The sequence below is a fragment of the Haliotis rufescens genome, unplaced genomic scaffold (assembly GCF_023055435.1).
Source record: "Haliotis rufescens isolate VD_foot unplaced genomic scaffold, xgHalRufe1.0.p SCAF_2, whole genome shotgun sequence".
In the NCBI taxonomy this organism is placed as follows: Eukaryota; Metazoa; Mollusca; class Gastropoda; order Lepetellida; family Haliotidae; genus Haliotis; species Haliotis rufescens.
Window position 1 is genome coordinate 58,803,996 of NW_025963890.1, and position 144,179 is coordinate 58,948,174.

The window sequence follows — 144,179 nt, forward strand, 5'->3', positions numbered from 1 at the left end:
CCCTATCAGCACAGTGACTCTTACATAAACAGTAACTACCTTTGACCCCAATCCCACATGCAGAACAAAAGTATTTTTTATTTCCTTGCCTGATGTAATAAGAATGGGTACTACAATAAATTAACTTTAAACTTTCAGCCAGATATATCCCAGGCAAGGATAAACTTGCAGCTGACTCTCTGAGCAGGTTGCACAATGTTACATTTCTTTATAAATCGATACAGTTTATTCCGTTCTGTTGGTTGTGTTGTGAAACATGTTACAGGAAGCATATTCTAGTGCCAATATCCTCACGCGTATCCAAACTAACTTTGTCCTATCTACAGGGCAAGTGGCACAACAGTGGCGACTATGTAGCGAGATGCAGCAGTTTTGACACAGCAGTTTCGACGGGCAGCATATGCCGAAACTACTAAGCGCACATATAGCTCCATGAGAACTGCATACCTGAGATTCTGTCTGTACTTTAGGAGGACACCAGTTCCAGCCGACCGCATGACAGTACTGCTGTACAGATTGTTCCTAACAAGATCCCTTTCAGCAACTATTATACCAGGATATATGAATATTATTCGTCTGCTTCATCTTGAGGTGGGGTTACCAAATCCCTTGGAGACATGGGAACAAAAAGCCCCGCACAAAGGTATATTAAGACTAAAAGATACACCAACGAAACAAGAACTTCCTATAACACTGGATATACTAAGGCGGATGCACAGTCATGTGGACATGTCAGAATCATTCCTAGTAGCCTTTTGGGCAGCCTGCATCATTGCGTTTTTCTGTTTCCTGAGGAAATCTACCATGCTCTCTGAAACTAGAGGCAGTGGTTCAAGAAAGCAGACCTACTTGAGTCTGCAAGATGCCAAGATTTCCCCTGACAAAGATAGTGCCATGATTACTGTCAGACACACAAAAACTATAGTTTGGTCAGCGAGTGATAAAGTTACCCCTGGCTATGGTACCTTGTCCTGTTAAAACACTTGAACATTTGCTTTCACAATATAGTAAAGAACTTCAACATTCAAATGCACCTTTGTTTTCATATATGGACAGAAATGGTGTCCTCAAGAGTTTTGTTAAAAACATTAACCTGATGCATACAGCGGTTAATCTTTCCGCAGAGGCGGATGTTCCTATGCATTTGACATTGGCATTCCACCCTTGCTTATGAAGCTACGTGGTGATTGGCGCCCCATGCATATGAGCGCTATGTTACAGTGCATGATGCAATGCATGAGAAACTTGCTCAATCGTACAGTGCAGAGATGTGAACTAAGTCAAACCACAGAACTTTCACCAGGTTATTCCTCTTGAAGGTCTTGGAGGTTTTATGTTTCGATTAAACATTTGTCATTATTAAATGACCTTTGCCCCTCAGAGGAATCGTTTGTTTTCTTAACATCCCATATGGCACTGGCGCTGGATTTCTTGTTGGTTGTCATTTAAGACAATTACTTTGTCCGTGTACTACTAGCCTATCAACCAAGGATTGGATGATGGAGTTTAATTCAAAATTTGAATGGTAACCGTATTTACATCCCCTGAACAACACTGCAAACACGAAAGTCGTTTTTTTCCGTATATGGTCATTGGATGAAAAACCTACTCTTTCTAACCATCAGATAACGTCGTTATTTAACATCGGATTTTTAATGCGACAGAACGATACCATCAACGCTATAACCACTAGGCTACCCGACCGCCCCGACGATAAGTTATGACTTTATTTCGTATTTGTGATGGCCATGAAACTCTCATGGCTCACAAAATTATTCTGGAAGCATTTTAGGACAGACATGTAAACGAAAGTTCAAAAGACAGTATTTTGGTTTTGTTAATTAGCCTCCACGAACGTATAAGGTCTACCACTGAAAGCTCAGGACAGCTAATTAAGGGCAAATGCTAAGGAATGTATTAATTACGCAACACCTACCTTAAGCTATTAAGCAAGCTGAGTACAGGTGTAATTAGGATTAATTCCACACATGTTAACGTGCATATACGGAGGCTATGAGAAGGATCGATGCGACACAAGACTTGTAGTTACGCTTAAACGTTTCTCCTTTTAAATTCACTGTTATCGAATAATCAAATAAGCGAATTGTGACACGAAGCTTGAACTGTGAAACCAAACATTAAAGGTATCAACTCTTGGTCTATCTTCTAAAAATGGACTAACTCTATGATCATAACAAGATGTCTTATTACTATTTGTTGTTAGGCAACAGAAATGACGCTTACTTGCAGGAAGTAAAGTTATAAGTCATATATATATATATATATATATATATATATATATATATATATATATATATAAGTTAACATTGCACACGTGTCTTTTCCAGACTACATTTATTTTATAGTAATTCATAAACATATGCTCATGATATAGTCTGAATCGTACAATGAACTCGGCTTTAATATCTTATGTTTACAAACAAACCGGTACATTTACGGGACTGATGATTTGCTTACAATAAGTTTGAGTTCCGGAAGGTGTTTTTCTAGCAACAACATGTACATTCAATAGACCAGAAGTTGTTACCCACAAGTATGTTTTCTTATATATCTAAACTGACGGCCAAAAGAAAATTTACCACTTTAAAAATGATATTGCGAATTTTTCAAAACATAAGTTCAAACAAAATCAATGCAAATCAACTTCCAAACACAACCATGCTCTGTGCAGAAAGTGATACACGTCCACGGCACGGTTTTGTTCGTTGCAAAACTGCAAATGCAAAACAAGTAAGAAAACACGTGCAGCCGAAACTACACATGCAATAAGTGTATATAAATGATACGGGGGGCATGTCAGACACTCCGATACTGATAACAAACCACCAAAGAATGCTACGACCGACACTCGAACAACACGAGCGGGCCCTGGGTAGAATACAGAGGGGAGCATCCATGCCAACATTGCTTAAACTTCTTGTTGCTCGAGGGTTGCTGTAACTAACCTGATGCAACGTTACAGGCAGACCGGGCAGACATCAGACAGGCCAAGAACAGGCAGACCCAGAGAAACTACGCCCATTGAAGACCGGTACTTGCATGCTTTGCATCTCCGGAATCGATGCCTGACAGTGACGAATGCTTTAGGATATATGGTTAGTCGACAGACAGCGGTCAGACTCAGGGCTCGTTGAATTAGGGCTTACAGACCCTACAGAGGACAGTTATTGACAGCTCAACTTCGCCGTCAGAGATTGAAAAGGGCCCGGACTGTACGTCGTTGGCAGAGGGTTGTCTTCACTGTCTGTTCCGAGATGATGGAAGACTGCGTGTTTACCGCCGAAGGCAAGAACGAACGGCAGCATGCTACTTTCAGGAGCTCGTGCCGTTATGGTGGAGGGCGTGCTATGATGTGGGCAGGGATGAACATCACTGGTCATCCAAATGGAAATTTGACAGCTCAGCGTTATTTGGATGACATTCGTCTTCTGATTGTTCTGTTTCTACAACAGTTGGCACGTGGTGTCCTTTATCCGCATGACCACGCCAGACACCATTCAACCCGAATCGTACAGAACTTCCTTGCAACCAACAACGTCAACGTGTTGCCGTGGCCTGCACGCTCCCCAGACATGTCCCCCGGAGATCATATCTGGGATGTCATGGATCGTCGTGTTGAACAGCGACCACATCATCCAGCCAACCGACAAGAACTGATCCAGACCTTCCAAGAAGAATGGTGACGTAACCAACGTGACGCCATAAGACGACTGGCTTTTTCTGTGCCGGAGAGTTTTTGCGTGTCTTGTAGCAGGGGGGTGGTCATACACGCTATTAATGTGACGTGTCATTGAACTTGAGCGATTTTAGATATGTGTGCCCTTTGTCGATGACGTTGAAAGCTTGCTTTTGTTACCCGACCTCAATTCGGGCAACTGCCACGTCAATATCGTATGCTGTATGACTGTCGTTTTATGATCTTTTCAATACATTTTATTTCATGAATGTATCTTTTCTGTTTTTTTTAACTATCGTAAAGTTTCTTTTGGCGGTCACTTTTTGAAGGATTATTTCATTCATTTTTTTAAAGAAACTGTTTTTTTGGTAATCAGTATTTTATAGTAGTGAAGAGTATAAATAATTAACAATATAATATATTACTTGAGTAATATTTTTTTTGTCACTACTTGTGACCACTTGTCGGCACGTTCTAAGATAGCTGACTTTTGCTAGACTGAAGATAAATGTGTTTTGAAATTTGAGACAGTCTAACTGTAGATTCGATACCTTTTATTTTAATTCAGAACCGAGCACTTTAGCGATTATCTCATAATTCGACCCCACACACAGAAGATCCCGTCATGAAGAATAGTCACAAAGGGATTGTTACAGACAGGAATACGTCAACATATATGATAGGAAGTATATTACCTGTTGGAACGACACGAAGAAAAGTTTGTGACACACACCTTCGTAGCTTATGTGGTTGGTTTTGTAATAATTGTACGGAAATGTGTCCTCATTTGTATATATTAATAGTATCGCACTTAAATCAGTAGTTTAGAGTTGTCGTCTAAAAGCCTTTTTTTATATTTTTCAGCTAAAGGTATCCGTGAGCAGGGGATACATGATGGACACAAATGTACAGCTGCCAATTATAGATCTGAAGAGAGCTCAAGACAAGACACAGAGACTAAGAGTAGCTGAAGAGCTTGCCAAAGCACTAGAGACTATTGGTTTCCTTTACGTTGATAATGCTCCAGGGGTAGATCTCGAGTCTCTCCTGAAAAATGCCAAAAGATTATTTTCTCTGTCATCGGCAGAAAAACACATGATGGCCAAACACAAATGGAATTCCATCAACAAAAACAGATACCGTGGCTACTTCCCTTTGCAACCAGAGGATATATCGTACAAGGAGGGGTTTGAGATAGGAATTGAGAACTGTCCATTCAACGATCCTGATATACACCCTCTGTTCACCGAGCCAAATCTCTGGCCCTGCTACATGGATGGTTTTGATGAGTTCCTGCGAGATATGAAACAGTACTACAACGCTATGTTGCATACTGGAACAGAAATACTGCGATTGCTGGCCTTGGGATCAGGTTTAGACGAATACTGGTTTGAGTCGATGTTTCTCCCTGACACACTGTCAACTCTTCGTCTTCTTCACTACCCACTGAGGTCCTCCAGCCCACCAGACACAGCTAGAGATGGCGACAAGGTGCTCTGCTGTTCTGAACATTCTGATTCCGGCTTTGTGACACTCTTGACCACCTTCCACTATCGAGGGCTTCAGATTCGCAACCAGCATGGCGAATGGGTTGACGTGGAACCAAGACCCAACTCTCTTGTCATGAACATAGGGGACATTTTATCAAAGACTAGTAACGGTCGTTTCAAGGCTACCAGACACAGGGTGGTTGAAACAAGTATTGACCGGTACTCAGTACCTTTTTTCTTTGAGCCAAGATACAGTGCCGAGATGGGGCGAATGATTCCGTTTAAAGATGTTATGAAGAACAATTACACAAAAACAAATGAATATGATCTTGTATCAGAAAACGGAGTAAAGTACGGACCCTGGCTGATTGGGAAGATGCAGCAGTTTGCTGAATATAAGGATATCCTAAAGTCGTAAAGCTGTTATCAGTGCGAAAATGGATTGACTATCAGTCATTCGGGTGAATGGAGCCTATTATTATATTTTCTGAGCCATCATTGTTGCTCATCTGTCCGATATAGATATGCAAGTTGGCGTGGAAAAGTTAAGACCTTTGCTGTCTGAAACTTTGGTGCTCTTGGGATATGGTGCAATATAAGTGAGTGAGTGTGGTTTTACGCCGCTTTCAGAAATATTCCAGCAATATCACGGAGGGGGACACAAGAAATGGGCTTCACACATTGTAACCATGTGGGGAATCGAACCCTGGTCTTCGGCGTGACAAGCGAACGCTTTAACCACTAGGCTATCCCACCGCCCCTGGTGCAATTTAAACTACTACAACAACTACTACTACTACTACTTCTACTACGAATAATCTACATACATGTATGCATCGCCATATGTCCTCTGTCTTCACCTCGTGAATGTTCTATTGTCATGTATAATTGACCGAGGACGGAAATACTTTCGCTTTACCTAAGTTATTATTCACTGGTATGCGTCTTAGGTCAGAGCTGGTTATATGGCCTACCTCTGTCGCCAAATGATTGTGCAAGTACGTCACACATTAGAAAAGACGCCAAAGCAGAAGATTGTTGACGTCATTCGACGATTGCGGTTTTCTGAGACGGCGGTCGATCACTGCATTTTTTCTGTTGTGAAGTTCAAAAGGACTTAAAAATAATCGGTATTAAAGAAATTATTACACTCGCAAATATGTCAAACAATACATGTATTATCCCCGCTCACGCTCGGGAAATACAAGAATTTTTCGAGATGGGGTAGGCTAGTGGTTAAAGCGTTAGCTCGTCACGGCAAAGACCCGGGCTCGATTCCCCACATGGGTATAATGTATGAAGCCTATTGGTGGTGTTCCCCGTCGTGATATTGCTGGAATATTGCTAAAGCGGCGTTAAACCATACTCACTCACTCACTCACTTATAGAATGCTCTCAATGTAAGCGGCGTAAAACCATACTCACTCATGTAATGATCTCAATATAACTTCATTTGTTTGATGTAATTTGTAATTTCGCATTATCCAGGAAATGTATCCCTTCTAACCACCCGATCCCGTTGGTCGCCTCTTATGACAAGCATGGGTTGCTGAAGACCTGTTCGAACCCGGAACTTTACGGGCGTTTCGGTACATTCTCTCATGTATATTGTTTGTTTTATTTAATAAACAGTGTGTAAACTTGTGTGTTTTGTTTGTACTTGTTTTTATGCGTTGCAGTACCTTCTGTGTACCTTCTGTGTTTTTTAACCAACTGGAGATTCAGACAGCCCACTCCGGTGAGTTCTACAAGAATACCTACGTTACACATAGTGAGTGAGTGAGTATGGTTTAACGCCGCTTTTAGCAATATTCCAGCAATATCACGGCGGGGGACACCAGAAATGGGCTTCACACATTGTACCCATGTCGGGAATCGAACCCGGGTCTTCGGCGTGACGGGCGAACGCTTGAACCACTAGGCTACCCGACCGCCCCACGTTACACATAGACAGGGACAATGATCAAAGAGTGACAGACCTGTTAGCATTCAAAGCAGTAGTCCAACATTCAGCGCTGGACACTGAAGCTTAGCGCTTATCTTCTCGAAACCATCTCTGTGGGAATGTGAACGAACAACTGCTATTCAGTTGATTAATTTGTATTTACCGCAGTGAGATTGTATTATATCTTATATTATTATTACATTTTTTTAAACATATTTACGGAGGTTTGGCTGTGGGATACATGTCAGATACAGAGTAAAGAGAAGATAAATGTCACATAGACAGTAAAGAGATACATGTTAGATACACAGTAAAGAGCAGATACAACAGCACCCCTCACATTAATTGTGGACTTGTCAAAAGTATTTTATGTTATTATTACTTTACTCTGTTGACAAACCTTGGCGGTCGGGTAGCCTAATAGTTAAAGCGTTCGCTCGTCACGCCGAAGACCCGGGTTCGACTCCCGACGTGGGTACAATGTGTGAAGCCCATTTCTGGTGTCCCCCGCCGTGATATTGCTGGAATATTCCTAAAAGCGGCGTTAAACCATACTCACTCACTGTTGACAAGCCTGTGAGTTGCTTTAAAACATGTTGTTGTTTATATGTATCCTTTCACAGCCAGTAAAAAAAGGGAACCTATAGATAATAGGTGTGTTCATAGACAAGCAATTGTTATCTATGTCTCATAAGCAGCCGGGCGGTCGGGTAGCCTAGTGGATAAAGCGATCGCTCATAACGCCGAAGACCCAGGTTCGATTCCCGACATGGGTATAATGTGTGAAGCCCATTTATGGTGTCCCCGCCTGTGCTATTGCTGGAATATTGCTAAAAGCGGCGTAAAATCAAACTCACTCACTCACTATCCAGTCATATGATCAACTATAGTCATTCATGACCTTGTATGTTCCAAGATGACACAACTTGTTTTTGTGTTTTAATTCTTCCAGACCGACCAGTGTCTAATATTTATCAGTGTCAGTGATAATTAAGTATTGTAATAATTTTACAATGTTAAATACTATTCAGTGTTTAAAATGTATTTCATATTTTCATTGTAAGGATATTATAAATGTCAAATGTTTCACTTTATCAAATATATAAAATGAATGTATGTACATGTATGTATGTATGTGTGTGTTTGTGGGTTGTTTTTTGTGTGTGTGTGTGTGTGTGTGTGTGTGTGTGTGTGTGTGTGTGTGTGTGTGTGTGTGTGTGTGTGTGTGTGTGTAAACATTTCATTGTTAGAAGTGTCAAATCTTGTCATTCTGATAAAATGTCAATTGTAAGAATTTTATATTGCGAGTGAGGTATGTTTAAAATCAGTCCTTATTTGTTGACAATGGCTTTGCATAGATAAATCCAGCGACGTGCATGCAGGTGTGTTTGTGTGTGAATGCTTGAACTAGTCCGAACTGATGCCGATTTATAGTGCTAGCACACTGAGATACCATGCCGTAGTTTAACATGAATACCCAACCAGTCCTTGTTTTAGCCCCTGAATGCCGAGCGCTAGACAGATCTTTTAACGTCTTTTGGTATGACGCCGGGCATCGAACCCCGGAACTTCCGCTCTCCGGGCGGACGCTCTACCACTAGACCACGGAGGCGGTCCTTGGTAAAGTAAAGAGTATATATGGAACGTTACATAAATAGCAAAATGTATAGAGGACACGTTACATGCAAAGTAAAGAGTATATGGGGCACGTTACATACATCGTAAAGAGACTATATGGCACGTTACATACATAGTAAAGAGCATATAGGGCACGTTACATACAAAGCAAAGAGCATATAGGGCACGTTACATACAAAGTAAAGAGTATATAGGGCACGTCACATACAAAGTAAAGAGTATATGGGGCACGTTACATACATCGTAAAGAGACTATATGGCACGTTACATACATAGTAAAGAGCATATAGGGCACGTTACATACAAAGCAAAGAGCATATAGGGCACGTTACATACAAAGTAAAGAGAATATAGGGCACGTCACATACAAAGTAAAGAGTATATAGGGCACGTCACATACAAAGTAAAGAGTATATAGGGCACGTTACAGACATAGTAAAGGGTATATAGGGCACGTCACATACAAAGTAAAGAGTATATAGGGCACGTCACATACAAAGTAAAGAGTATATGGGGCACGTTACATACATCGTAAAGAGACTATATGGCACGTTACATACATAGTAAAGAGCATATAGGGCACGTTACATACAAAGCAAAGAGCATATAGGACACGTTACATACAAAGTAAAGAGTATATAGGGCACGTCACATACAAAGTAAAGAGTATATAGGGCACGTCACATACAAAGTAAAGAGTATATAGGGCACGTTACAGACATAGTAAAGAGTATATGGGGCACGTCACATACAAAGTAAAGAGTATATAGGGCACGTCACATACAAAGTAAAGAGTATATAGGGCACGTTACAGACATAGTAAAGAGTATATAAGGCACGTCACATACAAAGTAAAGAGTATATAGGGCACGTCACATACAAAGTAAAGAGTATATAGGGCACGTTACAGACATAGTAAAGAGTATATAGGGCACGTCACATACAAAGTAAAGAGTATATAGGGCACGTCACATACAAAGTAAAGAGTATATAGGGCACGTTACAGACATAGTAAAGAGTATATAGGGCACGTCACATACAAAGTAAAGAGTATATAGGGCACGTCACATACAAAGTAAAGAGTATATAGGGCACGTTACAGACATAGTAAAGAGTAGATACCGCATGACAGATGCAGAGGAAAGAGTAGATGAAGAGTATCATTACGACGTGTTGAGTGCGGCGTTAAACAACAAACAAACAAACAAACAACCTATACGTCGCATCATAAAAAAAATTAAGAAGTTGTCATCCATAAACAAAAATATCATATCTTTACTGTTACTTATCAATCAATCAGTTCAATGTTTACAGTGATGGTTTCTTGCTTCGTAAAAAGGTTGAATGCAGAATGAATACACAGATATCTCATAGTTGGATACAACCATGTCACGGGCTGATCGTCACACACCATGAGGCTGATTAGTTTTTGTGGCAATTTAAAGTATGGTGACAGCAGCTATTGTACTTCAGTGTGGCCTTGAAGCACTTACGCCTATTTGTTTGGTTGGTTGTTGTTTAACGCCGCACTCAGCAATATTCCAGCTATATGACGGCGGTCTGTAAATAATCGAGTCCGGACCAGAAAATCCAGTGATATACACCATGTGCATCGATCCACGCAATTGGGATACGATGATATGTATGAATCAAGTCAGCGAGCCTGAACACCTGATCCCGTTAGTCGCCTTTTACGACAAGCATAGTCGCCTTTTACGGCAAGAATGGGTTGTTGAAGACCTATTCTACCCCGGATCTTCACGGGTCGCGACGTGTAGGTATCGACCTGGTACCGCTGTATATCCTATCAGCACTGTTTATGTTTCCTGTTATGATCAGTTAGCTTCTTTCTGGTGATACATATATCAATCAATCATTTTTCTTTGCTGTGCCCTTTCTTGCACCCCCTTATGTCGTTTTTTTCTTCCTTATTTGATGTACCATAAACTACGTTTATAACGAACACGCTAAATAAAATATGTGAATGAGATATTTTTGATTTTTTTCGTGCTTAAAATATTTATGTATTCATTATGAAAACTGTTTGGTCATTTCATGAAATGTCTGCTAATGAATTTCAGTCATTTCATGGAATGACTAATTCTACTGTTCTTTTCTTGAAATGACAGAAGGTTTAAGTCGTTTCACGAAATGACTGATTTCTAAATGTGACTGGAACTTTTAATTTGGGAAGAATAGCTAGCATGTAAATTAACAAACATGCCATATAGTGACAGAATAGGTCGATTACGTTTGGTGCCTGAAAGGAAATTGTGTGTAAAACATTAGTATTCGGTGGTTTACAAATTTGCAATACCGACAGCATTCAATACTAAATACAGGGTCGATCTTGAAAAGTCCATACTTACTTTTAAAGTAGCGCTGATAACATTACCATTGAAAGAGTTATCTCCCTTATGGCATTAATATTTTATTTATATTTTAGTAATATTTGTCTTCTATACCTAGGTAAATACGCCGCCAATCTTTCTGTATATCGATATATGTATCACTCAACAAATATTTCAATACGTCATATTATCTCATCTCGAGATTTCACGATATTTGCTCTTGTGCACACTATCCAAAATGGCGTCGGCACTGTGTAGAACCGGGGCGGCAGTATTTCGCCGATCTGTGCTTTTTTCAAGTGCCAGGGCCTCATCTGGTGGCGGCCCGGCTGTTGACCAACAAAAAGGAAAAACTGGTCAGTTATATATACTGGTTTTCAATGGCTGCTTGTTAAATCCAGGATATCGTGTGTGGCGTGCAAAGTGTCTGTCAAGAAATGGCGACTGCTAACATTCATTTGCCCAACGAAACATTAACAAGTCAAAACAAATCAAATTGACGGGATTAACAGTTAATGTTGAGTATGCGTAAACTGAACATGTGTTGCTGTGATGTGTTGGTACAGCCTTATTTTGTAAATTTCAATGTCTGTGTCAGTATTGACAAAGGACATGTGAAGGTTACAGCATTGATAAGTGCCTAGCTGAATATTAAGATAACAAGACTAGTTCCTAGGCCCTAATTTAAGAAAATGAAACATACGATAGCAAAGGCTAAGATTAATTCATTTTTCGCATTTCCTCAGCTCAGTCGCCATGTATTATCATACATGTTGACTGCTTCTGTTGTCTATTGGTAAGGCATTAGCCTGGGGAGCAGAAGGTCGGGGTTTCAATCCTCTGTCGCATCATACCAAAGACGTTAAGAGATGGTTCTTGTTGTTACCCTGTCTTGCGCTCGGCATTAAGGGTCTAAAAAAGAAGTGTTTGGCTCGGAGTCGGAATACTGTCTGAGTGGGGTATTTATGTTAAACTGCGGCATTGTATGTCAGTGTGCTAGCACTATAAATCAGCATAAGTCCGATCTAGTACAAGCAACCACATGCACATGCATGCATGTCGCTAAATAAGTGCAATAATCTTGAATGCAACGTTAGGCCCCATTTCATCTCACCTCACCTCTCATGCATTTCCTAACCAACAAGGTTGTGTATCTGTCAAGATAATTACACCTACCCAAGTAATTTGGAAAGTTTGTACATCGTTTGACGTCCTGTGACCCAAAACTAACTTACTAAAGATGTAAAAACAGTAAAGTGTTGAAATTTTTCAAAGGAGGGGTGATGTGTCAGGTTGCAGGTCATACCCCTCATTGTTTTTCTTTTGCTGCACTTCAAGGAAAAGGGGTCCAAACCGGTACAAAACCATTTGAGATTACTTTTATTGGGTTTTACTTTTAACAATCTAAGGACAGCATTAGGCAACAGAAATGGCACCCATGAAAGTATGTTGCCTAGACTCTAAATAACAAAGATGGAATGGTGCTGACTGTGAACGATAAATGTTACTTGTGGTCTTTGAATACAAATCCTTTACGTGGTATACTGCAACAGTGATCAAAATTAAGGGTGGGGGTACTATTGTATACTTTATATTTTTGGACGACTATTTCATGATTTTGGTCGAGATTTACTTCAGTTTGATTGTCGAAGACATATGCAGTAATATAACTGAAATAACGTTCAAGGCAGCATTAAACCCAACTCACTGACTATGGTATAAAACTTGAGACTGCATGCTCAAGTCTATTTCTGTCTGTTTTGTCTTTGTCCATTTCGATTATGACCTTGGGGTGTTTTCCAGTGCAATGGGGGGCACGGGTGGCCCAGTCGTCTAAGGCGCCGCAATTCGCTGTGCAGTGTTACGTCACTTGGGCACGCCAGAAACCTATGATTGTGGGTTCGAATCCCGGTTTGCCCCGATTATTTCTCTAGGTTTGTCAGCACCATACCCGTGCTCGTGGGTTTCACCGAAGTGGTTAACGTCTAAGACCTGCATCACTTCGGGCTTTCCTCCCACATTAAGCTGACACGCCGCGATATAACTGGAATAATGTTAAAAGCGGCGTTAAACCCAACTCACTCACTCCAGTGCAAAAGTTTGCGCAGCGACGTAAAAGTTTCTCAAAATGGTACAGCATATAGCCCTGAAGTCTAGGCAATGTCACTGTCGTGAATTTAGGTGTTGATTTTTATCCCAGTGTCCTTAGCCTTGATAGTTAAGAATTCTGACATTTGTGTTCCTTGTTTCACAAGCATGTGTTTAATGTTTTAGCATCTGAGAAAGTCACCATGCCAGATGGACTTGGTCATGCTGTAGGCCCAGAGAGATTTGAGATGCTTGCCAAGCTAGCTGGTGTTGAGGTATGTTGTCAGTGCCCAAACCTTTTGCGTCTACTAGCCCCAACATGGCTCTGAGCATCATTAGAATAGAATTTAGTGCAGCCAAATGGACTATCATAACTGAGCATACTAGACCATAGGGGTGTGTATTTGCAACATTTGTAGTGCAAATGTATTGCGATACAGGTATCTCTATGTGATATATTGAGAGCTGAAGTGTTTGACATTAATTGAAGCTGTTTGTAAATGCACATTCTATTTTTTAACACCCGAAAGTAAAAATTCCACCGCATGGTCATATTTTTGCCCACTATACCGGAACAAAGAAATAAATATTGCAGTATGTATCGTTTGAAAAAACATTTCATTGACACCATGCAGTCAACTAAAATGGACCGAATTTTGTTAGACCTGGGGCATCAGACTAGTGACTAAGACTGTAATAGGCAAACTGAAATTTTTGAACCAGCAGAAAAATACAGAAATTCCAAGTATGAACTTACAGTAATCCATGTGAACTATTGAAAGTGTGAATTCATATTATTTCCAATTAAAGCTGAAATTGTATCATTTACTTTGCAATATCAAACATATTTTGTAGGACAACATGTCCAGTCACAATCCCCACCTGGACACTCAAACATGATCAAATTTACTATTTGTTTATGTCTTATACATTAGGGCTGGCTAAGAAGATCGATAATCAGAATTATTGTTGATGGGAAGAAATATTAACGATTGTCGATATGAAAACTGTGTCATTGATAACATCTTACATAAACCCCATGTAAACTATTGTGGTGAAATAGTTTAAATTTACCGAAACATGAAATATGTTGATTTCCTTCTGACTTTTTTACATATTTGCTCAAAGTTTTTTCTCCAATATTTATTGATAATTGATCGATATTTTGTAAATAATTATCAATCTCTTTGATCTATATCGATAGCCAGCCCTAGTATACATCATAAATTAAGATGTATATTCAACATGCTCATGTACTCACCATGCATATGTGTGCTAGGTGATTCCATAACACTTGTATTGAACTACGTAATCAGGTTAAAAATCTGTATGCCTGAGGGAACTGACTTAAGAGGTCACACATTTGACTCACCCCTTTAAAAACTAGCAAAAAGTGTGAATCCTTGTGAATTGTTCCAACTGGTCAGTAAAGTAAAATTTAGTAATCAAAATGGCACGGAATTTGTTGTGTATGATACAAACCTCCCAATTACTAGACATGATTATTTACAATATTATTTCCTGTAACGCTAGACATTTTGTATATGCAGCAATCACTACTGTCGTGTGTGATTTTCACTTATAATAACCTTTTATGTTCGTTAGGTCTCAGGGAATCAGTTAAACTTCCACTTCTGAATTTAAACTCCCATTAGCCAGTGAGATTTCAGAGAGGACTGGAAAAGGGATTACCAGTGGATGATTATTAGTTATTTTGAGTTGTGACTCGCTGCAAAACTCATGACTTACATACAATCCTCTTTGACTTACCAAGATAACCTACTGAATTCATTTCTTAAGCCCTCATATCTTATCATTCTCTTACATGGTTTTGATTTCCACTAGACATGCTAAAAACCTAAACAGAATGTTATGCTGTTATCTTATGTTGAGTTATAGGAAACTTGGGTGACCAAGTTGTCTGAATCACAACAATTCACTGAATTCTGAATTTTTCTATAATGAGTAAATTATGATGTATTCTTTTGCAGTTTTTAGTGCATCATGACTGGAGATAATGTTTTTGTGTCAGCTGTGTTTAAATGAAGTTGTCTTTATCTCCCTAGCTTACTTGAGATTAGACCGCCTCCGTGGTCTAGTGATAGAGTGTCTGCCCAGAGAGCGGAAGGTCTGGGGTTCGTTCCCCGGCCGCGTCATACCAAAAGACGTTAAAAGATGGTACTTGTTGTTACCGTCACTGCCACCCTGGCATGCTATCTCAGTGAGCTAGCACTATTAATCGGCATCAGTCCGGACAAGTAGAAGCACGCACGCACGCACACACATACACGTCGCTATTTAAGTGCAGGCTGCTGTGATATTGCTAGAATATACTAAATATATATTTATTCGCTCAAGTATGTTGGAAATGTTTTAGCAAATTACTATCTTTGTTTCAGGATCCTTTCGAAATGAAGGTCAAGTCAAGAGCTAAGGGAACATTTGAAGAACCAACTATGATTCCATCTTTGTATGAGAAAAGACTAGTTGGATGCATATGTATGTACATCTGAATATGTTGTCAAATGTTAATGAATGTTAGGCTTAAAAAAGTAAAAGAATTGGTTCTCAGGCAATGACTTTTGAAAATATAATGTGGGGCAGGTGGTGTTTTGTTTGTTTGTTTTGCTTGTTCAAACTAGTATGTAACCAACAGTTGTGTACCATCAACCTGGGAAAGGGCCTCCCTACATAAACAAGCACTCAAACTCCTGTAGTAAAGCAGTATGCATGTAAGGGGAAGTAACTGCGTACTGTATTGGATCACATTGTTTTTAAGTATTAGGATTTTTTAATATATTTTTGAAAATGGAAATAAAAACAAAACGTGCAGCAAACTTTATGATGATGCAGGCAGTGCCTGAGAACCAAGACTATTATTTTTTTTAGCCTTAACTAGTTTTGGCTATTTGGGATTTATTTAGACCTGTTCAGATGCTGATATTTGGCTCCAAAGTCTGAAGCAAATGTCAGTAAAACCTCTCAAATTTGAATTTTGTCATGTTTTTGTTTTGCAGAGGTGACTTGCATTTCACTGATTACAGTGTCAACAAATAAGCATTTGAATGACATACACCTGAATTTAAACAAAATAAGGACTTAAGAAAATCCCAATTTTGAGCAAAATTTGGTTTCTTGTCAAGTACACCTCATCCATTCATAGAAACAGCATCATATCTCCACTCCAACTGACAGTCTTGTTTTCATTTTTCCAAAGCCATAACAGCATGCAGTGTTTATGTTTGTTTGTCAAAAAAAACAAGTATTTTTTTTATTGATATGTATTTTTTGGCAAGGATTACAAGGACAAAGTTGTCCAGTGTTTAATGATCAGTGCCGATATGTTTAGGTTAGGTGCTGTTACACATGTATGTTAAAGTATGAGGGTTCAATTAAACTGGAGCATGTACCAGGTGAGAGCGTAACGTCTGCGGTTCGATCCCTGGCCTTGTCATACCAGAAGACATTAAAAGATTGTACTTGTTTCCCTGCCTGTTGCCTTTGGATTAAGGGGATAAAACAAATACTGAATGGCTCAAAGTCTTTATACTGTGTCTGAGTGGCGTATCTTTGATAAAACTCTTGCATGGTATCTCAGTAGGCTAGCACTATAAAACAAATCATTGTATCCCAATTACATGGAAGGATACTCATGATGTCAATCACTGGATTGGCAGTCGATTATTTACAGACTGCCGTCATATAGCTGGATTATTGCTGAGTGCGGCCTTAAACAACAATTACATAACTATTTTTTTCAAGAATTTTCTAGGACAATATATTTTTGTCATTAAAATCCCAACCCCCAAATATCAAATGGTCGGTCACTAAGATTGTTTGGCCCTGGAACAACAAACTCTTCCACTTCCCTCTGAATCTTTTGTTTCATTGATTGTATTTTTGCTTCAGGTGAAGAAGATGACATCAGCATAAACTGGATGTTTTTACACAAGGGAGAGGCCAAACGTTGTGAGTGTGGCTACTGGTTCAAACTGGATCCCCTGAAAAGTCAGGACTACAGTTAATGATACGGAATGGTTATGGGTGTTGTTGCATATAGTTCTAATATTATGTCAGGAACAGTAGGAATCCGTCACGATGAATCTTCTTTGAGTTGCATTACAAGTTCGGCCAATATCAGTGACCATGATCCGCATCAGCTCTTAACACCGACTTTATGAACAGTAAGCTCTTCATGTTATATCTATGCACTGTTCACTGATGTCATGTGTGTGTGAGGAATATGATTAATAAACAATTATCAAGGTTACTGTCTTGATTTTAGTCTTTTGTCCCTGGCCAAGAATCAAGTGGCTAAGTAATATATGAACAAGCTTTGTCCATCTATCATGATTTGTTTCCAATTTCATAATTTCTCATCTTTGTGAAATATACACAAACAGAAACTCAACATCCAATTTCTGAAATTATATGCAAAACATACTTGCATAGTACAATCAAAAACGTGTACATCAACTGTCAGGAAGAAACACCCCTTCGGTGGTTACGACGGTCTGATCAGAGTAGCTTTAGCTGTCATCCTGAAGGTGTTTTTGTCTTATGTAACAGCCCTGTGCAGTGGTGGTAACTCATAGTCGTCTTGCCCTAGGCCTATCACAGACACTTTGGTGGTGGTGTATTGCTTCAACAACCTGGGTACACTTGCACTAAACAATTTCAGTTACAATTGATCTTAGGCGCCTACAATCAACTTTACAATCACCGCACAATTGTCCTATTCCACTTGCACAAACTGATCTTAGCGTGATTGTACGACTGCTTGGATTTAAGATCGGGATACCCAGGACAGTGTCATGGCAACCATCTACAGGCTAGAGTTGGCCAATGATGTGACCTTGGTCTTGTGGCAATCTCTTACCAGAGATGTAGGAAGCCTGACGTCTGTACAGATCATGTTAGAAGCTGAATTGTTATTTGGTTCAGTGGTATTAGAACTTTTGTGAACAATAACATATTTGATGGAAACATCAAGTCACACTGTAACGATTTAATAAACTTAAATTTTAATGAAACGTTTAAGAGAAGCATCCCATGAGTACTACTGTGGGGAAGGGCCAAATACACTTTGCTTGCCTTAACATCTGGCAAGGAGAATTAATTGCCCACCACATTACCTGGGCACACTTGCACAAAGCGATCTTAGCGCTACGACTATTGTAAGCCTATGTTAAAGTACGGGAGTTACGATCATCTTAGCGCTAAGATCGCTTTGTGCAAGCGGGCCCTGGTACTGTTAAGTGGTTTATCTGGGCATCAATCAATTACTGTTGCATGTTGCAATTGAAACTAGATGAAACTGCTGACAGCTGCATCAGAGCACATTCATCCAACCTGCAGGGTACAAGTTAAAGATTTCAGTCAGCATGTTTACTGTATTTGGCCCAGGATGTGGAATGATGATTCCTGACCTATTTCCAGGAAGTGTCACCAGAACCTGACCATGATAGGAACTTATGTATCAATTATGTGAATCAGACGCCAAGATTTCATGCGAAAGGATGAATTGCTGGTGTACCTCATCAACATCTGTCACTTAATGGTCTAGTTAATGGGGTGTCTGCCAGAACAAATTGTTGGTTGTTACATCCCCTGCTGCATCATACCAAAGATGTTAAAAGATGGTACTTGTTGTTACCCTGGCTCGGCATTAAGGGGCTAAAAACAAGGACTGGTTGGCTTGGAGTCAGTACACTGTGGCTGAGTGGGGTATTCATGATTAACTGCGGCATGGTATCTCAGTGGGCTAGCACTATGAAACCCACATTAGTCCGTACTTGTCCAAGCACACACACGTCGCTATATAAGTGCAATATTCATGGACACGATGTTAAACCTCATTTCATCTCGCCAAACAACATTTGCCATGTGTGACAAATCGTAAAACGACACCCGAAAGTGAAGCAACCAGATTTGGATCACTGTTGGGCTGAATTGAGGATTCGAACTATGTATCCGCGGGACGTCTAATTTCACCTCTTGAAACCACTGGCCTACAGTACCCAAATTTATATATTTGTACACAGATAAACGACCGAAAAATCAGTACTGATTCAATGCGCAAAACAAAAAAACATATCTCCAGTTCTTGTCCGAGAAGTTGTTTTATCAAGTTGTCGATATAATCGATATAATCAGATCCAAACACTTACATTTTTATGAGCTGGGGCAATGTGAAAGCTCTTGGAGTCTGCCTCGTGATCAGGGTGTACACATTACAGACAGTGATCTGTAATACGGCCCACGCAAGTGTGTAATATTTTGGTAACTCTAGTTTAGTGCAGTCTGAAAATGAAGAAATTATCTTGGCTCCCTCTTGTAGTTTTTAAGATAATTTTACAACTTTTCCCCTGTAAAATATTCATTTCAGAGACTAGATGTTAGTCTACAACCTACATGAACAGCTGAGTTGTTGCGATAGAGAAGCTTCACAATGTGGTCGTATGACTTAGAAATATAGGTACATATCAGCTCACCATATCAGGAAACTCTAAACGGTGATACGAAATGAAACGAAACCCCACTTCAAAATGACTTAATGACAGTAGTTAGATGATCAATATTTGGAACCATGAAGGAACAGTCTCATTAACATTTGACAATGATGATTTCATTAAATCAACCAGCTGTTTAGATCCTTTTAGACACCGAGCATGATCACCCCATTCACCCGGCCCTATAGGTCGCCTCTTACGACCAGCACAGATTGTTAACGACGTTGCCCAAGGATATCGCCTGGCTGCAAGAAGCCAACACTCGCACGTGTTTGGCACAATTGTATTGGAGTTATCTCCCTTTGACCACTGGATGCATTTTAACAAAGACCCATCGTGCCTGAATCGCTGACAATTTATAAGGTTCTATGTTGTGCGTCGCCCAAATTTTCAGGAAACGCACAGTGTGGGCCCCTATAGTTTCTATGTGCAAGTATACACCGAGTAAGGAGATACCAGGGAGTGGGCGGGGGCTGAAATGCTCTGGGCCTAACTACGAGTGATTTGTGCTACACCATCAACAGTTTGCATGTAGTGAATACAATACATGCTTACAGAGAGAACAACCAGGCAGCATATGTCTGCAGTCGTTGACGTGACTTGTATTCTCTGATGGTGAAAACGGACAAAACTAGCTAACATGTCATCAAGTACATGTTCCAACATACAACAGCCATCCATTTCGGGGATGATGTTCCTGTTTCTGCTACTGTTATAAGAGGTGGACCCTGTCGACGGGTAACTCGGGTACTCAGATCGGGTGGGTACTGAGCAGGACCCGGGTACCCACGGGACTACCCGGACCCGTGTTGAGACACGTGATATATTGTATAATGACAAAAATTATCTAGAACTCTATGGTTACACTACAAGTCACTAATGTTTGCATTTCTTTCTAACTATGCACCTATTTCCTTCTGACTTGTATATGTTTGAATCAAGATAAAACTTCAGTCAACTTCAGTGTATGCATGACAAGATCGTTTTATACTTGTGTGTCTAAATACTAGTACATTTTGCCAGGGCTACGATCAAACTTTTCCCAAATTGGACAGTTTGTACCTATCTCTTGAGACCTACAGCGGGTACCGGGAAGGGTCGGGTAATAGCGGGTTGGGTACCCGGGTAGTAAATTTGGACTCGTCCCAGGGACAGCAGAGTTTAGAGGGGAAGATAGAGCATCGAAGATGATCCAAGATCAAGAAAACCTTCAACTGCCACCAGTAAGGAAAATGTTGATAAATACATGTGATTGGATTGTGGAACGTCAACGACTCAACACACGTCGCCATCTCTTATGCGAGAGTTGAGAACATTCTGACAGTGGACATTGTTTGTTGTTTAACGCCGCACTCAGCAATATTCCAGCAATATGACGGCGGTCTGTAAATAATCATTTTTTTACCAGACATTCCAGTGATACGGTGACATGCATCAACCAAGTCTGCGAGCCTGACCCGATCCCGTTAGTCGCCTCTTACGACAAGCTTTGTCCCCTTTACGGCAAGCATGGTATTTTGAAGACCTATTCTACCCCGGATCTTCACGAACTGGACATGACAAAGGTTTCAGCACATTGATCAGAAAATATCCCGGTTGAAGGGAGTGGCTTTAGTTGATAACTTGGATCAGTATTGATACTGTGAGGCCATCATTCAAGTACCATTGAGACTTGACCGGGATGCTGCAGTTTCCATGGTTTCCATAGGTGATACACTAACAGTACTCCATTGATGACAATAAGTGAAATGATTATTAATAGATAAGTGTTAAACGCATACTGTCTATCATGCTCATGACTCGATGTCAAATATTATGGCTTTGCCTGCGAATGGCCATATGGAGGTAGAATATATTTATTTAAGCTGAGATATTCTTTTGAAGCAGATATATTATTATAAAATATTGTGCTGTGGAAAACTAAGGAAAAAAGTCATCGTTACTAAGTTATAGAAAAGACTAATGACGACCTGTCTACAAGTGTACTTCATGAGGCTTGTTGTATATATCTTTATTTGTTATGTATTATTGATGAACTACTGTATTTATCTGAACATGTAAAACTGATATCTCCCTCGAGGGAAATAAAACTATATTCCGGAGGTACTTTCAGTTTGCCTCAATGACTATATGGTCTTCCGAAAAAGATCGTGAAGATGAGTAAGAAAATACATATTAAATGTATATTACAAATATTTTCACGTCAAACAACATATGCGCCAATATATCAAATTTCATATATCACGAGATGAGATAAACATGTTATTTAACAGGACAATAGAAATGTACGTCATAAAATATATCAGCATGTCTACAGTTTATACGTTGGTTGGTTGGCTGCATGGTTTGTTGTTTTACGCCGCACTCAGCAATATTCCTGCTATATGACGACGGTCTGTAAATAATCGAGTCCGGACCAGACAATCCAGAGATTGACATCATGCGCATCGATCCACGCAATTGGGATCGATGACATGCATCAACCATGTCAGAGAGCCTGACGACCCGATCCCGTTAGTCGCCTCTTGCGACAAGCATAGTCGCCATTTACGTCAAGTATGGGTTGCTGAAGATCTATTTTACCCCGGATCTTCACGGGTCCAGTTTATACACGTAGCATTATCTGATACCACCACGGCCAACCTACTTCTAGCATGGTTATACTGGATGTGTTAAGCCTATCTGTTTGTGGGAGAATTTATACACTTGACCTGACTCCGGTATCTCGGTCAACTGTTGAGTAGACTGATGCGTAGTATGTAAAAGTTAAGCGTAGGGTGGAAACTCCCACACATCACACCTGATAAAAGGACACGCATATATCGTTTTCAACATCCTGCTAGGTCTCCCTTCAGCTTTGTCGCGATGAGATGTGCAGCTCGTGGTATTCATGAACGTTTTCGACTGATATAACCACATCGATCGGTTGATATAATGGCAATAATAATTATACTTATTCAATCCGACGTCTCAGTTGATCGTGTTCTAAGTTGGTGTATTTCGTATTTTAATTTTTATTGGTTGGATTATAACGCAAGAAAGGGAAATAATGCACGCGGACACATACGCAAACACGTACGCACAACTATACACACACACAGTAAAGTCATTTTAAGTAACTAATGAAGGAGTAACGATATACTCCGAAACGTTGTGTTCCTCATAATAAAGAAGTTGACATCCATAAATTCGCTTCCTTGTGTCTATATACAGCTAAATCTGTATACGATTCATATATTTTCGTAAAAAACATAATATTAGGAAAGTATGATTATACTCATAACAACGTATTGTGTAAAAATTGAGACATGGTAATGTATAAACATAGTTTCCTTTTGTTTCTTTGAATGAATTCATTACAGTCGTTTTTCCATGCATGACCAATCATTTCGGTCAGTCGCGAAATTTATTACGTGGAGTTACCTCCCTTCAAACTCTTCAGTGCGCGAAGGCGAAAGAATATGTAAACACTTCCCTTATTATTGTTGGAAAACGCATTTTAAACAACTTTGGAGCCTAATTGTGAAGTATTGGAAGGACAAAATGTAATGCAGCAACAACGAAAAGATAGTTTGATCTATCTTATGCAGGTAAATATTGATTTGTGTAGCTATTTTATTATAATTAGTCAGTTTTCAACGTTGTCTAAATCACTATTCGATTTGTTATTGTTGAGCTAGCTGAGGTCAGTCCAGTTCCTAGTCTGTTTATATTTAGTAACAGTGCAACACCGCGAGTTTCTATAAAATAAACTAATATGGCAATCTTTCCATAGTTTAAGATTAGAATACAATCAATTGCAAAGATCGAATGGCAAATTCTTACATAATCAAGGCTATATTTTTTCCGTTGTTTGAGTAATTGTTACGCTGACCTCGTCAGCTGTTTCGTCAGTTACTCTGACAGCTTGAAATACACATCGTCATGACAATGGCTTCTGCCATTAGCCTACTAACGTACTTAAAATAACTATGATGGTGGACTGAAGGTAAGATACTTGTTATTTAATACAGATCTGTTTCTGGTTGACTAACTTGGCATTATGAACGGTCTTATTTTGATGATATTTGAACATGATCCCATTTGAATCCCCAATGAACTTTGGGTTAACAGGCCCACCCAAAGTATATTTACCCAACTGTAAAAGTAATTTGTCAGTTCATTTGTACACTGTGCCATTTGCATATTGTTGAATACAGTGGATATTTATTTCATGTTCAATATCTCAGCAAATCATTATTAATGCCAACTGTGTTTAGTCATGTTGATCCTTTGTTATAATAATATTTCATTATGACTCACATGCATTAATTAATTACATGATTTACAACCTCTTTAATATACTTGATTACATGTGGCATCCAAAATAAGAACAATTAATGACTTTCTTGAAAAAATACACGTGAAACAGAAATATGAAGTATTTATCGATGGATTTAAAATCATGAAGATAATGTTGAATACATATGTATATGTTTGCTTGTCATCAAGCTAATAAGTAGAAACATTATAAAACCTTTTATATCTACTACTTGTTAAATCTTTGTAGGTAAGCATGCATTTTACCGCATACCAACTCACCATGTATATTTGATGCTGTAAATACTGCGAAAAGTGACAGAGTGTCCATTTGAAAAATAGGGGCATAAACATGATAAATTCAAAATGAGAAGAAACATTAATCTGCATGCATTTGTAAATTTTATGGTTAAATATGATTCAACCTCAAAGTTGATTATCAGAGCAATACATAATCATGGGAAAAAAACATTAACATCAACAAATGACTTGGAAATAGGAATTCCATGATGCCATGTGGCTTTAGTTACACACAGTCAGGGCCACATGTCAACATGTGTGGTATTTTCTTGTGACGTTGGTAACTTACAAAAGAATGTATTAGAAACAAGCCCCCTCAAATTCTGTAATTTTAGCAAGGCAGCTAAAATCGTATTTGAAAAACAGAAACAGGTATTACATTTACGAGGGAACATGTGTGCATCCCCTTCTAAAATGGCAGAACGTATCTGGTAAATTGTATCTTGGCTCTGTGGAGCCCCTCTTTTTTTAGGAAATAGAGTTATATGGTCATGTTAGTCTATAGTCTTTATAAGCAATGGTGAAGTGATTAACTGAAGTAACCAGTTTTGGAGCAGTAATTTCCACATGGACTGAGATATTGTGTGCAATATACCTATGTGATGTATGCACTATAATCATGATAGCATACATCATATTTTTACTCAACAATTTTACTTGACTTTTTCAAAACTTTCAAACATTGACACCACTATAAATTAAGTAATGTTGCGATATTTTGAAATTTTGTGTATATGATCTGTGTCTTTGATTCAATTGTTGTGTCTTAGTGGTTGCTGTCTGCATGACACATGTGTCACTGATTTATATGTTGTGTCTTAATGGTTGCTGACCTCATGACTCATGTGTCACTGATTTAACTGTTGTGTCTTAGTGGCTGCTGACCTCATGACACGTGTCACTGATTCAATTGTTGTGTCTTAGTGGTTGCTGGCCGCATGGCACATGTGTCATTGATTCAGCTGTTGTGTCTTAGTGGCTGCTGACCTCATGACATGTGTCACTGATTCAACTGTTGTGTCTTAGTGGCTGTCTGACCACATAACACGTGTCACTGATTCAACTGTTACTTAGTGGTTGCTAACCCTATGACACATGTGTCACCGATTCAATTGTTGTGTCTTAGTGGCTGTCTGACCACATGACACATGTGCCATTGATTCAATTGTTGTGTCTTAGTGGTTGCTGGCAGTATGACACATGTGTCACTGATTCAGCTGTTGCTCAGTGTCTATCTGACCACATGTCTCATGTGTCACTGATTCAACTGTTGTATCTTAGTGGTTGCTGGCCACATGACACATGTGTGACCGATTCAATTGTTACTTAGTTGTTGCTGACCACATGACACATGTGCCATTGATTCAATTGTTGTGTCTTAGTGTTTGCTGGCCGCATGACACATGTGTCACTGATTCAACTGTTGTCTCTTAGTGGCTGCTGACCACATGACACATGTGTCATTGATTCAATTGTTGTGTCTTAGTGGTTGCTGACCACATGACACATGTGTCACTGATTCAACTGTTACTTAGTGGTTGCTGACCACATGACTCATGTGTCACTGATTTAACTGTTGTGTCTTAGTGGCTGCTGACCTCATGACACGTGTCACTGATTCAATTGTTGTGTCTTAGTGGTTGCTGGCCGCATGGCACATGTGTCATTGATTCAGCTGTTGTGTCTTAGTGGCTGTCTGACCACATGACACATGTCACTGATTCAACTGTTGTGTCTTAGTGGTTGCTGGCCACATGACACATGTGTGACCGATTCAATTGTTACTTAGTGGTTGCTGACCACATGACACATGTGTCACTGATTCAACTGTTGTGTCTTAGTGGCTGTCTGACCACATGTCTCATGTGTCACTGATTCAACTGTTGTATCTTAGTGGTTGCTGGCCACATGACACATGTGTGACCGATTCAATTGTTACTTAGTGGTTGCTGACCACATGACACATGTGTCACTGATTCAACTGTTGTGTCTTAGTGGCTGTCTGACCACATGACACATGTGCCATTGATTCAATTGTTGTGTCTTAATGGTTGCTGGCAGTATGACACATGTATCACTGATTCAGCTGTTGCTTAGTGTCTATCTGACCACATGTCTCATGTGTCACTGATTCAACTGTTGTATCTTAGTGGTTGCTGGCCACATGACACATGTGTGACCGATTCAATTGTTACTTAGTTGTTGCTGACCACATGACACATGTGCCATTGATTCAATTGTTGTGTCTTAGTGTTTGCTGGCCGCATGACACATGTGTCACTGATTCAACTGTTGTCTCTTAGTGGCTGCTGACCACATGACACATGTGTCACCGATTCAACTGTTACTTAGTGGTTGCTGGCCGCATGCCACATGTGTCACTGATTCAACTTTTGTGTCTTAGTGGCTGTCTGACCACATGACACATGAGCCATTGATTCAATTGTTGAGTCTTAGTGGTCGCTGACCACATGACACATGTGTCACTGATTCAACTGTTACTTAGTGGTTGCTGACCACATGAAACATGTGTCACTGATTCAACTGTTGCGTCTAAGTGGCTGTCTGACCACATGACACATGTGCCATTGATTCAATTGTTGTGTCTTAGTGGTTGCTGGCTGCATGACTCATGTGTCACTGATTCAACTGTTGCGTCTAAGTGGCTGTCTGACCACATGACACATGTGCCATTGATTCAATTGTTGTGTCTTAGTGGTTGCTGGCTGCATGACTCATGTGTCACTGATTCAACTGTTGCGTCTAAGTGGCTGTCTGACCACATGACACATGTGCCATTGATTCAATTGTTGTGTCTTAGTGGTTGCTGGCTGCATGACTCATGTGTCACTGATTCAACTGTTGCGTCTAAGTGGCTGTCTGACCACATGACACATGTGTCACTGATTCAATTGTTGTGTCTTAGTGGTTGCTGGCTGCATGACTCATGTGTCACTGATTCAACTGTTGCGTCTAAGTGGCTGTCTGACCACATGACACATGTGCCATTGATTCAATTGTTGTGTCTTAGTGGTTGCTGGCTGCATGACTCATGTGTCACTGATTCAACTGTTGCGTCTAAGTGGCTGTCTGACCACATGACACATGTGTCACTGATTCAATTGTTGTGTCTTAGTGGTTGCTGGCTGCATGACTCATGTGAATAGGTCTTAAGCAACCCATGCTTGCTGTAAAAGGCTACTAACGGGATCGGCTCAGGCTCACTGACTTGGTTGATGCATGTCATCCTATCCAAATAGCGTAGATCAATGCTCATGATGTCAATCACTGGATTGTCTGGTCCAGACAGGGGGCACGGGTGGCCCAGTCGTCTAAGGTGGCATGATTCGCTGTGCAGAGTTGCATCCCTTGGGCACGCCAGAAACCTATGATTGTGGGTTCGAATCCTGGTTCGCCCTGATTATGTTTCTAGGTTTGTCAGCACCATACCCGTGCTCTGGGTTTCACCAAAGCGGTAAATGTCTGAGGCCAGCATCTCTTCAGGCTTTCCTCCCACATTAAGCTATTACGACATGATATAACTGGAATACTGCTAAAAGCGGCATTAAACCCAACTCACTCACTTTGGTCCAGACTCGATTATTTACAGACTGCCATCATATAGCTGGAATATTGCTGAGTGCGGCGTTGAACAACAAACAACAAACAAACAAACCTCCTTCCTGAGAAAAGCAAACTAGCAAGTGCTCAGACCAATGAACACTCAGATGACATCACACAAGGAGCAATATTATTCTTGAAACATGTGCAACAGTCTTCAATGTAAGCATGATAAGGCAACAGTTTGGCCTAAACTAAACCAGGCCAATGGCCACTTGACTTCTTTGATTTATAAACAGCCTCATTTAAGTACTTGGCTATAAATAGACAAACATCACTACTACACCGCATGTCAGCCCTGTGTCTTCCTGGCTGATGGAGGATCCTAGTGTTTACAAACTAGTGAAGTGCTGATGCTGCTATTTTAGCCAATCAGAGGATTTATCAGCTTGTCATATTTTCTATATCGATTCAGTAACATCTGTATAAGAGCCTTTCCTACAGATCATTGTTTCTCTTTTCATAGTTATTCTGTGAATATTCATAGATGAAATTGTGAACATGGTGAGAAAAGTTTGTGGCTTGAAGAGTTTTTCATCATTCACACTACCTGCTAATGACCTGGGCTTGATTCAGAACATGTGTGACCCGTGAAGATCCGGGGTAGACTAGGTCTTCTGTAACCTATGCTTGTTGTAAGAGGCGACTATGTTTGTCGTAAGAGGCGACTAACGGGATCGGGTGGTCAGGCTCGCTGAAGATCCTTGTTAAAATAGGTCTTCAGCAACCCATGCTTGTTGTAAGAGGCGACTATTTTTGTCGTAAGAGGCGACTAATGGGGGGGGGGGGGGTTCAGGCTTGCTGACCTGGTTGATGCATGTCATCGTATCCCAATTGCGTGATTGATGCTCATGATATCAATCAATGGACTTGTCCAGACTTGATTATTTACAGACCGCGGTCATATAGCTGGAATATTGCTGAGTGCGGCGTTAAACAGCAAACAAACTGTACATGTGTACAGTATCTGCTACTGTGAGACACACGTGAGTAAGCATGGTAAGGAGGTGGTTTGACAATTTAACAACCTTCATTTTAAAACTTTATACTTGTCTGTTTCCAGTGTTGTAGAGGTGAGATGTCTGCTGCTATGTGAGACAATTGAGATAGGAGCTGGTTTGACAGTATATAACAACTGTCAGTTTAAACTAAATTGTCCGTTTCCAGTGTTGTAGAGGTGAGATGTCTGCTGCTATGTGAGACAATTGAGATAGGAGCTGGTTTGACAGTATATAACAACTGTCAGTTTAAACTAAATTGTCTGTTTCCAGTGTTGTAGAGGTGAGATGTCAGCTGCAATGTGAGACAACTGAGATAGGAGCTGGTTTGACAATATATAACAACTGTCAGTTTAAACTAAATTGTCTGTGTTCCAGTGTTGTAGAGGTGAGATGTCTGCTGCCGTGTGAGACAACTGAGATAGGAGCTGGTCTGACAATTTATAACAACTGTCAGCTTAAACTAAATTGTCTGTTTCCAGTGTTGTAGAGGTGAGATGTCTGCTGCCGTGTGAGACCACTGAGATAGGAGCTGGTTTGACAATATATAACAACTGTCAGCTTAAACTAAATTGTCTGTTTCCAGTGTTGTAGAGGTGAGATGTCTGCTGCCGTGTGAGACCACTGAGATAGGAGCTGGTTTGACAATATATAACAACTGTCAGCTTAAACTAAATTGTCTGTTTCCAGTGTTGTAGAGGTGAGATGTCTGCTGCCATGTGAGACCACTGAGATAGGAGCTGGTTTGACAATATATAACAACTGTCAGTTTAAACTAAATTGTCTGTTTCCAGTGTTGTAGAGGTGAGATGTCAGCTGCAATGTGAGACAACTGAGATAGGAGCTGGTCTGACAATATATAACAACTGTCAGTTTAAACTAAATTGTCTGTTTCCAGTGTTGTAGAGGTGAGATGTCTGCTGCCGTGTGAGACCACTGAGATAGGAGCTGGTTTGACAATATATAACAACTGTCAGTTTAAACTAAATTGTCTGTGTTCCAGTGTTGTAGAGGTGAGATGTCTGCTGCCGTGTGAGACCACTGAGATAGGAGCTGGTTTGACAATATATAACAACTGTCAGTTTAAACTAAATTGTCTGTGTTCCAGTGTTGTAGAGGTGAGATGTCTGCTGCCGTGTGAGACCACTGAGATAGGAGCTGGTTTGACAATATATAACAACTGTCAGTTTAAACTAAATTGTCTGTTTCCAGTGTTGTAGAGGTGAGATGTCTGCTGCCGTGTGAGACCACTGAGATAGGAGCTGGTTTGACAATATATAACAACTGTCAGTTTAAACTAAATTGTCTGTGTTCCAGTGTTGTAGAGGTGAGATGTCTGCTGCCGTGTGAGACCACTGAGATAGGAGCTGGTTTGACAATATATAACAACTGTCAGTTTAAACTAAATTGTCTGTTTCCAGTGTTGTAGAGGTGAGATGTCTGCTGCTATGTGAGACAATTGAGATAGGAGCTGGTTTGACAATATATAACAACTGTCAGTTTAAACTAAATTGTCTGTTTCCAGTGTTGTAGAGGTGAGATGTCTGCTGCTATGTGAGACAATTGAGATAGGAGCTGGTTTGACAATATATAACAACTGTCAGTTTAAACTAAATTGTCTGTTTCCAGTGTTGTAGAGGTGAGATGTCTGCTGCCATGTGAGACAACTGAGAAAAGAGCTGGTTTGACAATTTAACAACCAGCCATGTTGTACATCTTCCATGTGGATACTGGCACTATGATGACCTTTGACATGAACCTGGCCATGGAAAAGTAAGTACCAAATATCCTGTCTCGTGTTGATTAAATATTAAACACATTTATGACTGAGGACTCGGCATTTTGTCACCACTAGCCCCTTTCCGTAACCTGCAAGAAGACTCGTCCCCCTAACGATGAATGTTATGTGCGACAATACCTCAAACCAATCAGAATGTGGGTATGACTTCAAGTACTTTGGTCAAAGAATCCCTTGGGAATAATTTTTTGATTTTACATATGTCTTGCATCTAAAAATATACCCTAGATACAGTTAAATGTGTTCAATCACACTGTATAAATACCTTAAGTCCTGATGTGTTTAAACAGCATATAGAATATATATGACATGGGGGGGAATAAACGTGAATCATAACGAGTTGACAATTCTTTTAACTATGCCTGTGCCTACGGAACACCAGTTGCAAAAATGGCCCCGAGATGGGCACGAGTCGCCAATCGGCGTGTCCTGGGATAACACGAGCTGGTCATGAATGAGAACTCAGGTGTTAGCGCTGGACACAATTTTGATAAGTTTCTCACACTACGGATACCAAGGATACATTAACTGAAAATTCCGTTCGTTCGCTCATTCCTCCTTCCAAGGACATGTTCCATGTTTTGAATATTTTTACTTAAACATTTGTGCGACCTATAACTTGAGAACTACTGCATGGATTCTTTTCAAACTTTGGGATTACTAATACTAATAGAAGAGAAGCAGTGCAAAGTTTGATTTTGATATGTGTATTTTCTAAAAATAATACACACAAGTTTTTAACTTTGAAAATGTTGAATGTCTTTTTTACTTCAACATTTGTGCGACCTATAACTTGAAAACTACTTCCTGGATTATTTTCTAATTGGGCTTACAGTTTCTTTGCCAGTAGGAAAGGTGCAGTGGAAAGTTTGATTTCGATAAGTGGATTTTATGAGAAAATATTGCTTTTTTCATGTCCAAGCTTGCCAATGATGCACCAGTCTTATATCATTCAAGAGAAACCGGCTCAAACGTTAAGGCATCAATATATATCTAGAATATAAAAATTGTTCTTCAGCTGATGTTGGGGGTCGGGGGTATTAGTGAGCCCTGCTCACTTTTTGCATTGTTGTAACATGGAATAAGTATATTTTGTCATAAGAGATATGCTGTTTTTGCAATCATTCCTTCCTTCATTTTTCCTAATGAAAGTTGGATAAGATACAAGACGTTTTAGGTTGCTAATCATGCAAATGATTGATTATCAAAAACACCATAGGCTTTCCAGGTTAAAAATGTGAAATTGAATGTTGACAATGATTATTGTGAGTAGGACCCATGTTGTCCATGACCCAGCAGTGTTGTATTCAGTGTCTGAGACTGTTGTGTTGCAGTGTGTCGGTTCTGCAGTCAGTCATCTCCAGCATGTGCCACATCTCCGAGGACAAGCAGGTGCTTCTCATCAGTGGTGGGGAGAGCCTCGACCCCACACAGAGGGTGGCCAAGTACAGCGCTGGCACGGTACAACTCGTTCACTACCTCAAGCCTTCAGAACGGTTCTTTTCATATTTGATGAGGGGGCACAGGTGGCCCAGTTGTCTAAGGCGCCGCAATTCGCTGTGCAGAGTTGCGTCCCTCGGGCACGCCAGAAACCTATGATTGTGGGTTCAAATCCCAGTTCACCCCGATTATGTTTCTATGTTTGTCAGCACTAGATCCATGTTTGTGGGTTTCACCGAAGTTGTAAACGTCTAAGATCTGCATCACTTCGGGCTTTCCTCCCACATTAAGCTGACACGCCATGATATAACTGTAATACTGTTAAAAGCAGCGTTAAACCCAACTCACTCACTCACTCACTCTTAACTATGTATGTAACGTACCCTACTTACTCTTTACTTTGTAAACTCACACACTCACTCATATTTGATGATTGTTAACCCTGTTGTCATGTATTTTTGCCAAATTGGTAATGACGTAGAAGATTGTCGTCAAATGAAAGGCTTCAGATTATGCTCATACCATTTGTCTCAAGCAAAATCACTGCCTCACTGGGGGGGGGGTGAACAACTAGTATGTAACCAATAAACAGTTGTGTAATCAATAAGCAATGGTGTACAATCAACCTGGGAAAGGGCCTACCTACATAAATGTATTCCTTGATGAGTAAAATACTGGAATACAGTATTTGACTACCGTTGGACTTGGAATATTTAAGGATTTTTAAATTATTTTTAAAAAATGGAAATAAAAACGAAACATGTGGCAAACTTTATGATTATGCGGCCAGTGCCTGAGAACAAAGACTACTTTTTTTTTAACCAAGGTAGATTCATTACATAAGTGGCTTCAAGATTCAGTTGAATTGGTGTCACTTATTAACACTGACATCATTTAATGCAAAGAAATAGGAAAGATAAGTATCATTATGTTCTTACAAGTTTGATGATTTCATTAATATTCTATTATTCTATCACTCTTCACAGGACACCAACCCAATCTTCCTGTTCAGCAAAACCACCATAGAGGCGGCCACACCCCCCTCCCCCAGCATACACTATGGATCAGGTGAGTTCAGCATTGATGAAACTGTACATGACCCACAGAACTGACTGGTACCCAGGATATAATTATCCAAGTGGGCTGACAGTAGTTAATTTGATGGATACCCTTTAAGAGAAAGTTAAAGAAAACCTACAATTGGAAGGCTGTGCCCACCAGACATGACAGATTAACTTTAGTCAAATGAACAAATTGAATGTTTTAACTTATCAGTAATATATTCCAGAACACAGAAGGTCTCCAATGCTCCATGCTAGAAATTATTGTATGGATAAAATTTATAACATTACTGTTGCTCATTCTATCAGTCACTGGTTTGTCTGGTCCAATACGAGAGTGTCATGCTGTATTACTGATCGCAATCTAAAACATTCACTCATTCAACACATTCCTTAATGCATTCACATTATTCAGAATCTCAAAATTTAACCACTCTGTAGAACAGCAGTATAACACCCTCATTGATAAAACTATACCCCTTCATTACATATTTTGGACCGCCTCCCTGGTCTAGCGGTAAAGCATCAACCGCGAGTGAGAAAGGTCAAGGGTTTGATCCCGGCCTTGTCATACCAAAAGACTTTAAAATATGGTATTTGTTGTTACCCTGCCTGGCACTTGGCTAAAACAAGGACTAGTCGGCTCGGAGTCAGTATACTGTATCTGATTTGGGTATTCATGTTAAACTGCGGCATGGTATCTCAGTGGGCGAGCACAATAAAATCAGCATAAGTCCGAACTGGTACAAGCAGCCACACACATGCGTTCATGCACGTTGCTTTATGAGTGCAATAATCTTTGACCCGATGTTAAGTCCCATTTAACCTTTTACATATGATATACCTGTATAATAAGTGATCTTGATGAAGAACAGTGAGGTCCTGTGACCCCTAAGGACAATCAAGAACACATTGTCTCATCCCAAGTTAAAGACAAGAGGGGTGCTGATGTCAGACATGTGTCTTTCAAAGGTGGGATGAACTATGTGTTAACAGGCTGTATAACAAGTACTCATATGTAACAAACATACCCCCAACAATAACAAGGTGAACTAGTAAAGAAGCACAATATATCCAGTCATATTGTGTGACCATATCTATCCATGTTGTATGACATAATAGGTTAATTTTCCTGATTTATCAGTGGGTTCAAGGTACGGGGTTATTTCAGTTCCTACTTGAGTGGATATAAATCTATTCTTTAGTCATTTGCTTCACTTCAGTGTACCCGTGAAGATCCAGGGTAGAGTAGGTCTTCAGCAACCCATGCTTGACGTAAAAGGCGACTATACTTGTCGTAAGAGGCGACCAACGGGATCGGGTGGTCAGGCTTGCTGACGTGGTTGATGCATGTCATCAAATTGCGTGGATCAATGCTCATGATGTCAATCACTGGATTGTCTGGTCCAGACTCAATTATTTACAGACCGCCATCATATAGCTGGAATATTGCTGAGTGCGACGTTAAACAACAAACAAACAAATCACTTCAGTGACTGAACCACACAGTGTGTGGATGTGTATTCAGTCAATCAGTGTCTCTATGGTTACCAACACTGATGTATATTGTGAAATGTTAGTTGGATAAATTGCTCATTGAGGTCAGATTACTGTTATGTTTTATGTTACTGACCATATCATATCAGATATATAATCCAACTTTGTACTCAACAGGAATAAATAATGATAAATAAAGGAAGTTACCGGTACTGAAGAATTGACTTCAATATTGTTTGAGTTTATGGAGGTATAAATAAAACAAGCTGGTGTGCAAACTGTGCAAAATATGCACATCGGTTTTTTACATTTATAACTCCATAAATGCAAATATATATTGAAATCAATTCTTATAAATAATTCAACAGGAATAACTTCACAGATTGCTTATTGAAAGATTAGCAAACATAAAACTGTAGACAACAGTACAGAATCAGTGATATTGAAGGGCACAATAATGCAACACAGCATTGCCCCTCAATCTGTTATCAGCCAATCAGGAAACAATAGTTTGTTAGTGGGTGTGGCCTTTTTTTTCTCGCTTTTTCTGACATAAACACAAAACATTTTTGCTTGGTTAGCCAATCAAATGCCACAGAATGTATTTATTCTGTCTTAAACAATATGTGTAGTAAGCATGGTTAATGAAGTCCTGTTTAGAAAGTAGCACTGTACACAGTGTTTGAGAGGGGGAAGGGGGGTGTGATGTAAGGCTCTTGAGGTCTTCTCTCCTGTGGTATTTTAATGTAGGGGCTGCGTAATTCTTTTACTTTTACCGTTAGGGTTATGACAAGGACCTTTGAAGATCGGGGGTAGAATAGGCCTTCAGCAACCCATGCTTGCTGTAAGAAGCAACTATGTTTGTTTGTCGTAAGAGGCGACTAATGGGATCGGGTGGTCAGGCTCGCTGACTTGGTTGATGCATGTCATCGATCCCAATTGCGTAGATTGATGCTCATGAAGTCAGTCACTGGATTGTCTGGTCCAGAGTCGATTATTTACAGACTGCTGTCATAGCTGGAATATTGCTGAGTGCGGCGTTAAACAACAAGCAAACAGCAAAACAAGGACCCCTTGACATTCAGCAACTTCATGCCTCATTTCAAACACTGTGTACAATTTACGTATGAGATATTTGTGAATACTAAACTAGCAGGATACAGTTGTCGTGGAAGTAGTTGCAGAATTAACATACTAATAGTTGTGATATCTTCAAATTGTACTCTTTCAAAGTAGTATTATGATATAATGTAAGTTGTGTGAGTTTCAAAGCAATATCAGCTTCATATTCTAGAATTATAGTGGGGAAGTTATATAGAGCATCATCACTGCAGCTGTGGTGATTGTTGAGATATGAGCCTGAATACATGCACAGATATGGAAACTCAGTAAGAAGACATAACTCAGTAAACAATCTCATTAAAATCAGATCTTAGTTCTTGCTACCATTTAAACAAAGATCCGAGAACTTCCCACTACAGGATATGTCAGAACGACCTTTCGCGACCTTGACCGACTAATGAAGTGAATAAGACGTCAACATTAACCAATCAGAAAACAGCTTTCTCGAGCTAAGCGATACCAGTTTCAAACTGGCAACTTCCATTCTAGAAAAAAGCTTTAAAGAATTTTGTCACAATGTTTTTCATTCAAAATTTGAAAACTGAACGAAAGTACATACTGGAATGTCTCATAGATGGTCTAGATTGTATGGCTGTACTCCTCACGGGGTGTACAAAATCGCTCCCATTCAAATGTTTATACCATTGAAGAGAAAGATATACCATGATTTTATCAGAATCAGTCATACAGCTCGTATCTGTTGTTTGGAATACCCTCTGTGGACCTTTTCGAGATTGCATGATCAGAAAACACATTCCGACTCTCACCTTGCCAGTCTGGTAAGTGATGCTCTGATTGGTCGGATTGAAGGTCATTCTGACGTGACCCGTAATGGGATGTACACAGATGTTTGTTTAGTGTTAGCAAGAACTAAGAACTAATTTTAATAAGGTTGCACAGTAAATGTCATTATAATGGATATTTATAATATTGGGTATTTTTTATCTCAATTGCCGGTAGGTCACTGGAGAAAATGTAGGTACAACCAATTGCTCTTTCTGGCTTATTTTATGAGATAGTTACACCCAATATCATAATCTGTGCATATAATAATACGTCTATTATAACAGTAAATCATCATGGTTAGTAATCTGGTATCGCAAACTTCAGTGTTTTATTGAAAAAGTTGGTTATGTCATATGTTTGTTCACCTAAATGATACAATGTGTATTTTGACTGAGTATTATATATAACAAGCAATTTTCCCAGAAACCAGGACCCAAGAATGAGCTGTATGCATTATACTCAAGTGTGCGTTATACACAAGAAAATACTCTGTTAAAATTGTTTTTGCCTTATAAAAAGATGTCTGTCCACATGCACCAAGTTGTCAACAATTCTTTTCATTTTTTCTAACAATATCTTTTTGCTGGGAATGATGGGTCAGTCATTGGTAATAATAACACTGTTTTAGTACTAGTGCAACCTTAATTAAAGTAACGTCAGCGACAAGGTAACTACATAGAAGACAGTAACCTAACTGTGTATCTATCACCTGTAGGTACTCGCTCTGAGAGACCAGGTAAGTGTGCTATTGTTCTTGTCATGGTGACTCACCGGTGATAAGCTATCCACATCCTAATCAGAGTGTTTCAAAACTGCCCTGAAAACCAAGACCCAAAACATTCGAGTCGAAGCTGTGTAAACAATATACAGTTATAGTGATTTCTTTTTGTCATATTTCTTTTTTCTCTATTTTTTTACATCTGTAAGAATTTGTTTCTTTTGTCTGTTTTCCAAATCCCTGTACGACTAATGTCATATCTATACATGTATATGTTATTGTATTTTTGTAGCTTAAGTTGAAAAGGAAACCCCATTATTAGTCTGAAAATTAATTTGCGGAACCAAAGGAGATCAGGAATTGTTGTTGTAAACATGTATAGATAGCTCAAAGTAATTTGAAGTCTTCCTTTATATGTGTCTTGATTTGGAACACTTTGGTTAATGGGATAAATATGGTAGGAACTGATCACTGTTTTACCATATTTATCTAAAGCGTATGTAATTCTAAACCATTAGAATTCAGACTCTTTGTCCTTGACCTTGTATAGGTATCGTAAACTCATATTTTCACTTGTCTTAATACTGAGTGTCAAATTCAGTATTTGCAAGAGTTTTTAAAAAATATTTTATCTTCATTTTCTTTAATGCTTGGGCATTGCAGAGGCTCTTACTCATGGCTCCCACGAAGAAATTGGATAAATATTTCTATCACAGAATTTCCAGAAAATTAAAAATATAAGCATATGCCAATAAGTTGAGATGTGACATTGATGAATAAGTTCTACAATGAACAACAGGAATGTAAAATTTGTAGAAAATAGCCAAAACATTCCTCTAAGTTTGGGAAAATCACAAGTTTTCTGAAAATACATGTGAAGTGGGAACCATGTCACTGCTTGCTGTTTACATAGGTTTCATTCTACGTTCATCAGACTAATCCAACATGGTCAACCTTCATGATTTAGGTAATACAAATTGAGGTGGTGAGGCCTCCAACAGGGGAATATTTCATCATGACAATGATGAGTGAGGGTACGCCTTTAGATGAAAGCAGAATGAGATTATGAAACTACTTTCTATCAGCTGACTTTCTCAAGGTCCAAGCACGGACTTGTATAACGGTTATATAGGTCCGTGGTCCAAGTTACATTGTAGCAGTCTGTATCTTTAGCCACAAGTATGAAATATGTGCCTACAAAATCTATTTCAGCCATTATTCAGATAAAAGCCTTCAAAAGGGCAAGTTTAGCTAGTTTAGGCACAGACTGATGTATAAACTGTATGAGACACAGCACAAGTATATTTTGCAGGGAAATACGATACAGGCAGTGCAAGATTATATCCCACCCTTTCTGCAGATCCATGAAAGTTTATATAGTAGTATGTTGACCAGTATGTTGAACATAGTTTTGGAGAATGTTTTCCAGAACTATTGTTGATTTTTGAGGACCGCTTCAACAGAAAATGTCCCCAGCATCCCATGCTTGTAGTGAGAGCTGATGTAGAGGGGTATGGAGTGGTCCCAACATGCTCATTGTGTGAATGGCTGTGTGTCAGTGTACTCTCAAGGCCAGGGTGCTTGCTCCTGCCATCAGTCACTAGTCTGCTGGGCCCAGGCTCCATTATTTGCAGACAGTGGTGATGTAGCTGGAAGATTGACTGCAGTGTGAAATCATTGACTCACACAGTTGATACTCTCTGATAGTGAAACATGGAGTGCTATGACATGGACCTCCTGTTTGATTTAGATGTCTACTAACTCAAAGGACCACCTCCATGGTCTAGTGGTAGAGCGTGCGCCCGGAGAGCGGAAGGACCGGGGTTCGATCCCTGGCAGCATCATACCAAAAGACGTTAAAAGATGGTACTTGTTGTTACCCTGTCTGGCGCTCGGCACTAAGGGGATAAATCAAGGACTGGTCGACTCGGAGACAGTATACTGTGTCTGAGTGGGGTATTCATGTTAAACTGCGGCATGGCATCTCAGTGAGCTAGCACTATAAATCGGCATCAGTCCGGACTAGTACAAGCAGCCACACACACACACGTGCATGCACGTCGCTATATAAGTGCAATAATCTTGGAAGCGACGTTAAACCCAATTTCACCTCACCTCACATCTACTAACTCAAAGAACATCAACCAAGTTCAGACAAATTGCAATGTGACAGTTAAGAATAACTTCCTACTGATAAGTGTGCTGTTAGCTTGTTTCGTTATTGTCTTGCAATATCAAAGTTTGCTAACCCTTTTTTAATAGAAATTCCTGTAGTTAAAAACCTTTGCAGTGTTGCTTGCTGATACTTTCTTCTGCCTCTGTCATGGATGACATCCTAACTTGAAATATGCCATATCTTGCAGAAATATTGTGCATGGATTATAACTTGAGATGAACATATTCAAAGCAAACTCAACCATTTTTCATGTTAGCATGTCGTATCTAATCTTTCAAAACTGTGTCTAGTTTTTGCTAGTTTAGAATATACCATGGCAAAATATCAGCACTCAACAATGATATCATACAATAGTCTTGAACACCAAGAGCTGCACTTAACTTCAACCCCATCCTAAACATGCTGAAAATATGGCTACAAAGATTCCAATACATAGACATATACAAGGAGTCATGCCTCCTCATCTTGAACTTTGGTTTTTGGTAATAGACATAATTGATCCAGTCTCATACCAAATATCCACCCTTAGCCGACCCAGCCAGGCCCACGTCACCCTCCGATTGAATTGCCTTGAGTCGGTGGCTGCTGTTTGTATCTATTTCTGCATCTTGTGTGTTATCTTTCTGAGATTTGGATGTCATGTAACGATCATAAGATACCATGACTAGGCTAGAAGCAGGCATCGTAAGCTATACTTGGCATGTTACATATGGTGTTATGACTTCATTTTAAAACAGAATAAAATGTTATGATGTCAGTCCGTGAGGTTGCCAGGTACAGTGTATGCAGGAAGATGTGGACTTGGGATTGGAAAGAGAAAATACCTATCTGTAAAGTTTGACACAGTATTACGGGATTACAGTATTATGATAATAAGGCTATGAAACTAGGTTTGGTTCTCAGATATCTGTTCTTCAATCAAACTACCCCTAATTCTCTGTGGTGTGGATGTGTGAAGCCCATTTCTGGTGTCCCCCGCCGTGATATTGCTGGAATATTGCTAAAAGCGGCGTAAAACCATACTCACTCACTCACTCACTCACTCACTCACTCTGTGGTGTGGTGGAATAGCTCATCACGCTAAAGGCCCCACGTTGGTACAATGTATGAAGCCTATTTCTAGTGTCCCTGCCATGATATTGCTGGAATAATCTCTAATGGGGCCACTAAGAATCTGATTCAGTAAATGAAACTACAGGTGTGTGCCCTATTTTCAGTAGGTCTGCAGCCTCCTCTCCGTCCCATCCCCTCCCCTCCCTCCAGCACCTGTCCTGATGTTGTAGCCCTAATGTAGTTAAACACTCCAGTGGGAAAAGCTGAGTGTGATAGAGACGTAGGTCTGCAGCCTCCCCTCCCTCCAGCACCTGTCCTGATGTTGTAGCCCTAATGTAGTTAAACACTCCAGTGGGAAAAGCTGAGTGTGTGATAGAGAGATAGGTCTGCAGCCTTCCTTCTCTCCAGCACCTGTCCTGATGTTGTAGCCCTAATGTAGTTAAACACTCCAGTGGGAAAAGCTGAGTGTGATAGAGACGTAGGTCTGCAAACTCCCCTCCCTCCAGCACCTGTCCTGATGTTGTAGCCCTAATGTAGTTAAACACTCCAGTGGGAAAAGCTGAGTGTGATAGAGACGTAGGTCTGCAGCCTCCCCTCCCTCCAGCACCTGTCCTGATGTTGTAGCCCTAATGTAGTTAAACACTCCAGTGGGAAAAGCTGAGTGTGATAGAGACGTAGGTCTGCAAACTCCCCTCCCTCCAGCACCTGTCCTGATGTTGTAGCCCTAATGTAGTTAAACACTCCAGTGGGAAAAGCTGAGTGTGTGATAGAGACGTAGGTCTGCAAACTCCCCTCCCTCGAGCACCTGTCCTGATGTTGTAGCCCTAATGTAGTTAAACACTCCAGTGGTAAAAGTTAAGTGTGATAGAGACGTAGGTCTGCAGCCTCCCTCCAGCACCTGTCCTGATGTTGTAGCCCTAATGTAGTTAAACACTCCAGTGGGAAAAGCTGAGTGTGATAGAGACGTAGGTCTGAAGCCTCCCCTCCCTCCAGCACCTGTCCTGATGTTGTAGCCCTAATGTAGCTAAACACTCCAGTGGGAAAAGCTGAGTGTGATAGAGACGTAGGTCTGCAGCCTCCCCTCCCTCCAGCACCTGTACTAATGTTGTAGCCCTAATGTAGTTAAACACTCCAGTGGGAAAAGCTGAGTGTGATAGAGACGTAGGTCTGCAGCATCCTTTCTCTCCAGCACCTGTCCTGATGTTGTAGCCCTAATGTAGTTAAACACTCCAGTGGGAAAAGCTAAGTGTGATAGAGACGTAGGTCTGCAGCCTCCCCTCTCTCCAGCACCTGTCCTGATGTTGTAGCCCTAATGTAGTTAAACACTCCAGTGGGAAAAGCTAAGTGTGATAGAGACGTAGGTCTGCAGCCTCCCCTCTCTCCAGCACCTGTCCTGATGTTGTAGCCCTAATGTAGTTAAACACTCCAGTGGGAAAAGCTGAGTGTGATAGAGACGTAGGTCTGCAGCCTCCCCTCTCTCCAGCACCTGTCCTGATGTTGTAGCTGTGTGGACTCCACCTGCCCCTGCTGCTATCAGACTAATCCTGGTGTTTATGTTGCAGATATTGACCTTCAGGGTCAAGTTGAAGGCTCTCTCATCATGCCTCCAGCCTATGAAACAGTTGTGTCTCGGACCCAACTTTCTGTGGTGTGTTTCTCTTCTTGTGTTGATATGAAACCAGTATTGACAACATTTAATGATGCAGGACATTAAGTTACAAATTTACATTTATGTATATATTTTGACAAATGTTATTATTGTGAATTTGTAGTGCAAGTGATATGAAACTATAGGTGTTATTTCAGGAATGCTTGCATAATGTTTGAAATATTATTCTTTTGAACAAGCTTCAGGATGAATTATAGTGATTATTTGTAAATATATCAGGGAAGCTGACCATGTACACAGGTTCTTTTAATACTCATATCCCTTGAACTGTGACAAAAAGTCTTCTGAAAATTGTTATACTCAAATATTTGAGGAAACCTATATGATTAATCTAACAGCTATTGAAGCAATTGTTAGTTTTTTTCAAAATGCTTATTTGTGTTAATGAAGTACTGTAATGGTACCTTGTACTTATGTATTCACTGTTGATGGAACTGATTGTCTTGCAGCAATTTCGGGATGTTGATGAGGAGGAGCTGAAGGCGTGTGAGCGCCTCGTCCACGATCAGCATCTACAGCAGCAGGGATGGGCTGCCGTGGTTGCAAACCTCGAGGACATCACCAGGTACACAGTTGTCTCAGTTGTCTCCCCTGTATTTTATTTTCCTACTTGTTATTTCAGACATTAAACATTCAAATTCAAATTAAAAAAGATTCATGTAAATCATGTTGACCCTCCTTGCCTTGTTTCACTTGAGAATATAAAAACAAGGATTATCCTGAAATGATTCTCTTGAGCTATGGTTGGACAGTTATTGTGTTGGAACAAAATAGGTTCATAGGTCGGATTGTGTGTCAATTGTTGAGACAATGTTTGCTATTGATTCATATCTGAAATAGCCATCCACATTTAGTGGATAAAACAAGCACTGGTCGGTCTGAGTCAGTATAATGCGTATCAGTGGTGTATGCATGTTAAGCTGGGATATGGTATCTGAGTGAACAAGCACAATACAACTATCATTAGTCCATATCAGCATACAGCCACACACACGCAAACACAGACACAATGCGGTTATAAAACTGCTGTAACAAGACGTTTGAACCCATTTCAACCCATATCATCATATTGAAACATATCTTATGACTTAAACTTTCTCAATGATGTGATGAATGTCAGTGGAATATGATTCTATGTATGTATCTGAAAGGAGCAATTGCATACAAAATATGATCATGTTGATAATTATGATTATCACTTAATTTTGTATTTTGCTTTCCTTGGTAACATGGGGCGGTCGGGTAGCCTAGTGGTTAAAGCGTTCGCTCGTCACGCCGAAGACCCGGGTTCGATTCCCGACATGGGTACAATGTGTGGAGCCCATTTCTGGTGTCCCCCGCTGTGATATTGCTGGAATATTGCTAAAAGCGGCGTAAAACCATACTCACTCACTCCTTGGTAACATGCACCTCTATTTGCCTGCAGTGCCCTGAGACAGAGATGGGAGTTGTTTCAGGAGGCTTATGACAACTACCTCACAGACCGCCAGGGGTATCTCAACACACTCGCCAGGTCGGTATTGTTATCAGGGTTTATGACCATTGCAGAATTTATACTGTGTGATAGACATAGCATGCTACCCAAAGAGATGGAAAGTAGTAGTTTTGTTAGTCATAACCAGGGCTTGAAGTTTACCAAGGTCCGCTTGTCCATTAATAGTAACTCCCAGGAAGGACTAGTGACATTGGACTATTAGCATTTCCTTGTGGACTGCCACAGATGGCAACCCTGTTGCAGATAATTTTGCAGGCTAGTGAAAATAATAATTAAGCTCTCACTCTGAATAATATGGGCATTAGACCTTCAACTAGATTGTAAGAAGACAATAATCCTGAATTGAAACATTTGAGGTTTCAAGCTTGGGCATTAGAGTACATGAGCCATGTGGGAGTGTATAGAGCCATGAGGGTGTGTATAGAGCCATGAGGGTGTGTATAGAGCCATGAGGGTGTGTATAGAGCCATGAGGGGGGCATAGAGCCATGAGGGGGGCATAGAGCCATGAGGGGTGTATAGAGCCATGAGGGGTGTATAGAGCCATGAGGGGTGTATAGAGCCATGAGGGGTGTATAGAGCCATGAGGGTGTGTATAGATCTATGAGGGTGTGTATAGAGCCATGAGGGGGGCATAGAGCCATGAAGGTGTATAAAGCTGTGAGGGGTGTATAGAGCCATGAGGGGTGTATAGAGCCCTCAGGGGTGTATAGAGCCATGAGGGGTGTATAGAGCCATGAGGGGTGTATAGAGCCATGAGGGGTGTATAGAGCATGAGAGGTGTATAGAGCCATGAGGGGTGTATAGAGCCATGAGGGGTTTATAGAGCCATGAGGGGTGTATAGAGCCACGAGGGGTGTATAGAGCCATGAGGGGTGTACAGAGCCATGAGGGGGGTATAGAGCCATGAGGGGGTGTATAGAGCCATGAGGGGTGTATAGAGCCAGGAGTTGTGTATAGAGCCATGAGGGGTGTATAGAGCCAAGAGGGGTGTATAGAGCCAGGAGTTGTGTATAGAGCCGTGATGGGTGTATAGAGCCATGAGGGGTGTATAGAGCAACGAGGTGTGGATAGAGCCATGAGGGGGTGTATTAAGACGTGAGGGGTGTATTGAGCCCTGAGGGGTGTATAGAGCCATGAGGGGTGTATAGAGCAACGAGGTGTGGATAGAGCCATGAGGGGTGAGGGGTGTATAGAGCCATGAGGGGGTGTATTGAGCCGTGAGGGGTGTATAGAACCATGAGGGGGTGTATTGAGCCGTGAGGGGTGTATAGAGCCATGATGGGGTGTATTGAGCCATGAGGGGTGTATAGAGCCGTGAGGGGTGTATAGAGCCGTGAGGGGTGTATAGAGCCATGGGGGGTGTATAGAGCCATGAGGGGGGTATAGAGTCGTGAGGGGTGTATAGAGTCGTGAGGGGTGTATAGAGCCATGAGGGGGTGTATTAAGACGTGAGGGGTGTATTGAGCCCGGAGGGGTGTATAGAGCCATGAGGGGTGTATAGAGCAACGAGGTGTGGATAGAGCCATGAGGGGTAGGGGTGTTTAGAGCATCAAGGCTTGTATAACTGATCTGTTGTATATTGCTGCAGTATTGGCCAGTCCCTGGAGCTCCTTACCAAGATCCCACTGTTGACCTGTCTGAGTACACCCCTGGGGCTGGCCATGTCCTACCCTCACGACCCCAGCAACCCAATCGCAGCTGACAACATGGAGCTGGCACAGTGTAAAACTCTCTTTGAGTGGATCAGCTCCCAGGTGAGTTACTCGTACAAACACTAAAAAGTTGTTTCAACTCACAACAATTGTATATGCCATGAGCGACACTGTTGGCCTTCCTCCCATACTTAGAAGCCATGAACAAGTGTTCAAAGTTGTGGACAATCTAAACACACGGTTAACATTGACATGATATAAACATTATTTTGTGACAAATAACCATGTTAAACGGACAGAAATATTCAACATGAGGCATCATTGTCATGATAGTGGGGACTCACTGGTATGGCAACCTGACTGAAACATGGTTACTGTGCACTCAGTCATATTTTGACCTATAGGGTTAGGAATAACCGAGTTCACAAAGATCATGGGTGTGTTGCAAAGCGTGAGTCGCTTGCAATCGATGTACAGCGACTCGCCTTACAACAGTGCGCTAACTTTCAACCACACTGCAAAACAATCGCTGGCTGAGTTTGCTTCGTTCTCAAACTAAAATGGTGGCTGACATTGACAGCGGAACAAAATATTCTTGACTGGATCAACGAGAATGAGCAAAGGTAGCTAACACCACATCATCCTCAGTCTGCTCCCCATCTTCTAGTCTAGAGCCTCTTCTATTACATTCTTCTACGTCAAGGCAACTAAGCTGTAGCTGTGCCGCCATTTCAGAAGAGTGCGCAAATACTTTGAACTGTTGCGACCCCGGGATGAGCGATAAAGTTGCTTTCTCTAAGCGATTTGTGGCTTGCAACGTGCCCCATATGTGCACTGGAGGGTAGTAAATTTGGACTCGTCCCAGCTCTAGTATGACCCACATGCTTGTATTATAATGTCTATGTGTGTGACTGTGTTACAAGGTGTGTATATGTTACAGGACCCCAAGCCCTAGAATGACCCACATACTTGTATAATAATGTCTATGTGTGTGACTGTGTTACAAGGTATGTATATGTTACAGGACCCCCAGCCCTAGTATGACCCACATTCTTGTATAATAATGTCTATGTGTGTGACTGTGTTACAAGGTGTGTATATGTTACCATGGTTACAGGACCCCCAGCCCTAGTATGACCCACATACTTGTATAATAATGTCTATGTGTGTGACTGTGTTACAAGCTGTGTATATGTTACCATGGTTACAGGACCCCCAGCCCTAGTATGACCCACATACTTGTATAATAATGTCTATGTGTGTGACTGTGTTACAAGCTGTGTATATGTTACAGGACCCCCAGCCCTAGTATGACCCACATACTTTTATAATAATGTCTATGTGTGTGACTGTGTTACAAGGTGTGTATATGTTACAGGACCCCCAGCACAGTCTACATGACATGGTGGAGCAGTGCCTCAAGGCCGCAGAACAGGTCAGTCACTCACCATGTCTGTAGGCCTTTAGCAAGCTGGCTTCTTCAACACACATATTCATGTTTATTGTATGATGAGTTTGAGTATTACTCGTTGGGATAAACCCAATGGAGAAGAACGGTATCCCGTTATTTATGGATAAATACCGTATTCGATGTAATAAGCGGCTCGCTCTAATAAGCGCCCACAGCGATATTTGCTAATATATTGGCTAGTGAACAATCCCTATTAGCACCCCTCCTGAATGATCAATGTACACAAGACTTAATTATTTGCGTATAATACGCACTCGTGTGTTATATGCACCCTGAATTATGGGCAATAAAATTCTGGAAAAATATATCGGTCGTATATAAACATTTCAGGCTGTCAGCATTAACCACGAAATATCCTTTAACTCTGTTTTTTTCACCAAAATAATATTCTAATAAGAGCCCCTATTTCTTATTTTGAGAGCGCCCTGGGCGCTTATTACATTGAATACGGTATGCAAATATGAAAAGATACTACATTCAGTGTTGACAAACACGGCGTCACCTCTGTCTTTTGGCAATCAAGTCAAAATTGACGATTGGGGACCTGGACAATGTTATTATTATCAAAATGATAGTCTAAAAGTTACTAAAAACGTCAATCAGTTTCTATACCCGTGCTTTTAAGTGTAGGTAGTTCTGTTGGAACTACATTGATCATTGTCAGTGACTATCCGACTGACTCATCACTGACATTGTGACATATTAATATATTTATGCATGCAATCTTTAGATAATGTTTGTGATGGAAATAGAAAGGTTATTATTCTTGCGTGTTTTGACATGTTTGGGGTGGTAAATATATGGCATTAGAGAATACTAAATACAATGTTTTACAATGTTTATTCCTGGTATAGGATATTTACCTTCATAAGACACACTCGCATGATAATCTCTGTTTATCATATAATGGGTAGGTTTCAAACAAACAAAGTCCTATGTGGACAGAGGTAAATATCAAAGGTCAAGTAGGGACTACTTTCAGTATTTATCAACAAACATGGCATCACCCTTGTCATTTGGCGATTGAGTCAGAATTAACCAATGGGAATCTGGAGAAACTACTGGGATAATTGCTATCATTATCAAAAGGAAAGTCTAATATTCTGAAAATCAGTGTCTAACTGTGACGAGCTAAGGCATTTTACAAACAATTTACATTTTACTGACAAATCAGGACACACAAAAGTTTCATCTAGATGCCCATGTAGTGAATGTGTTTGATGTTTGTCCAGTTTGACGAGAAGATCCTCGACACCCTGCACTCCGAGGTGCAGCAGACAATGGAGGCGGTAGACAACTGCAGCATGAAGGAGGTGAAGGGGCTCGAGGACCGACTGTATGGACTCGACCAGTTCATGTCCGGGGCCAGGAAGATAGTGCAGGAACAGGCAGACATGGCCAAGGTAACAGGATGCCTGTATGTGCTGGAGTCAGAGCTTTACATTGATGTGAACACTCCAGGCACAAGTGTGTGCGGGATATAATGGGTCAGATGTTAGACCATATGTTTGGAGTCATTTTGGTTTTGTCAATTTGTGATTGTAGCATCTGGATCTATGGGTTTGGTGGGGTAAAGCGGTTAAAGCACTCACTCACTCACTCACTCACTCACTCACTCACTCACTCACTCACTCACTCACTCACTCACTCACTCACTCACTCACTCACTCACTCACTCACTCACTCACTCACTCACTCACTCACTCACTCACTCACTCACTCACTCACTCACTCACTCACTCACTCACTCACTCACTCACTCACTCACTCACTCACTCACTCACTCACTCACTCACTCACTCACTCACTCACTCACTCACTCACTCACTCACTCACTCACTCACTCACTCACTCACTCACTCACTCACTCACTCACTCACTCACTCACTCACTCACTCACTCACTCACTCACTCACTCACTCACTCACTCACTCACTCACTCACTCACTCACTCACTCACTCACTCACTCACTCACTCACTCACTCACTCACTCACTCACTCACTCTGGATCTATTTCTCTGCTTAATAAAGTGGTCAACATCAATAGGATGTTACCATGAGCTCTCCTATCACATTAAGCTGACATGCCTTTGATGTGCACTTCTCCAAATGGCAGTACACCAAGGGGATTCGTGGTTAGAATAGGTCCCTAGCAACCTCTGCTGGTCAACCCAATGGATCACAAATTCAGGCTAGGTGACAAAGTGATTACGTGTCCTTTTACCCCAACGGTGTGAATCGTTGCTCACAATATCAATCACAGATCTGTCTGGTCCAGATTCCATTATTAACGGGCTTCTGTCACATAGCTGGAATATTGCTGAGTGCAGCGGACAAACAAAGGGGCATTAGTCCCAACTCCCTCACACTACAGCTTGTCAGTGATGTGTTTTTTGCAGGGATTTGTCCAGAACCAGAACCGAGTGAGCAACCTGCGGGACAACTCCATCCTGCCGGACCTGTGTGCCAGTCACAAGAAGCAGCTGGTGGTGATGCTCAACAACCACAAGAAACTCCGCGACATCAAGAAGAAGTGTCGCATGGCCAAGGAGGAGCTCTCAATCAACCTCCACACCAGACTCAGGTACACAGGGAGGCGGTGGACAGTGGGAGGTTATGGGAACTTCTTTTCAATCTCGTGACATTTTCGGCTGTTGCTTTTGCTGTCATCCTGTGGGATAACTTTGGAGTCTACTAACCTGAACTTGTCCTTTGGCATTGTTGGTTGGTTATGAATTAATGTTATCATAATGATTATTATGAGCAAGGTTTACAAGACTTGAATATATTCTCCTTTGATTCAGTGGTTGAAACTTGAGGGTAGTTGTCGATACTGTGATGATCTGTTCGTTTCCATGTAATTTCAATGTAATTCTTTTTTGCAGAAGACAAACACGTTTTTATTGTAAATGTAGGGACTGTGTATGCGCTGGTGAAGTACTCCATTCCTATTCACTTTATAGATGAGGTATATAAATTAGCATCGAATTTGAAGGGGGTCGCCTCATACATGGGGTTGCTTTGTAGATGGCAATATACAATGCTTGTTAGATAGACTTGTGGTTGTTGAAGCAGAAGTAACTGAAAAAGCATACTAACAAGCCTTTTGTGTGTCAAGGTGGGTGATGTTTGTGGAGAAGAAGATTTGTGATGTTGATGGGAAGCTGATGATATACCGTGAGAATCTGAAAAGGCTCCAGAAACGTCTGGACATTCTACACCAGATTCACGATGCTCCCCGAGTCTATGCGGAGCTAGTTGTCGAGGTCGTCAGAAGGAGGAAGTTCTCCACACAATTCCTGGAGGTCAGTTTGGCATAAAATAACTTGGGAGAAGGCTCTTTTTGAAAAGTTGACCATAGAAATATACCAGGCTTGGGTTTCACTTTGACTAGACCAATCTCTACTGTGGCTTGTCATCAGGTCACTCCTGTTTTTTTTTAACTCCAGTGGGGAGGTGGGGTAGCCTAGCAGTTAAAGCGTAAGTTTGTCATGCCGAAGAGCCAGACTCGATTCCTCTCATGGGTTGTGATATTGCTGGAATATTCCTAAAAGCGGAGTAAGACCATATACACTCATTCACTCTAACTTCCAGTTCTTCCATGGGGTTTTCACGGTAAAGTGTTCTCTCACACCTTACTGAAGTGTGCAAAGTGTGGATCTCTTGGGTCACACTTTCTTAATCTAATGTTTCACGGATTTATTCCAGCTTTTCCACACAAGACTGGTTGAAACAAAAATAAATAACTATGTCAAACTATATTTATTGATATGATAGTCATTCTGCCATGTAGTTAAAACTGCAACTGGCTTCTTGATCACTGATAGAGATGTAGACATGGAATTGACATATAACATTTCATTTTTTATATGAGGGTCTATATTACTAGCGGGAGACATAAAAAATATATATATATTTATGTTTCAATTATTTTTTTTCCAGATGCTTTTTCAGTAGGGGCAGTGGGTCCGTGAAATGAACGATAAAAAATGTGTGTCCTTAGCTGTGACCTGAATGATTTAGTTTTCAATCAAATCCAAAGATGTTCATCAATACTCTGAATAATAATTACTGCTGTGATATGGTTAATGGTATTGTTGCAGAAAACAGTCACTTGCTTCCAAATCAGCTTAGTTTATGTGATGTTTGTGTCTGTCCTCAGTGGGCAGGCAACCTGGCTCTGGAATCTAGTCAGCTTCAGACAGATGAAGTCAACAGGAGACAGGCATTCCTCACAGAGCTGGGTAAGCACCACAGTCATCTCAAACGTATCTCATATCTGTGTGTGAACATTCTGTTCTGTGTGTCTATCTTCATCTGTTTCATTTAGAGATGATGGTGTAGAATTTAGGATTCAAACAATGCCCTTATATCCTACAATTACCATGGCATGTTCTTGATATCTGCCTCAGATATGTCTTCAGTATTGTCAATAACTGTGTAATATGCTACTCATGTTATGTGATACTTTTGTTTCCAATTAGGTCAGATCAATTTATTTTCTTGTATAAGAGATCTTTTGCCCAAAATTGTCTTAAGTGGAGGAGGGAAAAAAACACAGCCCAGAGCAATAAATATTGATGCATATATGTGCATGCAACAGTAATCAGCAGGAAGTGATTTGATTGGTAGATGACAAGTTATAACTGCAGAAGAGTTGCTTCCCCTCGATAAAGAAATTGATCCATATCATAGTGCTGTTGGTTAAATATTAAAAATCCCCAAAGGATGTTTTTTCATTTATTCTTTTTCAAAATCAGAGAAATATCAGTTGAGTAGATTCGTATACAAGAAAAAACATTGGTCTGGCACTAGTAGGTTATTGCATTGGCATGAAATACGAAGGATGTCAATGGAGATGTTATACAAGATAAAGGCAACTCCTAGCCTCCAGCACAGGAACTGGTGTAATGTAGAGTTGACTAAGGAACATATGTTATATTTGGGATTACCATGATTACACTTTCTTAGTGAAGTTTAGTAGTTTTTTGGGTGAAGTCCCATCCTAAATTTGAACCCACACTCTCAGAGTTGGCAGTGTTGTGTGCAACAATCTCCTGATCCTAATGAAGTCTCAGACAATGAATTTTCTGTTGCAGGCAAGCACTTCCTACAGTCCTTGTTCCAAGGGTTTGAGGACATTCCACCTGTGTTTGCTGTGAGTAGCCAATCTGATGAGTGAGTGAGTGAGTGAGTGAGTGAGTGAGTTGGGTTTAACGCCGCTTTTTACAGTATTCCAGTTTTATCGCGCCATGTTAGCTTAATGTGGGAGGAAAGCCCGAAGTGATGCAGGTCTCAGACGATTACCACTTTGGTGAAACCCACGAGCATGGGTATGGTGCTGACAAACCTAGAAACATAATTTGGGCGAACCGGGATTCGAACCCACAATCATAGGTTTCTGGCGTGCCCAAGGGATGCAACTCTGCACAGCGAATCGTGGCGCCTCAGACGACCAGGCCACCTGTGCCCCCTGCGAATCTGATGACCAACCTGTCAGTTAGATGCTGTTATGTGTAACATATATGTTCTGTTGTTTTTGTTTACCCCTGATTGTGTTATTGTATGAAACTCAACTGTGTGAGATCAGGCTTCAAATTAATAGACCATGCTATATTGAAGGGAGCTATAGCAAGGGAACACTGTATTGGGACTGCCATACTTCAGCTGATTGAAGGTGACAATGCAGTTTTTCATGCAGATTGGACATCTTGCTTTACTTGTTCATTCCTCTGTTTGGAAAAGTCTACTTGTGATCAAGCTTGTGAGAATGAATTGTGTTACCTATTCTAATGTCACTGTTTTGTTCTATTTGCCCATATCAGACCGAGGCCCCTGAAGAGTTTGACCAGAGGCTTCCTCCCATCACAGACGATGACATAAAGATGCTGCGAGACTCAGTTCCTGAACTAGCAGACAGACTTAGGTAAGCAATATCAGCATTACAAATTGGCACTAGTCCTGTGGTCCTTGCCAACCTGCCCAATAGTTAAGGTATCAGGCTAGAAGAAATTTGCCATTCTTAAGCATGTTAAGGGTTTTGCTATATGTTATCATTATAAGGACTAGTGGACTAAAACTGTTTGTTTGTACTGCTGAATATTACAGTCATGCTTTAGACCTTCTAATAATTGAGGGGGCGGTCGGGTAGCCTAGTGGTTAAAGCGTTCGCTCGTCACGGCGGTTCCATTCCCGACATGGGTACAATGTGTGAAGCCCATTTCTGGTGCCCCCCGCTGTGATATGGCTGGAATATTGCTAAAAGCGGTGTAAAACCATACTCACTCACTCACTCACTCTAATAACTGAGTCTAGACAATGAAGTAGTTGACAGCATTAGCAACAATCCAGATGTACCCTCAGTATTACTCATGGAAGTGAAGTGAGCCCAACTCCATGCTTGAACGATTGAAGCAGTGTGTTGAGTAGAGGCAGCAAGGCTGTGTCACATGTTGCATGAGAATTATAGATCTTTGCGCTCACTGTTTTTCATCCCTTGAACCAGGCTGCGGATTTATTGTTTGGTTATCAACTACACTGCAGATTGGGTGTATGTATTAATGGATGATGGAGGCACATAGTGTATGTAAACCCCATGGCGTACTGTCGAATGGTTGCAACTAGGGCTGGGACGGGTAACTCGGGTACGTGGGTTGGGTGGGTACTGAGTAGGACCCGTAAACCCACAGGACTACCCGGACCCGTGGTTAGTCATGTGATATATATTGTTTAATGACAAAAATTATGCATCCATTCCTTCTGACTTTTCATATGGTTGAATAAAGATACAACTTAAGTCAACTTCAGTGTTTGCATGACCAGATTGTTTAATACATGTGTCTAAGTACGTTTTGCCAGGGCTATGGTAAAAAAAATCCCAATTGGACATTTTGTACCTATCTCTTGAGGCCTACAGTGGGTACCCGGGTAGGGTTGGGTAATAGGGGGGTGGGTACCCGGGTAGTTAATTTTGACTCGTCCCAGCCCTAGTTGCAAGCACATGTCCATTTGTTGCTTGTGAAAAGCATAGAGCATTATTCAGCCCAAGGGGAATTGAAATCGTGAAGATAATTCATGGTACAACACGTTTCTTTGATAATAATTAATGTCCAACAGTTGAGATGTTTTGTGTTTCAGCATCCCGTCCTCAGTGGCCGTGGGCGAGAGAATGACCCTGCACACCATGATGTCGTCGGTCAGTGACTCCACCGTGCAATGTGATGCCATGGTGTGTCGCAGCCTCCCCGGCACCATCGGGTCGTCGACAGCAACGTCTGACATCACTGTCATACAGAGTCAGGGAGACCACCAGTTTGTGCATATAGAGAACAGTAACCTGAGTCTCAAGGACCAGGTTGCAGCATGTGGGCCTCATGCAGACATAAAGATTAAACCCCAGATTGTGATTGCTGACAGACCAAACTTCCCAGTGCCACAAAGTCTTTCGGAAACTTTGACCCAGGAAATGAGGGCAGAGGTGAAGGCCAAAGAGGAACTTGCTGGGAAGGCAAATGTGATGAAAAGTGCGAAAGGTTCTCAGAGTGTGGATGGAATTAAATATGTGAAAATGTCAGACAGTGCTGACGGACTTCAGTCGTCTGGAGAACCGACCAAATCTTCAGATAGTGAGGTAGGAAGTGCTGACAGGAGCCGTGAGAGTCTGCCAGGAAAGAAGTATCATGGGAAGGGTCATCTAACAGCTGACACGTCACCTGAAGTGGAAACCTCACAGGAATTCACGACAGCCGATTTCTATATTGATGAGTCGATGCCTTCTTCCATGACAGACTCTCCACCCAATAAACACACTAGTAGTGGTGAGAAGGTCACCATCACTCAACAATTGGTGGAAAAGACACAATCAGTGGCCAAATTGGAAAAGGAGTTGGTTGAAAATCAGAAAAAGCTCACAAGTTCACAGAAACAAATAATTTGCTTGAAGGAAATGATAACTAGGGATATGCCAAAGCTACGAGAACTACATTCAGAGCTACGTAAAACTGTGTTGTCAGACAAAGAAAGTTTGAATAAGCATGTTGATACGTCTTTGAAAAGCACAGTGACTGCATTGACATGTTTTCAGGACAATGTTACGAAAATGCATGAAGAGGCTTTGAATTTGTTGAAAGCCGAACATGTAAAGGCAGTGGGTGTTCTTGAAAACAAAATTGATGAAATATCTAAGAGTAAAAATGAATCACTAAAGGAAGTCAGTACCCTTCAAAGTAAGCTTCAGACAGCTGCCACTGATCTGGAGAAGCTGAAACTAGATTATGAGAAGGAGAGCAAAGGGATGAAGGAGAAGTTTGAGGAAGAGAGAGATGACTTGATACGGAAACATACCCTGGAACAAGAGGTGGAACTGGACAAGGTCCAGTCAGAATACAAGATCGAGTTGGACCAGTACGAAGGACAGGTTCGGGAACTGATGGATAAATTGACTGAAGCTGAACAGAATATTAAGTTGAGTACTGCTCAGATTGAGAAGGAAGTGAACCAGCTTAATGAGAAGTTTGATGAGGAGAAGGCAGCATTGAGAAGTTCTCTTGAAGAGGAGTTCAGAAAGAGGGAAAAGGAAAAGATTGAGGAGGTTCGGGATGAAACCGTGAAGGCCAGTGATAAGAAGATAGAGAAACTTTTGTTGGAACATGAAAAAAAGCTGAAGCAAGAAATGGGGAAACTGTGTCGAGAGAAAGAACAAGCATTGCTGGACCAGAAGGATGAGCTGGAGAATATAAGTAAAGCATATGCTAGTGACAAAATTGAAAAACTGAACAGGGAAAAGGCTGCAGAAATAAAACAGATGCAAGAGCAGACGGAGAAAGGGTTTAATGAAAGACTTTCTGCTCTTGAAAAGGAACATGGTGAGAAGGTGTCAGGACTTAAGCAAGCATTTAGCATCGAGCGAACAGAGCTTGAGCAGCAGCTGAAGCAGCTGGAGCGGAGTGCTATGAGCAGCACAGAGAGTCAGACTGAAGGGCAGGCGGTGATGGCACTCAGTCAACATGAACAGCAGATGGAGGAAGCACAGATGCTGTTGAAAGAGGAGATGGAGAAGGTGAGGCATAGGAGAATGTCTCCTGCAGTTGCAGGGGGCACGTCTAAGGGCCAAAGTTGCATGGGGAACACCAGGAACCTAGGATTATGTTTCTAGGTTTGTAAGCACCAAAAGCGTGCTTGTGGGTTTCGCTAAAATTGTAATCATCCAAGATCTGCGTCATTTCAGGCTTTCCTCCCACATTGAGCTCACACGTTGTGATAAAACTGGAATACTGTTCAAAAGCGTGTTAAACCCAACTCACGCACTCACTCATGCAGTTATAACTTAGTAGTTTGTTGTGTCGTCTTTTTATGTCATTAAACGTATTGTTGCATGACTCAATGCAGTTGTCTCTCTGACAGGCCCTGTGGAAAATAACCAAAAATATGGGGTTACTATTCCTTGAGCAATGAGATTTTCTACTCCAACTTCCAAGACTGGTCCTACAAAAAGAAAGCAAATTAACAGTTGTGAATGATTTATCCACACGACCCATGACGATCTGTAGAATAGGTCTTCAGCAACTCATGCTTGCCGTAAAGTCAGGCTTGCTGATGCATGTCATCGTATCCCAAATGCATGGATCGATGCTCATGATGTCAATCACTGGATTGTCTGGTCCAGATTTGATTATTTACAGACCGCCGTCATATAGCTAGAATATTGCTGAGTGCGGCATTAAACAACAAACAAACAAACAAACAAACTTTTATCCACACATTATTTCCTGGCTGATGACCTGCTAACTGTGTCTCCTTGACAGGCTCTGCGGGAACAGAAGGAGGTGTATGAGAAGGAGATAGAGGAGCTGGCCCAGAAGTTGGACAAGGAGAAGGACGACTCACTCAGCATGAAGACCAGCATGACTGCAGAGAGACAGGTAAAGCATATTCTCAGGACACATATCCCTGTGATGAGCCTTGTAGGAGGATTCCCTACACTGTTCATCAAGGCTGTAGTTTGATAGTATGCTGAAACGGCATACTAGGGCAGAGATGCCAACCCTGTTTGAAGCTGCACAGTTTGATAGGTGCTTCTGCACAGACTGAAATGGCATACTAGGGCAGAGATGCCAACCCTGTTTGAAGCTGCACAGTTTGAGAGGTGCTTCTGCTCAGACTGAAATGGCATACTAGGGCAGAGATGCCAACCCTGTTTGAAGCTGCACAGTTTGATAGGTGCTTCTGCACAGACTGAAATGGCATACTAGGGCAGAGATGCCAACCCTGTTTGAAGCTGCACAGTTTGATAGGTGCTTCTGCACAGACTGAAATGGCATACTGGGGCAGAGATGCCAACCCTGTTTGAAGCTGCACAGTTTGATAGGTGCTTCTGCACAGACTGAAACGGCAAACTAGAGCAGAGATGCCAACCCAGTTTGAAGCTTTGGAGTCATCAGTAGGGTACATAAGCATGATGTCATGTGAAAGTGAGCAATGTGAAGAGTACCATGCAGTGCAGGTTTTCGCTTCGACATTTTCGTTTGGCCTAGACATTAGTGAAACATTGGTACACATGCCCTGATGCTGGTATTTTACCCGCGTGTGAGAGCACCACTGTTTTGAAAAGCAGGGTGATAAAATCTTTAAAATAAACTGAAAAAATTAATCCAATTGCCTTATTATGATTATACCTCGAAATCAAATATCAAGGCAATCCATAACCATAGAAAATTGTTTACATCAGCATCCAAAAAGTGTAAAATAGTGGTTCCATTATGGCATAGGACAACCTCATTATTGACATCTATCAGGGCCACATTTCAACAAGCACGCTTTATTTTGTATATTTTGTATAAAAATTACATTCACTTAAGAAAGCATTTAATTCAAGGTGTTGTGTGGGGGCAAGCTCTCCAATCCTCCAGTTATTTTAGCAAGGTGACAAAAAGTAGCATCGGAAATGCTGCATGCTTTTCAGAAGATGGTCAAAGCTCTCGCATGGTCAAAATTCATCATGTGACAATATTAACTGTATTGCAGAAAGACAATGTAGTGCTTTGATTTCTGAGGAAATATCAGTGTACATGCAATAAGTTCCCTGTAGACTGCTTCACGTCACCGGTGCACTAACTATTTGCTCTCTTTGATATTTTGCGCAAGTAAATAATTTTGACCAAAATGTCAAACATTTTAATAAGGGGAGGAAAAGCATAATAGCATAATATTTGGCTCAAAAACATAATTATTATACAAATAGCATAATGGTTGGCATCTCCGCTTGGGGTGTAAAGATTTATATATGTGGCGATACAATGTATCAATGTCAAGATGCTCAGAATATACTGCTATTGACATCAGTGTATACAAACTATTGAGATCCATCGTGTCCATTGTGAAACCAAACATGATGAAATGTCTCTATCTTAATGACAAGGAGTGCTACGGACATCAACTTCCTTTTTATGCATCCACATTGTGCCCCTTCTGATAAATGTCGGGGTGGTCGGGTAGCCTAGTGGTTAAAGCGTTCGCTTGTCACGCCAAAGACCTGGGTTCGAATCCCGACATGCGTACAATGTCTGAAGCCCATTTCTGGTGTCCCCCGCCATGATATTGCTGGAAAATTTCTAAAAGCGGCGTAAAACCAAACTCACTCACTCACTCACTCTGATGAATGTATAATAAAAAAATGCCTTTGAAGACTCTCAATGTTTTATTGGTTCAGTCATTTAGCTGAATGTTTGTTTGCAGGTCCAGTTCAATGAGGCTGTGAGTCGGGTGGGGCAGGAGAAGGACAAGATGATTGATGAGGTGAAACAACATCTGCAGGAACAGACAGGTGGGTGTACACATAACACTGGGGGAGGGGGCATGGTTTAGTGAACCTCGGGGTGAGGGTGACTAGTGGCATACGGCTGAGGAACAGACAGGTGGGTGTACACATGACACTGGCGGAGGAGGCGTGGTTTAGTGAACCTCGGGTGAGGGTGACTAGTGGCATACGGCTGAGGAACAGACAGGTGGGTGTACACATGACACTGGGGGAGGGGGGCGTGGTTTAGTGAACCTCAGGGTGAGGGTGACTAGTGGCATACGGCTGAGGAACAGACAGGTGGGTGTACACATGACACTGGGGGAGGGGGGAGCTGTTTAGTGAACCTCAGGGTGAGGGTGACTAGTGGTATACGGCTGAGGAACAGACAGGTGGGTCTACACATGACACTGGGGGAGGGGGCGTGGTTGAGTGAACATCGGGGTGAGGATGACTAGTGGCATACAGCTGAGGAACAGACAGGTGGGTGTACACATGACACTGGGGGAGGGGGGAGCTGTTTAGCGAACCTCAGGGTGAGGGTGACTAGTGGCATACAGCTGAGGAACAGACAGGTGGGTGTACACATGACACTGGGGGAGGGGGGCATGGTTTAGTTAACCTCAGGGTGAGGGTGACTAGTGGCATACGGCGGAGGAACAGACAGGTGGGTGTACACATGACACTAGGGGAGGGGGACGTGGTTTAGTGAACCTCAGGGTGAGGGTGATTAGTGGCATACGGCTGAGGAACAGACAGGTGGGTCTACACATGACACTGGGGGAGGGGACGTGGTTTAGTGAACATCGGGGTGAGGGTGACTAGTGGCATACGGTTGAGGAACAGACAGGTGGGTGTACACATGACACTAGGGGAGGGGGACGTGGTTTAGTGAAATCATGGGATTTGAATCCCACATTCAGGCATCGTTGATTCATAAACCTACAAGATTGAAATTTAGAGATTGATATATAGTGAAATTTAATTAATATTCACATGGTGAGATTTTCACCAATCTATACTGTATTTTGTGTTTCAGACAAGCTGGAGTCTGTGTCCAATGAGAAGCTGTTGGTGGAGAAGGACCTGGACGAGATCCGGGCCAAGCTGGAGGAGAATGACAACCAGCATAGGTAAAGACTGGGAACATAAGATGTGAATGAAGGGGGATAATGGGAGGAAAAGAGATAAGTGTCGGGATCATGGTGGTAACAGAGTTGTGGGGGAACATGGAATTAGGGGGTGATGGTTATGAATTATTTGCGTTGATATTGCTTAGTAATCAGTTGTATTGACTGTCTGTTCCCAGGAGTAAGGAGGCTAACTATTTGTGTTGGTATTGTTCTGTCATCTGTCATTTTGACTGTCTGCTCCCAGGAGTAAGGAGGCTAACTATTCGTGTTAGTATACTTCTGTCATCTGTCATTTTGACTGTCTGCTCCCAGGAGTAAGGCTAACTATGAGGCTAACTATTCGTGTTGGTATTTTTCTGTTATCTGTCATTTTGACTGTCTGTTCCCAGGAGTAAGGAGGCTAACTATTCATGTTAGTATACTTCTGTCATCTGTCATTTTGACTGTCTGTTCCCAGGAGTAAGGAGGCTATCTATTCGTGTTGGTATTGTTCTGTCATCTATCATTTTGACTGTCTGTTCCCAGGAGTAAGGAGGCTAACTATTTGTGTTGGTATTGTTCTGTCATCTGTCATTTTGACTGTCTGTTCCCAGAAGTAAGCAGGCTAACTATTCGTGTTGGTATTGTTCTGTCATCTGTCATTTTGACTGTCTGTTCCCAGGAGTAAGGAGGCTAACTATTCATGTTGGTACTGTTCTGTCATCTGTCATTTTGACTGACTGTTACCAGGAGTAAGGAGGCTAACTATTCGTGTTGGTATTGTTCTGTCATCTGTCATTTTGACTGTCTGTTCCCAGGAGTAAGGAGGCTAACTATTTGTGTTGGTATTGTTCTGTCATCTGTCATTTTGACTGCCTGTTCCAAGGAGTAAGGAGGCTAACTATTAATGTTAGTATACTTCTGTCATCTGTCATTTTGACTGTCTGCTCCCAGGAGTAAGGAGGCTAACTATTCGTGTTGGTATTGTTCTGTTATCTGTCATTTTGACTGTCTGTTCCCAGGAGTAAGGAGGCTAACTATTTGTGTTGGTATTGTTCTCTCATCTGTCATTTTGACTGTCTGTTCCCAGGAGTAAGGAGGCTAACTATTCGTGTTGGTATTGTTCTGTCATCTGTCATTTTGACTGTCTGTATCAAGGAGTAAGGAGGCTAACTATTCATGTTAGTATACTTCTGTCATCGATCATTTTGACTCTGTTCCCAGGAGTAAGGAGGCTAACTATTCGTGTTGGTATTGTTCTGTCATCTGTCATTTTGACTGTCTGCTCCCAGGAGTAAGGAGGCTAACTATTCGTGTTAGTATACTTCTGTCATCTGTCATTTTGACTGTCTGCTCCCAGGAGTAAGGCTAACTATGAAGCTAACTATTCATGTTAGTATTTTTCTGTTATCTGTCATTTTGACTGTCTGTTCCCAGGAGTAAGGAGGCTAACTATTCATGTTAGTATACTTCTGTCATCTGTCATTTTGACTGTCTGTTCCCAGGAGTAAGGAGGCTATCTATTCGTGTTGGTATTGTTCTGTCATCTATCATTTTGACTGTCTGTTCCCAGTAGTAAGCAGGCTAACTGTTCGTGTTGGTATTGTTCTGTCATCTGTCATTTTGACTGTCTGTTCCCAGGAGTAAGGAGGCTAACTATTCATGTTGGTACTGTTCTGTCATCTGTCATTTTGACTGACTGTTACCAGGAGTAAGGAGGCTAACTATTCGTGTTGGTATTGTTCTGTCATCTGTCATTTTGACTGCCTGTTCCAAGGAGTAAGGAGGCTAACTATTAATGTTAGTATACTTCTGTCATCTGTCATTTTGACTGTCTGCTCCCAGGAGTAAGGAGGCTAACTATTTGTGTTGGTATTGTTCTGTCATCTCTCATTTTGACTGTCTGTTCCCAGGAGTAAGGAGGCTAACTATTCATGTTAGTATACTTCTGTCATCGGTCATTTTGACTGTCTGTTCCCTGGAGTAAGGAGGCTAACTATTCGTGTTGGTATTGTTCTGTTATCTGTCATTTTGACTGTCTGTTCCCAGGAGTAAGGAGGCTAACTATTTGTGTTGGTATTGTTCTCTCATCTGTCATTTTGACTGTCTGTTCCCAGGAGTAAGGAGGCTAACTATTCGTGTTGGTATTGTTCTGTCATCTGTCATTTTGACTGTCTGTATCAAGGAGTAAGGAGGCTAACTATTCATGTTAGTATACTTCTGTCATCGATCATTTTGACTCTGTTCCCAGGAGTAAGGAGGCTAACTATTCGTGTTGGTATTGTTCTGTCATCTGTCATTTTGACTGTCTGTTCCCAGGAGTAAGGAGGCTAACTATTTGTGTTGGTATTGTTCTGTCATCTGTCATTTTGACTGTCTGTTCCCAGGAGTAAGGAGGCTAACTATTCGTGTTGGTATTGTTCTGTCATCTGTCATTTTGACTGTCTGTTCCCAGGAGTAAGGAGGCTAACTATTCCTGTTGGTATTGTTCTGTCATCTGTCATTTTGACTGTCTGTTTCCAGGAGTAAGGAGGCTAACTATTCGTGTTGGTATTGTTCTGTCATCTGTCATTTTGACTGTCTGTTCCCAGGAGTAAGGAGGCGAACTATTTGTGTTGGTATTGTTCTGTCATCTGTCATTTTGACTGACTGTTCCCTGGAGTAAGGAGGCTAACTATTCGTGTTGATTTTATTCTGTCATTTGTTATTTTGACTGTCTGTTCCCAGGAGTAAGGAGGCTAACTATTCTCGTTGGTATTGTTCTGTCATCTGTTATTTTGACTGTCTGTTTCCAGGAGTAAGGAGGCTAACTATTCGTGTTGGTATTGTTCTGTCATCTGTCATTTTGACTGTCTGTTCCCAGGAGTAAGGAGGCTAACTATTCGTGTTGGTATTGTTCTGTCATCTGTCATTTTGACTGACTGTTCCCTGGAGTAAGGAGGCTAACTATTCGTGTTGATTTTATTCTGTCATTTGTTATTTTGACTGTCTGTTCCCAGGAGTAAGGAGGCTAACTATTCGTGTTGGTATGGTTCTGTCATCTGTCATTTTGACTGTCTGTTCCCAGGAGTAAGGAGGCTCAGCTCCAGGATGAGATGAAGGAAAGATGAATAAACCTCAAATGAAAGAAACTAATGCTAATTCTAACAGTTACTCCTAAGGGAGTCTTAACACTGTCAAACACTGTCGAACACAGTCTAACGCCAGCTGTCTAACACCAGCTGTCTAACACCATCTCTCTAACCATCTAACTAAAGAACTCACACCAACTATCTCTCTAACCATCTAACTAACGAACTCTCTAACGAAATCTGACCAACTAACTAACTGATGCTCGCTACCGCCTTATATTTGCTCACAACCCTCACATTTCACGTGCAGTCACTGCCATACGTTGGTGTGTTCAGTGAGGCAATGTGATCGTTATGCATCGGGTGCGTTTTGGAGAACAGATTCTTTATTTAAAACTAACACGACTGCACGTGAAGCGCGATCTATAGGCTCCGGGTGCGTTTTGGAGCACTTTGTTAATGACCAAACATGTCTTCAGAACATCAGCATCCAAAATGTGGAAAACAGTGGTTCCATTATGGCATAGGACAACCTCATTATTGACAATCTATCAGGGCCACATTTCAACAAGCACGCTTTATTTTGTATATTTTGTATAAAAATTACATTCACTTAAGAAAGCATTTAATTCAAGGTGTTGTGTGGGGGCAAGCTCTCCAATCCTCCAGTTATTTTAGCAAGGTGACAAAAAGTAGCATCAAGGAGGCTAACTATTCATGTTGGTATTGTTCTGTCATCGGTCATTTTGACTGTCTGTTCCCAGGAGTAAGGAGGCTAACTATTCGTGTTGGTATTTTTCTGTCATCTGTCATTTTGACTGTCTGTTCCCAGGAGTAAGGAGGCTAACTATTCGTGTTGGTACTGTTCTGTCATCTGTCATTTTGACTGTCTGTTACCAGGAGTAAGGAGGCTAACTATTCGTGTTGGTATTGTTCTGTCATCTGTCATTTTGACTGTCTGTTCCCAGGAGTAAGGAGGCTAACTATTTGTGTTGGTATTGTTCTGTCATCTGTCATTTTGACTGCCTGTTCCCAGGAGTAAGGAGGCTAACTATTAATGTTAGTATACTTCTGTCATCTGTCATTTTGACTGTCTGCTCCCAGGAGTAAGGAGGCTAACTATTTGTGTTGGTATTGTTCTGTCATCTCTCATTTTGACTGTCTGTTCCCAGGAGTAAGGAGGCTAACTATTCATGTTAGTATACTTCTGTCATCGGTCATTTTGACTGTCTGTTCCCTGGAGTAAGGAGGCTAACTATTCGTGTTGGTATTGTTCTGTTATCTGTCATTTTGACTGTCTGTTCCCAGGAGTAAGGAGGCTAACTATTCGTGTTGGTATTGTTCTGTCATCTGTCATTTTGACTGTCTGTTCCCAGGAGTAAGGAGGCTAACTATTCGTGTTGGTATTGTTCTGTCATCTGTCATTTTGACTGTCTGTATCAAGGAGTAAGGAGGCTAACTATTCATGTTAGTATACTTCTGTCATCGATCATTTTGACTCTGTTCCCAGGAGTAAGGAGGCTAACTATTCGTGTTAGTATTGTTCTGTCATCTGTCATTTTGACTGTCTGTTCCCAGGAGTAAGGAGGCTAACTATTCGTGTTGGTATTGTTCTGTCATCTGTCATTTTGTCTGTCTGTTCCCAGGAGTAAGGAGGCTAACTATTCGTGTTGGTATTGTTCTGTCATCTGTCATTTTGACTGTCTGTTCCCAGGAGTAAGGAGGCTAACTATTCGTGTTGGTATTGTTCTGTCATCTGTCATTTTGACTGTCTGTTCCAAGGAGTAAGGAGGCTAACTATTCCTGTTGGTATTGTTCTGTCATCTGTCATTTTGACTGTCTGTTTCCATGAGTAAGGAGGCTAACTATTCGTGTTGGTATTGTTCTGACATCTGTCATTTTGACTGTCTGTTCCCAGGAGTAAGGAGGCGAACTATTTGTGTTGGTATTGTTCTGACATCTGTCATTTTGACTGACTGTTCCCTGGAGTAAGGAGGCTAACTATTCGTGTTGGTTTTATTCTGTCATCTGTCATTTTGATTGTCTGTTCCCAGGTGTAAGGAGGCTAACTATTCGTGTTGGTATTGTTCTGTCATCTGTCATTTTGACTGTCTGTTCCCAGGAGTAAGGAGGCTAACTATTTGTGTTGGTATTGTTCTGTCATCTGTCATTTTGACTGTCTGTTCCCAGGAGTAAGGAGGCTAACTATTCGTGTTGGTATGGTTCTGTCATCTGTCATTTTGACTGTCTGTTCCCAGGAGTAAGGAGGCTCAGCTCCAGGATGAGATGTCCCTCCTCCAACAGAAGCTGTCTCAGCTGCAGCAGCAGATTCTCACCAAGTCCGAGATTGCTGTCACACCGCCAGATGTCAAGGAGGGGTATGCCCTATGTAGTCAGAGATTCTGAATTTATTATCATTATTAATTTCATTTTACCAGTTCTTCATTTAATCATCAGTCTGCTATAGTACCTCTATAAAATGCTGTAGTCATTTAATCTTAACCAGCGTCATATTTTCAATTTACTTTTCCTCTCTTTCAAAGAATTATAAGAAGTAAAAAATATTGACCTCAATGTATTTATATATACTTACCGCCAAAAGAAACGCGAACCATAGAAAAATATAGAGAGGTTTGTATGTTAAGAAAAGATGTTTCAAATGTGTACCAATTAATGAGAAAACGGGTAAACAGTCAAGTTTCTTGTATTCTTATCACGATATGCTGCACACGATGTCCAAACTAATCCTGCACGAGTCATGTATCTATGACGTCACCTGTGATGCGTTCATGAGCGTTGGTTCACAAAACAACAGTATGTTCATTTGTGCATTGAACCAATCTTATATCTCTTGAATATGAGTAATTCTTCATATATTAACCAACATGTATGGTATCAACGTTTCTTTTGTCGGTGAGTATAGTTTCTTCAATGTGCTTTGCAGTTAAATGAATATTTTTGCTAAAACTACCAAATTTCTAATATTTCTCTTGCAGAGCATCAGTGGTTTCAATTGAGTCTAAAACATCTGAGTTGGAATCTGTAAGTACATATGTCCCTGAACACTCTCGACAGTATTATGTAGGGCAAACTTCGACATTGAACGATTCAGTGTGAACATACCCTCAATGACTTTGATTTTAATGATTTCAAATATTGTCAAATATAGAGATAAAGATATCCTTTGGGCTTGACCATAGCCATGATCTTGTGTGAATGTTTTCCTGCTGGTGTTTATGTATTGGAGAAAACACGCTCACAAGGTTTTGGTAGACAGAGCATGCCCTGGGGAGAGGGAAAAACCAAGGGGGTGAAGCCCCTGCGGTTTTTCCCGACCCCCAGGGCATGCTCTGTCTACCAAAACCGAGGGAAAGTGTTTTTCCTTTCTTATAAACCGAAAAAAGAAACTTAAAACAACATTTATCAACATTTTTATGTTTCGAACATACTTTCCATGAACCTTAGGAAACGCGCGTAAGATATCTGTTGCTGGCGTACGGATCTTGAAAAGGACATTTTAAAAAACAGTGAGGCTTATCAACACCTCTGTAGCCTCGTGGTACACTCACTTGGCTACAGATATGAAGGTTGCGAGTTCAATCCTCGGGAATATAAAGAAAACATTTGTCATTTGATTTTACATTTCATTACATGTTACAATCTGAACGGAAGTTGTATTAATAAAATACCCAGGATATTATATAAAATCTCAGGGACTTTACAACGTCCCTGTTTATAAGATTTAACCCGACTGGAAAGTAAAACCTCACAATAGGTTTTAATGCCTATAGAAAGAAGTCTCTTGCTTAATGGCGATCCCAATGAATAGGTTTATAAGCAAACCACAGGTATGCAGGTAACATCATCTATACTTGTTACCAGTTGAATCAGAAGGTTGATGTCTGCTTGTCATAATAATACTGATTAAATAATCTCTGCTGTAATACTGTGATGTCTGAACGCTTGACTCTGATACGTTCCAGGCTCTGAAGAACAAGGAGGAGGAGATTAGCAAGCTTCAGGAGAGAGTGGTGAGCTAGTCGTACTCATGTACTCCTTAGACAATACGAAATACATAGTTGATATTGATATACATGTATGAAGTACAGAGTACAACAAGCTTCAGGAGAGAGTGGTGAGCTAGTCGTACTCTTGTACTCCTTAGACAATATGAAATACATAGTTGATATTGATTTATCATCCAAAACTAGCTCCCACAGGAGAAATCGCTTGGGTGAGATCAAGCGATATTATCTACACTGTAGATATCGCTGCAATGAAACTGCATCACAATGCTTTGCTGCCTATTGTGATGTCATTGGTTACCATGACGTCACAATCAAATGACATCACTAATGGCTCTGCTACAGAAGCTGTTAGCAGTACTTTTTACCCTTAAGGCACTGCTTATTAGTGTCTACAAACGGAAAAAGCTTTAAGAATGACGTTGGATGATAAATAACATCTTTAGGGGTAAGAATTGGTCTTTAGCAACCCATGATTGTAGTAAGAGGCAATAACAGGATCGGGTGGCCCGTTTTACTGACTTATTTGATGCATGTCATTGTGCTCTAATTGTGCAGATTGATGCGCATGAGGTCAAATCACTGGATTGTCTGGTCCAGATTTGATTATTTACAAATCACTGTCATGGAGCTGGAATATTGCTGAGTTAAACAAGAAAACACACAAACGTAAGGGGTTACACCTTAAAAGGAAATCCCCACATTAGTAAAGGTGCCTACATTAAAGTTCGTCTACACTACAGTCAGTCATTGGTTCTGATGGAGTGCTTGTTTTCCAGATGGAGCTCTCCATGACAGCCAGCACCAGGACGCTGGCACAGGACAAGGTCTCCATCACAAGGTAGCAACATCTTCATCTTCAGACATGGAATAATATTGTATATAGACATTTTTTCCGTTGTAAACATGAATTTTGCTCACTACGGTAACTTTTTTGTCAGTGGACTTAAAATCTCTACATTTTCTGATGAACATAAAAAGATATTTGATTTACACACACATTCTCTTTGATTCCATGGTTCACATAGTTGTCCCCCTTTGCTTCAGCTGTATGGTGGGGGACCTGGTGCTGCTCTGCCTTGATGAGCGACACGACCAGTATGTTGTGTTCACCATCACCACCACGCTGCACTTCCTCCACACCGAGTGCCTGGACAGTCTGGGACTCAAGACAGGTACACATGCTGGGCTCCTGCCTTGTTGTCAGGACCCGTGAAGATCCGGGGTGGAATAGATCTTCAGCAACCCATGCTTGCCGTAAAAGGCGACTATGCTTGTCATAAAAGGCGACTAAGGGGATCGGGTGGTCAGGCTCGCTGACTTGGTTGATGCATGTCATCTATCCCAATTGCGTGGATCGATGCTCATGATGTCAATCACTGGATTGTCTGGTCCAGACTCGATTATTTACAGACCGCTGTCATATAGCTGGAATATTGCTGAGTGCAGCGTAAAACAACAAACCAACCAACCAACCAACCTTGTCAGCTGTAGAAACTAACTAGTCCACTAGTCCTTATAATGATAACATTTAGCAAAATCCTTAAAAAAAGGGGAAATTTCTACTTGTCCTTATGATACCTTAACTATTGGGCAGTTTGGCAAGGACCACAGGACTAGTGCCATTTTCTACTACTGTATATTGCTTACCTAAGTCTGTCTGCTAGTTCAGGAACTGAGTCTCTCAGCATCTTTATGTCATTACCTGTGATGGGAGGAAGCCAGTTTCTAATGCTGGTTGTACTGGTGGACCATGTGACTTAGACAAGTAAATATGCTAGACTCCTGCCTTTGTTGTACTGTTGGACTGTGAGACAAGTAAACATGCTAGATTCAAGCCTTTGTTGTACTGTTGGACTGTGAGACAAGTAAACATGCTAGATTCAAGCCTTTGTTGTACTGATGGACTGTGAGACAAGTAAACATGCTAGATTCAAGCCTTTGTTGTACTGTTGGACTGTGAGACAAGTACACATGCTAGATTCAAGCCTTTGTTGTACTGATGGACTGTGAGACAAGTAAACATGCTAGATTCAAGCCTTTGTTGTACTGATGGACTGTGAGACAAGTAAACATGCTAGACTCCTGCCTTTGTTGTACTGATGGACTGTGAGACAAGTAAACATGCTAGATTCAAGCCTTTGTTGTACTGTTGGACTGTGAGACAAGTAAACATGCTAGACTCCTGCCTTTGTTGTAAAGTTGGACTGTGAGACAAGTAAACATGCTAGACTCCTGCCTTTGTTGTACTGTTGGACTGTGAGACAAGTAAACATGCTAGATTCAAGCCTTTGTTGTACTGTTGGACTGTGAGACAAGTAAACATGCTAGATTCAAGCCTTTGTTGTACTGTTGGACTGTGAGACAAGTAAACATGCTAGATTCAAGCCTTTGTTGTACTGTTGGACTGTGAGACAAGTAAACATGCTAGATTCAAGCCTTTGTTGTACTGTTGGACTGTGAGACAAGTAAACATGCTAGATTCAAGCCTTTGTTGTACTGATGGACTGTGAGACAAGTAAACATGCTAGATTCAAGCCATTGTTGTACTGTTGGACTGTGAGACAAGTAAACATGCTAGACTTCTGCCTTTGTTGTACTGTTGGACTGTGAGACAAGTAAACATGCTAGATTCAAGCCTTTGTTGTACTGTTGGACTGTGAGACAAGTACACATGCTAGATTCAAGCCTTTGTTGTACTGTTGGACTGTGAGACAAGTAAACATGCTAGATTCAAGCCTTTGTTGTACTGTTGGACTGTGAGACGAGTAAACATGCTAGACTCCTGCCTTTGTTGTAAAGTTGGACTGTGAGACAAGTAAACATGCTAGATTCAAGCCATTGTTGTACTGTTGGACTGTGAGACAAGTAAACATGCCAGACTCCTGCCTTTGTTGTACTGTTGGACTGTGAGACAAGTAAACATGCTAGACTCCTGCCTTTGTTGTACTGTTGGACTGTGAGACAAGTAAACATGCTAGATTCAAGCCTTTGTTGTACTGTTGGACTGTGAGACAAGTACACATGCTAGATTCAAGCCTTTGTTGTACTGATGGACTGTGAGACAAGTAAACATGCTAGATTCAAGCCTTTGTTGTACTGATGGACTGTGAGACAAGTAAACATGCTAGACTCCTGCCTTTGTTGTACTGATGGACTGTGAGACAAGTAAACATGCTAGATTCAAGCCTTTGTTGTACTGTTGGACTGTGAGACAAGTAAACATGCTAGACTCCTGCCTTTGTTGTAAAGTTGGACTGTGAGACAAGTAAACATGCTAGACTCCTGCCTTTGTTGTACTGTTGGACTGTGAGACAAGTAAACATGCCAGACTCCTGCCTTTGTTGTACTGTTGGACTGTGAGACAAGTAAACATGCTAGATTCAAGCCTTTGTTGTACTGTTGGACTGTGAGACAAGTAAACATGCTAGATTCAAGCCTTTGTTGTACTGTTGGACTGTGAGACAAGTAAACATGCTAGATTCAAGCCTTTGTTGTACTGTTGGACTGTGAGACAAGTAAACATGCTAGATTCAAGCCTTTGTTGTACTGTTGGACTGTGAGACAAGTAAACATGCTAGATTCAAGCCTTTGTTGTACTGATGGACTGTGAGACAAGTAAACATGCTAGATTCAAGCCATTGTTGTACTGTTGGACTGTGAGACAAGTAAACATGCTAGACTTCTGCCTTTGTTGTACTGTTGGACTGTGAGACAAGTAAACATGCTAGATTCAAGCCTTTGTTGTACTGTTGGACTGTGAGACAAGTACACATGCTAGATTCAAGCCTTTGTTGTACTGTTGGACTGTGAGACAAGTAAACATGCTAGATTCAAGCCTTTGTTGTACTGTTGGACTGTGAGACGAGTAAACATGCTAGACTCCTGCCTTTGTTGTAAAGTTGGACTGTGAGACAAGTAAACATGCTAGATTCAAGCCATTGTTGTACTGTTGGACTGTGAGACAAGTAAACATGCTAGACTCCTGCCTTTGTTGTACTGATGGACTGTGAGACAAGTAAACATGCTAGACTCCTGCCTTTGTTGTACTGATGGACTGTGAGACAAGTAAACATGCTAGACTCCTGCCTTTGTTGTACTGATGGACTGTGAGACAAGTAAACATGCTAGATTCAAGCCATTGTTGTACTGTTGGACTGTGAGACAAGTAAACATGCTAGACTCCTGCCTTTGTTGTACTGTTGGACTGTGAGACAAGTAAACATGCTAGATTCAAGCCTTTGTTGTACTGTTGGACTGTGAGACAAGTAAACATGCTAGACTCCTGCCTTTGTTGTACTGATGGACTGTGAGACAAGTAAACATGCTAGACTCCTGCCTTTGTTGTACTGATGGACTGTGAGACAAGTAAACATGCTAGATTCAAGCCTTTGTTGTACTGTTGGACTGTGAGACAAGTAAACATGCTAGACTCCTGCCTTTGTTGTAAAGTTGGACTGTGAGACAAGTAAACATGCTAGATTCAAGCCTTTGTTGTACTGTTGGACTGTGAGACAAGTAAACATGCTAGACTCCTGCCTTTGTTGTACTGTTGGACTGTGAGACAAGTAAACATGCTAGATTCAAGCCTTTGTTGTACTGTTGGACTGTGAGACAAGTAAACATGCCAGACGCCTGCCTTTGTTGTACTGATGGACTGTGAGACAAGTAAACATGCTAGACTCCTGCCTTTGTTGTACTGTTGGACTGTGAGACAAGTAAACATGCTAGATTCAAGCCTTTGTTGTACTGTTGGACTGTGAGACAAGTAAACATGCCAGACTCCTGCCTTTGTTGTAAAGTTGGACTGTGAGACAAGTAAACATGCTAGATTCAAGCCTTTGTTGTACTGTTGGACTGTGAGACAAGTAAACATGCTAGACTCCTGCCTTTGTTGTAAAGTTGGACTGTGAGACAAGTAAACATGCTAGATTCAAGCCTTTGTTGTACTGTTTGACTGTGAGACAAGTAAACATGCTAGATTCAAGCCTTTGTTGTACTGTTGGACTGTGAGACAAGTAAACATGCTAGACTCCTGCCTTTGTTGTACTGTTGGACTGTGAGACAAGTAAACATGCTAGATTCAAGCCTTTGTTGTACTGTTGGACTGTGAGACAAGTAAACATGCCAGACTCCTGCCTTTGTTGTACTGATGGACTGTGAGACAAGTAAACATGCTAGACTCCTGCCTTTGTTGTACTGTTGGACTGTGAGACAAGTAAACATGCTAGATTCAAGCCTTTGTTGTACTGTTGGACTGTGAGACAAGTAAACATGCCAGACTCCTGCCTTTGTTGTAAAGTTGGACTGTGAGACAAGTAAACATGCTAGATTCAAGCCTTTGTTGTACTGTTGGACTGTGAGACAAGTAAACATGCTAGACTCCTGCCTTTGTTGTAAAGTTGGACTGTGAGACAAGTAAACATGCTAGATTCAAGCCTTTGTTGTACTGTTTGACTGTGAGACAAGTAAACATGCTAGATTCAAGCCTTTGTTGTACTGTTGGACTGTGAGACAAGTAAACATGCTAGATTCAAGCCATTGTTGTACTGTTGGACTGTGAGACAAGTAAACATGCTAGATTCAAGCCTTTGTTGTAAAGTTGGACTGTGAGACAAGTAAACATGCTAGACTCCTGCCTTTGTTGTACTGTTGGACTGTGAGACAAGTAAACATGCTAGACTCCTGCCTTTGTTGTAAAGTTGGACTGTGAGACAAGTAAACATGCTAGATTCAAGCCTTTGTTGTACTGTTGGACTGTGAGACAAGTAAACATGCTAGACTCCTGCCTTTGTTGTACTGTTGGACTGTGAGACAAGTAAACATGCTAGACTCCTGCCTTTGTTGTACTGATGGACTGTGAGACAAGTAAACATGCTAGATTCAAGCCTTTGTTGTACTGTTGGACTGTGAGACAAGTAAACATGCTAGATTCAAGCCTTTGTTGTACTGTTGGACTGTGAGACAAGTAAACATGCTAGATTCAAGCCTTTGTTGTACTGTTGGACTGTGAGACAAGTAAACATGCTAGACTCCTGCCTTTGTTGTACTGATGGACTGTGAGACAAGTAAACATGCTAGATTCAAGCCTTTGTTGTACTGTTGGACTGTGAGACAAGTAAACATGCCAGACTCCTGCCTTTGTTGTAAAGTTGGACTGTGAGACAAGTAAACATGCTAGATTCAAGCCTTTGTTGTACTGTTGGACTGTGAGACAAGTAAACATGCTAGACTCCTGCCTTTGTTGTACTGATGGACTGTGAGACAAGTAAACATGCCAGACTCCTGCCTTTGTTGTACTGTTGGACTGTGAGACAAGTAAACATGCTAGATTCAAGCCTTTGTTGTACTGATGGACTGTGAGACAAGTAAACATGCTAGATTCAAGCCTTTGTTGTACTGTTGGACTGTGAGACAAGTAAACATGCTAGACTCCTGCCTTTGTTGTACTGTTGGACTGTGAGACGAGTAAACATGCTAGATTCAAGCCTTTGTTGTACTGATGGACCGTGTGACTCAAGACACGTATTTAGTTCAGTTTACAAGTTATCTTGTATACACATTTGCCTTTGATACTGAGAGATTACTGAGAGTTTGTATGTTTTCAGGGCCGAGTGAAACAAGGAAATCCTGGGTACTTGCTGAGATAGTTGATAAAGAATACTGTCAGGCAAAGAAGGTTAGTCCAGCAGTAGACTATAACACATAATGCTTACGATTCCTCTACCTCATTTACATCATTGCCTTAATTCTAGCATATGGCTGCAGTCACACTATAACTAACTTTCAGATTTTCCAACAGAAGTCCTCTTCACTGCCAACTACACATGATAAGTTGTTCCCCAAATTGCACATACAGCTCACCTGTGTGCAAGGTGGGAAAACTGTTACTTCTTTCCTGTGTGTGCAAGAGGACACATCTCCTCATTGGACTGTCTCTAGCACTGGTTGTTTTCACACTTTAGACTATTAGTTCAGTAGTCTAGTAAAAATTCTGCATCACTTCGGCCTTTCCTCCCACATTAAACTGACATGCTGTGATATAATTGGAATAATGTTAAAAGCGGCGTTAAACCCTACTCACTCACTCCAAGCAGAAATTTGCCACGGAGGCCTTGTTCGACTCCCGACTAACTGTCCTATCTTTAGAAGTAGACCAACTTAAGAAGTCGCTGAAGGAATTGGCGCAGAAGACACCCCTGGCCAAGAGGCCACATGGGGGATTGCCTCCTGTTGAACTGTGCCTTTCTACTGCAGCCAGCTCTACGGCCATACGGCTCAAAGGCGGCATGCACGAGAAATCGTCCAGTCAGCAGCCGGGTAGAAGCTCTAAAGCTTTTCCCCCACCAAGAATCCTGTCTGTCTTGCTCACTGCTCAGTACCCACGATCGGCAGGTGCCTGTACCATTACCAACAGAAAAGTCAAAGGAAATCGATCACCTCCGATCACTGGATTCTAGATGTCATGACTCACGGATACAAACTGCACTTTCAAATTCATCCTGCCCTTGTATCCCGGCCTCATGGACCACCTCCCCAGTCATCTGTCTCTAGTAGTTTGATGTTTGGAAAGAAGTGCACACAGGAGAGTTGTATGTGCTATTAGGGGAACAACTTATCATCTGTAGTTGACTTCTGTTGAAAATCTGAAGATTTAGTTGTGTGATTGCAGTCAAAATACAGGATTTATGGCAATGATGTTATAGAGGTTGTATTCTTAGAATTATTAATGATGAAAACTATTGTTTTGATTATTGTAGAAGGGACCTGACAGTGATCATTAGCTTATTCACACTGTAGTGATGTAACAATAGCATGTTAAGTCACACGATCGAAGACCACTGTGTATTAGAGGCACCAGTGCTGTATTGTGCCTCAACTTAATCTGTAGAGTTGTGTCCTCAGCTGTCAGAATGTGATGTTCACTGGTTCGAATCCCAGAGTCCCGATGAGATTCTGTGGGGGAGTAGGTGCCAGCAACCCTGGTCATACTCGAGGCTTGATTGTGTTAGCAACCCTGATGGCTTGGATCATTTCACATCGATCTGGCCTATCTGGATTTTGGGCTAGAATAGGTCCCAGCTACCTTTGGTGGTCATAAGAAGCAGCCAAATGAATTCGGAGGTCAGGCTCGACGAATTGAGTGATTGCATGTTTTGTATCCCAATGATGTGGATCGTTTGCTCACAATATCAATCACTAGGTTCCTTGGTCCAGATTCGATTATTTCCAGACTGCCGTTTTGTAGCCAGCATATTGGGAACAACATACCGGTACACACACACACACACATCTGTTTGGTCTAAAGTTTGGTGCGGTAATATTGCTGACTGCGATCTATAAGCACCATCTGTTAACTAACTCCCTTGTTCTAATCCCACTTTCGACTACATTCGACCATGTCTGTGTTTCACCACAGTGGTAAATGTCAATGTATGAGACAAATTAAATTTGCATGCCATGATGCTTATGATAAATTTCTATGCAAATTTGTGTTTAGCAAACTCAACAGTTTCTTTGATTCGATGAAGATGATGCAAATTGTCAACACTAAATAAAGTTTGTAAACTGCATAATCATTTCATGTTCCACAGCCCCAGAACAGATTCAAAGTCCCAGTGGGAACAAAGTTCTATCGCGTGAAAGCCAAACCATGGGCAAGGGAGACAACTCGGAAAGACTCCGCCTCTTCCAGCAAGACCTCCCAAGGCGGTGCAGCTGTATAGCCAGGCCTCCTCCATCTCATGTGCAATCTGGACGACGTGGTACACCTCACCTTCAGTCAACAACATGTACATAGGATATTTATGTATTTTCTGCTTGTGATTTCAGTGATAAATTATTAATAAAAAAGATGTAATATAATCATAACGTGATTAATACGGGAACTGTGTGTTTATGAGAAATGAACTTTTATGTTAATAATGAACTACTGCAGTCGTTTCTTATCATTTGAGGTGTCGTAGTGTGTTTGTGAAGCTGTGCGGGATTGTAATGGCTTTCTGTGTGCTCATTTTCATGGAATATCTCTGTTGCAAAATGCACATATCAAGCAAGACTTAATGTTGCAATAAGATATGTCTTAATGTGAGAATTCTGATATGTCCTACATTGTTTACCTTTGGTAGAGTTGTATGAAAATTAGTCACAATGTGTTCATAATATACTCATTACTGCAGCGTGAATTTGATTCTTGAAATGTATGCTTCAGCAATGCAACAACGTGTGTCATAATTGTACATTGTATATAAGTATGGTTTATGTCAAATGAGGGTGGGAAGTTCTTGTACATATAGGTGTAAGTCGCTCTATCAGCAATGTCGTACCTAGAAACACCCTCACCTGTCTTTTGAGAAGTCTGCAGTGAAATGAGAGACCAGTGGATGTCAGTATTTGTCTGACTCATAATGCTCTCTATATCGGGGCAGTGGTTGAAGTGTTCCATTGTCACTCCAAAGGCCTTGGTTCGATTCCACACATGGGTACACAGCCTTAGAAATTCTACTTTTATAAGATTAGTCCAGAGGACAAGTATAAACCTTATTTCCCTAGTCCTCGGAGTTTATAGCTAGTCCTGCTTGAACAAGACAAAATTGTTTACTATGTTTACATTTTCTGTCAGCTTTATTCACTGCCAGTTTGTAGCAAACTTGAAGCTTTGAGAACTGTTTCAGAATCTTTGTCCGCAAATGCAACTAGTCATGAGGACTACCATCAATGGATTTTTACTTGTCCTCAGCACAATTTAGTTGTTTTATGCTCGCGGACTAACATGAATTTGAAGGCTAAATACAATGTGTTAAGCCAGTTTATGGTGCCTGCTGGAATATTGCTAAAAGTGGCATAAAACTGAACTCACTCACTCACACTGAATGTCATCATATCCTGTCTCTCAGAATGATTGTGCATCCACGAATATTGTCTCACAGTGATCCCAGAGTGGAAATTGTCATCAGTCTCCCATGTCTGCTGTAACAGCCGACCGAAATAAGGAACAATGTGTGACAAATGGCGTCACCTGGCCTAGACTTGGTTATTTACAGGCTTCTGTTGTGTAGGAGGAATATTGCTGGTAGCGAAATGAACTTACTCACTCCGGGAGAGTTTGACATTTCTGTAAAATATTGAGACATGCCCATGATAAAGATACTTGCGGTTCTCTGATTCCCTCAGAGTATTTCCCCAAGAGTAGCTGAATCATGTTAGAGTGTGATCAGGGCACTAGATTAGTTAGTCATGGAATTGTGTTGTTAGGATGACTAACTTACTTAGCCATAATATATTTCCTCGACCATTGCCTGAACATTGATCATAGGCTCTAGAATGTATGCTTACCATACTGTGATTTTAGCTTGCCAACTTTCATTTTATCTGGAAAATATCAAATGTTTTTCTTTTATGTATTTATTGGTACTGGTAATGTGGTTTAATGTGTAATGTTTTATATGCAGCAAGCATGAGAGAGTAATGCTCCAACTGTTTCTGGTAATGTGTTTAGGGAAGAATTTTGGTTTTAGTTGAACTTCAGTTAATATTTTGATCTATTTGTTGTGTTGTATTTCCTCTTGTTATACTTTTTATTGACTATTTTCAGAGGTCATGATGAGATGGTCACATTTAAGGCCCATGCGTGATACCCAGATGGGTATGATTTGTTGAGGTCATTATTGATGTAATAAGGCGGTCAATAGCGAAAAATGACATGAATGCCTATTTATTACTCAAAGTTTGTGTTTCAGTTCTTTTTCATTTTTGTCTTTGTATTATTGTAGTTGAGAGATAACATTCATAAACTGTTATAGTTAATATGAAAATAAGATGAAAATTTAGTTAAGGACTGGGTTATTTTTTCTGTTGTCAATGTAAAATGTCAAATAATTCTGCGGAATACTGAACCTATTGACTCTGTGATCTCCTAGATGGTAATGTAAGGTTACTCACATGAAGTTAGCTTGGATATACTCTAGCCTCGGATTTAGACATCACAATCCATTCGACAATAACTGTTCCTGCTATGTTACAGCACCACAATATTTACACCAATTATAAAAGACCCTTCTATGTTACTGTTAATAAAATATCGTGTCAAACACGACCATTGTGCAGATAGGAAAGGGATGGGGGGTTATACTTGTTTTATTAAGATAAGTTGATCAAACAAACCTACAGCATGCATATTCACCAGTTCCTCAACAATTGTTCTCTTGACAGTTCCTGTACTGTCACATATAACTATTGAGGTACGGTAAATAACTTCGGATATATTTGGAGAAGTTAAGTGCTTTCAATTTACAGACTACGAATTTTAAATATATTCCATTTATTTGATTTCTCAAGAGAGATTTAGTGACACTGTCATAACGCTTGTCAAATAATTTGGTTTCTTTGCTTTGGCGTCCATATGTTTATAGGGTTCTTGGTATTGTTAGCATTGCAATGGTATAGTGTTAAATTATTTATAGTGTAAGTATTCTGAGGGCAGATGTTATCTTTTTCTGTATATATTCCTCAATATTAAATATCCTTACTGTAAATCTGGTAAGTAATGCGAAAAGCAAGAAATAGCTCAATAACTGTGCCATACACTCGTCATCACTTCTGACATTGGAAAGGAAACACTACAAATGATAATAATTACAACAAATATTTCCTTTGTTTTAATTTTCAAACAATGGATCAGAATTACAACTATCCCATCACGACTGATTGTAGCCGAGTTAGTTTTAACTGAAGACAACAGGAGAGGGACACAGCCAGTAATAATCGCCTGCTTGCGACCGAGATGACATCGAGAAATCCAGAACAGCGCCCAACTATGTGCTCTGCCACTGGTGAAAGAGGTCACAAGAGCTTCTAGACACTAATTGGCAAATCCTGTTGTGTTTCATTTGATCTCAATCATCTCATCAACAATGTGTCGCAATACTTTCTAATTCAGTTATGTTTCTTGTTCTCCATTCACCATATTTGCTGATGCAGGGGTAGAATAGGTCTTCAGCAACCCATACTTGCCGTAAAAGGTGACTATGCTTGTCATAAAAGGCGACTAACGGGATCGGGTGGTCAGGCTCGCTGACTTGGTTGATACATGTCATCTATCCCAATTTGCGTGGATTGATGCTCATGATATTAATCACTGGTTTGTCTGGTCCAGACTCGATTATTTACAGACCGCCGTCATATAGCTGGAATATTGCTAAGTGCGGCGTTAAACAACAAACCAACCAACCAACCAACCATATTTGCTGATGCCTGACACTCCAGATTTACAGTATGCAGTTGTGTTCCCATGTATGTTACTTTGTTGAAGAGAATGGCAATATAAACAGTGATAAAGCTTGTTCTTGTCGTGGAGTGTGAATTTAAAGTATATGAAGATACTGGGAACGTAAGGACATGTGATCATGAATGGCAAAGTAGTCAGTATGTAAATACCGTTTGTACCATATTTAGTGTGCTTTGCATTGAGATTGTTTTGAAAGTAAGATGGTGATTACCAGTTTGATCAAAGGTTTTTGGATAGGTGAAAACTAAGAGAAAAACTAATAAATCTATCCCTCCTTATATCATATTCAATAAGCTCTATATGTGTTCCTTAGTGAAGCGGTGCAGACATCATACTGGTATGCCTTTCAACTATTTATCTGTATATCACAAGAGGGAAGTTTTCAAATAGATGGAGATTCTTCTAATTCACTAAGATGCCCAATAAAGTTTGTATTTTGTATCCTCAAAGTTGCAGTGGAGTAGCCAAGGTGTTAAGGTGTTTGCTTGTCATGCCAAAGACCAAGGTTGAATTCCAACACTGGTAGTGATGATGTTGCTGAAATACTGTTAAAACTCCAAATGCCTGCTATATTTTATCACCCACCATTTATAGCTGAAAAGTTGCATACAGATAAACCTTTTTTCATACTTGGGTTATGGTCACTGAATTATCAGTGATATGTGGTACTCAGATTGTGTGGTAGGGAACTGTATTTTGTGGTAATCTACTGGTGTTTCAATATTACAAACTACATGTACTGTCACGTCAGCAATTTGTGTCTCACATTGAGGTCAGACTAGCCATATTACAGTGATATTTATATTTTTATTGATCACTTTGACATTAGTACTCTGAATATACATGCTTATTGCAGGGAATAAATATCTGAATATTGTAACATCTGGCTGATCTGCCTTCTGTAAGCACCAGGCTCGTATGATATTTCAAGATGGATCTGGGGCAGTCGGGTGGCCTAGTGGTTAAAGCGTCCGCTTGTCACTTCTGAAGACCCTGGTTCGATTCCCGACATGGTTACAATGTGTGAAGCCCATTTCTGGTATCCCCCGCTGTGGTATTGATGGAATATTGCTAAAAGCGGCGTAAAACCATACTCTCTCAAGATGGATCTCTCGTCTTTGTCTGTAGTACCCACACAGTATGTTATCTGTTCATTATGATATAACCATCCATTAATCCCAGCCTGTGTTGTATATATGGAGATACTGTTTAACATACTGGTTCACATAATGATCTTGCTGTGTCAACTGACCCACAATGCAACTGTTTTTGCTATGAACGAGTTAGCCAAGACCTCTGCTTTTTCTTTTAATGTTAGTAACTCTCTTCCTTTGTCAAATTCTGTCACTATCAAATAATGTCATAGTGAAACGATTTGTACCTTTGTTGTGCCCATGGGCTGTTGTGAACGTGTGCAGCAGGCTGCTGTGTTCAATTTGCCTGAAGGCAGCGTTAGAAATTGGCACTAGTCCTATTGTTCTTGCCAAACTGCCCAATAGTTAAGGTATCATAAGGACTAGTAAAAATTTGGTCTTTGAAAGGCATTTAGAAGTGAGACACATAAGGAAGAGAATATATTGATGTCAACTTCTATATTATGAGGAACACAATGTTTCAGAGTATATGCTTACTCCTTCATCAGAAGATGACATCCATATATTCTCTTCCATTTTGCCATTATTAAGGTGTTTTGCTATTATGTTTTCATTATAAGGCCTAGTAGACTAAAACAGTTAGTTTCTATCACTGCTGAAGGCTGTTGTATAAAATTACCTGTGCACTTCTGTGTTCAGATGTGACTTACATGTGTCACTAGCAAGTTGTATGTCATTTTACAAGCTGATTGTCTTGGACACTATAAGACTGAAGATTGAGTGGTGTACATGAACAGTCTGTTCATAATGCCTCATACAACCTACTAGTGACACATGTTACAAATTTATCACTACCAGGTCAAAGTTATTTTGATATCTGTGTGACAAAAAGATTGTTCTTGTGACCACCATTGGACTCTCAGTGTGGTAACTTGAAGTATGAAACTAGTTAGTGGAGACATGACAAGAAAGTGACGCCACTTCAAACATCATAACATCATGATATCCATACACATGGGCGGATACAGCTTTTTTTTAAAAGGGGGGGTGCACAATTAAGATCTATTTTTGTCTTTGGTGGTAATTTATACAGAAATAAAGATTTTTTTCGAAATAAAAAGGGGGGGTGCGCACCTCCGCCTCTGTATCCGCCCATGCATACAGACTGGTCAGCTGACTTCTGGCCAGTCAGACAGCTAGTTCCTTGAACAAGTAATGATGCACCTCTGTCCTCAGAGTCCATGGACTGTTGTGTACCATTGCCCACAGACAGTTGTGTGGAAGTGCCTGTGTACCTCTATTATCAATTGCCCATGGGCTCTTGAGGGATCGTTGACAAATCTTTATTTATAAGTTACGAAATTTGACTTGATGTGTCCTTCCATCAAGTGGGCATGGTTTGATTTAGAATCTTTGCAAAATGCTCGTTTTCTGACATCTTCACTATGACAGACCACTATTTTATGCTGTAGATGTTTATTGCCAAATACAATTCCAGATTCTATATTGTTATTCTTGTACATGGCTGTGTTGAAGTTGACAGGTCTGTCATTGGTGGAAAGGTTTAATGCTGTTGACAGTGGGGTGGTTATGGATGTGCAGTAGATCTGTCTGTGATGAGCTTGAAGTCAAAAGATTTTGTTTGGCCATGATGTGTGAACTTCAACACAGCCAATACCTGTCAAGCATAAATGTGGACAAAGTTTACTTAGCTTCTAGATGCAAGAGATTATCTATGGTACATTAATAAACGATATTTGCGTGGCTTCTTTTATGACCTAGTTCAATGATATTTCTTTTAGAAAATCAGTCAGCAGTTGAAAAGAAAGCATGATTTTAGCAAGAAAATTATATTTCTGTTTGACAAACAATAGAGTTATTTATCTTTCCATATTTATTGAAATGTGATGGATTTTTTTCCCCTGAAATTTATCAGGCCTCCGCAAGAATGATATTAAGTTTGATTCCATTTTTATTACGACAAGTATATTGTCTGAAAAGTGTAAAGTAAGAAGCCAAATCAGCGCCTAACTAGTATCACAATGCTTATACCTCTATGGGTCTAAGGCGCCGTGATTCGCTGTGCAGATTTGCGTCCCTTGGGCACACCTGAAACCTATGATTGTGGGTTCGAATCCTGGTTTGCCCCGATTATGTTTCTAGGTTTGTCAGCACCATACCCATGCTCGTGGGTTTCACCGAAGTGGCAAACGTCTGAGACCTGCATTACTTAAGGCTTTCCTCCCACATTAAACTGACACGCCGTGATATAACTTGAATACTCTTAAAAGCAGCATTAAACCTCTTTCTCACTGAAATATCTATATGTCTCACCACCTGTAGTGTAAAGCCTGATGTTGCTATTGCAGTTGTGTGTATATTTTAATGGTAATAATTGGCTGAAATGATTAGCCCCAAAGGGTAAAGGAAAACACCTTGTGTTTCTGATTGAATGACCATAGTAATCAATATTTACCACTCAAACAATTTATTTGCTTACAAGAAAAACATTGGGATTTGTTGGACATAAAATATGTGAAAACAAATCACTATGTTAAAAGATGTTTTGTCTACAACCAACTTCAGTCATTATCAAAGCCACAACACGTTAAGGTTGAAGGACAAAGAGAGTGTAGAACAAGTGGCACAGAGCTCCAGCTTTGTTTGTAAGTAGTGTATCATCTGTAATGTACAGCTTGTAAGTTACAAGTTGTATACACTTGGACAAACGACAAGGGCAGATAAGGCATTCTTAAAAGAGGGGGGTCTAAAATATCAAAATCTTCTCTCAGTGGGGGGCTTCTACATTTGGTTATCAAAATGTTGGTCGGGACTTCCTGTGGATCCGACATGTCCCTGTTATCTTATCCAGTAGGAAAGAGATTCAGGACGGTCTGGGACTTCGGCAATTCTTCCTGTGTATGTACACACTCCTTTCCTCGATCACCAGTGAATACATTGGGCTATGTGATGTAGTGGTGACGTGTCAAGTTTTTGTCCCCTAATGAAATGAGGCTGCGTGTAGTTCACAGAAATCAAAAGAGCCTTACTCTATGCATGTTTTTATGTGAAACCTATCATTGGTACTTGCTGGTTTCCCTCTTGCTGGCCGTCACTTGCTTCTTTACTAGACTACTGCAAAGCACCCTGTATATTCTCGGGTGATCAGGGGAACGTGGTGTTTACTAACCCGTGAAGTATTGACAATGGGTTTATGAAGGAATCTTTGTAATTTTCAGACACAAGAGGATCATAATACTATGAAATTTTCACTTCTACAATGAAAACAGTTTTTTTCAAATGTTTCTTTCCACCATAAATATATGACATTGGTAATATTGTACATGTGGAATATAGGCTTTGTTATTTACCAAAGTAAACAAAATATATTTATGAACCTTATTGATAAATATACTTTTATGTCAAGTTTCATATTTCTTGGAAGTGTTCCTTAAAACAGTAACTTATTATAAGTATCACAACTGCTGTGATCCCAAGTGGTATCAGGTTTGTCATTTTTCTCTGTAAAAGGTATTTTCGAGATCTGTTCATATGCAAAATATGTCTTACTGCTTGTTAAAGAAATATTTTTTAAGTCACATCTGGGTAATGCAAATGTGTCAAATCCTTTCATTAACATCAAATCTATTACTTCTGATTTTGTTTAAAAAGGTCAATCTTTGAATTGTAAAAAGTGGATATTATTTTCTCCAAGAACACACACCACTGTATGTCTGTGAGTGTGCCTGTTGCCATGGTGATATCTAGAGCTTATTGTTAGTACCTTGTGAACGCCAGTCAGGTAGCAGTGTTGTGATAATTTGTCTTATATTGAGTGATAGCTGTCTGCATGGTTTTGGATGAAAGAAATGAAGATTCTTTTCAGTGTATATAAACTTCTAAGATCCAAGTTCAGAATAAATTTATTAATTTATCTGCTTTTGTGTTTTGTAAATTGAAATATTCAACAATGCTTTACATTAGTGAGATGTTGCAAAGAATTCAGATGACACAAGACAACGATGATGCAGGATACAAAACATGACCTGTAGAACAGTCAAACTAAGGAATGCAACTGGGCAAAGCAAATTGCAGCACCTCAAGATTGCAAGACAGAGGTTGGTTGGTTGGTTTGTTGTTTAACGCCGCGCCCAGCAATATTCCAGCTATATGACGGCGGTCTGTAAAATAATCGAGTCTGGACCAGACAATCCAGTGATTGATATCATGAGCATCGATCCACGCAATTGGGATCGATGGCATGCATCAACCAAGTCAGCGAGCCTGACCACCCGATCCGTTAGTTGCCTTTTATGACAAGCATAGTCACCAATTACGGCAAGCATGGGTTGCTGAAGACCTATTCTACCCCGGAATCTTCACGGGTCTCAAGACAGAGGGTGATGATGATGATGGGGCCAAGTGGTTAAAGCGTTTGCCCATCACGCCGAAGACCCAGGTTCAATTCCCAACATGAGTACAGTGTGTGAAGCCTATTTCTGGTGTCCCCGGCCGTAATATTGCTGGAATATTGCTAAAAGCGGCATAAAACCATACTCACTTACTCACCATAAATCAGTTTATCATGACATATCAGCTTAATCACAGTGGAAATCCCAGGTGGTAGGGTCATGTGACAAGTTTTGCTCCTTACGGGAGATGTTATCAAAGACCTGACTTAATTAATTTTGCTACATTGTCAAGAACTTCAGTGACACAACACCTGTTACCATTAATTGGGTTTGTCCTCTGATGTCAATCACCACATTACTGGAATCTGATCCTATTAAATGTTACAGGAATAGGATGGCCATCCTCCTCATGTAACGGGGGAAAAGGTGAAATAAAATGTTTAAAAAAAAAAATGTTACAGGAATACATTTACATGCAACTAACCACAACTCTATCTGACAATACACATAGTTCAGTTGTCTCTGCTTTCAAGTTGGGCATTGCAGGGACAATTAACATCAGTCTTCAGAGTTTGCCGTCCATCCTTGACGTTGCAAGCATACACTCACATGACCAGTGTCTACCCTGATGTTCCAGTATTCTGATGGATACAGTTGGTGAAACTCTATTTTGGCGGGGGGCGGTCGGGTGGCCTAGTGGTTAAAGCGTTCACTCGCCGAAGACGCGGGTTCGATTCCCGACATGGGTACAATGTGTGAAGCCCATTTGTGGTGTCCCCTGCCGTGATATTGCTGGAATATTGCTAAAAGCAGCGTAAAGTCATACTCACTCACTCACTATTTTGGCGGTTCTGGTGATATTGCTGGAATATTGCTAAAAATGACCTAAAAAAGATCCAGAATTCCAAATTGAAACTCGCATACAGTGTGTTGAGGACAGTGTGTTACAGTTTCTTGGGCGAGTAGATCATAATCAGAATCAAAGTAACCCGCCAATAGGAAGCAGACTGTCCTTCATTAATTAATGAGATGGAGTGCAGTCTTTATTGTGATGTTCACACCAACAACGTAAACCATCGACCCGGATGACCAGGTGGCTGTACATTCTAACAGTACATTTGGTAAGATGAGGGGTGACTGCAAGAGGATGTTCGCCATCAGCTCCAGACGCTACATGCTCCTGCTTACAGTTACATTGGTGCTCTTCACGGTCAAGCTGTATCTCACATCGGATGGGAAATGTAAGTAACATATGTACATATTTTAGAAGATTAATTAATTTGTTTTTTAGCAAGCAAGTTTTTGGATGGTACAATTTTGTTGTTTACAACTTACTTATTTACGGATCAATGTTTCTGTTTATTTTCTAACACTGTGTTCAAGCAATAATTGAAATTTGTTCACAAGATACATGGTGCAAATAGTATTGAAATCTTGGCTATGTCGGTGGATGAAGATAGCGATATACACATCGAATAGAGCCTTTCATTTAATACAAATACGTAAGACTCCACAAAATTAACTGCACGAGCCAAATATGTCATATATAAACTTTCTCCTTCTAAGACCACCTCTGTGGTCTAGTGGTAGAGCGTCCGCCCGAAGAGCGGAAAGTCAGGGTTTGATCCCCGGCCACGTCATACCCAAAGACCATAAAAGACGGTACTTGTTACTACCCTGTTTGGTGTTCGGTATTAAGGGGCTAAAACAAGGACTGGTCGGCTCGAGTCAGAAAACTGTGTCTGAGTGGGGTATTCATGGTATCTCAGTGGCATTAGTCTGGCATTAGTCCGGACTAGTTAAGCAGCCACACACATATACGTGCATGCACATCACTATATAAGTACAATAATCTTGAACACGACGTCAAACCCCATTTCATCTCACCTTCTTCTAAAGAAGAAACTAAACTCAATGTTTGATGGCATTTTGCTCTCTATCTTATTTATGTAGACTTGACCATTGGTCACCCCGTGCTTTAATTGAAATGCATCCAAAAACTGTTGAACCCAACTCACTCAAACAAGATGATAAATAATAAATTTCATGTCATATTACGGTAGGTATACCCTGCATGTGTTATAAATAATTATATGTAAATGAAGTGCTTTTGTCGGTCTGCGCTGGTTTAAATTCGTACTCAGATAGCGGATTCTGTGGTTCGAGTTTGTCCCCAACATTAATGCTGGTCATACTGGTGACCAAATTGATCAGGTGGTCAGGTTCAGTGACCTAATTGATCAGAATAGGCAGTCCCCCTGATCTTGTATCCCAAAAGTTGACGATGGTCCATGCCATCGGCCTCTTATCAAACCAACATAATATCCTTTAATATTGCCAAGTCAGGAGAACAATACTTACTCACCAATTCTCTTTTCCAGCAAACTCTATTGACCCAATCTTGGCCATTGATTCTGTGAGTATTCAAACAAAACAAATCCTATGGTGTGTAGCGGTATATCATATTGAAAGTGTTTAATATGTTCCACTTACACTTGTATCAAGACCGCCTCCGTAGTCTAGTGGTAGAGCGTCCACCCAGAGAGCGGAAAGTCCGGGGTTCGATCCCCGGCCGCGTCATACCAAAAGACGTTAAAAGATGGTACTTGTTGTTACCCTGTCTCGCGCTCGGCATTTAGGGGCTAAAACAAGGACTGGGTCCCGTTCCACAAAGCTACAGTAGCGCTACGACAGTCTATGTTAAAGTATGGGAGTTATGATCGTCTTAGCGCTACGATCGTTTTGTGGAACGGGGCCCAGGTCGTCTCGGAGTCAGTATACTGTGTGCTAGCACTATAAATCGGCATCAGTCCGGACTAGTACAAGCAGCCACACACACACGTGCATGCACGTCGCTATATAAGTGCAATAATCTTGGACGCGACGTTAAACCCCATTTCACCTCACCTCACCAACTTGTATCAAGGTTTTCCAGTTTACATTCTTTACTTTCCACTGCAACTACATTTATGCTTTAAATGTTTGCTGCACATGCAGCTCTTTGTGATTGAACCAAAGGGACATTTAGCGATAATTTTAGTCTGCATTTCTCATTTACATTGTTTTATTTCATTACAGACTGATGCATGTAAGGGTCGAAGTCATCCAACAAGACTTGATTTCAAAGCTGAGCAAGAAGTGCGTTTGAAGCGGTACCATGATGTCTGTATGAGAACACAGCACAATGTGGACTTTAAAACCCGGTTGATCAATGACAAGGAACATAAGCTTACATTTTGTCTTACTCACAAAGCTGGCAGCACTTTCATTTTGAGATTTTTTCGTTTCTTTACGGACCAGCAAATTATGCATATAAATAACATGAAAAGCCCATTTGAATTAACCCGTACGGACGCACATTATATGCACATGCCTCGATCATGTATTTTAGATCCTGGCAAGGACTACTGGAGCATCATGGCGAATTCGACTAGGATTACGTTTACCAGAGACCCTTACACAAGATTATATGCAACCTATGTTGACAAATTCCTTATTCCAGAATTCACTGACCGTTTTAAGGAAGATATTTTGGAATTGAAAAGTTCCCAAGCAAAGAATGACTGTGAAAAAATAATGGGCTTAACTTTCCCTGAGTTTGTGGAGATGATATTATCTGGTGTTGATGACTCTCACTGGAATCCAGTACATCAGAAATGTAACCCTTGTAAGTTTCTTCCTGATGTCATCGGTAAAATGGAGACTTTCACAGAGGACATCACCCATGTCCTGGCATTGTTTAAAGCACAACATATGCTAAAAGATTATGACCACTTCAAAGACGAGGTTGCAATCCTTGTGGGTTATCACTTTGACTTTCACCAAAAGACACCCTTTCTTCAGAAATGCATAAGCTACATTGATCTGGCTGACAGGATATGGACATCTTTCCAATGGAATGGATATATCCAATCAGAAGAACCTTTCCCCAGAGATGACATGCTTCGTATTCTTAACCAGTCACTGGACCAGGCGAAGGAGTATTTGGTTTCTGAAGTGATTAGCAGGCAAAAGATGATGAAAACTGAAATAGCCCCCAGGAAACATAGAATGATGTTACAGGCTTACAAAAGTCTATCAAAGACAAACCTCAAAAGGCTAGCGGAACATTATTCTCTTGACTTTCAACTGTATGGTTATGAACAATATCCATGTGAAATATTCACAGATGGTTAAGGTTTTCCCTGTTATTTTCCATGTTAAGGTTTAATACAGTCTAATGGGGAAATGATAAAATGATAAAGTTTTTGCAACTTGAAGAGACTAAATTCAACCAAGATGTATTGGGTTAGGTTTGTCTTAAAATATAGACTGACAAACCAGAGCTTGATAGTTTGAGCAAAAGTATGGACCATCAGAGAACTTGTGATTAGCCAGGTCACAGTTCAGTGTTCAGCTCATCCCGACCATCTGTGCTTATTTGTGCTTCCGGGGCGGTCGGGTAGCCTAGTGGTTAAAGCGTTCGCTCGTCACGCCGAAGACCCGGGTTCGATTCCCGACATGGGTACAATGTGTGAAGCCCATTTCTGGTGTCCCCCGCCGTGATATTGCTGGAATATTGCTAAAAGCGGCGTAAAACCATACTCACTCACTCACTCACTATTTGTGCTTCCAAGCAAGGGATGCTGGTGAACATATTGTTTATAGAACAAGCACAATGTGTGAAAAGATTCTCCAAACAGTGGATTTATCCTTTACAACTACATGTTAATTGTTATGTGATGTTTAAACACTAATATTTATTGGTCATGGGGAGATTAACATGATATCATCAAAATTCTCACTCATGACAAAAAGAAACAACCAAAAACATTGTCAAACAAGAAAAGTGTTATAACTCTCCCCCGCCAGTAGAGAATAACATGGAAGTGAATGTTATAAAAAAAGAGTCCTCCATATATCCTTAAGAAGATATAGGCACTGGGGTGTCTTTATGTCAAGAGAACATCTTATTCACTTTCCCAAATGCAGACACTATGCACTAAATAAAAAAACATAACATGGATCAAGGCCAGTAACTGTGTATGCACAAAATATATAAATATGTTGCAAGGGATTAACTCGGAAAACACATATCCTTTCTCACACTATGCATTTCTTCCTTCTTCTTTCAATCCTTATGTGGAAAAGTGCTTGAATAAAGTTTCCAGCTTCTAAAAACATTTTGCCTGAATACATCCCAGTATCATGGTCACCAACCCAAACAAATGGGTCAAGCACTGTAATCATGAACTAATCACCTGACTACCCCTGCCACATCATTCTCTTTCTTATTGCCACCCTGTGGAGATGTACTGAGTACTAGAGAATACATTTTTGTTTTTGTTTTGTGTGAGCTGCATCCTATTTCGTATTAACATCTATGAATTTATGTCAAGAAGATGATGGAAACAGACCTGGATAAACGCCGGCCTGTCTATATTGCAGAATTGCATGCATACCTTTTCCTCGGCTGATCCTAGGAGATTGTCACCACGGTTGGGATCAGTTTCATCCTATCGCTATTGTCCTATATACACGGCTACCCTTATGCATCGCCTGGTCTTTACCCGCATTATCCCAACTTGTGCCGACTACTATCAATATACGGCTCCCAGGGATCGATATTGACATGACAATATGTACTCTTCAACTACTCTCCCTCCACATACCTCCTGGGACCATCGTGACTAGACTAGTCTTTCGTCGCCTGACTTAAGAGATACTCCTGCCGGCTTTGACCTCTGCTCTACATCATCGTACTTGTCAATCGTTGGGTGTCTCCTCGTGGCACTTCGACCTGATGTTTCTACTGCATCGCCAGATGTCGGCTTTGACCATCAGAATTCCCCACTTCATTTACCGGGAGCTTCAACACTGTCGATCAGGCCCTTATCCTTCCCTCTATTGTGGATAGACTTGAGTTAAAGGGTAGTGGATCCATGGATGACCAGCTATCGTGTTTTGTCAAAGCCAGCGCCGGTTCATAAAGCCATCACGCTGCCTCTCAGGCCCATCCTGTCTCCTGTCATTTGAATAAGGCCTTTGCTTCTTTTTAACATTTACAAGATCGACTGCAAACTCAATTTAACCCTGGCACTCATGGTCTGTCTTCAACTGCTGTTTCTCCGGAGTTGGATGGGGATGTCGCTACGCTCTGCACCAGGCGCTCCTCTGCTTCTTCTATTGTGGAGTGAGTATAGTTTTACACCACGTTTAGCAATGTTCCAACAATATCATGGTGGGGTACACATGAAATGGAGTTCATACAATTTACCTATGTGGGGAATTGAACCCGGGCCTTCGGCTTGACGAACAAGCACTTTAACCACTCGGCTACCCCACCCCCCTCTATTGTGGATAACAGAGATCTTGCCCTCTTGGATACTACCATTTGCTACCATTCATTTTAACCATCCTGTCAGCAACGGAAGCCATCGCTGCATCAGAAGACGCCATTGCTCTGATTCATGAGCACCATGCTGGTTCCATCACAGCTCTATGCTGCCGGGTAGTCCTCCCGGCCTGTCAGTTGGATGACTACTTCAAGGCACGGTTATATTGACTACTCTGGTCTACTTGATAACTGTTTGCCAATGGTATCTAGGATGTCATTCAGGATGTTACTCAAGATACTTATCTCCAGTTGTCCATGTACCTGCTGAAACTTCAGAAACACAGCCATCAACAGCAATTCAACCCTTCTCAGCATCATCTCCATGAGGTTATTGGATCTAGCCCCAGTTCATTTTGTGGCAAAGGCCATGGTCGTCAAGGTTAAAAGTCCTCCAACATGCGTTCTGTCTCCTTTACTGCCTTGGACATCAGAGAGTCAGTCAATTCAGTGACCTGCCTCTAGGTGACGTCCCTGGCAAGACTCGGTTTTTTTTCACGAGAAATGGTCCATCCTGGCCACTAACTTTGTCATGCTCCTCCTACTGAACGGGTGCTGGCTCCTCCAACAAACTCCACGCCCCACCAGCTACGGTATCCGGCCAGCCAGCTTTCAGCTCTGCAAGAAACAATAGGTATGTTCATTGCCAAACAAGCTCAAGATTGTCTAGGCCCAGACCCAGGTATCCCGGGCCTCAATGATGGTCTTGGCTACTCCAAGTGGACGTCCATCTTGTTCCTGATGTTTCGACTTCTTCCAGTTGATCAACATCTCTTTGACACATTGACCATGGGTTGGGATGTGCAATTAAATGATCTACAGGTGGCAGGGCGTTAGTCTGTCAAAGACAATTGACTCCATATCAACAACTTTGAGTTCAATGTGGTCATTCCTGTGGGCAGAGCTCCTTTGTGCATTGCATCAGACAACATCTCGGTCATCTGGTGTAGTAACAAGATTGGCTCCACCAATCCACAATAAGATGGTATTTTTCTCCTGGCCCCTGCGACAGCTACTAGCGTGGGTGAAATCCATGCTCTGAATGTTAACCGGGACCAGTTTAAGAGAATGCGAAGGTCTGTCTGGGGCTTCGCTGGGACTTCATCTTGAAGACTTCATCGCTTCCAGGACAGGTCGTTGGCATCCATCCTCAACCTAGAAGACTGTGAAGACATCTCCCTGTGCCTGGTCAGAGCACTCCGCATCAACATTGAGGCTGCAAGGCCACTTTTACGTGCCCGCAAGAGACACTTCATCCCACTTTCCAAGGCGGCCAATACGGAAGTCTACCGTACCAGTCTCTTTTTGGCTCCGCTCAACTATTCTTTGGGCCTACGCCTTTGTTGGATTATCTCAGGACATGAGAGCCGTAACTTCTACCATGGCCCTGCACAGCGATTGTACTCTGTCCGCCAGTATGAAGTGTTGTTTTTGGAAGTCCTATTCTGTCTTCTCTTCCCACTTTCTATGTGACGTCTCAGTCACCGATGTTCAGGGTCTACACCAGTTTGGTCCCTTGAGTCCTGGCGCAACAGTTGACAGCTACACTCCAGGACAGATAGATAATACTTGTACCCGCTCCTGTAGTCAGTACACCATATCCTGTATATACAGAATAAATATTGGAATATTATATAAATATAAATATATAAACACTCCTGTATTTATTGTCATTATTATTCAGGTTCCCAGACTGAATACCCAGTGGAGGGTGAAGTAACTCATCTGTAGAGACACCGGTCTTCAACATCGAAGTTGCCACTGTTTCGGCGGTGTCCTGAGCCCTAACCTGCTCACCTCTGCCTTGTGCACGTGATGTCTCAGTGTTGGTTTGAAGAATCTCTTATGAATGTTTTCAATCTATCCTCTAGCATGCTTCAATCCCGTGGGTATGAATGATAGCTTTGACGAAGCGTCAAAGAGATGCCAAACTGGCTCACCTAATTGTCCGTCGGAGTTATTGGTGTGGTCTGTCTTGTAGAACTGATTGGCTGCAGACCCCTTTCCGGATTGGTTATCAGTCGTACGCTGAATAGATCTCTAATCAAATCATACGTGAAACCATGTAACTCATGTTATACCCGATCTGATGTTGTTTCATCCAACTAGTGTAAAGGGGTAACATCACCTATTATGGTGTTTTTACCCATTCAAAGTTCTTGTCTTTACTACACTTGACAGTGTTGTAGCTTATTGTTTGTATCATTGTTTAGAACCAGCTTCCTCATGTACGTCTCACGGTTGCAGTCTATACAGGCTTGGGTATTTGTGTGGCAGATGTAGTCAGGTGATTAGTTCTTGCTAGGTCACAAAACACGGGATTACAGTGCATGACTCATTTGTTTGGGTGGTGACCATGGTGATGCTGGTATGTGTTTTGGAGAAATGTTTTAAGAAACTGGCTTCTTTATTCAAACATATTTCCACACTAGAATCGCATAGTGTGAGAAAGGATAAGTATTATAGATATACAATATAATGTAATATGTCCATTTTACTAGGGCCGTTACAATTCACTCGCGTATTCGGTGAATCGAACCACATCTATTCATGAATTGAATTCGTTATTCATGGACACTAGAATCGAATATTTATGAATATGCAATCATGTGCATTTATGTTCCCTGTACCAAAAACATCCATAAGAACATATGATACGCATAGATTTCTTTAAAGACAACACTATTATAATATTATATTTGACAGGAATTTGGTCCCTGGTCATTGTAGCATTTGAGCAGGTTCTAAGACTAAGTACTTGGACAAGTGTAGTATATAAATGTATAATATAGAAAATTAACAAACCATGTCAAATAATTTATGTTGTTAATGTTTCACTGAATATAACAAATAATACATCAACTGCTGTCTTATTATTGTATTAGTGAATTAATATTTGTATTCATTACCCTATATTTGTGATACGAATCGTATTCGCCTCATAGTGTATTTGTTGCAGCCCTACATTTTACCGGACCAATTTTCAAACTCAGTCTTGACAACTTTTATTCATGTAACTTTAGCAGTTTGAGAAAACTTGTCCCCATTTCATGCAGTATGCACTAAGTTGAAAAGCAGTAAGCAACGGCCATAACTCTGTAAAAAAATAATTTAAGACACAAATTTTTAAAATGTTTTTTTCATTAAGATCGTAACCAGTAAAATCAGTGGGTAAAATTGAGAAAATTTGTCCCCATTGACCATGTTGAAAAGCGGATGATGGATGGATGAACGCCTTTCCTCTATCATCCACCTCACTTCCTAGGGATAATAAATAATAAAATAAATACTGTTGATCTAATTGTATTTTCTTTTGAGTTAACGCAATACTATATTAACTAAGTATACGATAATGAGAGTAATGAATCAGACCACTGAATGAGTAAATATATCTGTTTATTGGCAACAACATAATTTATTTGGATTTATGAATAAATATCATGAGTCATGTGAAAACGCAAATTAATAATCAAAACAAAATGACAAAACAACAACATATTAAAAAACATGTAATTTGAATTAATCACTTTTTTCAGACATTTATCTTAGATTATCAGTTGAACATGAGATCTAGGGTACCGTATTCGACGTAATAAGCGCCCAGGGCGCTCTCAAAATTAGAAATAGGGGGCTCTTATTAAAATATTATTTTGGTGAAAAAAAAACAGAGTTGAAAGATAAATTTCGTGTTCATGTACGACAGTTATATTTTTCCAGAATTTAATTGCCCATAATTAAGGTTGCATTTAACACACAAGTGTGTATCATACGCGAATAAATAAGTCTTGTGAACATTGATCAATCGGAAGGGGTGCTAATTGGGATTGTTCACTAGCCAATATATTCGCAAATATCGCCGTGGGCGCTTATTAGAGCGGGGCGCTTATTACGTCGAATACGGTATTTTAATGTCCTAGCCTCTTGTGCTTATTTCCCCAATTGGATAAAGAGATTTATGTGTGACCAGTATGAACATGCATCACTATCTGCATGAAATGTAATATCATGAACTTGAATTTGCATATGTGAATTTCTGCTTGAAAACTGACAGGCCTAATTCAATTTGTTTAACCTGTTTCATTGCGTGACCTTTGAGGTAAAACAATGTAGAACACTGAAACAAACATTAAACTGAACCACAGGGTATATGTAATTCAAAATCTGAGAAAGGGAGACTAACACTAAGAAACATGTACCCTTATATTCAAATGAATACAATAATGTATATGAATAGATAACAGATCTTTGAATTTGTTGCTATAAAGAGACAGAAATATGTGTAGGAATCCTGCTCAGCAGTTCATGGTATATCAAACAAGGGTGTACATAATAAAACTGCAATATATTATTAGTTCTTAGGCAAAGAGAATATTGCATAGCATGAAAGCATTTTGAATAGAGCTTCAAAATTCTTCCTGCCTAGTTACATTTTTTTCCCTCTAACTAAAACAATAGCAAGAGTATTATTCAGGTACATTTTGCCCATGTTTATTAAGGTGACCACTACTAAACACACATTCAGTCATGTTATTAATCCCCTCAATACAGTAAATGTAAATACAAATTTGTTAATTAACGACAATTGAAGATTTTGTTTTGGTATGTTTCCATGTTACTCTTTGTAATAATACATAACACAGTTCAAATAATAGCATGATAATATGATTAGAAATGAATCAATATATGTTGCGGGCACTTTTTTCATGTTAGGTAGGTGGCTATTTGTTCATACATAATGAAGACTTTTCACGAGTTTCACTTTTGACAAATTACCATACTATAGTTCAGTGGTATTCTCAAACTGATCACATAATATTATCAATAACAATGAAATTGTCTGAAAATGTAACTGACAGTAAGTAAGTTTACATTCTTTTTTATCACACTGGTTCCTATGTCATATATATATACATGTAATAGCAAAAAAATTGAGTTTCTTTCAGCCTGAACATACCTACGTTTCCTTATTTTTCACCCCTAACCATGCTATCTAAAATGATATGTATCTTTGATAAGCCATGGTTAGAATAAAACTCAAAAGTTTTACTAGACCAGGTAAAGATACAATACCCTTGTAACGTTAAAACAATTGGGCAAATTGGAGGCTTGTACTAACCATGGGCTGGAGGTGTAGTGGTAAGTTCTAACCCTTGAAAATATCAGAGAGTGTAATATGAGTGTACATGTATGTAGCATAACAGAATTGAAACTAGGCTTTATGAATCAATGTCATAGCCATTTCTATTACATTTCAATTAAAGCAGTTTATTCTACTGAACAATCTGAGCTTTTATTCTGATAATTCTCTCCACATTTGCAGATTCTTCTAAAACAGCATACTTTTGAGGCATCTTTTGACATTTGATATTTGGTGTTGATTCTGCAACAAAAAACACAAGTTTATCACTTGGATCACCAATAATAACTTTCACAACTTAGTTTTTAACATGTCGCAACCAACCAAAACAGTCCCTAGCTATTCCAAAATCAGGAAAGAAAGTAACCTGTCTATACTTGATCTACCTCTATCTAATGAAACTCCGGTTTTACATAGCTTTTTGATTGTCTATTGTTACCAGTTACACACAAAATTATTGTCTGTGTACAACCAAAAATTGAAGTATTTGAAGAGAGAAAAGAGACCTTACAGCAGATGTGCTTTAGAAGGCAACCTATACTCACAGATTCCAACAAGAGTTTCTTCTGGAGGGCTGCCATTTCTTTCTTCATAATCTGCTTCAGGTTATGCTGGAAAAATATATTTTCTTAATTGAGAATTGTTATGTGGTTGTGGGTTCATGAGAAAATAAAATGACAAAACACAATCAATGTCACCAATAATACAAATGACACATTACACAAGTCACTGAACATGACATTACATGCATAAACAGAATATTGGATCAGAATGACAACAGCCATTTTCATGATGCTACTGTAGTGGCTGGAAGCTGTCGGATACGCAGTCTTGGGAGATGAGTGCCATCACAAAAATGAGGTTGAACTAAAAGTTGCTCTCTAGTTACTTCGATGCAAAAATCAATATACATCTACTCACTGTCACATCAAAGACAGTGTGTAAAGTAAGCAGAACGGCCCGTCATAGGTTTATCTGTACCAATTCCAACATGAGCGTGTTTGTTACAACCCAGAGAAAGTCCTGACACGTACTATGCAAAACATTCCTGCCAGTTGAATATTGTATCTTTGCCTGGACTGGTATCCTCTCCAACACGGCACCACAAGGCTTGTAGTGCAGTGATGATCACATGTGCTTGAGAGCAGGTAATAAGGTATATGTTCTTGTCTCACACTCAGGGAAAAACTCCACACATTTCCATCACGTGACAAAACAGATAGAACTGCATAGCACACACACAAAAACAGCATCCCGATTTCCGAAGAGATAATGGTGTCAGTGCAGCCAGTTCCCTGTAGAAAGCGTGACATGACCGAAGCATTAGCAAGTTGATCGCCATGATATCCGATGCATGTAAATAAGTCAGAAATGTCAAATCTCTGTCGATCGCATGAGTAAATATGTGGCTCAAGATCCAGTCGATTTTCATTCCCTTGATAGTGTCTTTCTTGAGGAGTAAAATTTCCGGATCTGGATCGTTAATAAGTTAGCAATGTCCTAGAGCAACAGATTAAATGAACGTCGAGGAGAGAGACTGTTGATTCCATAAAGTTGGTAAGGGAGGGCGATGCCAATGACTTAATGTCTCCAAACCGACATCGTTAATCCAATCCAGGTCATGTGGAGATGAAAGAGTTAGTAGGAGAGCGACCATGGTTATGTTGATGTCAACCACCGAGGCATTGATTTGTGTATTGAAGTCAATTCTGGTGTTGCTCCAAGGTGGCGTGGCATTGTGGGTCTGATTTGGAAGATTGAGATTGGCCAGGGTGATTCAACGTAGACAAAGCTCCCAGCAGAAGAGGAAGGGGGCATCGTGATGATCCAAAACAATGTCTGGCAACACAGTAGAAACCCAAGGTTTAACAGGACTTATAAACCTATCATGGTGTTGTAACCATCTCCAAGACGACCTTTCTTTTGTAGTAAGACCACTCAGCAGGTTTTACAATTGCTCCTCAGGTTTTACAATTGCTCCCCAGGTTTTACAATTGCAATTGCAAATTTTAGCAACTTCATCATCTGACAAAGGGTCACCAAAACGGAAACAAAAGTCATCCTCATCCTTTTCTGCAGAACTTTCATCAATTAACTTACTTTGAGTAAAGAAAATATCGTCATCGTCAGACATCCTCTCTTGTGAACAGTCAACGACACAATGCCATGTGGTACGACGCACGCGGTTCTTTCTGCACGTACAGCCCTCTTCTGCATGTGCAGTCCGCGCAGCGGCCCGCGATAACAACTGTTATAAAGCGCGTCTCTAAGGTGATCTCCATGATCGCTGTAACGAGAGTGATCCCAAGCGTGAAAGTCTGTTGAAGATGATGATAAGTGTAATAGCGGGAACGATCCCATTGACGACATTGATCTGCGTAACAGGACGGGAAGTGACACAAAGCTGACGAACGCTCAGCTGAGTCTGTACAATAGTCTTCCTGTGATACGTGATGAATCTGTAGCGAGAAGTTTGATCCCCAACCATAGATCCCGAGAGCGATATAGTGAACAAGAATGACAATCCTCAGACTGTCAATCCCAAGGTGAAACGATCCTATTCTTGGAACGGCGATCTGAGGTAGAAGCACAAGATCGATCTGTGCTCGATCAATCATTAGTAGAGGGTGAAACCATTCAACCAGTGTCAGAGGAGTGATCACCATCAAGTAAAGGAGCGGGAGACTAAAGACCACCAGTAGCGGAGAATCTAGGAGCTGAGGCAGCCTTGGACAAATCGACAGAAGGGAGAACCTTGCAAACAGTTGATGTAGCTGGTGTTATTGAAGTAGACTGTTGAACCGGCATAGCATGTGGATTCAGAATGGTGGTTTCATTGTAATGCAGAAGGGGACAATAAATGACCTACAATTGATGGCCGGGGAACCCTTGGAGGGTCAAAGGTTGATACCGTCGAGGCTGGAGTAGACGAACTCTCATTGACCTAACTCCGTAGGAGCAGGTTGCTCTAACGTCAGCGTGGTAATGAGCGCACCAGTATCAGATGGCTGGTTTGTTATGGCGGGAACTTCATCAGTATGGAAACTATCCGATACACTATCATCTACTACAGATAAACAACAAAGAAATAAAATACAAGGGTGGTATGGTAGACAAATGCGTTTTAATGGCTGTTACGGTGGAGGACATAGTCAACTCGGTAAAACGTTGGGCTTCCTAGTAGAGGAAGGCACGTGTCCAACGTCCTGAGATTTAGACTGTCAATAAACCTTATGCTACGGCATTTGTGTAGGTAATATGGAAGGCTCACTCAGAGGGGTGAGAAGACTGGGATCATCTACGGTCCTTACAAAGATGACCACGACAGTCACAGCAAAGGTTGTGAGGGTCCGCCAAGGAAAAGTACATCTGCAAGTTACACAGGCCGGGTGTTCATCTTGGCTGTTCCCATTTTCTTCAATACAGGGTTAGAAACTAACAGTTTTCGTCCACTAGTCCTCATAATGATAACATATAGCAAAACCCTTTAAAAGGGCACATTTCTACTAGTCCTTATGATACCTTTACCATTGGGCAGTTTGGCAAGGACTATAGGACTAGTGCCAATTTATAACGCTGCAATATGTAACAAAGGTGTTATTACCAAGGAGGAGGTAAAACATACGTATCCTCTATTTAATGTTTATTCAAAAACACGTCTCCACAATGTGTCACAATGAGAAAGAGAATGATGTGGCAGGGATAGTCATGCGATCATATCATATAGGGCGCTATGCACAGGATTACAGTTCGTGAACCATTTGCTTGGGTGGTGACGACGGTGATGCTGGAATGTGTTAGAGTGATTTGTTTTTTGAAGCTGGAAACCTTGTTCAAGCATGTTTCCACATTGGATCGAAAGAAGAAGGAAGAAATGCATAGTGTGGGTGTTTGAACATTTCTGATAGAGGAACAACACTGATATATGAATCAACTACACATAATTTAGATTAGAGTAGATGTGGAAAATATCAAGGTTTAGTAAACCTTACAATGGATAGAGACAACACACCTTTCTGTATGCTAACATGAGACTTTTGTCAAGGTGACATAAAAATCGAAGAATACAAAGATTCAGCAAATTTAATGAAACACTATACCTGTTGGCTCTGAGCTTTAACCTCCGATTCTTTGAGGTTGTCATCAAGTGTTGAGTGCAGCAGCTTCAGGTTTCTTAATCTGCAAATTACAACAGCATAAAGATATGATGTATCTGTTTACATTACAGCTTTCATAACTGAAGCTGATATTTATTCATCATAGTGACCTAAGGCATTTATAGATCAATTTGTTTGTAAAAAGTGATGGCCATTTTGTTGTGAGTTCAGCACCCAATATGTTTAAATGGGCAGGGTAACAATTTAATTTATTTTTCCATATTGAAAGGAACTGACAATTTCCTTTGTGCATCCCACACACTAACATTATCTGACACTTATTTATATTCTGAATGGATGAGTGATAGTTCAACTACAAGATAGGGTCATAGTATAGCCTTCAAATGCCAATAAACCGAGGAATCACAAAACTATGAGACCTATTTTTTCTTATAGAAAATACAGGACATAATAAGTACTGCTGTGATATTGTGACCTCACCTCAAGAATCAGGCTTTAAATATGTGGTTCATACATTCAGTCCCAAAAGTACTAAGCATGACTGATTACAAAACATGTTATTCAATAGTCAAAATAATAATGATCTTCTAGTACCTTATTTCCTGTGAAAGTTTGTGCTTCTCCATAGCCTGCAACTGTTCTTGACAGAATATCTAAAATGTCGAATAAATGGGGTTTTACCGGATGCTAAATATTGCATCCCTACATGCATACAAATTGAGCATGGACACAAATAATTTACATTTCAAATTCCATAGGACCCAAAAGTGTATGGAGTTTGAAATATTTAATTGATTAAAATAGTAGATTGAATTTACATATAACAGACATTTCCATTGCAGTAAAAAAATAGACTAAAAGTTTAGGCGTCAATGGATGATTTTCTTAAATCTAACATTGGAATCCACATCTATTATGCAAATATCCTCTATTACGAGGATATGCAATATTACTACTGGAAACCAAGTGAAGCATGACACATCTTGCCAGCTTGTGATCCCCCATGTTCTTATCTTGGACCCTCCAAGTATATTTATATGTTGAGTTTGATCCTTGCACTTAAAAAATGATAGACCTGAGTAAATCCCTGACATAAATCACTAGTACTGGAGCAATTGATTAATTAATTGGTCAATAACTATCAAACTATGATATTTACAAACTTATCTGATAGAGAACAGTATGTCTAGGAATTTAAAAACATAGGATATATGATGATTAACATGATTGCAATAGTTTTAATACACTTGTTTTCATTACAAAGTGGACATTGATAATACTTGATACAGTGACTGAAATTAAGCATGAGTCAAATCAAAGTGTCCTGTCATAAGCCTTATCTTAAAACCTAGATTCAAATATACAGGAGCGAAGCTCAAGGACCCCAGGATATCATCTCAGTAAACTGGACTTTGGCTCTTTGTATCAGTCTAAAGCTGCAAAGGTTTGTGCAGATGTCAAACCCCACTTACTTCAGTAATTATAATTATTTTAAGATGAGAATTAAAATGATTTCAATTGTATAATGATTGATGTGATATCTTTGATCTTGATATGAGCATTCAGAACAATAACCGCCACTACAAAGACTCATGTATATGGACAGACCTATTAAATAATTAATAGAATAGGCAATGTTTATTTAGTTGTCAAAGAAAACAGATGTTTATATCAACACTAGTCATTTGTTACAATTAAAGAACTGAAACAACATGATGGCAAGAATGATTTTCCTTTAAACCTCTGGTGTACCACATAATCTCCTTGTACTTTTTCATAGCATCACTGATTGCTTTCTATTTTTTATTAACAAAGTGCTTTACACAGTGATTACCGGCATTTAAAAAAGAATAAAAAAACTGTGTTTGGGGAAAGCAACTATTTTGCACAATAGATGAGATTAACATAGCATTAACAATTCATGGGTGATGGAAACACTGAAGAAGTGACCTGGAATCCAACTAACTGCATCAGACAGCAAACATACAGCTGCCTTCAGCGAGGTCATTTTAATAAAACTTACTAAAGATTTTTCTTCTGTATTCTTCAATGCAGTTACATCTGCTTCAAGGGAGAGTAGTTCTTCAAGCATCTTGTCATTGAAGTGTTCAAGTGCTCTACCCCTACAGAAAAAAAAACAAAATAGTATGAAAGCAAATGTCATGAAATGCATCATATCATTTTCTTTCTCTTGCCTTCCAAAACAGTAAATACTGAAATATGTTAATGTAGCTTGCTGGGTGTATTTCAACTAAGTACTTGATTAAATGCCAAAATAGTAATCCAGGGTCAAGCTTAAACAATAACCTCATTACTTAAAAAAAATAACACATCAAGTTGCCGTAAGGAAAACTATCATGAAAAGGCCAAAAGATTTAAGCAACAATAAAATAATACTAACATAGTAACAAAATCCCGCACACAATAAAATAAAAACCCAGTCTGTTCTCACAAACTGTTTTGCAGAAAATAGATACTTGGGGTCCTATTATTTTGTTTGATAAATTATGCTAATTGGAGGTCAGAAGTCTTATTTATTGCCTACATAACAGAGAATAATGTTTTCTTGTTGGACCTACAGGCCTACTCACCTGTCTTGGCTTTCAGATGTCCAGATATTATAGATGTGTTTCTGAGTATTTCGTAGTGCCCCTCTGGTGAGCTCAGTTAGCTGCTGATGTTTAACCTGTATTCAAAAACATTTATCGTTAATGTTAGTGTACTGGGATGAATGGCCAGATGACACACCAAGAACTTGAATCACTGAGATATTTGTCCATTCTAGGTCAGCCTGTACTCTATTCCAATTATAAACAGCTAAATAATATATGCTTGGTACATTGTGTCTTATCACAATTAAACAAGAGTCATCCGAAGATGACATAACCCCCCGACGTGGCATGTGGGTAAACTGTGTGTACCTTCAAATGTATTTAGATTGGCAAGGAAATCTTTTTCCTTGATGCCAAAACCAGAAATATAATGAAGGTTATTAAATATTGGTTCATGTAGCTCACTTTCTGATGATCTCATGAAATTGTAATAACAATAACTTCGCAGATTCGCATATGATAGCTCTGTAGTAGCCTCATGACACAAAGGCATAAGGAGAATGTACTAGGTTATGTAGCTCACATCATGTACAGTATATGATATCGGTAAATAGTACACCTTAGAATTATATGTCAGGGGCTACAAATTAAAATCTATAAATAACAAACTGCACTACTAGTGAACATGATTGATATGTGCATAAAGTTTGGTGAATCTCTGTCGCATGGTTTAGAAGATATGCTCCATCAATTTTCAATGTAAATTGAAAAAAGAAAAAAAAAGAGAAATCTGTTAAAAGCAAAGGCACCACTACATAACCTGCTTGATAGGTGTAAAAACTTTTGAGAAGCTAAGTTGTATGGTTCAGGAGATATGGTCCGGACAAGAGCACTACCCTCAAATTTCCTAAGTTCATCATATTTCCAAGGAAACGACAAAAATATAAAATTCTAAAAATCTCTAAATAGCAAAAGGCACTCCTACTGAGCCTGATTGTTAAGTGTACCAAGTTTTGTGAAGCTAGGTTGTACGGTTTAGGAAATATGCTCCGGACAAGAGCAGTACCCTCAAATTTCCTAAGTTCGTCATATTTCCATGGAAACAACAACAAAAAATAAATCTAAAAATCTCTAAATAGCAAAAGGCACTCCTACTGAGCCTGATTGTTAAGTGTACCAAGTTTTGTGAAGCTAGGTTGTACGGTTTAGGAAATATGCTCCGGACAAGAGCAGTACCCTCAAATTTCCTAAGTTCGTCATATTTCCATGGAAACAACAACAAAAAATAAATCTAAAAATCTCTAAATAGCAAAAGGCACTCCTACTGAGCCTGATTGGTAAGTGTGACAAGTTTTGTGAAGCTAGGTTGTACAGTTAAGGAAATATGCTCCGGACAAACAATGATTACAGACGGACGGACAGACAGACATACTGATGGCTATATCCCCCCGTCATTATATGTCGGGGGGATAAAAATTACATAGTGATACATAAAACTGACCAGATGACTGATGATAAATTATATACTAACAAGACCCATAAGCTGACATACCTTCAGTTGTTTCTGCATGTCCATTCCAAATGACTGTATGTAAGTTGAAATGCCTGTATTTATTCCTCTGTCACTGTTAAGATCCATCACCAAGTCTAGTTCACAATATTGTGTAGAAGACTCATCCTCAGTTTGCTGGTATGGAGGGTATCTAGGTGGAACTGGTGTCAGACGGGACTTCACAAGGGTCTCTGCTTTCTTAGAAGGTAGTCTCTTTAGAATATTTTCTTCCTCATCTTGTACTATTGGTGAATTGTCTTTAGAAGCAGGTTCTTTAAAAAGAAAACAAAAAACGATTCACACATGAATATGAAACTGAGATGATTAATTACTATAAATAAGAAAATTATTTCCAGTTATTGAAAACAACAAATGCATGATGCTGTTTTGGGGTGATCCTCATCCTTTTATTCTATAGAGAAGTTTTCTGCCACTTTTGGTTGTTTAGGTGCTTAAAATTCAGTTTATTACTGCATCATTGAAGTGTCGCAACTTGCATTATTAAAAAAGTTATTCAAATGTTATTGCATAATTGTTTGAAGAGTATATCTCAAATTCTACAATACATTTCACTGATAAATGCGAAGTACCTGGTAAATCTTTCCTAAATAATTTCCTTGGGCAGAAACTTCTCTCATCATCACTGTGGGGATCCGATTCAGAAGACAACATGCCATCACTTTCACTCTCATCCAGTATCTCCAGATGCTTCACATAATGGTTAAGGCAAAAGTACAGAAAGAGTGAAGTGAATTTGGGACCAGTTCAAAAGTTCGATGTTGGATAAAATACTTAATCCCCTACACCCCCAAAAACTTGAATTGTTGAATGTTGAATTCCTGGGTTTTGTGGCCCATTTTATCACGCATTCTCTTGCTTTGCCCTGCTTTTTTAGAGCGTTTACTGTATGTTGCATATTGACTTGGTTTTGAAAATCATTTATAGGGCTTTTATAAATCAAATCTGTCATTCATATTATGCACTGCACTAGATTTTCCACCATTGCCAGCGACAATAAAAATGTACCTTATGGAAAGACTGGATGTATTTAGTGACAACTCCTAACAGCATATGAATAAAATAGAATCAGTTTTTTCATAGTAACCATATCAAATATTGAGAAATCAGGTAAGTTGATTTTGTCACATGGAAAACTTGCAGGGCCATTAACTAATTTTATTCCGTTTTTTAAAGGATACTGCATACTTCCGTTTGAGAGCAGATCGACGTGGACGCACAGTAGATGATGGACCTCAAAGAATGAAAGAAACTAAGAGTTTTAATACAATTAATTACACGCAGAACAATCAGACAGAACAAAGCATGGGAGGAAGCATTATGTAGCTTTGTTCAGAAACCTTGTTATATTTGGTGTGCTTTTAAAATTTGAAACAAGAAGACAATGTTTTCTAGTTATAGGTTTCACAAATGTTACAGTAAAAACATTTTTTCAGAAAATCCAAATATAGAAAACAAACTGCACCTCTCCTATTTGTATAGAAACTGTACTCCCAATTGGAAAAGAATCCATGAAGTAGTTTTCACGTTATAGGTCGCACAAATTTTGAAGTAAATGTTTTTCACAAGTTCACAGCATGAAAAAACGTCGTATTTTTCAGAAATAGTCATGTCAAAATGAAACTTTGTACTGCACCTTTTCTAGTAGTATGGACACTGTTTCCTAAATTTGAAAAGATTCCATGCAGTAGTTTTCAAGTTATAGGTGGCACAAATGTTTCAGTTAAAAAACTCAAGTAAAAAAAGCAAAAAAACCTGAGCTGTTTTTTCTTTCTTCAGAAAATGCAAATATTGAAATCAAACACAACTGCACCTCTCCTATAGGTATAAAACGTGTTCACCAAGTTTGAGAAGAATCTATTTAGTAGTTTTTAATTTATAGGTCATACAAAAAATGTCCTCAGAAAGAAGGATGGAATTCCTTGGTATAACAATATACTCCCGCAGGTGTTTACACAAGCTGATCAAGCTGTTGTAACAGTCACCAACTGTGTATGACAGCGTCTTTGTTCTTGGAAATCTTGACCCAACCTATCTCATTTGAATATGCCTTATTGTTCTGCTATTGATTTCATGGTAGTTAGATTAAATGTAAAGCAGTTGAAGTTAAGTTTATGAAATCAGCAAATGATATTCAATCGAACTGTTATTGCCTCATACTATATCATGGAATTCTAAGTCTACAGTCTTAGTTTTATCATTTGCTGATTAGTTTCTATATTGTTCAAAGACAGGATGCATTTTTATCATTTTTACAGGGACAGGCGTAAATTTTTCTCTTGACTGGCATGAATAATCCCCAAGTCCCACTGCACTATGTCATCATGCCAAAGTTACAATGCTCTTAACCCACATGCAGATTCTTCAGAATTTGAAATGGTTTTGTAAGAAGAATGTCAAAGAACACATGTGTGCTCTTTCATTGCATGCTGCTAGACATATTCCAAAGGTTTTTAAGTTCATCCCTTCAACAAGTTCAGAGAAAGAAATCAAAAGATAATGGATGGCTAACATGCTATACTAAAAAATCACTTGGACCTTCTGTCAAAATTATTGTAACCTAATTCTTACATTCCATTCAGGACAATACCGTATTTTCTTGAGTATAGTGCACACTTTTTTCCCAAAAAACACAGCTGTGTAGAAGGGGGTGCGCATTATACACGAATTAATGAGTTTTGATGCTTTTTCCCCCATGGAAAGACATTACCGTGAGCGTAATATTTGTTTTCGTTGGACGATTCTATGTCAACACGCAATTCTAGCGATCACGTGCACGGGAGCCTTGACGGTGACTGGTCAGACTGGTTCAATGTAAAACATAATACCCGGCAATAGCTATCAGCTGCTTCGCTTAGGGTTATTATTATTTTAAATATGTTTAGTAAAAGCTGCATCTAAATTAACAAGATATTGGAATATATTATTCCTGATAATAAAATAGTTTCAGATACAATTTTTGCCGATCCTTGCATTAAAATCCTGTAAAGTCATAGCATAGGGTGTGTCTTGACTGAATCACCGGTAGATTCCAAGAAAACGTGTGTACAGCTGATTGCTGTGTCCGGCTTAGTTAACGAGAAAATACACAAGGTAATCGTAATAAAGAAGTTGCTCATCCATAACAATTTTGTCTTAGTTACCATTCCAACTTCTAAATGCCACTTAAAGAAGTTTAGGTAATCTTAATCCCTGGATATACAACAATGCCTAGCAGAACAAAAAATACAATTTAAACGGTAAATCAACATGTCTGGTGATTTTTTTATCTCAAATTTCGAATTTGTACTGACTAAGTTTCTCATCACCAGTTCGTTTGTCGGACTTCGCTAAAGGGGTACAACAGTGTATTTTTTTTTCTGCGCTTGGTATTCGATTTTTTTCCCCTCCAAAATATTGAATCCGCTAGAGGGGGGTGCACATTATACATGGGTGCGCACTATACTCAAGAAAATACGGTAAGTACTTCACTGTGAATAACATAACTTCTTGGTTGTAATGATACAGAATTATGGTGATTAATCACCTCTCTTTTACAAAATGTTTCTTTCTGTTATAGATTCTTGGAAACAATACCTGATGTTATCATTTTGTCTGCACACCGGCTAAGAAGTTTAGGCACGCTTTCATGGTCTTTGAGTGGAAGAGAATATTCTTTCTGGAAAAGCAAATATTGGTCTGAAGTAATGTTGTAGCAGATATTTTAATATTATATATCTGATTAGAATCATAGTTCACAAATGTGATTGAGACTTCATAATTAAATGCAGAGTTTCTTGGAGTAAGACATTATCAATATTCCAGTTACATGAAACTTACATAGACCTCTAACTGTTGAGTAATGGCAACATCAGCTGTATCCGATTCAGTTCTATCCTCTGTAAAATAAGCACATTTGTTTAGATGATTAAGAAACATGATTACATAAAGTAATTCATTAACTGGTCTCGAATTCTGTGACAAATGTCAATGATACCACTGCTAGGCTTACAGCAAGTCAGCTTCATCAAGATATCACAAGATTAAAAGCCTACAGGAATGTCATATGATGGTGGCCTAGAAATAATTGAGTCTGGACCATACAAGCCTGAGATTGACATGAGCTATGTTTTGTTTGTTTGTTTGTTTGTTTGTTTGTTGTTTAATGCCACACTCATCAATATTCCAAAATGACGGCCTGAAAAATAAATGCGTATGGACCAGACAATCCAGTGATTGATATCATGAGCATTGATCCACGCAATTGGGATACAATGAGATGCATCAGCGAGCCTGACCACCCGATCCCATTAGTCGCCTCTTACGACAAGCATAGTCGCCTGTTACGGGAAGCATGGGTTGCTGAAGACCTATTCTACCCTGGATCTTCACGGGTCGACATGAACTATGTACCACTCTGCCAGGGTACAATGACATGCCAAAGTCAACGTAGCCTTACCACCTGATCCATTCCACAACATACACATGCTGCTGTGATCATATTCAAACCTAGAATCCCCAGAGTTGCTTGGACAATTGTTCATGACATTCTAATATTTAATGTACATACATTTTTGTATAATCATTACTTGAATTGTACCTCTAACGTCCCTGCTTGCAACCTGAGCGGAAATAAGTTCCATTCACTTCAGTCAATGCATAGTCCTCATGGTCATCAATGACTTTCAAATCAAACACAAGCAGTCTTTAAAGCACAATACCGCAGCACCTGTTTCATTAGCTAAGCATCAGAACATAGTGAGAGCTACTGGCATCATATACACTGGGCTCAAAGAATTTCAAGGACTCTCTGAGGGCTTTTCAATGACTTTTCAAAGCAAAATACATTTTTGAAATAAAGTGTACGACTGTAACAATATATTGAACTATGGATGTATTGCAATTGTTTGCCCTACAATTGTACTATATTGCTAGAAATATAAAAACACAATAGTATTGCTGATTGTATGCATAACAATCGATAGTTGCAATTAGTTACTATAAAGCATCAATTATGTGTCAGAAAACTCTATTTCAAACTTGCCGTGTGATCAGCAAGGAAGGTGACAACTTCAGATTAGAGTTACTTCCCTTTGGTTTGTGTCGCAACGAGGTGGACTTGACATTGTCACCAATACTTCATTAATTTCTGTTACATTGATTAATACAATTATCAAGCCTTATAGTTGTCTTTAATAACTACTGCAACAACTACTGCAATAGTTAGAATAGCCCCAATAGTCACCCATAGTAAAGTGTTGATATGTCAAATATATATTTGACAGCAAAACCAGACAAGTGAAATTCAAGGACTTCTTTTTTATTTAAAAGCCAAAAGCTAAAAGGGTTTTTTTTATTGGAAAACTAAAATCAAATTCAAGGGTTTTTCAAGACAGCTAATGAAATCAAGGATTGTTCAAGCCCTGTGTGAACATTGAGCAATCACATATGCACATCAAGTAGAAATTCGAAATGGGAAAGTATTATTCAGTGCATGAACATGGCTACGCAGCATCCCTAGGAAGAAAGCTTAGCCCAGCATTGATGGTAAATGTTAAGATTTTCAGATTATGTGTTTCCTGTGTTAATGTTTTGATGGTCTGGCTATATAAATGAGCGAGTTGTGATAACACAATGCTATAAAAGGTAAGTATAGTTGAATCAACTGTAGCTATCAGCTAACTGGTCTCACAACAGCTTTATCCTTAGTCATGTGACCTAAACTACTGGTTACATCCTTGACCTGACAGGTGGAACTTACTGTCCATACACCAAAACTCAAAGCAAGATTGGAATGGATAAAAACCATTGCATAATACAGGTATCTAATGATCTATTTAAACTACTAACCATCATCAGACCAATGGAAACTGGAAGGTGTTTTGGGGGTCTTTGGTGTGGCAAGGAACTTAACATCAAGTGGACTGTACCGTCTCTTTGAGCTAGGTATCTTAGGTGTTCCTCTTTGTAAAAGTTTTGGAGTTATTGCTGAATGAACGAGAGTGGACACATTTGTGAGTTCACCTTTTGCAGATCTTGCTGAAGCTTCAGAATCCTGTTGAAAAGAAATATTTCAATGAACGTTCAATTGAAGACACTGGAATTAATGTTACTCACATAGTAGATACAATAAGTAATTAATATTGTCAGGACTTATTTATCCACACTGTTGTCTGAAAGTTTATTTTCAAACCTGTGACAAAATTAGATCCTCCTCCTCTCTCCTTATGAGGGAAATGTCATCATCACTGTCACCACCATTATCATCTTCTTTGCCATCTTCTTCATCTCTATTCTCATCCTCACTATCCATGTCAGCAAGCCTACATTTTCTCTCTTTCATGACAGGTTTTCTCTTGTACGTTTTCTGACTTTTCTTTCTCTTGGCAGTTGATCGCTTAGCTATCCAACTTAATTCACTTCTATAAAAAAACAAGAAAACAGCGTTATCACTATTCCCCGCCATGAGGCACATTAGAAGTTTCTACTGTCTGGACAATGTCAGAGCATAGGAAATTATGTTCGTATACAAACTAAGGAAACCATGACACAATGCATTAACTTTAAGATGATCCCATCACTGAATTCCTACAAATGTCAATCCCAATCCTCAAGGAACAATGCAGGGTCAATAGTTTGTAAGCAGAAACCCCTTCCTAAAAAATTATGTCTTATGACCATTGACCACTAACTTTTACTGAAAACATCCATAAAATGCATTAAAGAAAGAAGCTAAATTTGTTTTTTTGTACAACTCACTTCAAATCATTTACTATTGAACAGTTGTTCTGTCGATATTCTTCATCTGAGCATTCAGTCACCTGTGGATGTATACACATGTACATATTTTTAAACATTCATGAATATTCCCCACTTGTGTATTCAGTGATCCCTTGTCTAGTTTTAATGAGCAAAACTTAAATACACCAGCTCAAGACTAAGGTTTGCATAATATATACTCTGCAAAAAAAGAAACACAAAAGTAAAAAACAACAACAAATAACAACAAACAAAACACAACAACAACATAAATATCTGACAGACCAACAAGAAAACAGCGTTATCACGCATGGGGCACATTAGAATTTTGTTTGTTTATATAGTAATGAATATAAATTATGAAAAAAGTCCTAAAAGCCATAAGAGATAGGCACTAGGGTCGCTTTATGTCATCAGAAGAAATAATTTATTGCACTAACTATCTAACTCAGTCTTGATAAGTGTCTCTTAGATAAGCTAACCTTAGCAGTTTCTGAGAAAACTTGTCCCCATGTCAGACACTTTGCACTGTGCAAAATAACATGGGTAGTAACCCAGGGGCAGTAACTGTGTATGCTCAAAATCTAAAAACATGAAGCAAGGGAAGTAACTCTGGAAATACATAATTTACGACACCAATTATCAGACTAAGTTTTGACAAGTATCTCTTAGACAAGAATGCATGCTTTCATTCATGCAACTTCAGCTGTTTCTGAGAAAACATGTCCCCATTGCAGACTCTATGCACTTAGTTGAAAAGCACGGAGCAAGGACCATAACTCTGTGAAAAATGACTTTAAAACACAAATTTTCGAACCCATGACCAGTAATATCAGCGTGTGAATTTCATTTGTCTAACTTAAATAATCTTTGAGAACATTTGTCCACTTTCAGAAGCAGACAGACGGCCAGAAAGATGGAAGGAAGACTCTGTTCCTATACACTTGCCCCACTTCGTGATGGGGATTGGTCATTTCTGCATTGATTGGGAAAAGATGAAAACATCGCAAAAACACTACCATTGGCTGTGCCATCATTGGTGTCAAGATCACAGTGTATGGCCACAACTGCGATGGAGACTAGTTTGATTTAGTGACGAGTCACATTTTATGCTTCGCCGTGCAGATGGTAGACGTCGTGTTTACAGGTGTCACGGGGAACATTATGCACAAAATTGTATACAGGAAGTGGACTGATTTGGTGGTGGTAGTGTGATGATGTGGGCTGCCATCTCCTACACTGGTAGAACAGTCTTGGTGCAAGTTCTGGAACACGTCCTTCCCATTATGCAACAAGTGAACATCATTTTCCAACAAGACAACGCTCGACCTCACATGGCAAGACAGGACAAAAGCCTTTTTCAGTAATCACAACATCCAGGTCCTTGGCCCTTTAGGTCTCCCAATCAAACATTTATGGGATGCACTAAATCAACGACTGCGAGCATGTCAGCAACAACCACAGAACTTCGGACAGTTGGCATAAGCACTGCAGGCAGAGTGGGTGAACATTCCCCATGCCACAATTTGGGATCTGATTGCTTCCATGGGATGATGATGACAGTCACTTTTGGACTCTAATGGTGGCCATACAAGGATGTACTTCAATCTACTGTTCCATGTTTGCCATATGGAACCTCGGTCAATGACAATGATGTGTGCCAATTTTGAAATCAATTTTGTGTTTCTTTTTTTTCGCAGAGTATGTGTCAAGTTAGGGTAAATTTCCTATGTTCCTGGTGCAGGTCTTTATATCATTACCTTCTGTTGTAAGCTTGTCTTGGGTTCCACATCACTGTAAATACGAAATTAGTCAATCTATTTTACAATGTCAATAGTTGGGACATGCAAACATTAAAAACCTTCAATAGAATTTCAAACTCACAACTATGATGTTAACACAACAGCTAGTCATGCAAACATGCAGACTGGGCCAATAAACAAAGCCACAAACATTGACAGAATACTATATGTGCATCAGTCTGGTCAAGACATTTTAAATCTAGAATCCACAGAATAAGTAGATCTTATTCTTAACATATAGGCTATCATGAGGTAAGCTTATTAGATTAAAAGAAATATTTTCCACAATTGGAGTATAATACAATGTAAATATATGTATGAGGACTTGCCACTGATTCAACTTCTTGTCCAAGTCTTCTATTTCTAAGGAAGACTGCTCAACTAGTGACTACAAATTGCAAAGAAGAGAAACAGTCAACAATTTCTTCAGAATACCACAATTTCTGATGAATAACTAATGTACTCTGAGTAATAATGCTCATATGCAAAATTACAGTTTTCTTTAAAGAACCAATCTTTTAAATTTTCTTTACAAACGAATAGACGTATTTGATACAAACTGTTATCAGTCAAAGAAATAATCACTGTTATGTGATATGAAGGTTAATGAGTCAATTAAACACATTTATATTTCAGTAAGCCACACAAATGCACATATGCACAGTGAATACTGCACTATACAAATGTATAATATTATTATCATTATTATTATTAATATTGATGAATCAGAAAGTTTACTCACCTCACAAATTGCTGAGAACTTTTCAACAACAACAGCATTAGAGGTACCATTTTCATATCTGTCTAAACTGTTGCAGGAAAAAATGTACATTGTTATGATAAATCAGTTAATCTTCTCCAAACAAACATGACACATACTAACAGGTTAATTTGACACTGAGTGGCTGTCATAAAACTGTCTGATAGACTTTTTTTTTAAAAATTAGTCATGATACAGCAGAAAGTAAAGAAATGTCCAAATATCATTTGTCTCCAGCAAAACTACTGCACCTTATTTTTCAAAGAATACATACAAACATACAGATCGTCCTCCAAACTGTACTTAAGGCCTCTTTCAAAGCCATAATTTTAGTCATAACATATTAGCACGAACTGGGAAATGGTTAATTACCGGTATAACTTGGGACAATTTACAGACACTTGCTGCAGACTTGGGGCCATATATGGGCCTGAGTAGGTCTAGATAAATTCCAGTAAATGTTGATAAATTCATCAAAATGCCCAAATGCCATATGCCAGATCCAGCAAAATCACTGGATGTATTTTCTTCCAAGCTATCTAAGATATTTGTGATAAACCAAACACTGTATTTGGAGAGGAATCCATTAACTGTCACAACGAAAATAAGAAAACTCACTGAATAAGTTTGCACTCACAAGAAAAAATAGTAATGTCTAGTTTGTGTTCAGGACTAGAATGTTTTCTTCTGACTACTAGCCTACATGACCTATGAAGCTATTGTGTTAATTTATAATGCTAATATTGGTCTCACAATTCTAAAACTGATCTATGCTGGTAAAATGGTATATAATACAAGCCAACTTGGATAAATCTATAGCACCATGACAACATATTTGCTTGTGACAAACTATAACTAAATCTATTAGTTCAAACGATTCCAATAAGTTCAACCATACTCAAGCATTTCTAATAAATCAACGTATGGGTCATACCTTTTACTCTCCAGTGTCTCAGAAATATTGTTTTTACATCTAGATTTTGAACCGTGCATCTTCTTCTCAGGTGCATCTGCCGCAAAAGTCCTCTTTTGTTCTTCTAACTTCTTGTCACAGTGTTTCGGCATTGCCTTTCCCTGAATCAAAAGCATAATCAGTTCAGCCAAACACCGACTCACTGTTTAAAGTCCACCTGTCAAAGACTTGTAAAACTTAGAAAAGACTCAAGACATTTCCTTGTTGATCACCACTTTTACCCTTCCTATGACAACACTTTAGCAGAAAATATTTGTGAATTTGTGAAAATTAAAAGTATTTTTTAAATCTTTGACACTATGGATATTTTTCTGCACATAACTTAAAAACTGAGAAGATTTATCAAATGCTAAGCAAACAAACTTAACATATTTTTTCCAGAATATCATGAAGTATGTTTTCTATACATTTGACGTGTGTTATTTCATTGATTAGATTATATTAATAATTTCGTCATCTACCAAATACATCACACTGCATTCTTCATTTTGGAAACACAACATTACCCTATTAACCAAAGACAATCAGATACATAATCTTCAATGGTAGCCTAATGTAAGGAGTATAATCAGGCTATTAGAAATTCAACGATGATAGTTGTATTTACTTGGGCTACAGTACAGGACTTTCAGAGTTTATCAAAACTAAAAATAATATCAAACTGTACTGTCATGTATCAAACTGCCAATCCGAATTAATCTCTTAATCTAGAAATTATCATGTTTATGATATACATTTATCATTGTGAACAGAAGTGAACAAACAAATAATGACAAACTCACCTTCTTTGGTCTGTGTTCAGGTTGATCTTTTTTCGGGAAGAGACTCTCATTTTTCTCCTCACAAATATTTTTCAATTCAGCATTTCCATCTTTTGTTGGTAACAACACAGATAATTCAGGATTAAACAATGTGAATTTTGGAGTTTTGGTTTTCTTTCTTGAGGAGACTGTTGACTCATTCTGAATTGTTTCAGTGTCTTTCACAATATCAGCATTAACTCTGGACACTCTTCTTTCTGAGCAGATAGATGTTTCTTCAACATAATTCTGTTGCTTTGTTTTGGAATTATTTTTTTGTCCACTTTTTTCTCTGCTAATGTCTTCCTTTTTGGTGCTTTTAATATTTTTGTCCACACTCTTCCAACTCATATAACTTTGTGATAAAACTCCAGACTTTCCACCCTTCTTATTCAACTTTTGATGCCAAGTTTTCATGTAATTGGTTGCAATAGTCTCTGAACTTATATTAATCCCAACTTCTGATCTGTGTTTAAAAAACTTTGAAGTTTTCATAATTGTCTCCTTCATACCATTTTCTTTATTAGTCTGGTTGCTATCACCAGTATCAGTGGCTTTGGCTGGATTACTGTTAGTCTGAAACTGAGGGTAAAGCTGATCTTCAGATTCCATATCAAAATCATATGGATCACTCGCAGGGCTGGCATTACTTGAAAGTTCTGGAAAGTATAAACCAGACTGAGACAGCAATCTGTGCGTGTTCTTTGGTTTAACAAATGAAGACATCTTGGTTGCTTGGGAAGATTCTGTTGGCAAATCTTTGTTAACATCATCATCTGCCATGCTAAATGGGCTTTCAAATAGATTTCCAACATTTTCAGAACTACTGAATTCTTCTTTATAAACATCAATCTGTTTAGCCTTAGCTTTTCGACTTGGCAATACTCTTTTACAGTGTTGACTTCTTGTTTCTATTAGCTGTGGCTCCTTAGCTTCCTCCTGTTCTACCTTATGACTCCCACTAGTCTTTGCATTCTGCTTTGACGTGGAGGTTTTTCCAAGAGATTTCTTCTTGTGAACAGCTTCTTTTTCCACTTCTGTATCTGAAGATAAACTAGATACCTTAGGCACTACTCCTTTAGCCAAACCAGTTTTCTCTTTACATTTGCTCTCCTTCTTTGTTGTTGGATTGTCTTTGCTCATGCTTCTTATTTTGCCAGCATTCTCTTTCAAAATAAGACAAGGGCTTGATAGACTTCTTTTCAACATTGAATGGTGAGAATCCTTTTTAGTAGTGTTTTCCTTCATTGCAGGCTTGTTTTTCATGTCTATATCAGAAGGCGAAGGTTTTTTTCTTGTAGCTTTCATGGGAGCCTCAGTGAGTTGTTTTGACACATCAGATTGTACTGATGATTCATCAGTTAAAGACTCTTCATTTCTGTTTAGATTTTGAACTCTATCTTTGGGATGGATCAGTTTCTTTTTCTGTTTTCTTGAGAGTTTCATTTTCTGTTTTCCAGACATCTCCTTTGTAGTTTGCAGTGTGTTCACATGCATGCTTGACTTGGTATTAATTGTGGAGCTGTATAAGCTGTCTGTGTGTTTACCAGTATCTTGAACATCACTTGAACCTTCTATACCTGTCTCAGTTGACACATATTGAGATTCCTGAATGACAGTTACCTCAAATGATGATGGAAGATCTGAGGATTGTGGTGTTGAGTTTTCAGCAGCTCGACTAATTTCATGGTAATTTTGTTGAACACTGTTGTCTATCTTATTCCCTTCTTTCAGTTTAATCACTGAATTGTTCTCTTTTTCCTGACATATTGGAGAAACATCCTTTTCTGATGTTGGTTTGTTTTTCCCTTGTTTCTTCTTTTTCAAAAGCTTATTCTTTCCTTGTGAGATTTGTTTGTCTTTGAAGTCATCATCAATGTCACCTGAAAACATGTAAATGTTTTCATACAATATTTTATTTTATAATCACATTTCATAATGAATACAATTTCATTATTTTACTAATTACTGTTTCTGTATATAGACTGATTAATCAAACTGTAGGGCTAGTATACTAGAATTCAACTCACCTAATCCTTGTATTGGTCATCTACACTAATGGATGAAGTATGGGGGTGTGAATGAATTGATGAACTTACCCGTAAAATCAAAACAGGAATTTTTCTCTTTCTGAAATGAAGATGCACAAAATGAAAGCAAGTGTGTTAATGTTGGGAGCATGAATATGAGACATCAAAATATACTCCCAACCTCTACCATACTGGTATGTTGATGTATGACATGTCATTGACATCATGAATTCTTTCAATCTAGTTGAAGGTTACTCAGTAAAAGAACAAAATAGTGCTATGTCACTGAAGCTCAAATGGGTATGTGGTCAACAGCTAAAATTAACAACAAAAACATCCACTTGAAAAAAGTTGTTGTCAGCACATACCTGTGCTCCAATCAAATGTATGCCTAAATGTGATTAGTTTTAACAGAACCTTTAAATCAAAAATAAAATACCAACCAACAGACTTTAATTGTATATATTCCTTGAAAAATGCATCATGCCAAAAATAAATATATGTTTGTCAACTCGTGACAACAGCTATATGCAAGCTATGAACAGCTACTTAACAAATTCTGGGTAGCTTCAGTTATAGATTGTATAATTCAAGGTATTGTAGGTTACCTGCAGCTCAGGGATTACAACACAGATAAATGAAAGCATTTGTAGTGAAAATGGTGGAAAGCAAGTGGATAGGGTAACTCCCATTAGTAACTAAACATGTACCACATTCCTTACATTTCTAAAACAACATGGCTGCCATAACTAAAAATTTAGACATCTTGGACAAATTTAGGGGTCTTCATTGGTGGGAACAAGCATGTGAAGTTTCAGCTTCACTCATCCAGAAGTTTCTGAGAAGATGATGTACACAGAGCTTAGGCGTATTTTGACAGAATTAAGAACATGGTCAAAGTGCAAAGGTCAATTCAGGGTCAAAATTAAAAAGCTCTAAGCATTATTTTTGTACATTTTATTATCATATGTCTTTTTATTAGCTAAGCTTTTTAGGCTGTACTGAACAGTACATTACTAGACTCGGGCTTTGGACAAGTGGCTAAAGTTGCAGACTGATACCACGAGTCATGGGGACGGTGGATGTGCAGAGACATGGGGACCACTATCACCTGGCTTGAGGAAAGAAGCAAATATTGGATTCAAACTTCTTAAACACGTTCAGGTGTCATCATTGGTGGGAAGAAGCATGTTTCAGATTCACCAGTTCAATGATTTCTGAAAAGAAGGTGTTTAAAGATTCTGATGCCTACAACACATGGCAGTGTTAGAACTAAACTCAATAGCTTTATAGCGGACAAATGATAAGTTCAAACCCAACTTGGACAAACAGGCATTAACTGACATAAGCTCACTTAGCTTTCAGTTAAAAATAAATGTTTCAGGTATCATCCATATCTGATGTTTATGCCTACTATAAAGGTCACCTTCAAATTTCTTGAGTGATATCAGTAATTGTTTTCGCCCTATTAACAAAAAAGTAGATGGAAATATTTTGTCTCAAAAGACCACGGCAGCTCTAATAAACATTAGATATAAATCCTACCTTGCTTTGACTCTTGGATAACACATCACCCTTGTCACGTCGCAATGCATCTCCTTCAGTCAAATCTATCCCGCTGTCACTTAAGCATGCATTCCTTTCAAACAAAGCGAAATTGATTACTCAAAGAGAGAATTCACTGAATCATCAGTACACTACAATATTGAAATAAATGATACAATACATAATATACTTTACTCAATCAATACCCATCATTTTTCAAATTGTAATATCTGCACATTCAAATGTTTACAAATTACTAACATTTTAGCTTTATGATATGTATTCCATCATTCAACCTGTAAATGTATTTGTTTTGTCTTAAAATAACATTGTTGTATAAAATTTATGCAGCTTTACCTCGAACAGTGTTTCATAAACTAAGTGTTGCACTACATTATGTATCAGGATCATGACTTGTTAACTCTAATAATAATTACTAGTAAGACACACAGAAGCAGGCCTCCTAATTTCACCTTTAAAAAATAGCAATTAAGTAAAATTGATGTTTTTTTCTCTCCCTGCATAATTTTTAATGGCAATTTGTGAATGAAAAGGTTAATTAAAATAGCCCAAACTATATGGTTTCAATGAAAACATATTGCCACTTTTGCTTCATTATCAGTGTTCCCGCTGACTTTTGAAACTGCCAGTTGAGGTACGTATGACAACATGACAGTGTATGCCCAGACTGTATCAAACCAATTAGACACCAACTAGTTGAACCAATAATAAATGAATATCATACTCATCTTACCTCTGGGACTTTTGATGGACAGCAATTGTTATGTGTTGGTGATTTGAAGTAGGCAAAGAATCGGGAATAACATCATCTTCTTCACGTTTATCTGAACAAAAAAAAGGATAAACATGTAGGCTTGCTTCACAAATTATGTTTGCAGAAATTTTGGACATTTAGGCCCATACCTGTTTTGAGGCCTGACCCTTAAAAAAAGAGAGACTTCATGTAGAAAAAGACAATATGTCATTGAAGTTTGTCTTATAATTCACAATAAGTAATCATATCCATACAGTTCAATTACAAAATACATGTCAGTCACTGTGACAGATTTTGAGCTCAAACTAAACATTTTGCCCATTTTCAACTTAGCAAAGGGAAGCAACAATACTATGTTGTATCCTTTGCTCAAATATTACTTTCATATTTTAATCAGGGGCCCCATCCACAAAGAATTTGTAGCGCTAATCATATTGTAAAACCCATCGCAACATTATGACAAAGATCTTAGGCAATCCACAAAACTGTGTTAGTAAAATGTCTGGTAAAGTAAAGAGAAAAAAAATACACATTGTCTGGACCTATTGAAGCAACTGACGGTAAGATAAAGGAGGCAGAAAGTGTGTCATATAAGATTTGTGATATAAAGATCTATTTTTTAAAATTATTTTGGAAAATTTGGTTTGCATCAGAGCCTATAAACACATAATTGACAGAAGAGTCAAATTTTGCGGTTGTGACCAAACTTTAAGTCGAGATTAGTGTTTTTTTTCTATAAGCCTATTATTATTTTATTCTATACTAGGAGTGTGCAATATAGCTGGTATACTGGTATATTGCAATATGTCTGTCAGCAAAACATGTATCGCAGTATAACCCTTGCATATTGATATTTTCTAAAACATTCACAGATGAATTAATATATAATTATATAAATCATATCTACTATCTTGAGGTATTTGGATGGACTGGGTTCCTGTCTAAACCATGTAAACAGCACACGCTTCAAGCTGTTTACAGTAACATTCCATATTGATGACATAATAGGTAGTTCATTACCCATCTCGCAATCTGAAGTTTGGATTTTTGAATGAAGAAGTACCATTTGATCAGTACAAATATATTTAAATTTGGCCCCAATACGTATACTTTATCATTAACATAGGAAAGGTCTGCAATCCTACTGTCTGTAGGTTATCCCGATGGCAATGACCTTTTACATATAGCGAGGGCTGTTTTAAATCTAAGTCATGACTTAAATGAGAGAAGGGTGGTCAGGTAGACTGGTGGTCAAAGCGATCTCTCGTCATGATGAAGACCCGGCTGGGTTTGATTCTCCACATGGGTACAATGTGTGAAGCCCATTTCTGGTGATCCTCACATTGATATTGCTGGAACAGTGCTAAAATTGGCGTAAATCCATACTCACTTACTTGAAAGAGAGTGATTTATCTAACTACATACAACACTTAAAATAAGCACAAAAGGGGCCAGTGACTCTAGTACCAATTAACCTACAAGTGTGGGAATTGATCCCCATATCTGAGATTACTGACATTAGCAATTCATCGATCATAGATAATTTAATAATAGTGAATGTGGCGAAGCTCTCAGAAACATCATTATATGTTCCATATGTGTATCCATACCTGGTTGAATTATTTTAGCACTGCATGAAACCTTTTGTGAATAAAAAGAAAATAGTTTCCATATAGTAATAACTGACATAAATTTATCAGTTCGAAAGTAGGGACAGAATAAATATTGATCTGTTTATGGCCGCCCCTACCCATATGTTTGTTGCCTACCCATATGTTTGTTGTTTTTGCAATAGGCCAGTCAACCACCTCCTTTAAAGTTTGTCACAACTTCACAGGAACATACAACTAAGGAAACTGTACATATAGAGCCAGAACCAAATGCTTTTAAAGTGTGTATGTAAATTTAGTATTTATTGCAAAATGCTAGTAATTTGTTATTGGTTTTATGATTGTGAGTGACAAGTGTTAAACAGATATTACAATCAATTGTACGAATGTGAATACAACCTAACTTGGAGAACAGATGTTTATGCAGACTTTGTTAAAAGAATGTGTGTTAATAAATTCACTAATATTCATTTTGATAATATTTATATTTTAAATCCAAACTGAAAGTAAATAAGAAAATAATAGTAACAGCAATCACCTGATGGCATATCATGTGTATCTGTTTTCTGTTCATCTTGTTTTCCCTTTTTCTTCATTTTCCTATCCTTCTGCATTTTCTTGGAGCAACCTTCTCTAATTGTCACAACTGGTGTCTTCACCTTTGGCCTAACATATTTGTCACTGGGTGTTTTTGGTGCATCAAAAGTACCGTCTGAAGAAAGATGAAGAAATGATAAAAAATATTCTCAAATGCTTTCCTGCATTACCATAATAACTTAGTATCGAAACACAGTAATTCCTAAATGTTAGCCACAGAATGTCTGATAACTTTCAAGACAAATTTTAGGGATACAACTGGCCTAGTTGACTGAGGTGATGAAATTGACTTTACAGACTTGCTTCCCTTAGTTATGACAAGATCCTTTGGTACAAACTCAAACCTGATCTAGTTAGTTTCTTCTTTTAGCTTAATGCCATAAATTGCAATATACCAGCTAAATGACGATAGCCAGTAAATAATTGAAGCTGGGCCATGAAAACTAGTGATAGATTTAATAAGCAATATCCTGCACCTTTAACCATGTCACAGAATCTGACCACTGGATGCCTGATCCATATAGTCACCTCTAAGAACAAGCATAGGTCACAGGAGGCTTTCTATCTCAGAATCCCCACAGGGCATCCATGATCATAGATTTCACCAAAGTGGTAAACCTGCATCTCCTTGGGTTTCTTCCTACAATAAGCTGACACAACTTGATATGACTGAAATACAGTGTTGAAAGCAGTGTTAAACCAAACTCACTCACTTATCCCATAATTTGTTGATGTTACAAATAATTCATGACATCAGATGATATAGTTTAATCCAAGTAATTGATTATATGTTTCTGTGTGAAAATGAGTCATCAAGATGTCACTGACTTTCAAGCCACCAACACCATTGAAATGCAAAGGAAACAAACCCTTGTGCTGTGACTTAGATGGTTGGCATGGTTGGCATGTTTGGGATGTTTTGCTTTTATTGTCTGTTCTTGTATGCTGTATCTTCTGTATGTTTTGTGCAGATGATACATGTTCCTCTTCTTGTTCTTGTGAGCACAGTGATCTGGCTGGTGTTGACATGGGTATACAGGGCACAGATATCTTTGTGCGCAGTGGAGTGAGGTTCTTAAGACTTTCATGTGAGTTGTCTTGTAATGTTGTCACAGGACCTTCATGTATGAACCTTCTGCCTAATGGAGATTCAGTCTGAAATTTCCATGAAACATAACAGATTTCAATAACAGAATGACTGGGTTGCTTTACATCATAGCATACTTTCTATGAAGATATGGACTGTATCATAAACTATTCACGCATTGATGGGCACCCAAGAAGTCTAGAGTCTGAAGAAGTGGACCTAATGTGGTACTAAACTAATACATTTCTCAAAGAAAAAAGAAATGTGCTTCTGTCACTAATCATCAGTCACATATCCTTAATGCTAAGTACTCATAGTTAAAAATGTCTGAAAGTATGTGAGATACATGTACATGTTCAGAACAACAACATAACAACTTCATACCAATTTGCTATAAAATGGATACCTGCATATACGACAAGCTGTATTGAAAATTTGCCTTTAAATCTTTTGAAAAGGGCTGCACTTTACAGATATTAATTATAGATGTGTAAACTATTACTAATATCTTCCCACCTCTTCATAGTGATCTGTCTGCACATTCAATAGCAGAGGTGAAATGACGGCAGAAGCTTTCCTCTGAAAGTTAAGAGAATTTGATACTTTTGGGTATGGCAAAGTATGTCCAACAAATACTGATTCATGTCCACTGCTAAATACTGAAGGAAAATTGTTAAAGGATTCTGTTATATTTTCATAAACATTTTTATTACACAAGCAGTCTGTGTTTACTAGGCCTCACCTGTTTCTTGACATAATTTTCATTGGACTTTAGTGTTGATATATGGACTTTTATTAGCATAGTTTACTAGAGTAGACTGAAAGAAATTTTTCTAGACTCAGGCTGCAGACTAGTGGCTTAGGCTAAAAAAAAATAGTCTTGGTTCTCAGGCACCACCCGCATCATCATAAAGTCTGAAGCATGTTTCCTTTTTATTTGATTTAAATTTAAAAAAAGAAAATCCTTAAATATTCTAAGTCCAATGGTAGTCAAATAGTGTATTCCAGTATTTATTCATCAAGGAATATATTTATGTAGGGAGGCCCTTTCCCAGGTTGATTGTACACAAATGTTTATTTAGATTACACAACTGTTCATTTGGTTACATACCGTACTAGTTTGAACAAAAACAACAACAAAAACAACACCGCCCACACCATATTTTCAAAAGCCATTGTCTGAGAACCAATTCTTTTATTTTTTTAAGCCTAAAGTCACAGACTGCATAAGTTATATTTACAGTTTCGTAATACACTGACTCACTATTTAAAAACATCAGGGATTAGTCTGACTTATGTAGACTATGAGAAGTTTCCATAGATATAAAAAACAAATGGAACATATTATAAACTCAGCTATTTGTTATAGTGAGATGACACAATAAATGAACATGAACAATGAAAGAAGTTCATATTTTTGCTCCTACACAGTCATTTTCTATTGTATTTATCAGGATCGTTCATCTTTGGAAATATTCATCAATATGCAGGAGGAATGAGAATGGATATTTTCCTGATCAGCTGAAACTTCTTTGCAATAGAGCGTGGTCCATAATTTGGGGGTGTTTATGGGGGTAGCCATAACATTTTAACAAATTTGTGGTCACTAAAATTCGCAGAAGATTCTCACCCAAGAATATGGGAAGTTTCTGATAAGAAGTCCCACCAATCTTGACTCCAAAAGATCAGTGGCATTTAGGAGATTAACCTTGTGTAAGAAATTTCGAACTTAAGATTATATCACCTGTAAAGTATTAGTTTATTCAAAACCACAGTGACAGCATGAAGTTTCAAATTTGAAAAATTAACGGGCATTGAAATTTTCAAACCCTCTCAAATGAAAACACATGAGGTCTTCTACCATGAAACAATGACAAAACAAAAGTGAACTCTTTGGTTACAGCAGAAATGATTAGTGATGAGGCATAGGTCAAGCCTAACAGTTTAGGGATCAATGAAGATTGGTATAAATGTGCATACATATTTGCCATATTTACCCAAACCATAACTTTCACCATTTTACTGAACCACTTCAATGAGACACAATGAATTCATGTGCCCAGATTACTGATATCCTTTAGCATTATTCAAACTGACATCCATATAGAAAATAAAGTGACCTTTGTAATGTTTTGTTTTAAGGTACACACCACTATTATGACATCATGAAGTTCTACAGATGGGAAGTCTAACCATTTGATGCAGAAGACATGATATCACAGTACATGATAGAGCAGTCCCAAAGGTCGAGCCGTGTTGATGTTACTGAATTTTATTTATACACTCCCTAAATATTTGTTCGTCTTGTTTCTGCCTGAAATATATTGCCACACTTGCTGTAACTAATGTAGGAATTATTTAGCAACATTTGAGAAGTAAGATCAGTTTTTCGAAACTGACAAACAGGCGTCTTTGTGAAAGAAGTACATCTGAAGAAGTATTTCTTTTCTCGGTAAGGTGGTCATCAGCAAGGTCATGGTCAAATGAAGATACCATACTAATGGCGTCCCAATCAGAATGCAAAATTTTAAAATGTCATGGTAGAATGATGTTTAACATGTTTCATATGTAGCAGGTAATAAGTATGATCCAGAATTGTTTTTCTGTTAAGTATCAGAAATGCATGTTGTCCATACATATAATACATTTACCTTGTATCAATCAGTCATCAATCAATAACATAATAATCACTTACATTTGTGCACTTTTCACTTCCAAACACAGACATCAGAGCTTTTCTTGGGTTGTATTTGGTTTGCACAAATAACTCAAAGTGCTTTCCACTACACTGCATCATATTAGGATATAGTGAGTTGATGTCCTTTTTCAGTTCAATTGAAGAGATTCCAACGTTGTCCTGTTCTGTAAGTGAGATACTGTTTTGGTACAAATGTGATGCATCTATGGCATCTTTAATCATGTCTGCCATGCTAAACAAAACAGCTGCCAAACAATGTGCTTACCATAACAAAAAGAAGCTATTCTTTGTTATCAAACATTTGACCATGTACCAAACTACTTTATCTGTCATTGATCATAAACGAAAGTATGGATTCAACATCAAATACTTTGTGAATCAAATATATCTTTCTGCCTGCTTTAGAATAAAAAGTACATATTCATTAGGCAATATGTTTAACTCATTAAGGTCTGTTCAAAATCACATCAGAGGGCACAGTTTACATCCTTCTTATGGAATGGAAGTAATGAAAACTTCTCAAATTAAACCTTGTCATAAGTCAATAACAAACTGTGTATTATTTGAAGTTTAGACACAGTAAATACAGCTCTATTTTTGTTGTTATAAGTATCCAGGAGAGAAGCATATATGGAACTGCACCTGTGTAGCTGTAACACTTCACATCACCCAACGATACACTGACTGTCTCCCACAAATCCAGTTCCCCTTGACTCTGAAATGATAATGAATACAATCATGTACTTGCAAAATGAGACTGGGTGCTGGGGTGGGGGTCGCACACTCATCCTTTTTGAAGCATATACTACACATTTAAACATTTGGAAACTTTTTAGATGACATGGTTGACTAATGTGTAAATGTATTACCACACAAAAACTAAATCACTTGTTGATATATTTTCTACAAAAATAACATGATTACAAAATGCATATTATTTTCATTGATTTAGCACTTGTATGTTCACAAATGATTCCAAAATGCACCTCTCTTTATGTTGACATAATAAATTCCATGTGGTGACTGAGCCCATGACTCCCCATTGACTTTTATAAATGGTCAAAATTACTGTTATTTTCCTATGCACTAGTAGTTACCGGTTCTAAATCAGGAACGTTTGGCAATTTTGCATCTTTACTGCTGCATATTGAGAGGTGATAATGGTGCTATGTTAAAGTGACAGATCTCCAACAATGAAAGCAGTTGGATGGCGTCTTGTGCAAAAGTTAGATTAATGAAGCAATTGTGTTTCCACTGTGCTTGTATTCATATTTTTAAAACTTACATTCTGACTGTTGACCTCCATGATGTCTTGTTCACAGAATAATGTGATGCGCCTTGTGCCATAGTTGAAGTCTACCCAGAATTCATTATAATCATCATCATTAGGTTTATTGAGCTGAAAGTATAGCAATGTGTCTAAAGTAATAAAAGCACCTTTATTGTGTTGTCTATCTGTATTTTTCATTGAACTTTTCTCATCATCACAATTTGTATATCATATTTCTGTCATGGTAAAAAATTATATTTAAGGAAAGTTAATGTTTGTTTTTGGGGGGACAAAACCTGACCCCAACAACACAATAGAGTAACAATGTCCACTTAGTAACAGTCATATATTTTTGTATATATTTTATCATGAGAGCACGAAAGAGCAGTGAGCATGTCAATATTGTTTCTATAAGATATGTTTAAATTACTCATAAAACTATGTTAGACAGAGAGTAGTAAGATGATTAATTTGATATAGATGCTTCTTTGTTGGTAATGAATACAATACAAAATGCTTCAAACATTTTCCCATAATATGTAACCATTGTCCATAAAGAACCAAAGCCTTAGCTTCAACCAGTAACATCACTGTTCATACAAGCAATGTTTTGGTGATTCAGACCGCTTACTCTTGATTCTATCAATCAACAACAATATCATGTATCATAATGTGTGTTGTTTTCCTACTTGACACATGCAAAATGCAATGCCTTACTCTTTAGATGAAATTTACTGTTATGTGGCTAAAGTAATTCATCGAAAGAAGACTCAAGTTGCCGGTAAACTCAAATGATGTTTACTTGTTCACATCAAAACAATAACTAACAACAAAACAGTATTACTATGATGACATCATCACAACACACAACCATTCCAAACTACATTTACATTGCGTTCTATTTATAGAAATATCTCCAGGTTTAGAGTTACCTCCCTTACATCATCATATTACCTTTCTCATCCCAAAGATTGCCTTTTCACATGGAACTGAGTAGACTCTGAAAAGACAACTGTATGAAATAGTTGCTAGCAGAGGTGGACAACATGTCATACTAACAGGCTTGATTTCAAATCAGTACGTAGATCTACATACATTTAATTTTTCATGAGGAAATATGTTTTAATGGGACCCAACTCTCAAGTCAACTCTGTCTGTTGCTGGTAAAATTTGCATCTAGCCAGATCACCTTGCAAATGACTTTCATCATGCAGAATATAAAACCTAACCCATGTTGGTGCATATGTAATAATAGTGTAACTACTCATTCATTGTTGTTGAAATATAAGGGGCTCCTAGGGACCTTGAGGTTTGCTTTTGTAGTATTTGAATCTAGGGACCCCTAAATCTTTAACATTAGGGTAATGACATAGTTTGCTGCGCATTGACCTGAAATACTTTTTAGCCCAAATAGTGATAATATATTAAGGATACCCCATAAAAATTCCACTAGTGCTAAGATACCATGAACATTAGATAAAACTGGCATGTGCCAAGGAGCTAGTGTAAAGTTGCATGTCTGTGATGATGGAAATCAACAAGGGGTCCTTAAGGTTTTGTCCTATGGTATTTTAATCTAGGGGCCTCCTAAATCTTTAACTTTTAACATGAGGATTGCAAAGACCCCTTGTCTTTCATGCCTAATTTTAATCACTGCAACCTGATCCTGTTTTTGTTTTCGCTGCATCAAATGTACGTGAAAAGATTTTTGAAAATATCTGTTAACGCTAAGTCGATGGTACACATGCTTTGCAAATCCTGCAATCAACCAACATTTGAACAGCAGTTTATGAACCTGATGTTGACTTCGTTACACAATTTTGATTGGACTATGCATAGACTGGTTAAATAACTCCATAATTCCAGACTAGTTCGGCAAGGGTGGAAACAGGACTTTTATAGTCAGTTAACTCCCTTGCCTCGGGCAGGCAGACAACCATAGGTTACTGGGGACCAATTCTATCCATGGGCCTCCACAGGAAAGAGACATATTGTGACAAATTAAAAGTCATTGCAGATTGCAAAGTTAATAGACATGCCGGTCTTATCAGTAATTTTAGCTAAATCATGTGATCATTGATCTACTTCAGCATTTGAAATGAAAGGGGTTCTGGGGCCCTTGTTATGTGTTAAATCTTTAACTTTACACACAGACTTATGACAAGTTGACCCCTTGATTTTCATGCTTATTGTACACTGTTCTTGATTTTGACCAATTAGGTTTGTTATTTATATTTATGTCTTTTATGAGGATAACTATCGATTAACCAAATGAGATCAAACTCCATCAATATTTGCCATCCCCAAACCAAAAATATTCAAAGCATACAATGGGGGACCATTGTTCAGTTTGACTGGTTCAAGACCACCAGAACTAATTATCCATATCCCACCTGCTGTTGTTTCCTGCTGCTCTGTTGACTTCATTCAAAAACACTCTGCAATCCTTTGCAACACAAAATGTACTAAAACAATTAAAATAGTTTTCATACTGCAAGCCAAATGACACAATTTTCTGTGTCCTTACACAAATAATGTTTCAGCATAGACAACATATAAAACCATTTCCACTAGTCCCAGCGATAACTCCCTTTAATACTAGGTAGACTTTGCTTCTTGGTTTGTACCAAATATTTCTCACTGTACTACTAACAAAGAATGATGCCAGTTAAAAGTCATAATCTGTAGATATCATTTCTTAATATAGTCATCATTTCAAGGCTAGTTTTGCTTATGACAAAATTTATACAAGTTCCACTTTTGGAAAAAATACTGAACAGTTTTTATGATACTAAAATCAATTTTCAAGATTTCATTTCATAACCAAAAGAGCAATATGGTTTGTTGCCCACTAAGTATGACACAATCAGTGCCAATTGTGCATTAAAGAAGTCCTTTTTCCTTTGTCATTCCTTGCTGTCTGTACAAAATTCTATGGATCCTACTTTGATGAAAACAGTCAGTGCAAAAAACTGTTCAGTCCACCAGCCCAAACTTGGCTCTTGCCATCATGTTTCATACATTTTAGTGTTATAACATGGTCTATTATTAGCTAAGCTTACAAAACTGATCTGAATTTTACTGGACTTGTCCTTCTGACTAGTGGCTAAAGTTCCAGCCTCATAAAATGGTCACTATTTATTGTAATCATGTCCTTGTCATTTTATATATGAGTCATTTCCAAAATTTGTGAGATTTTTTGTTATATGTTAGTATCTCATTGATTATGTTATTCTAAAAATGTGTTTTAATCTTAATTTTTATCTTATATATGTCTGCACATACTACTATATACAAAATAGCTATATATTATAGTTAAGCTAAAAAAAATGACTTTGAAGGGTCAAATTTTGCCCATTTTAGCTTGTCACAAGCCTGATGGCCCAACTTCATGATATTCAATTTTAATCCCAAATAAGTTTTTGTCAGACATTTTTGCATATATCTATAAAGATGATCTTAGATTAAGTATAACAAATAATTTAAATATTTTTGAATGAAAAATATATGATTTTTTTCCGTTTTTATGCTTGTCACAAGGTTACATGTCACTACTGTTATCAGAACTAAATAGTTCGAATAAATGGCATCTTCCTAGCTGACTGCTTAAACTACTTCCTGTTCCAAAGCCTTGCTTTTTGGATGTCAACATTGCTGCACCTGTTTTTTGGAGACCGCAGAAATAAAAAAATTACAACACATAAGGTGAGTCGTTTTTCATATCTCATGTTTTGTTATGTCACTACTGTTACTGGGCTTGAAAGAAAACCTATGTCATATAATTGTTGTGTGCATATGTGTACTGATTTTCCATTTTGTGTATAGTTTGGGAAGCATGTGTCTTTTGATCCTAAGGGACCAACAATTATTTTAGAAATGAAAGTTAAGTGATTTGTCACTAATGTTACGGTCACTACTGTTACAATGTCATTTGTGTTATAATGTAACAGTGGGGACAGACATTGTAACATTTGGGACATATCGTCAGTTGAACTAGTATTCTGTAGGAAAATAGGAAAGAATAATTCATGGCTGTTTGTACAGATAATTATCATAATGAATACAATGATTTTGCTTGAAAGTTCTGAAAAATGCACACATGCATGGCCAGAAAACAGACAATACGGCAAGTATATGTAACAGTAGTGACGAAGGATGGTAACAGTTGTGACTGAAATGGATTGCAATACAGATTCTGCTTTACTTACATATCAATTCAAACTAATATATGTTGTTTCAATTAAGTTTTATGAATTTATTTTCAAAATTACCAAATTTACATCTGTGATTGCAACAGTAATGAGTATTTTAAATACTTGTAACAGTAGGGACACTTAATTGTAACAGTAGTGACGAGATTTAGAGATTGTAACAAACTTTGACAAAAGTGCATTGATAAAAGTGTTAGCTAATTTTCATAGCTGTTTTGAAACAATAATATATGTAAGCTTGACATTGCTTGACAGATTTGTTTGAACTGATTGACATAATTGTTCTAATTTCATACATTTTAGTTGCTTTGTAACAGTGGGGACACAAAATGTAACAGTAGTGACAACTGATTTAATGTTGTAAGAAAATGATTTTGGAGATTAAGTTTTACAGTTGCAGAGAATTACTTTCAAAGTGCATTACTCATTAAAAACTGTTTCACAAAAACTGATACCGATTTCATTGAATTACCAACAGTTTTACTTGAAGTGCATATGTTGTAACAGTGGTGACACTGAATTGTAACAGTAGTGACTAGAGATTTTACAATTTGAAAGAATATGTTGTAACTTAGTGTTTCTTCATTTTAATACGTGTTTAAAACGTACCTCTTTAAGATTTAAAAAATTGACTTCAACTAAAATATTGGTAGACATTTTTTCTCCAATATTATGAGTTAAGTGGTTCTGTAACAGTAGTGACAAAGGGTTATAAGGGTTTTGACCAACTGGTTACAAATAGGTTTATGTTTTGAGTAGTGACAATGGGTACTGTAAGATTAGTAATAAGGCATCTTGAAATCCAATATATTCCGTTTGACGTCTTTGAATATTGTTTATGTTTTCCTTGTAATATTTCAGAAGACTCTGATGGCTTTGATGTAATTGTCAACATAGTTTCTCCATTCAGCTAACACATGTAGTGACTAGGGTTGTAAAATTTTCTTTAAATGTTATGTTTTCAATCATATATTTGGCTTTTTCAGTGCAAAGAATCAAAGATGGGTATGAATGCGGTGGAAAGCCAAAGGCATTACAGGCAAAAGGAGAGATGGCACTCCAGAAGCATATTCATCTCTGGACAGTTTTGCACCTATGACACCAGTGATTAGAGACAATTTGGAAACACCTATGACACCAGTGAATCCTGGTCAATCCATGATGCGGGATGTTCAAGAGACATCTTCACCCCTGGACAGTTTTCAAACACCTATGACACCAGTGAATTCCAACAAATCCATGACGCAGGATGTTCAAGAGACATCTTCACCTCTGGACAGTATGGAAACACTTATGGCACAAGTGAATCCTGGTCAATCCATGATGCAGGATGTTCAAGAGAGATCTTCACCCCTGGACAGTTTGGAAACACCTATGACACCAGTGAATCCTTGTCAATCCATGATGCAGGATGTTCAAGAGACATCTTCACCCCTGGACAGTTTTCAAACACCTATGACACCAGTTAATTCCAACAAATCCATGATGCAGGATGTTCAAGAGACATCTTCACCCCTGGACAGTTTGGAAACACCTATGACACAAGTGAATCCTTGTCAATCCATGATGCAGGATGTTGAAGAGAGATCTTCACCCCTGGACAGTTTTCAAACACCTATGACACAAGTGAATCCTTGTCAATCCATGATGCAGGATGTTAAAGAGAGATCTTCACCCCTGGACAGTTTTCAAACACCTATGACACAAGTGAATCCTTGTCAATCCATGATGCAGGATGTTGAAGAGAGATCTTCAGCTCTGGGTGAAGGGGAAGATGGAAAGTCCCATGTTAATAATGTTTAAGTTTTTTTTGTGAGTTACCCATGTCTCAACATTCTTCTACAACAACGTTTGTTTTGAAAATGTTTTTTGTCTTAAAACCGACAGGTAAACCAGTGAGACAGGTTTTTTCATTCAAATTAAAGCTTATTCAGTTGATATGATGTGTTTGTGTTTGATAACATTGTTTGTTGCATTGAAAGATGGAATGTGGAAGTCATATAAAATTTCCTCTTTCAGCAAAAAGTCACTACTGTTATGCTTGTCACTACTGTTACATGTAATGTCACTACTGTTATCGGCCTAAATTATAGAAAATAATTATTATTGTCCTTTTGTTTTTTGTTTTATCTGTTATTATCTAATAAATAAGCATGTAACTGTATGTTCTGAAAGAAATCTGCCAGAACAAACAATGTTTTAGTACAAGAAGACTTGTGTCATAACTTAAAATTTTATCAAAATGTAAACTGACAAATCAAAGCTTACCATATTTTTTCATATTTTCTTCAATTTGGTTTGTTTTGACTTTTCTGTGTACAACTCTTCGCAGATAATGATATTATCACTAAAAAGCCCAGTTCAAATAACAATTTTTCAAAAAATCCTTACTTTACAACATGTAACAGTAGTGACTTGTAATTTGCATATTTCGTTTTTAAAAGTCTACAAAAGCAATATTAGGATTCATTAAGGTTGCAAACTCTCTACCTTAACTCTAAAACATGTTGTTTTGGTATTAATGAACCAAAATCAAGGAAAAGAAATATTTGTTTTTTGAAATTCAGAGGCACCAAAAATCTCACAAATTTTGAAAATGACTCATTATATGTAGCATGTAATACTCACTGTTTCAAAATTGGCATCACGAATATCCAAGAAACTATCCAAAAAGCACCTCTGTATGAACTTCAATGCATACTGAGCTCTCACTTTTCGGGGCACAAGACGAAAAACGCACTCTAACAATCCAATTTGAAATTCATAGTCTACAAAGAAAGCAGAGAAAAGAATGTCAACACAGCTGAATTTCTTTTGTTAATTTTACGTAATGTGACAAATTATTCATTTTTCAGTTGGACTCTTCTTCAAGATCCTACCCAGGTAATAATATATAGCTTTCAAGCTACCTATATAAAAAGCCTTGCAAAATATACCAAAAATGCTCTGCAAAAGGAAAAATGGACCTATTTTTTTTTTGAGACAATATGTAATTATTGGTATTGATTGATGAAAAAGGTCTGTCTGTCTTAAATGGGAGCTATCAATAAACGAATAATTTTATTTATTATCTTGTAACTAAAACAAGAGTCATCATAGATAATATATTCCCCAAATACCCTGTTTGTTTCTGAGAGGCCCCTCTTAATTTCTAACACTGTTAAACATGTTGTATGTAAAGTAGATAAAAAGTAAGCCATACCTCCAACTGTTACGATAAGCTGAAATAAACGCTGTCTGAAAAACAAACAAGAGACTTTAGTTTAGTCTGATTTCATCCCCAAATGATGACATACAAAGGTAAGCTTTATACATAAATTGGACAGGCTTATTTTAACAATATCTGTACTGACAGCAACTAGTAAACTGTCACTTTGTAATACAAAATTATCACAGTAGGGGAAATAAACTGTGAAGGTAATATCGTCTTGTAACCACACTGACTGTTCATTTTATTCACTCAGCTCACAATTTCTCAATTATTTCCATCTTCTTCAACAAAATTTCCTTTATTGCAAAAGGACAGGTCTCAAGAATGATGTTCAGTGATCTACTGATCTGAAAGGAAATAAACTGTGTTAAGATAAAGTCTTCACGATGTAAAAGAATGACTGCTCTCACATATATGTATTGAAATTTGAATATGTATGACAGTGACACATCAATCTATAACATGATTAAACATGTCTAACATATCTATTTCTTCAATCTTGAAAATCATGACTCTACAATGTCACATTTTCACACACGAAATTAAGCACAGTAATAAGGAAATAACATATGTTAGTTGCAAAACATTCGAGTACAAGTTTGTGGCAGACCCTGGCAGAATCAACTGTCCATGACAGTAATCATTTTACTTCAAAGATTCCAGTGATATTGCTAGAGACAAATGGCATTAGGACATTCCACTATACCATTACCAAATTTGAAAAAAAATAATGTTTAGGGCATTTTGGATGACAATCAGTCAGTCCTGGTAAATATACTCTGAAACCCTGCTGTTACCCCCAATCAAATAAATTAAAAATGGTACTTTTTGATAAACAGATTCTGTCATTAAAAGTGGTTGATAGCAATGTTATAATATTTCGGCAGTGGTTGATAGTTCTGTTTGGGAACTCCAGATAGGTTCCAGAATAGCAGCATAAGCTTAAGGCACATGTTAAGCACTTGTCTGATATGCAAACAAAGTTTCTGTTATTGAATGGTTAATTCTGGAGGCAAGGCGTAGCCTGTTTCAATATTCCTTGCGAACTACATTTGGGTGGGTAATTCAACATACCTCTGTTTTCTGAGATAAGGAACAGAAGTCTCCTAAAAGAAGATCCAAATATGGTCCACAGACAGATTTTAGCATATAGGCTTGCCCTGAAAATGTTAAAAAATGAATGAAATAGATAGTACATTCTACTGCTTATTCATAATTTAGGGCAGTTGGTAGCTAGTATACTGCTGACTTTTCTACACCCATAGATGGCAAACTGACTGTACTGTATAGGGTAGGATATAACCACTAGCTAGGATATAACCACTAGCCTTGACAAAATTGCAAAGAATTGTGGCCAGAATCCCATGATCATGAGTTTACTTCTTAGATACTCCATCATTGTCATTTTTGGTTGATCAGCACCATAACTCTGATATAACATTTCTATCAAGGGATACCCTAAATATTTCATTTATAACATTAGGTTTATGACATGGACTTCTTGACTTTGTGCCTCAATTTCAAACCCTGTACACTTATGTATAGACTGAAATTTGTTCCAAGTAAGCCTGGTGTTTCCAGCCTACTGCAGGGTACTTCACACTTTTATGCCTTTGATTGATTCCCAGTAACCTTGTAGCCCTATATCAGTACCGGTACAGCATCCATGCTTGGTTTGTTATATCCGACAGTTCATTATAAGCGTGTTTGTTATAAACGTAGATTACTGTAGATGAGTTTGTGGGGTAGTATAATTAGTTTGTTGCTTCAGTGTATGAAATTAAGGAGCAGTCCCTGCTGTATTCTGCAATTCCTCTGTCGTGGAATATTTTGCAGAAATGCCCACTTGTTGCAGAAATGTACCTATCAACCAGAAAATCACATTCATCTGTTGCAGAATTATCAAATACACTGCAGAATTTTAACATGTTGGTCAAAAGCTGGTTTCAAATGTGTAAACAGATATTTATTTCCTTTAGAAGTAAAGTGGACCTTTGTATTATTGTTACTGAAAGTTAAATAAGATATTCTTTTAAATAAGATATTCTAGCCGTGGATAAGTTTATCATAAAAGTGCCTACCACAAGGTGCAGAACTATGAAATTAGAGAAAATTAAGCTTAAAAGTTTGCGGAATTGTGTGCAGAATTATTAAGATTTGGTTGTAGAATTTATAAATGTTGACCACAGACTTTTGATTTTTTTTGCCTGCAAAATACAGGTGGGACTGAAGGAGGGAGGGTCTTGGGGTCCTTGAAGTTTGCTGCTATAGTATCCTATAATCTTGGGACTCCCATAATCTGTTACTTTTCACATCAGGGTTATGACAAAGACCCCATCAACTAAATGCCTTATTTTTTAACACTGTTGCTTTATTCATTGTCAATAAAAATTCAATTTTTTGAAGCAAGACTTTGCTATTTTCTTAGAGTAATAGACTTATATCTTCAAACCTGCAAACAATCATCAATTCTTCACCAATTCCTAAAAGCACTACCTGATACCACAGCAAGAGAAATAAACTACAAACTATATTAGTTCTACACTTATACATCTTGTCAAAAACCTACTGACTCTACTACACCTTTACTTCGTTCTTAGTTACCTATCATATATTGCCTGGCCAGTCACTCCCCAAAACCAGTACACTCCCCTGAACATATATTCATTTTTATCCAAGCGTCCTCCTACATGCATACTCACCATTTGCTCCAGATTCAGAAATCAGCTGGAACACAGAAAGCGCATATTTAATGTAAACATATTACCAATTATGACTGCACAGTAATACTGGTATACTGTAGGGTTCGGACGATACACCAACTGCACAATCCAATATGTATCAATTCATGATACCTTGCTCATGATCCAATATGTACCACAATACTTGCATGTGGTCTTAATCTGTTGTCCATAAGCTATCTGACACACTGACAATTTATAGTTGGTTGTGTCAAGTGTGGATCAATAGGTGAAAATATTTACAATTTCACTACTAATTTCCACGACTAAAGTAGTTAGAAATGCTAGAAAAATGCTTATTGCACCTTAAAACAAGACAGAATGTCTCAAATACTGATACTTTTAAAATATCTAGTATCTACTGATCTACCTACCTGTTGTTTGAAGTATTTCAGTCACAAGAAGAAAAATTCCGAAGAAAACTGCAAGTCTAGGATTTGTTTAGAGTCCAATGAAGGAAGTCTGAGACGGACTATAGAAATATGCGCATATGACTGACTCTGTTATAATCATAATTTTGTTGTCTGTGCGAACTGCTTAAACTCGAAAGCGACTTTTCTCTCATGTAGTCATCTACCCTGTATCCATCATGACTATAAAAAGGCGGCAACTGACCATGCTGACTTAACATCGTAATATGTTCTTTAGTAGGCAAGAAATGATCTGCATTACAATCAGTGTCAATCGCTATCAAACACTTTAGCTCCTAATATATTGCAATCCAGGCATCTGTTTCACAAGATACTACAATACAATATTTTATGCCAATACACAGCCCCACAATCAAGGTCACTGAATTGTTTTCATGAATCTGTTTATGTACTCTTTTGTTAAAAAAGATCCATAGAAATCATATCATAAAAAAAAATAGTGTAAGCATGCATTTAGCAAATTAATTTCATTCATTACATCCACAGAATAAGTTCATTATTTTGCTTATCTCACTCTTTATAAGTTAATGTGAGTCAAAATGTAGACATACAATACGTACATTTACTGTGTCCAGTAATTCCTCGAGCAAAGGCGCTACACCTTCTAGGTTGGATACTTCACTGAAGACACCAATTGATTCCACCATCTGCAAGGAACAAAATAAAAATTGTCACCATAGTAGAAGTAACCTTTTATCAAGTAGCCATTGGAAGTAATTGTACATAGCAGTAGTTCAAAATACACTCTGCAAAACAAGAAATGAAAAAGTGATAAGATTGTAAATATCTGACAGACTGTTGCCAACATCCTTACAAAATTAAATACCACAAATAAATTGATCGATTTTTACATGGATTGGGATTGATTTGAGTGGAAAAATGAGGTTCTGCAGAAATTTGATGAAAAGATGGGAAAATTGCAAAAACGCAACCATGCAAGAGCCTGACCCAAAACACACCAACATGACATGCCCATGCAGCATCACTTGTTGGGCTATTAAAACATAGGCTTTTCATTTGCATGCCATCACAATCTTACAGCAAGTGAACAGCAAAAACATGCCACGACTGACAGAAGCCCAATGCAACAATACCATCGGCAGACTGCAAACAGGAGAATAATCTTCAGCAGTAGCCAGGTTTTTCCATGTGGTACCATGTACCATTACAAGACTGTGGAACCATTATCAGACACATGGGACATGGGACAACGTATCACTACTAGAGCACAGGACAGATTCATACGGCTACGTGAAACCCTGGCCACCTCTACAACTACGGCAATACCAGGTTTGTGTAGGATATCAGCCCAGATAGTGGGGAACTGTTAAGGTATTCATGCTAGATGACCAGTTCTAGGTGTCATTTTGATGGACCTGCATCATCAGCTGCAATGTCAATGGTGTCCAGGTCACAGAGTATGGCCACAACTGCGATGGCAACAAGTTTGGTTTAGTGCATCGCCATGCGGATGGTAGACGTCGTGTTTACAGGTGTCACGGGGAATGTTATGCATGAAGCTGCATGCAGGAAGTGAACAGATTTGGTGATAGTGTGATGATGTGGGAAGGCATCTCCTACACTTGTGCAAGTTCTGGGGAATGTAACAGCACAATGTTACACGGATTAGATTCTTCGGCCACACGTCCTGCAACATGTGAACGTCATTTTCCAACAAAGACAACGCCTGACCTCACATGGCAAGACCGACAACAGCCCTTTTCAGGAATCACAACATCCTGGTCCTACTATGGCCCTCAACGTCTCCAGATTTCAACCCCATCAACCATTTATGGGATGCACTGGATCAAAGACTGCAAGCACGTCAGCAACCACAGAACCTCTAACAGTTGACACAAGCACTGTAGGTAGAATGGTTGAATACGCCACAAAATTCAGGATCTCCTTGCTTCCATGGGATGATGATGCCAGTAAGTTTTGGACTAATGATGGCCATACAAACAAGAGTCATCAGAAAGATTACATATCCCCCCGGCAGCTGTCTGTAAAGTAACCACTAGTAAATGTGCAATTCTGTATGTAATGTGTCAAGAGTTGAATGTTCTTTAAGAAGCATACATTGTTTACCAACAAAAGATCAACCATGGTCGCATCCATATGAAATGAAAAGTAAAATGTGTGTTTCTGTGGGTTTTTTTTATGCAAACAAATGACAAATTGCAAGAAACAAGCGTATAGTCAACGAAGTCATCTATATCCCCCACCCATTTTAACACGTTATGGTCCCAAACCAGGTAACTGACCCAACATTTCTCTTAGCCCATGTCAAAATAGCTGCAATGGAAATTCTAAAATAAACATTTCTAAAACTCCTTAATATCAAATGGCACCTGTTCAGTATGTACTTTATATATGGACATGCAATGTTTGGCAAGGAAATATTTAACAGTTTATTTGTTATACTCCATAAGTGAACCCACCCTATATGAAAACTTAAATCCAACTTGTTGCCATGGAAACATAAAAAAAAAAAAATCCTAAATAGCAAAAGGCACCAGTTCAGTATGTGCCTGGTAGACATGCAAAGTTTTGTAAGAAAGTATTCAACAGTTTTTGAGTTACGCTCCGGAAACAAACACCACCCTTTTAGAACCTAAGTCCAACTTGTTGCCATGTAAACGTAAAAAATAAAAATTTCTAAAATTCCTAAACAGCAAAAGGCACCAGTTCAGCATGAGTCTGATAGACATGCAAAGTTTTGTAAGAAAGCTTTGAATGGGTTTTGAGTTATGCTCCGGAAACGAACTCTACCCTATAGAACCTAAGTCCAACTGGTTGCCATGGAAACGTAAAAAATAAATACAAATTTGTTTCCTAAATAGCAAAAGGCACCAGTTCAGTATGTGCCTGGTAGACATGCAAAGTTTTGTAAGAAAGTATTTAACGTTTTTTGAGTTAGGCTCCGGAAACGAACACCACCCTTATAGAACCTAAGTCCAACTTGTTACCATGGAAACATAAAAAAATAAAAAATTCTAAAATTCCTAAATAGCAAAAGGCACAACTTCAGTATGTGACTGATAGATATGCCAAGTTTCAATCAAATACACTGAATTATTTTCGAGTTCTGCTCCGGAAAAGGAAATGATTACGGACGGACAGACAGACTGGCTGATCGCTATATCCCCCCGCATTATATGCCGGGGGGATAAAAATTGAGAACAGATGACCTTAACCTTGAAAATCTACAGTTCCATGTGTGCCATATGGAACAGGGGTCGGGAACCAGGGTCAATGACAATGATGTGTGCCAATTTTGAACAATCAATTACCATCCACTGATTATTTATATGACATATAAAATATACATCTACAATAACTTTTGGGTTTCTTTATCATGTGTAGAGTATATATATATGAATACCGCCATTCAGAATCAGTAAAATCAATGAATATAATATTGCATCATTGTCCTTTCAGTGTATTTGTATGAATTCATTATATTTACCAAATTGGGAAGTCCTGCTTCCAAAAGCAAACAGAATGTTGCTTCATCCTCTCTGCACCTTTTGACCAGCTTATCAACTTTTGACAGGTATTGCTTCAGGCAGTTGATTCGGTTATAAACCGGCACAGATTGGGGATATATCTGATAATAAAAGAAAAAATCTTAAAACTCTAAAATACATAAAGCTAACTTTCACAGCATCTATGTAGACTGTATAACTAATCCTGTGCAACAAGGAGGATATCTTTTATATTGCATGTTGTTTGCAAATGGATAAGGTATGTAGATACATTTACTGTCAAATACTTGATATCCTGAACTTTTATTTAACAAATGGTTATTATGACAAGATTCTAGAGGAGAACACCAAAATGTCATTATGTACCAAAAGCTTTCAGTCAATTAACTATACTTTGAGTTCTTGCATATATTTTATCCTATCTTCAGGTTGGTTTTTCGTTGGTTTGTTGTTTTACGCCGCACTCAGCAATATTACAGCTATATGACGGCGGTCTGTAAATAATCGAGTCTGGACCAGAAAATCCATTGATTGATATCATGAGCATTGATCCACGCAATTGTGATCGATGACAACCAATTCAGCGAGCCTGATCACCCGGTCCTGTTAGTCGCCTCTTACGAAGCATAGTTGCCTTTTATGGCAAGCATGGGTTGCTGAAGACGTATTCTACCCCGGATCTTCACGGGTCTCTATCTTCAGGGGTAGGGGTGGATTTAACAACAAATTTTATGTAGCAAGTAGGGCTTCCTCTTTTTAGAAGTTACTGGCCCTTCTCCAAACCTACTGACCCACTTCTAAAAGATGGAGGCTGCAAAACGACCGAACATAAGGTCGTGTAGCAACTGACATGCCCTTCAAGATATATCTTTCACTGAGTTAACCATTCACACGGCCTCCCACATCTAAATATTTTCTCATTGAATTTACACAATTCGCGAGTTGTCCAATTAAAAAACTTAAATATATATGTAGAAGGAGAGAAATTTTGACTAGCTAGATGGGCCATTAACTTTACATTTCAGCAGGCCCTTTGTAAGTTTAACTGGCCATGGGCCAATGGGCAAGTGCTAAAATCAACCCCTGATCTTACAGGCGATCATAGTCTGATTTTCAAATAGCCCATCAGTAAATTGCCTGGAGCTACAGTCTAGTAGAGAAAAGCGTTTGCATGTACATGCATGTAAGTATGTCGTTGCATATTCATAGTATAGTTCAAAACACAATAATAATAATAATAAAAATATGTAAATTACCTTTGCAAAATTGATTTCCAAGGAGGCTGATTTACTGTTTTTGTGTCCATGGATAATGTCATCAAACCCTGCAAACAGCTTTGCTCCTTCATCCATGATAAGGCCTTCATGTAGAAGATGAGGTCAGGAATAAAGTCACTGGTAAGTTAATAGTACTGTGGAACAGTAATAGTCATTAGTGAGTAATGTTGAACAATAGAAGGTTACATCCAGTGATATTGTTTGAAATTAAGGATAAATACCATGGGGTTCTTGTCATTACCATGATTGCTAATATTAAGAAAGTTTTTTAACACAGCTCATAGTTATCCTTTAAAAGGAAACACTGAATGCACAGTATCCATAATGTTTAGAAAAAACTTCTGAGACATGACAACTCATAGGATTTATAACATATATCAAGTGATTTAACCTCATTTTAACCTGCACCAGTATCAGTGTACACTTAAGTTACAGGTTTATAATCTTGTATGAAATTCTCTCTCATCAAATAAAAAGTAATTCATGCTAAAGCTTGGTATTAGGATTCATCTCACATAGGCTTTGATGCGAAAAAGCTGCAAATGTTTTGAAGTAAAATCAGAAGTGTTTGAAGCATCTGTAAAATACCTACTTTGTACCATTCACTAGTTTCAGAGAGAAAAGTGATTGCTCATACATTCAAACTCTCAACTCATTACAGAAAACATGTTACCATAAAGGTTGGATAACTTATAACTTGAATCTGAAAGGTAACCCTGAATCATGCATTTTGTGTATGTGGTCACAATGCAGGCATAGGCAGTAGGCAGGTTGTACTTACTTTATTTTGGCATGAAATATTTCTTTGAAATATCAGGGACTTAGACTACTTTCAAATTGGAGGAGATTTTAAAATTCAGTTTGTAAGAATTAATGTTTCTTTATGACAATCTGAATCATAACTTTGTTACCACTGTCAGACTGAAAAAAACTTGGATAAAAAAATCAGTCAAATGAGATCCTGCAGTTGGTGGACAAAAAGCATTTCAACTACATCTGAGCAGCATGTTTACCTGGGCAAGAAATATTGCAACTTAACACAAATGGTACAGTACTACTCATTCTTATTCATTTCCTTTTCCCAAGATCCTACTGTTTACAACAGTTGCAAATGGACTTTACCATGATTTTTTACCAGCCAACAAAGACAAAAAGAAACAATTTGAAATGAATTATCCCATTTTTTAAGGAATATGAATCAGGCAAACCAATGCCTCAAGCAGAATAAATATTGGTTGGTTTTGTAAATAATTTCATACATTTCAGAAACGGTATTTCCTTTGCCAATTCTTATCAGTTCACACATATACCGTAGCTTTAAGTTACACAAGCGCCAGGTTAGTAGGGGGCCCATATGGTAATGCCGATGACTGGAAGGGGACTAGCTGCTGTGACACTGCATGAAGTGTAACAACATCAAAAGGTTTCACCTTTCCCCGTTTTAGTTTTGATATTTTAGGAACAGAATCTATTTGAGATTTTTGTTTATGATTTTGGAAGGAATAAATAATCGTATCAAGGAAACTAGCTGTAATTAAGTGTGTGCGTTAGTTGAATGCAGCAACGTTGAATAACCGGAATGAGGCATGTTATGTCTAACTCTGAAATGATATTGCCTCAGTGTGACCCAATATATTTTCTTTTAAATGATATTAAGAAATATTTAACCTTTAACCTCAGTTAATTTTGATACATCTCATTAGTCGTCGCA

General features: G+C 39.0%; 5 protein-coding genes across 8 annotated transcripts in view; 4 read left to right on the forward strand and 1 right to left on the reverse strand.

Annotated features, from left to right (window-relative positions):
- The first annotated feature begins 4,591 nt into the window (after positions 1 to 4,591).
- LOC124143199 (probable iron/ascorbate oxidoreductase DDB_G0283291) lies at positions 4,592 to 5,703 on the forward strand. The gene has a single exon (XM_046512085.2). It carries the CDS (start codon positions 4,592 to 4,594, stop codon positions 5,603 to 5,605), a length of 1,014 nt encoding a protein of 337 aa, XP_046368041.2. The 3' UTR covers positions 5,606 to 5,703.
- Positions 5,704 to 11,319: 5,616 nt separating this feature from the next.
- LOC124141841 (cytochrome c oxidase subunit 5B, mitochondrial-like) lies at positions 11,320 to 17,479 on the forward strand. The gene is made up of 4 exons (XM_046509998.2): positions 11,320 to 11,477; positions 13,396 to 13,484; positions 15,609 to 15,708; positions 17,119 to 17,479. The coding sequence occupies exons 1-4, from the start codon at positions 11,360 to 11,362 to the stop codon at positions 17,232 to 17,234; spliced, it is 423 nt and encodes a 140-aa protein (XP_046365954.1). The 5' UTR covers positions 11,320 to 11,359; the 3' UTR covers positions 17,235 to 17,479.
- A 5,700-nt stretch (positions 17,480 to 23,179) lies between these two features.
- Positions 23,180 to 78,974, forward strand: LOC124141851 (RB1-inducible coiled-coil protein 1-like). 2 transcript variants are annotated; one of them, XM_048400262.1, is made up of 27 exons: positions 23,180 to 23,311; positions 30,569 to 30,712; positions 32,072 to 32,198; positions 33,164 to 33,245; positions 37,359 to 37,379; positions 42,153 to 42,238; positions 42,709 to 42,824; positions 43,686 to 43,772; positions 45,345 to 45,510; positions 46,787 to 46,843; positions 48,112 to 48,282; positions 49,280 to 49,464; positions 49,999 to 50,185; positions 51,043 to 51,124; positions 51,980 to 52,038; positions 52,706 to 52,806; positions 54,018 to 55,938; positions 56,684 to 56,800; positions 58,614 to 58,701; positions 59,714 to 59,807; positions 65,116 to 65,235; positions 65,854 to 65,899; positions 66,841 to 66,888; positions 67,662 to 67,723; positions 67,930 to 68,057; positions 73,491 to 73,561; positions 75,477 to 78,974. In XM_048400262.1, exons 2-27 carry the CDS (start codon positions 30,645 to 30,647, stop codon positions 75,606 to 75,608), a joined length of 4,422 nt encoding a protein of 1,473 aa, XP_048256219.1. In that variant the 5' UTR covers positions 23,180 to 23,311; positions 30,569 to 30,644; the 3' UTR covers positions 75,609 to 78,974. The 2 variants fall into 2 exon arrangements, with proteins under 2 accessions (XP_048256219.1, XP_048256220.1); XM_048400263.1 differs by lacking the exon at positions 37,359 to 37,379.
- Positions 78,975 to 94,930: 15,956 nt separating this feature from the next.
- Positions 94,931 to 144,179, reverse strand: part of LOC124141864 (synaptonemal complex protein 2-like) — a 50,405-nt gene continuing 1,156 nt past the window's right edge. Inside the window, exons 2-39 of one of the 3 annotated variants that reach the window (XM_046510049.2) lie at positions 142,448 to 142,551; positions 141,173 to 141,313; positions 138,264 to 138,350; positions 137,234 to 137,258; positions 135,606 to 135,691; positions 134,790 to 134,878; positions 134,523 to 134,557; positions 133,949 to 134,088; positions 129,503 to 129,555; positions 128,064 to 128,109; positions 127,125 to 127,238; positions 126,482 to 126,554; positions 125,837 to 126,003; positions 123,658 to 123,720; positions 122,924 to 123,209; positions 121,996 to 122,169; positions 119,827 to 119,917; positions 119,073 to 119,166; positions 117,597 to 117,627; positions 115,480 to 117,380; positions 114,659 to 114,798; positions 113,707 to 113,773; positions 113,294 to 113,352; positions 112,923 to 112,956; positions 111,163 to 111,224; positions 110,597 to 110,825; positions 110,428 to 110,458; positions 108,244 to 108,302; positions 108,001 to 108,082; positions 105,606 to 105,658; positions 104,997 to 105,114; positions 104,407 to 104,678; positions 102,894 to 102,988; positions 102,326 to 102,425; positions 100,897 to 100,955; positions 100,285 to 100,363; positions 96,730 to 96,795; positions 94,931 to 96,427 (exon numbers count right to left, since the gene is read on the reverse strand). In XM_046510049.2, the coding sequence (XP_046366005.2) occupies positions 96,374 to 96,427; positions 96,730 to 96,795; positions 100,285 to 100,363; positions 100,897 to 100,955; positions 102,326 to 102,425; positions 102,894 to 102,988; positions 104,407 to 104,678; positions 104,997 to 105,114; positions 105,606 to 105,658; positions 108,001 to 108,082; positions 108,244 to 108,302; positions 110,428 to 110,458; positions 110,597 to 110,825; positions 111,163 to 111,224; positions 112,923 to 112,956; positions 113,294 to 113,352; positions 113,707 to 113,773; positions 114,659 to 114,798; positions 115,480 to 117,380; positions 117,597 to 117,627; positions 119,073 to 119,166; positions 119,827 to 119,917; positions 121,996 to 122,169; positions 122,924 to 123,209; positions 123,658 to 123,720; positions 125,837 to 126,003; positions 126,482 to 126,554; positions 127,125 to 127,238; positions 128,064 to 128,109; positions 129,503 to 129,555; positions 133,949 to 134,088; positions 134,523 to 134,557; positions 134,790 to 134,878; positions 135,606 to 135,691; positions 137,234 to 137,258; positions 138,264 to 138,350; positions 141,173 to 141,313; positions 142,448 to 142,543 (5,451 nt within the window). In that variant the 5' untranslated portion in view covers positions 142,544 to 142,551 and the 3' untranslated portion in view covers positions 94,931 to 96,373. Of the gene's footprint in view, positions 96,428 to 96,729; positions 96,796 to 100,284; positions 100,364 to 100,896; positions 100,956 to 102,325; positions 102,426 to 102,893; positions 102,989 to 104,406; positions 104,679 to 104,996; positions 105,115 to 105,605; positions 105,659 to 108,000; positions 108,083 to 108,243; positions 108,303 to 110,253; positions 110,459 to 110,596; positions 110,826 to 111,162; positions 111,225 to 112,922; positions 112,957 to 113,293; positions 113,353 to 113,706; positions 113,774 to 114,658; positions 114,799 to 115,479; positions 117,381 to 117,596; positions 117,628 to 119,072; positions 119,167 to 119,826; positions 119,918 to 121,995; positions 122,170 to 122,923; positions 123,210 to 123,657; positions 123,721 to 125,836; positions 126,004 to 126,481; positions 126,555 to 127,124; positions 127,239 to 128,063; positions 128,110 to 129,502; positions 129,556 to 133,948; positions 134,089 to 134,522; positions 134,558 to 134,789; positions 134,879 to 135,605; positions 135,692 to 137,233; positions 137,259 to 138,263; positions 138,351 to 141,172; positions 141,314 to 142,447; positions 142,603 to 144,179 lie in introns of all 3 variants that reach the window. The other 2 variants (XM_046510031.2, XM_046510040.2) reach the window with 2 other exon arrangements.
- On the forward strand, positions 130,278 to 133,564 carry LOC125382111 (sialidase-like). The gene is made up of 2 exons (XM_048400264.1): positions 130,278 to 130,814; positions 132,307 to 133,564. Exon 2 carries the CDS (start codon positions 132,332 to 132,334, stop codon positions 133,121 to 133,123), a length of 792 nt encoding a protein of 263 aa, XP_048256221.1. The 5' UTR covers positions 130,278 to 130,814; positions 132,307 to 132,331; the 3' UTR covers positions 133,124 to 133,564.

What these genes read in the sequence shown, in the direction of transcription:
- LOC124141851 (XM_048400262.1), top strand. Translation starts at nt 30,645, where the DNA reads ATGTTGTACATCTTCCATGTGGATACTGGCACTATGATGACCTTTGAC. An exon ending in GCCTCAAGGCCGCAGAACAG is followed by an intron (nt 46,844 to 48,111) that starts GTCAGTCACTCA and finishes ATGTTTGTCCAG; the next exon opens with TTTGACGAGAAGATCCTCGA. An exon ending in AACCTCCACACCAGACTCAG is followed by an intron (nt 49,465 to 49,998) that starts GTACACAGGGAG and finishes TTGTGTGTCAAG; the next exon opens with GTGGGTGATGTTTGTGGAGA.
- LOC124141841 (XM_046509998.2), top strand. Translation starts at nt 11,360, where the DNA reads ATGGCGTCGGCACTGTGTAGAACCGGGGCGGCAGTATTTCGCCGATCT. An exon ending in CCAAGCTAGCTGGTGTTGAG is followed by an intron (nt 13,485 to 15,608) that starts GTATGTTGTCAG and finishes TCTTTGTTTCAG; the next exon opens with GATCCTTTCGAAATGAAGGT. An exon ending in AAGACTAGTTGGATGCATAT is followed by an intron (nt 15,709 to 17,118) that starts GTATGTACATCT and finishes TTTTTGCTTCAG; the next exon opens with GTGAAGAAGATGACATCAGC.
- LOC124143199 (XM_046512085.2), top strand. Translation starts at nt 4,592, where the DNA reads ATGGACACAAATGTACAGCTGCCAATTATAGATCTGAAGAGAGCTCAA.
- LOC125382111 (XM_048400264.1), top strand. Translation starts at nt 132,332, where the DNA reads ATGCGGTGGAAAGCCAAAGGCATTACAGGCAAAAGGAGAGATGGCACT.